The sequence below is a fragment of the Suncus etruscus genome, chromosome 7 (assembly GCF_024139225.1).
Source record: "Suncus etruscus isolate mSunEtr1 chromosome 7, mSunEtr1.pri.cur, whole genome shotgun sequence".
NCBI classification, from domain to species: domain Eukaryota; kingdom Metazoa; phylum Chordata; class Mammalia; order Eulipotyphla; family Soricidae; genus Suncus; species Suncus etruscus.
In genome coordinates this window covers 96,479,208-96,622,787 of record NC_064854.1, presented here as the reverse complement: position 1 = coordinate 96,622,787, position 143,580 = coordinate 96,479,208, and the positions used below count along the sequence as shown (strand labels likewise).

The following is a 143,580-nucleotide window of genomic DNA, read 5'->3' as shown; positions in this document are numbered from 1 at the left end:
TTTTTTTCGAAAAGAAACACTTTTCAGGGGCCGGAGAGATAGCATGGAGGTAAGGCATTTGCCTTTCATGCAGGAGGTCATCAGTTCGAATCCCGGCGCCCCATATGGTCCTCTGTGCCTGCCAGGAGCAATTTCTGAGCGTGGAGCCAGAAATAACCCCTGAGCACTGCCGGGTGTGACCCAAAAACCACAAAAAAAAAAAAAAAAAAAGAAACACTTTTCAGAAATATCACCTGTCTTCAGGATGTTTGTAATTTTTACCTTTGGCTGAGCATTGAATTCTACATTTAAATAATTTCCACCCAGAATTTGAAAATAATTTTTTCCTTTTTTTCTTGCTCCTAGAATGATGTGCTTTTGCAGGTGGTCTGAGTTTTGTCTGGAAATGTTTCTAGTCTTTACCCTGAGTGCTCCGAATTCTTCATACTCTGTCCAGGGTGTGTCTCTTTGCATTCTTCCTGCAGCTCTTGTGGGTCAGAGTTCTGGATGTTTCCTCTGCCTTCTTATCTCCTCTTGGAGCAGGAATTGGAAACTGACCTTGTCTCTTTCTGCCAAGTCTGAGCCTTGTCTTGCCCCTGTCCTCTCTGACGTTTTTTCACTACTTCCTGCAGGTCATCAGTTTAGGCTCCTGACCACCCTGTGTACTCTGAGATCCGCCCATTTATAGAGCCTTTTCTTCAATGTCCAGATTTCACTTTCCTAAATCTCAATTCCCTAGTAGCTCTTTGGAGGAGAGGGGATCTGACATTTTGAGGCTCCGAAGACAGCAATTTGCTTTGATGACAGCAATCCCCTTTCTTGAGTGTGGGTGAGGCCCTGTTGCAAAGGACACCTGATATTAAGAAGGCTCCTCTTGTCTCTGAGGTTGGTTTTAGCACAAGCTCCCACCTTGTTGCCTGCAAGTTTTTCCTCGTGCTATGGGATCAGGGAAGGTGCTTGGGGCCTTCTCATGGCTCAGGGTACCACAATCTTTCTACACACTGCACAAGCCTGCTCCTCAGGTTCATTCAAACAGGAATACCAGTATTCTCAGACCTAGGGTCCTAGATGCCTGCATGCATATGGCAGAAAAGGGGTTCAACACACCCAGGGGCTCCTGCTGAGGAACTGACTGGGAGGTACCCAAGCCATTATCCTGCCAGGAATTCCACTGCAGGGCCTTGGCCCCTCTCTCAGGATTCCTTTCTCCCATTAGTTCGCTGTCCCCACCCTGAAGTTCCTGCTCACCCAGTGCAGCAGCACCGCCATATTCATTTCCCTTGGTTTGCAGAGTAGTTTGATTTGGGTTCATGGGGCTGGGGCTTCGTACGTGTACCACAACTCAACCTTTCTTGTGCCAGCAGAGCCTGTGTCCTGCTGCCTCCTGGCAGCTCTGGGTGACAGTATGAGCAAGAGGAGCTTTCCTAGGATTCCAGTGCCACCCAACTGTAATAAGTTCCTCTTTATTTCAGAACCACACAGGAAAATTAATGATGGGATGAAGTATTGGCATGTGTTCAAGGGTTCCTTCTGCCTGATGGTGCTGCCCATTCATCCACAGGCACCCCAGCCCACAGTCTAGCCTAGAAGCAGATGGTGACAGGAGATTGGGCAAAAGTAGTGTGGTACTACACAGAAAAACTGGGAGGGACTATTCTGATGGGACTAAGGCTAGTGGAGTGGGCTCAGAGCAGAGGAAAAAGGAGGATTGCACATGAGGATGGGTGGAAAATCTGTGGAAAGTGTGGGAAGAGGACAGTGTGCTTTGGTTTTTTTGGGGTGGAGGTCAGACTTGGCAGTGCTCAGGGTTTACTTCTACCACTGCTCAAGGATGACTCTGGGTGGTCTCAGGGAACCATATGGGATGCTGGGGATGGAACCTAGGTTGACTGTTTGTAAGACAAGAGCCCTACCAGCTGGATTGTCACTGCAGCTTCAATGGCCCAGTGTACCTTGTTTAGAGTCAAGAGTTCAGGGCTCACATATCTCCAGAAGTTAGTTATACTGTGTGTGGGCCCAGATCATGAAGAGAACCAGCTGTGTGCATACACACATGTGTGAGAGGCTCTGCTCAGCACTGACCAATCAGCTACAAGCTGTCCCTGGCCAGATGCCTGCTCCTTGCATCAAGAGAGCTTAAAAGTTTCACTGAAAATACATTGCCAGCCAAACAAGCATAGTGGATGGCAGCCATCTGCACCTCTGTTGTACGGAGTGTCTTAGGCAGGAAATGTGGCTGGGAATCCACAACAGAGGATCTCAAGGGAGCAGAGCCCATGAAATGTCTCTCTGTCCCTCTGGCTCTCTCTGGATCTGAAATGTACTTAGGTGCGTTTAGACGAGGGCTTGGCTGACATTGCTTCTACGTAAAGTGTACAGTTGAGATGATTCATCTGTCCACTTGAATAATTGCCGCTTGCACAGTCCAACACCCAACTGAGAGGGTGAAAGAAAACTACCAGTGAGGGGATGCAGAGCAGGGCTGGTCTCAGTAGCCAGAGCTGGTCCTCTGGCACCATCGTGTGGTCATCACTGTGAACTGCACCTCCTGAACCATACCAGCTTTTTCCAAAAAAATTTACTGTGAGAGTGGAACTACATTGTCTTCTGCAGCCTAATACTCTGCCAGATTCTGAACTTTTAGTACACTAATTATTTATGACCCTAGACTTTGAGTCTAGACCAGTTTTCCCAGATCTACAATGGCTCTCTTTATTAAAAGAGTTCATGCATTTTTCCCCAAAGGACCAAGGTGTTTGCTGAAGAGATAATTTGTTCCTTCAGCATCGTATTTCGTCACAGGCCCAGAACATGCTGGTTTGGGGGCCTCAGAGACAAAAGTGTAGCCACTTTCACTCTTTCTAAAGCCCAGCCCCAATGACAGGCAGCTCTGGAAAAGCAAATGCCATTGTTGGCATAGACCAGCCCTTCATGCCTAGAGAGATGGAAGCCTGGCTTCACATGAGGGTCAGAGGTCAGGGTGGAAGTGACAGTTTATGCAAAGAGAGGAGAAAGGCATATAAGGAGTTTCAGGGAGCCCAGCCAGATCAGTGGCCCAAGATCTTCCCCAAGTGCTATGGATTTCCACGTTAACTAACTCGAGCACAGGGACCTGGACAAACTCCTGTCTTGGAAGCAAAGTTGCTATTCTCCTCATGTTTTGAGGGTGGTGGGAGGTAAAGCTCAGTGGCTGAAGATAAGGATTCCCTTGAGGAAGAGGCAGAAAGAGTTGGCCTTCCCTGCCTTCCCTGCTGATGCCTCTGCCTGTATTCAACTCTTGCCATCTCCCCACTCCCATGCTTCTCTCAGATACATGTTCACACATTCCCAGACTCACACACTTGCACATGCTCACATGCATGTGGTTTTACACACACACACACACACACACACACACACACACACACACACACACACACACACCTCAAAAAGCTTAATCTCTCCATCAATTTTAAGTGGGCTGTGCTGCCATCTGGTGGCCAATCTCAGACAAATGCTTTGATTTCCATGGAACCCCCAGTAATCTCTCCACCCCCACTCCATCCCACCCCCCACAAGCCCTCTTTCCCAGCAGCTACTCTGCACACCATCATCTTTTGCAGCAAGAGCATCTCCTCCACCCAGAAAAATAAGAACATCCCTTTCTCCTGGAAACTGACTTAAAAAAAGAATTCACTGGGGCTGGAGAGATAGCATGGAAGTAAGGCATTTGCCTTGCATGCAGGACAGTGGTTTGAATCCTGGCAACCCATATGGTCCCCCGAGCCTGCCAGGAGCAATTTCTGAGCATAGAGCCAGGAGGAACCCCTGAGTGCTGCCGGGTATGTCCCCACCCCCCACCCCCCAAAAAAAAGAATTCACTGCAGAAACCTACCTGCAAGTTGGCAGCAAAGCCAGATCCCCCTGCAGGCGCCTTCCCCCCTCCATCCTCCTGCTGTCTTTCCTGCCTGGCCTACAGCAAGTCTCAAGCCTCACTGAGCCTTCTAGGGTAGGCATGGGAAGAACCAAATGGCAAATTTTGCCAAAATTCAAACATGCAGGTACACCTTCATTGTCCACTCTGATCACTATTGTTAATGAAAAGGTTGCCAAAGAACATCAACTTACTCTCTTCCCAATTAGCATGGTCTATCTAATCCAGGCACTTTCATTCCAAGTCCACATTCTCTGGAAGGCTGAGAGTGCCTCTCCCTCACAGTGCATTTCCTCCCTGTCCCAGGACTGACATCAGAACTCCTGCTAGCACCAGGCTTGCACAGGCCTTAGGGCCTGTGTGCAGAGTTCCTCTGCAGGGATAAGTAAAGTCCGATAGAAAAGGTGCAGCCTACAGTCCTCAGTGCCTCTGATAATCAAACATTGACTCCAGGCCAATCCTCATGCATCCTCTCCACTTGGATCTAGAGGGAGAATAGACTGGGAAGACTAGAGGGAGACCTGGATCTAGATTTGATACCACAGTTCTAGGGGTTGGGAGTAACAGATAGTGGGGTATTAGTGTCCCCTGCATTTCCCAAGCTGAGGAGTACAAGCAGAGTGACCCAGCGAGTGGCTGTTTCCCCAAGCTGAGAGTGCTGACAATGTCCAGAGGTATGTGGCTCCTAACGCTGACCCAAAGAAGGGACAGACCAGCAGTGTCATACACCCATGGCTCCGCTGGGCCACCTGAGGCTGCGGCCTCTGGTGACAGAGGCCATACCACAGCTACGCCCGCAGGGATGTGGCACCCCCAGGGAGGAACAGGAGAGGATAATGGAGACAGGATGAAGCTCACTGGCAGCAGGATAAGACTGGAGCAGAAAGAGCTGGAAACACTCTCAAGAGTCTGTGGAGGAAGCCCTGGGCTGCTCCCTCGAGGTCTCCAAATTACAAGTCCAGGAGACACTAGTCCATCAGCTCAGAGGCAGGTTGGAGGCTTGTGAATCTAGATTTGACTTGTGAAATGCAGAGATGGGGGGTGGTGTCCGTGGAAAGAGGGTACAGAGGGACAAGCAGGCATCAGGAGGCAAAGGCTGAGCACAGGAGCACAGCAAGAAGGGAAGCACGGGGTGCCCTGTAGAGAAAGCCCTGCCTCTGACCCCACAGACAGAGCCAGCCACAGCGAAAGACACTGCTGTGTTCACCAGGCTCTAAGCCCCACCTGCCCTCTTCCTCCAGGATGCCCATCACAGAGGCACAATCCCCGCTAAGGACCTGAGACAGAACAAAAGAGGAGCTCCTACAAGGGTGGTGATAGGGAAGGCATTGGGGATGCAGGAAGTGGAAGAGAGCACACACCCACATTTAAGAGACAGTGGAGCAAGCTCAGTGGCTCCAAAAGAAAAGGAGCCTTTTCTCCCCATCCGGTTCCTGAAGTCTTGGGTGGGGAGATGAGGGCAAGAGATGAGGAGGAGGAAAAATTGAGGAAGAGGGTGGGCCTGTACTCAGGATCCCCTCTAGAGGCTCTCTCAGGGGGGCCCCTTGGCCTCTCAACCCTGCAGGGCACACAGGTGCTGAGTTGGCCCAACCACCAGAAGTCCAGGGCAGGGATGAGAGAAGGCCAGGGGTCAGCCCAGTAACATCATTTATTATTCCTATTTCAAGTTCACACTGTGGTTGTCCTGGGCAGAGTGGAAGGCAGGGAGCAGGGTTCCGGGTTAGAAAAGTAGGGACTCATTCCCATCTGTTCCTGCTGCATGCCACCTAAGGACCAATCTGGCAGCTGCCTTCCTTGCAGACCCCAAGCCAATGCTAATGGGCTGCAGACCCAGGCAGGGACCTCCCTGAGCGGCTGGCCGGAGTGCTGCTGGGCCTCCGACAACATCCTCAGTACTCCCGGCTGCGGCCCCAAGCCTTGGACAGCCTGCTACAAGTCCAGGATGCCGGACAGCCTTACTCCAAGAGCAGCAGCATAAGGCTTCCCACGGTTTGAGATGCGAGAGGGCGCCATCCACCCTGTGCAGGAGCCCTGAGGCCAGGGGCCTGTCGAAGGCCAGAGTCCACTCAGCGGAGCCGCTTGCTATCCAGGATGGTCCTCCAGTCATCAGCCCAGGACTGCAGCCGGCGGTTGGGGGGCTGCAGCTGCACATGGCGGTTGTGGCAGGATGTGAAGAGGATGTGCTCCCAGCTGGGGTTGGGCTCGGCCCCTGTGTGCAGGAAAAGCAATACTTCAGGTGGCTGCTCCCAGGGTCCTTGGGCAAGCAGTCAAGCCCCTCACAATTGCCTCCCCAGGGACCCAGTGCCTGGCCTGTGGATCTGCAAGGAAGCACAAGGTCCAGGGTATGGGGTGCTCGCCAGAGTGACTGTGGGATGGCCACTGTCATTATGTAGGATTGACCTTGTCACCCTGCAGGCTCGACCCTGTTCTGTTATCCTCCCTCTGAGCCCCATCCCATACTGGTCAGCGAGTCATGAGTGGTGGACCATGTAAAACACAATCCTGTCCTCACGCCAACTACAAAGCTTCATGTGTGCCTGTCCACATAGCCACTGCTGGTATCCCAGATGAGGGGGACTATTGGGAACAGTGATACCAGGCAGGTCTCTGAATCTGCCCATTCTCAGTGTTGCCGGCACCCCAGCAGGAAAGGTCATGGCTGGGCTCACACTCATGTTACCAAACCAGGTCCATGTGCGATGGAGAAGGAAAAAGAATGGACCAGATACTGGTGGCTTTCAAAGGAGCCAACAGGGCGAGAGGGGAGCAGAGGCACGTCTGTGACTCTGTGTCCGCCTATCAGGAGAGGCACCAAGGAAATGCCCCTCTCTTTGTCCGTCTGTTCAGGTGGAGCTGTCTGGTGTGAGAGGAGAATCTATCATCCAGAGGCAGACATTCCTCTCAGACAACCTTCAACTGTAGAGACAACGCTTTGCTTCTTTTTCACACTTAAAGAGTTTGTCCCAATTGCTTTGGAAAATACAAAAGGGGCTAGATTGGGGCTAGAAGATGGCACCAAGTGAAGGTACTGGCAGTGCATGTGGGTGACTCTCATGCAATCCTGGCACCACATATAGTCCCGAGCCCTGCCAAGAGTGATCTCTGAGAGTAGAGACAGGTATAGCCCCTGAGCACTGCTTGCAGTGGGGACCCCTCTCACCCAAAAATGTGGGGAAGAGGTTCCTGCTAAAAAGAAATATTTGGGAGCCAAATCCAAGCTATTTTAATGAGGAAGTGAAGCTGCAAGGAAGTGAGGCTGCTAAGCTCTCTTAGGCTGCCCATTTCTCCCAGTTCCCTGTGCAGAGCTTGCTCTTCTGGGTAGGAGGTGGGGGTCAGCAGGGGCAGGATTTAGGGACAGGCAGGAGGTGGCCCTGTGCAGAAGTCTAAACAGTTCTCAGCCTTTGGGCGCTGGTGTTCAATGCCACAAGCCACTTGCCTGTGATGTCTGGCCGGTCATCGATGAGAAGGTCAGCGGAGACCACGGTTTTGTCTCTGGTCAGCACGATGTGTTCCAGAAAGTCTGTGCCTAAGTGCTTCTCCACCCAGGCATACTGGCACAAAGCAGGGGGAGAAGAAAGTGCTGCCGTCAGATTGGAAAGCTGCACCTGTCCTCCAGCAGACTGGAATAGTCCAAGAGGAAGCAGCCCCCAGGGAATGTACATGCAATCTCTCTCTCTCTCTCTCTCTCTCTCTCTCTCTCTCTCTCTCTCTCTCTCTCTCTCACACACACACACACACACACACACACCCCACACACACCAGAGGCCTCCTCCAGTAATGCACCCACTGACGACAAGAAGACGGGACGGAGCTCAAAGATACAACAGTAGGTGCCATGAGGTCTAGCAAGGACTTGGCAGGGAGTGTCTGCCCACCGTCTCCCATCCCAGGAACCAGCAGGGCACTCTCCAGGAAGCCAGTGCCCACAGGTTCTCAAGGGGTGTGGAAGGAGAGGCTTCAGGTGGGGCTGTGTCCAAGGAGCAATAGCAGTGAGGGTCAGTGTCCCTGAGAATGGACAAAAAGCTGGGTGTCACTTTGGGGAGCCAAAGTACAGGAGCAGGTGTGAGTTGGGGTATCACACAGGGCCTCACCCTACTGTCACCTTTTGTACCTCCAGTCCCTACAGAAAGGTAGGGTGTAATCTTAGGGCCCTTGGGCTGTGAGCACATGACTCAATTCTCCTTGCTCTGGGGGCAGCCAGAGGGGCAGAGAAGGGACAGAGGAGAGTCCTAAACCCTAAGCTCCCTGCAGGAAGCTCCAGTTCCCTAGCCTGTTCCCAATCCTGACGTCCTTCAAAGTCCACTGGCCTGCAGGGATCTGGAAGATCCCTGCTCCCTGAAGGGAAAGCAAGCAAAGGTGGCTTCTGCCAGGGACAGTGGTGGTGGTGGAGCGGTATGCAGAACCCACACAAGCTTACAGAGGCCCCTCCAACTAGAAGGAAGGTGGCCAGTAAGCAGGGCAATGCACAGATCCTAGATAGCTGCCCCATTCTGCTGGGCTCCCCCAGGGAGCCTTGTCTTGCTGCAGCCCACTCGGTTACCCCCACATTCTTTCCAGTTCCAAGGACTTTCTCTTGGCCTCAGGACTGTGCTGCTCTTTCTTCTACCTCGGTAGCTTCACACAGGCCATTTCTGACTGAGCCCACCTGTCATTCCTCCTCACACACACACACACACAGGATATCATAGTCCTCACAGATGCATGTGTGAGCACATGGGTCTGCACATACAGACACATGCACACAGACATGCAGAAACAAGTGTGTGCACATATGTATAGGTATAGATACCTGTTTGTACATAAACACGTGTACATATATGTGGCTGTATGTACCATGACATCACATGTTCTCAAATGCATGAAACATACATGTAGCTGTGCAAGTACCTGCACACATATACACACTTGCACATCTCACAAATGTATGCAAGCTCCCTTGCTTCTGGCTAGGAGCGATCCTGCTTCTTACCTAGCCATCACCCCTTGTCCCCTCCCTGATTTCTCAAACCAAGTTCTTTCACAGCCATGATCAAAGCTGTTGCTTCCAATTTGCCAAACTACTGATCTGTTAACTACCTGTCCCACTTAACTGCAAATTCCTTGAGGCTAGGGAGCACATTTGGGGGGGGGGGGGTGGTCACACCTGGCAGCACTCAGGGGTTACTCCTGGCTCTATGCTCAGAAATCGCCCCTGGCAGGCACAGGGGACCATACTGGATGCCGGGATTTGAACCACCGTCCTTCTGCATGAAAGGCAAACACCCGGGCCCAGAGAGATAGCACAGTGGCATTTGCCTTGCAAGCAGCCAATCCAGGACCAAAGGTGGTTGGTTCGAATCCCGGTGTCCCATATGGTCCCCCGTGCCTGCCAGGAGCTATTTCTGAGCAGACAGCCAGGAGTAACCCCTGAGCACCGCTGGGTGTGGCCCAAAAACCAAAAAAAAAAAAAAGAAAAAGAAAAAGAAAAGAAAGGCAAACACCCTACCTCCATGTCATCTCTCCAGCCCTCAGGGCTTATTTCTGGCTCAGCACTAGGGGGTTACTCCTGAAAGGTTCAGGGAACAATCAGGGGTGCCAGGAGTTGAACTCAGATTGGCTGCCTGCAAAGTCAGTGCCCTACCTGCTCCCCCTAAAACCCCGTTCTCTCTCTTGCCTGACTCTGGGCTCTCTAGACTTCCTCCTTCTTCTATCTCCTATACATAGCAGGTGAAGGGTCCTAAGTTTCATCTTCCCAGTCAGAGGTCTCAAGGCCACTGGGCTCACAAGAAGTCCTAGCAAACCTAGTCCCCTTGGTGCAACTGGGGAACGTAGTTAGGCTGATTACCTACATGACCTGCAGAACAGAGGAGGAGGCTCCCCTCAGGTCCACCCAAGAGAGGGACTCAGGAGGCCCTGCCCTGGTAGCTCTGGTGTTGGCCGATGCTGTGTGATGGAATCAGGAGTAGCCCAAGGCCAATACTGCCAGCACTCCCACTCCAAATGCATTACCAGCTTATCCTGGTAGATTAAGCCTCACAGTCATGGAGAGGCAGGCGGTTCTCTCCTCATTCACCACTACTGATTGAAGGGTAGCTCTAGAAGAAGAGGCTCACTCTGGAACTCACATTTCAATAAACAGAAATAGCACAAACAGCCTGGGAGCAGGGGTAGACTGAAGCCCCTTGACAGAGGCATCACAACTGAACCTAAAGACTTGCGGGCACCATATCCAGGGCTGAGGAGAGAACACCCCAAACCAATGCCCAAGAGAGAACCACGCTTCTGTCAGAGAAGGGAAGAAAGAGCTGAAGGCTACAGCTATACATATCTCATACCTCAGTTCTGAGCTGAACCAGAGCATCCGTAACCTGTGAAAGTCAATCACTGGGCTTCTACCTGCTGGTAGAGGAGTTCCACATAAGGGATTTTACTCAATAAAGCTGATTTGCTCCTAGATTTATGATTTTAAAAATTATAAAGCCAAAGTTATTGTACAGCAGATAGGGTCCTTGCTTTGTATGCGGCTGACCTGGTCCAATCCCTGGCATCCCATATGGTCCCCCAATTCCCACCAGGTTCTGAATGTAGAACCAGAGGTAAGCCCTGAGCACAGTCAGATGTGGACCAAAAGACAAAGATAAAAGTCACACTGGAAAACTTCATGTAGTTATAAAGAGACAGGGAGGCTCAGGGCAGCATAGCATATGGCAGAGCCCTCCTGGGTGATAGGCAGTACACTGAGCCACCATCCATGCCCTAGCCCACCTCTTCTCTACGCATACTGCTGTTTCCTTTAGTCAGCATAACCCAGTCAGATGTTAGTAATAGGGCAATTCCCAGAAATCCAGAACAGATGCAGGGGACCAGGGAGATGGAGCAAAGGGTGGGAGAACCTCCTTTTTGCACCACGAGGAGCAACCCCCATGCAGTCAGCTAGGAGCAGCCCCTAAGAACCACCAGGTGTGCCCTTTACCCCTCAAAAAAAATCCCTGAAGTGGTACCCAGCACACAGAAAGTATTGAGCATAGTTATATAGAGAAGAACTCTAGTTCTCAGTCTTAGCTCACCCCCTCTTCTGCAGTTCTGGGGCTCAGTTTGGGCATTGGACATCTCACTGGGCCTGCTGACTCAGAGACTTCTCAGTGCTACTGACATGACCACACAAGATAAAATCTATGTAGGAGTTTAGTGCAATGCTTGGCACAGAGTGAAAACTTAAGAAATGCTACCACTAAAAAAATAAAATAAGAAGAAATGCTATTTGAGGAACCCATATGTAATATTAAAAAGCTACTAGAGGGACCAGAGGGATAGTTTAGGGGTTCAGGCACTTGCCTTAAATGCAGCCAACTCTAATTCAGTCTCTGGCACAGAATCTGGTTCTCTGAACCTCATCTGGAGTGATCCCTGAGCACAGAGACAGGAGTAAGTCCTGAGCACACTGGATGAGGAGGCCCAAACCATCTCCCACAACCCAATTTAAGAAAATGAAATGCCACTACAGGTAATAAATTGTTAGTAGGTTTAACAAAATAATGGGACACCAGGTCACTTCCATTTCGATATATTTGGATACTGAGGCAAAACAAGCAAAATCATTTACAATAGCACCAAATATAAACTACGTTGACTATGTTGATTGCACCCTTAGAGTTGCATCATCGTGCATCTGGCCTGGATGCTGATGTAAGGAGTAAGCAATGCAGACATGGCCCCTGCCTCACCAATCTTGCCTTCTAGGGGAAAATACAAATAGACAGTGAGACAAAGACCAAAAACCAAACCCATTCCAAATAGAATAAGTGCTATATAGGAAAAAGAAGCTGAGAGACAAAAGAAGGCGAAGAATGTACCTTTGACATAATCTCCTGAGCAGAGGACAACCCAGACGAGCAGAATGTATAGCTGTGTGTGGGGAGAACTATGAATTAAAAGGACAGGAATACAAGGTGCATAGGACAGGAAGCAGTGAAGGATTTCTAGGTTATGCAAAGAACAGTGAGGGAGAGTCTATGTGTGTCTGTGTGTTTCCATTTTAAGTGCAGATTGGAACTGTTCAAGTAGTGGGATGACCTGATCTGTTTTATGAAAAAAGCTCTCTAGCTCTGAGGGGAAGTGAAGAGAAGACAGTTTAGGAGGCAATTAGTGGCTCTGGGAAGAAATATAAATGTGAAGGATCAATGTAGATGGAAAAGTAGGCATCTGCCAGACATATTTTATAAACAATCCTGATAGAAAATACAACGTGTATGTAGAAGTGAAGGGGAGGAGAAGGGTGTCACTTGGAAGATTGTGTGGCTTCCAGCTTGAGGAAGGATGACACACGGAGACATTACTACCCCCATGAACAAACACCTCAGTTTTTGTTTTTCAGGGTTTTTTGTTTGAAGGTCACATCTAGCAGTACTCAGAGATCACTCCTGGTGGGGCTCATTGGACTATATGGGATGCCAAGGATTGAGCCTAGGTATGCAAGACTGCAGTCTTCCTAGCCCCTGAAACATCAGATTTGAGTGAACCTATCAAAGTTAAGTCCTGTGCAAAGGTTTCATAGATGGAACAGTCAATGTTGAATCCACAGCAATGGATGACTGAGAGCATCAGATCCAGCTCATTCCAACAAGTGTAGAGCAATTTCTAACCATGTGAAGACAGGATTCCCCAAGTAGGCAAAATCACCGGCTGGAAGACTAGGGGACAGTAATTGTTCACTTAAAGCAGTAAATGTTACCCTCAAGTATACGGTCTTCTAATCTTTGACAAAGGAGCAAAGAGGTGTGAGTTAGAGCAAGGAAAGCTTCAACAGTGTTGGGAAAACTGGTCAGACACATGTGAAAAAATCAGGAGGGAGATTTGGGACTTGGGTGATGGGAATGTTGCACTGGTGATGGGTGGTGTTCCTTTTATGACTGAAACCCAAACACAATCATGTATGTAATCAAGATGTTTAAATAAATAAAAAAAAAAAAAGAAAAAAATGAATTCAAATGCTTTTCTCACACCACATATAAAAGTCAACTAAAAGTGGATTAAAGACCTCAATATCAGAACTAAATTCATAAAATATATGAAAAAATATAGACATGGGCCCGGAGAGATAGCACAGTGGCGTTTGCCTTGCAAGCAGCCGATCCAGGACCAACGGTGGTTGGTTCGAATCCCGGTGTCCCATATGGTCCCCCGTGCCTGCCAGGAGCTATTTCTGAGCAGACAGCCAGGAGTAACCCCTGAGCAATGCTGGGTGTGGCCCAAAAACAAAAACAAAAACAAAAATATATATAGACATAACCCTTCATAACAAATCTAGAGGCATCATCAATAATTCAAAGTCAGGCCCGGAGAGATAGCACAGCGGCATTTGCCTTGCAAGCAGCCGATCCAGGACCAAAGGTGGTTGGTTCGAATCCCGGTTGTCCCATATGGTCCCCTGTGCCTGCCAGGAGCTATTTCTGAGCAGACAGCCAGGAGTAACCCCTGAGCACCGCTGGGTGTGACCCAAAAACCAAAAAAATAAATAAATAATTCAAAGTCATGGACCAGTTGGAGCTGAAGAGGTTATACAGCAGGGAAGGCATTTGGTTTGCATGTGGCTGACGTGGATTCCATCCCCAGCATTCCAAATGGTCCCCAAGAACCCTCAGGAGTGATCGCTGAGCACAGAGCCAAGAGTAAGTACCACAAGATGTGCCCAAAACTGAAACAAATACAGGCCGGAGTGATAGCACAGTGGTAGGATGTTTGCCTTGCACACAGCTGACCCGGAACCCACCCAGGTTTGATTCCCAGATCCTATAAGGTTCTCCGAGCCTGCCAAGGGCAGTTTCTGAGTCCAGAGCCAGGAGTAACCCCTGAGTGCCACTGGGTGTGGCCCCCAAAAACAAACAAAACAAAATGTCATGGGACAAGTAAATGGGAATAATGATTAAAAAAGTGCTCTCTTCGGCAGCACATATACTAAAATTGGACCGATATAGAGAAGATTAGCATGGCCCCTGCCCCTGCGCAAGGATGACACACAAATTCGTGAAGCATTCCATATTTTTTTATGTAGTGAGTTCTTCCAAAATATAATTTTTTTCAAAAAAAAAAAAAGTGTGTGTGTGTGTATGTGTGGGGGAACCATAGCAAAGAAGCTTCTACAATGCAAAAGAAACAATGACCAGAATAAAAAAGACACTCTGCAGATGGTGGAGAACTTTGGCCTACTACTCTTCTGATGAAAGGTTAATTATCCAAATATTAAAAGAAATATTTTAAAATTTAAATAATTTAAATTTAAAATATAATCAGCGCCATTAAAAAAATAGGAAGGAGAGATGAACCAAAAACATTCCCAAAAAAGACATGCAGAGCTGGAGCAATAGTACAATATGTAGGGCAATAGGCTTGATCGCTGACATTCAATATGGTTCCCTGAGCCTGCCAGGAATGATTCCTAAGTGCAGAATGAGTAACCCCTGAGAAATGCTAGGTATGGCCCAAAAACAAACCAAAAAAAAGACACACGGATGACCAAAGCATAAGAGAAATTGCTCTGCAACACTGATCACTGAAGAGATATAAACAAAACAGCAATGAGATATCACCTCACACCAGTGAAATGGCCTACATCACAAGCAACATCAACCAGTATTGAAAAGATGACGAGAAAAAGAGACCCTCATTTACTGTAGAGGTGAATGCCAAGGGGAAATGTCACCTGATTCAAATATGTTGGACAACAGTATTAAAACTTCTCAAAAAACTAAGAATTGAGGGGCTGGAGAGATAGCACAGCAGTAGCGCGTTTGGCTTGCAAGCGCTGACCCAGGACCAAAGGTGGTTCGAATCCCGGCATCCCATATGGTCCCCCATGCCTGCCAGGAGTGATTTATGAGCAAAGAGCCAGAAGTAACCCCTGAGCATCGCCGGGTGTGGCCCCCCCCCCAAAAAAAAACAAACCCTAAGAATTGAGCTTCCATATTACCCAGCAATTCCACTTCTGTGTATCTACCCTGAGAGTCCAAATATTATAATCAGAAAAGACATCTGTTATGAAGCTCACCACAAAGAGTAGTGAGTGCAGTTAGAGAAATAACTACATTAAGAACTTTCATAAAAATGTTAGTGAGTGAAGGAAGTAGAAAGCCTGCCTCGAATACAGGGAGAGGGCTTGGGGGGAGGGAGATGTGGACACTGGTGATGAAAAGGTTGCACTGGTGAAGGGGGGTGTTCTTTTTATGACTGAAACCCAACTACAATCATGTTTGTAATCGAGGTATTTAAATAAAGATATTATTATTGGGGGGGGGGTTGGGGCCACACCCAGCGGTGCTCAGGGGTTACTCCTGGCTATCTGCTCAGAAATAGCTCGTAGCAGGCACGGGGAACCATATGGGATGCTGGGATTCAAACCAACCACCTTAGGTCCTGGGTCAGCTGCTTGCAAGGCAAATGTCACTGTGTTATCTCTCCAGCCCCAAATAAAGATATTATTAAAAAAAAAAAAAAAAGACATCTGTGCTCTTATGTTCATTGCAACACTACTCATAGAGACCAAAAATCTAAAACTAACACAAGTGTCCAAGAACAGACAAAGAAATTATGGTAAAAATATATAATAGAATACTACTTGGTAATGACAGAACACAAATGCAATTTGCCACTCTGTGGATGAATCTGGAGCATATCATGCTGAGTGAAGTTAGTCAAAAGGAGAGAGACAAATACAGAAATGATCTCATATGTAAAATATAAAGCACAGTAGGGAATAACAAAAAGGCAAAAGAAGCAGAATCCTAGAACTAGTCTATCTACAGAAGTGAACTTTCTATAGTATGTGTGGGGGGGGGTTGAGGTGGGGGACCCTGAGACAATGCTGATGGAAGACTTTCTTTCCTGCCTCATCCTTCAGGAGCCCTCAGTGGGTGGAGCTCAGACATGCTTCATAGAATGGGACAAGGCTACCCTCCCCAGGGACCTTGGCATCTGCAGTAGGGTCCATGCAGAGAGTAAGACCAAATTTCAGACTGCTGCTAATGGTGGCTTTCAGAGCCAGGCTGTGGCATGCAGACAGGAGGATCCAGGGGAGAAGATGCAGAAATGGGGCAATGGTGCCCTTCTTGCTAAGCATGCTGAGCACCGGCATCTCGCCCACAATGTATGCGGTAAGGGCACGAAAGGCCAAGCTGGAATCATACGTCTTACCTTCTCATAAGGACAGTATTTGTACATCTTGATAGGGCTCGTGCAGATAAGGATGTGAGTGCTGCAGGGTGAGAAAGGAAAGTGAATAGCAGGTATGTGCCTCCCCTTTTGCCCCACTCTACCATCCTGTCCTTTGGGTACTAGGCCCACTGAAAATCTGAGCCTGGAACAGAAAACCCTCTGCTCTGACTGGGGCCTCATCATCATCATCATCCTCCTCTCCCGCTTGTGGCCTCCAGGCAGCCAGCACAGAGAAAAACACCTGATTTCCAGACCCACAGGGTAGCTGAGCTCATCATCAGTTTTTCAGCCACTGGGCATGGAGACACCATGCTCACACTTAGAGACAGGCAGGAAGAAGAGGCAGAGTGAGCTACTCGCCAAAAATTCAGGGTCTCCTACGACGCAAAATAGAAACCACAAGGAAGAACTCCTCTGCTGGCATGTGCCAGCCAAGCACTCTAGCATTGAGGAGCAGAGGGCAGGAGCCCAGGTTCATACCTGGCAACATCCCTAAAGTTGGATGTTCCCTAGATAGGCAAGAGTACTGCTGAGGAGAGACCCTTCCTATAGCAACCCTCCACCCTGAAACGCTTTTGGTACTTTCTTCCCCAAGGAAGAAGCCCAAAGAGGCATCCAGCCCAAGCGTGGATGCTCAAGGCCAGAACCCTGTAACCCAAACCTCCCCAGGGTTAGTATCTCTCTCAGTACCTATATTTGCCAACAGAGGGTGGGACTTCCCTGCTTCTTTGGCAAATGAGTTCCCCAAAAGGTCTAAGCATGTGCCATCTGATCATAGTCTCTGCTCTCTCAACAGCCTCTGCCAATCCTCTGCTTTTCCCATGCCTTAGGCTTGTCCTCAGACACTCAGCCTCCACTTCCAAAATGGAGCCTCACAGAAATAAGTGCCTCCCATGGTATCTTCACTCCCATCTGCCTGAGACTCAAGGTTGAGAAAGTCTTTCTGGTTTTCTACAGCCACTTCCACTTTTTGCTGTCTTCCAGACCTTTTTCCCTGTCTCTGAGAAGCCAAACCCCTACCTACTCCCCTTCCCCACTGCAGTCACTCCATCACCGACCCTGCCTCCCCAACCTCCAGTCCCTCTAGTCCCACTCCTGCCATGACTCTCAGTGGCCGTGACATCCATGCTCACGTCCACAAACAGGCATGCAGATCCGGGCCCCGGAGACTTCTAGCTCCTATTGCTTCTACCCAAACACTTCCACTCGTCTTCTTCGTGTATTTATCCCTCTGCCATGTCTGGGAGGTTGTAGTCACTTGTGCCAAATGCTTTCAGCTTTATGCTCTGCATTTCTGACTACTGACCACCAATTCCTGTTCTAGCAAACACATTCTAACCTCATCCACCCAATCTCTTGTCAAGACTGGGCTCTGCCATTCTTTCCCTGTCCCCAGTTTCCCAGCCACCATCCCATCCACAATCTTCTGAGTCTCATCACTGCCAACTTTCCGCTTATCTTTCTCTTCCTCCATTGAGACCTGTCTATCCTGAAAGAATTCAGCTAAAAACTTCCCCAACTGCACCCAAGAAAATGAATGCTACTGGAAGAAAACCTTTTATATACTGGGTCTGACAGTAACAGGCATGTTACCTTAAAGCAATGCCACCAGCATGTGCTCACCTGTCACTCTGCAGGACAGCACAGCACTTATCTCCTGTATTGTATCTCTGGTCCTTAGATCTCCCCCCTCTCTCTTTCCTTGGATCTCCCCTCTTCTTCTTCTTCTCCTCTCTCTCTCCTTGGATCTCCCCCACTTTTCTCTCTCCCCCCTTTCTCTCCTCTCTCTCCCCCCTTTCTCTCCTCTCTCTCTTCTCTCTCTTCTCTCTCTCCTCCCTTTCTCTCCTCTCTCTTCTCTCTCTCCTCTCTCCTCTCTCCTCTCTCCTCTCTCCTCTCTCCTCTCTCTCTCTCTCTCTCTCTCTCTCTCTCGCTCTCTCTCTCTCTCTCTCCTCTCTCTCTCTCTCTCTCTCTCTCTCTCCTCTCTCTCTCTCTCTCTCTCTCTCTCTCTCTCTCTCTCTCTCTCTCTCTCTCTCTCTCTGCCCGTCTCGTAAGTATTTTTTTTTTTTAATTCCATTACCATTAGTTGTAACAGGCGATGTTAAGTGAATTATTTGCACCTGCAAAGAGGCAGCCCTGGGGAGGGTGGGGTACAATGGTGGAAGAAAGATATACTAGTGGTGGGACTAGAACATTGAATGCCAGAAATAACTATTATGAGAAACTCTGTATACCTCAGTGTTTAAATAAAGAAAAATTTTAATAGAAAAAAATGACCACCAGTACCTCCCAGATTGCCTGGTCCAAGCTGATACCTCTGTAACACTCTCAGAAAAAGGGTGTGTGTGTGTGTCATGAATTACAGTAACCTAATGCCACACACTGACAAAAAGTCCAGCTCCCATGGAGCCGGAGAGATAGCATGAATGTAAGGCGTTTACCTTTCATGCAGAAGGTCAGTAGTTCGAATCCCAGCATCCCATATGGTACCCTGAGCCTGCCAGGAGCAATTTCTGAGCGTAGAGCCAGGAGTAACCCCTGAGCACTACCGGGTGTGACCCAAAAACCAAAAAAAAAAAGTCCAGCTCCCGTGACTGAAATCAAATAATATGGGCAACTAAATCCACTCAGGTGAGAGGGTTGAAAATTCTGGTTCTTTTCTTTTGGAAGAGGATTGGGCAGAGTTCCCCCATACACACCTGGCCACAGAAAAACCCAGCAGCCCCATCCCCTGGTGCCAACTTCCCAGCAGAAAAATGCCCTGGCTTCTCCATCAGGTTTCAAAAGAGAACAGTGCCACTGACTCTTCCCAGGTAGTCTGGCCCTAGCTATGTGGCATTCACAGAAAGTGTGTAGGATGGGGGAGCGAGAGGACAGATTGCCCATTCTGCATGAACTACAACAGTCCAACGATACCCATCAACAGAAACGGTCTAGATACAAAAATTAACCTTATTAAACTTCCAAACCACCAAATTGTGTCAGATCTATATAAATCCTGAACTTCAATATTTTATAGTAGTGTCATCTCAGTAATATTACTGAAAATCTGATGGGGAAATTACATTGCAATCTAACAAACTAAATAGTAACACAGAAGGCTCAACTAGGCAACAAACACAACCTAGTAAATCTTTAGACACTAATTATAGTAACATCCTGAAGAGATACAGCAATCATTTCAAATTTAACCATGTTGAACTAAGTTCTGATAACTCCATTTGTCTTTGTGATATAACAAACAATTTGAAGTGCATTTGTGCCTGCAAGGGGCCAGACCATAGTGACGGATGAAAGAGAAGGGATATTGGTAAAAGGATAGTCACACATGTGGTGGGATTGATGTTTGAATATTTAATGCCTGAAACAACTGTAGTATGAACAACTTGATAAATCATGGTGTTATTATAAAAAATAGATTATAAAATAAAACATCAGCTTATTTTTAAAAATAGCAAGTTCTGAATAAACTCAATATCAGGTGGAACAGATCTCACCAACACGATACTGAACAATATTATTGCCCAAGAACCTGCTATACACAAAACCTGGATCCCACAGCCTCCTGTTTTTGCCCCAGATCTCTGCTCTCTGGATGATACAATGTGCCACACAAGTGACCTGCACTTGTTGGCTCTCAGCTTCACTTCTTGTGCCACTTTAACCCACCTGAAACCAGAGTCTGTGCCCTCCACGCCAAAGAAACTTCCTGCTGCTAGCAAAACCCTCATATCACTGAAACTGATGCACACTACATTCTCCCATTTCTCACCAGCACCACCACCAGCCCAGAGCCACCCCCAGCTTCAGACAGCTCTTTTATTCTGGGCACCTGCCCCCTACCCCTGGCTGCTGCTCTGATCTCTATCCTCTCTTGTGGTGATGTCTTCCAGACCTAGGGCTTTACCATTACTTGCATTTCTGGCACTTCCCAACTTTACATCATAATCCAGTACTCCCTTGAGTACCAGGCTTCCTTCCTAATAGCCCACTGAAAGTCTCCCTTTGTGTGAACTTCTCACTAGCAACACAGGCCTGCATTCCAAAATGAAACATATGGTTCTCTCCACCACACAACTCTGCTCTTTGCTCAGTTAACAGCCCATTCACTGTACCATAATATTACAGATCCTTAAAGAACATTGTTTCCCTGTATCATCAAAGAAAAAAAGAAATCCTTTACAACACTGAAGGAAGTAACACCATTCATGGACCTAATTCCATTGCAAGTCATTTCACTTAAAGTCAGAATTCCCAAGACCCCACTAACAACAAACACCAAAAATAATCCTTTCCTACCACCTTTTTCTCCAAGACCATGACGGCCTTTACACCTCCTCTTTCTTCACTTCCAGCTCTATCCCAGCCACACTATCCTCTATCCAGCATCCATGATTATTTTTATACAATTTTATTGAGAAATAATAAGCATTCAATAAGTTATAGATATTAAAGAGCTACAATTTAGTAAGTTTTTGAGGCCCCATCCAGCAGAATTCAGAGGGCTACACAATGCTGGGGGTTGAATTCAGGACCTTGCATATGCTAAACATGGGTTCTACCACTTAAGTAATATCCCTGGATACCACCCCCCACAGTTTTGACCTGTGTGAAACAAATATCATCACAATCAAGTCAAAAAGCACATCCCTGATGCTGAAGTAGTAGCACAGCAGGTAGCTTATTTGCCTTGCACACGGCTGACCCAGGTTCAATCCTTGGCATCCCATATGGTCCGCCAAACCTATCAAAAGTGAATTCTGGGGCCCGGAGAGATAGCACAGCGGCGTTTGCCTTGCAAGCAGCCGATCCAGGACCAAAGGTGGTTGGTTCAAATCCCGGTGTCCCATATGGTCCCCCGTGCCTGCCAGGAGCTATTTCTGAGCAGACAGCCAGGAGTAACCCCTGAGCACTGCTGGGTGTGGCCCAAAATCAAAACAAAATATATATGAATTTGCTGGCATTGATTACAAACGTTTGTTTTAAATATCAAATGTCTCCTTAAAAGATAATGTCATGTTGAGTAAGAGTATTTTTATTTTTGGCTTTTCGGGACACACCCGTTTGATGCTCAGGGGTTACTCCTGGCTAAGCGCTCAGAAATTGTCCCTGGCTTGGGGGACCATATGGGACACCAGGGGATCGAACCATGGTCCTTCCTTGGCTAGCGCTTGCAAGGCAGACACCTCACCTCCAGCGCCCCCTCACCGGCCACGAGTAAGAGTATTTTATGTAGAATAGTTAGTTGCTGTGTGTTCTCATCTCTTAAAAAGACAGCATGTTGGGGCTGGAGAGATAGCATGGAGGTAGGGTGTTTGCCTTGCATGCAGGACAGTGGTTTGAATCCCGGCATCCCATATGGTCCCCCGAGCCTGCCAGGAACAATTTCTGAGTGTAGAGCCAGGAGTAACCACTGAGCACTGCCGGATATGACCCAAAAACGAAAAAAAAAGCAAAACAAACAAACAAAAAAGATAGCATGTATTACTAAGTTCTATTAGATTCAAACTGTTTGGTGTACTTGATTTTGATCCAACTATAGACTATTATGCAGTGGCGCTAGCAGTAAGGCATCTGCCTTGCCCACGCTAGCCTAGGACAGATCGCAGTTGGATCCCCTGGCATCCCATATGGTCCCCCTAGCCAGGAGTGATTTCTGAGCGCATAGCCAGGAGTAACCCCTGAGCGTCACAGGGTGTGCTACCTCCCAAAAAATATATGTATATCAAGACTCTTACACCAGGGACCGGAGAGACAGCATGGAGGTAAGCCATTTGCCTTTCATGCAGAAGGTCATTGGTTTGAATCCTGGCATCACCTATGGTCCCCCGAGCCTGCCAGGAGTGATTTCTAAGCATAGAGCCAGGAGTAAACCCTGAGCGCTGCCAGGTGTGACCCAACCCCCCCCAAAAAAAAAAAACCTCTTACAACAGGGGCCGGAGCTATAGTATAGTGTAGGGCATTTGCCTTGCATGTAGCCAATCCAGGACGGACCTGGATTCTATCCCCAGTGTCCCATATAGTCCCTCAAGCCAGGAGCAATTTCTGAGCGCATAGCCAGGAGTAACACCTGAGCGTCACCGGGTGTAGTCCAAAAAAATTAAAAAAAAAAAAAAAGATTCTCCCTACAGTCTAGACATGTAAGTAATTCAGCTATAGAGAGAGAACTTGCCTTGCACATGTCTGGTACTGAGTTTGATCACTGCCACAAAACAAAGAAAAACCACCAAAATGGCTATATGGAAATCATTAAATAAATTATGGTATAAGCATATAAAATAGTATATGGAATATATATAATATCTTGCTCAATAAAAAAAGAGAAAGTAGGGACTGGAGAGATAATATGGAGGTAGGGCGTTTGCCTTACATGCAGAAGGACGGTGTTTCAAATCCCGGCATCCTATATGATCTTGCCAGGAGCAATTTCTGAGCATAGAGCCAGAAGTAGCCCCTGAGTACTGCCAGATGTAACCAAAAAAAAAAAACAAAAAACAAAAAAACAAGAAAAAAAGAGAAAGTAATAAAGGAACTATTCTTATTTATCTTTTAATAGTAACTGTTATCTGTTATGTATGTGAGTAAACATGGATAAAGCTATTCATTCAGCATGATTTCAGGAAACTGAGAGTTAAAATACACAGATACACCATTTTGACTTGAATACACATCCAGGGAAATGGGATAGGATGACTGGAAGGGTTGCTGTGAAGGCCTATTTAGTAACTAGAAAGCCTCCTTAAAAAAGGCCTTGCACAGTGCTCAGAGTAGAAAGATAAGAGACAGCTGACCATGCAAAGACCCAGGGACTAAATTAATGCAAGATTCAGAGCCCGCATCCCTTGCATGTACAAAGCCTTGAGCTGGATCCCTGGTACCACATGGTTCTCAAAGCATCACTGTGGTGGTCTGGTGCCTTCAAGTACTGCTGAGCCTGAGAGCTGAACCATCTGACCCATTTGGCCAAGTATATCCAGAAGTATACAAATACCTGGGGTCTCCTGAGCACTGCACAGGAACCATCCCCCCGCCTCAAAAAAAAAAATAATACAAAATCTGGCTGCTGGGTAGAACATGCCGATTTATAAATCCATGTACAAATATATATCTAAATTAATTTTGAAAGGCCAGGAAGCACACACTTCATGTTATCAAGAGCAGAAACAGGGAGAACAGAGGTATATGGAACAGAGGGAGACATAGGCACATGTTCATGCTATCTGGGTTTTGATGAGAATAAATAAGCTGGGAGGACCGGGGACTGGAGAGATTGCACAATAGATAGGATTTTGTTTTGTATGCAACTGACCCAGGTTCCCATAATTTGGTTCTCTCCATCACCGAGCCCTAACAGGACTGGTCCCTGAGCTGACTACAGAGTCAGTAAACCCTAAGCACAACCAGGTTAGGCGCCCTCAAAAGAAAAAATACATATCTGTCTGTTATTGAAGAGTTAGAGACAGAGTAGTGGCCACTGTAGACAGTTCATGACTCAGGATGTAAAGAAATGTCTAGGAGGTAAGGCTTCTGCTCAGTGCACTAGACCCTTGGGATAAGGATGTGTCTGTCATAGGGGCTGCTGGACCAGAATTCATTCCTGGGGGGGGGGGGAGGGCGCAGAGAATGTCTTTGTTCATGCTATCTTTCTCCTACCTGAAAATCTCCTGCATCCTCCCTCTAACAGATGCCTTTTCATTTCTCAAGACACTCACCGAAGTGTCTGTCTCCTTGGAAGATTGCACCACTGGACTCTTATCCCATTCACATACCTATTGCAACCAACCTTTCAGAACTAAGCATTTTAGGTATTTGCTTACTGGTGAGCTTCTTTAAGATCTCTTGTCTGTTTCTATAATGTGGCATCTAGGATAAGGCCTAGCATGGATTCCTTAAGTTTTATTTTGTTGCTGCTGCTGCTTTGTGCACATACTCCTGGCATTGAACTCAGGGGATCAATCCCAGTGGTTCTCAGGGGACCATGGGAATTGAACCTGTGCTTCCTACATATAAAGCATACACTCAGCATGAACTATCTCTCCAACCCTTACTAAACTACATTTTAGTACAGCTGCCTTCCACACAGCTGATCCAGACTCAATCCCTGAGCCACATATAATCACCCAAGCACTATTAGGAGTGATTCCTGATGTAAAGCCAGGTAAACCATGAGCAATGCAGGGTTTCTAACTCTGAAAACAAGAAATCTATGGGGAGAGGGAGGGAGGGAAACTGGAGACACTGGTGGTGGGAAATGTGCACTGGTAAAGGGTGCTGTACATTCTATGACTGAAACTCAATCATAAAGGATTTTGTAAGTATGGTACCTCAATAAAGTAATTATAAAAAAAAAACAGTAAGATCTAATGACTACTGGTGAGAGGATGGGCCTTGGAACTTTTGTGGGGAGGGTCACATCTGGCAGCACTCAGGGGTTACTCCTGGATCTACACTCAGAAATCACTCCTGGCAGGCTCAGGGGACCATATGGGATGCCAGGATTCGAACCACCATCCTTCTGCATGCAAGGCAAATGCCCTACCTCCATGCAATCTGTCCCACCCCCATGGAATATTTATGATTAAAACTCGACTATTAAAAACGTTTTAACTGGGGCCGAGAGATAGCATGGAGGTAGGGTGTTTGCCTTGCATGAAGGACAGTGGTTTGAATCCCAGCATCCCATATGGTCCCCCGTGCCTGCCAGGAGCGATTTCTGAGCATAGAGCCAGCAGTAACCCCTGAGCACTGCCAGGTGTGTCCCAAAAAAACAAACAAACAAAAAACTTTCTCTCACAGTGATTTAATTAATAAAAAAAGAAAATTAAAAAAAAAAAAAAGAAAGAAAGGGGCCGGGCGGTGGCGCAAGAGGTAAGGTGCCTGCCTTGCCTGCGCTAGCCTTGGACGGACCGCGGTTCGATCCCCCGGTGTCCCATATGGTCCCCCAAGCCAGGAGCGACTTCTGAGCGCATAGCCAGGAGTAACCCCTAAGGGTTACCAGGTGTGGCCCAAAAACCAAAAGAAAAAAAAAAAGAAAAAAAAGAAAGAAAAAAACCTCACAGGTGGCTTACCCAGGTTAAATCCCTGGCATTAATTATGGTCCCCTGAGCAGCACCGAGTGTAGATCCAGGAATAACCCTTTAGTATCACCACAAATGACCCAAAAACAGACAAAAATAATTAGTGCTGCAACTTTGAAAAATAACTTAGCAGATCTCAAAATGTTAAACAGGAATTTACTACATAATTCAGAAACCCTAGTCCTAGGCATATACCTAAGCTATATGAAAAGCTGTACCTACATACATACACGCTCACTCACACACATGACTATGAATATCATGACAGTATCATTCATAGTATCTAAAATATTTGTATGAGTAGATTCAAACCAAATGGGATAAATGGGTAAGTAAAATATCTGCACAAGGAGCATTATTCTATATTGAAAAGGAATGAAGTGCTGATTTGAGATACTACAACAGGGATGAAGGGTTGAATTGAGTTCTGCTTTTATAGTGTTCAGTGATCATGAAACAAGTATGGCTTTATGTAGGAGGTGGTGAGTGAGAAAGGAGGAAATCAGAGGGAGTAGAAAGCAAGAAAGTACACTTACTTTTCTAGGTTGGCCATCTGCTTCACTGCTTCAACAGCCCCTGGAAGAGGATCAAGGTCCAAAAAAAAATTCTCCGACTCCCATATGCTGATGGCCTTCTCCTAAGAAGATGAGAGAAGCGGGTGACTATTCTACATTGCTTCACTACAAGAAAATTAGCTGGGGAAGGCTGCTGACAGTAAGAGTGTGGGTCTTCCAGGTCTGTGTGTCCATCTTTGTCTGTCATTTTCTTTGTGTGGGAGACAAAGAACTGTGCATTTCTGGCCCCTCTCTATAAAGGATCTGACTTCTGCAAGGATTCACCAGAGATGACCTGAAGTGTCAGGACCACGGAATCCAAAGCCTGCTGTACTGGAGACAGCTCTGCAGTCATGTGAGAACAGGGGCAGTATCCTCATGAATCCTGAACTTGCTTGACCCTAATGGTCAGAGGCATGAAGGTAAACTAGATGTGACCATGACACTCAAATGGTTAAATCTGAGAGCAGAGGAAGCTAAAGATTCCTTAAAAGCCCTGCCTGCCTTGAGGCTGAAAAGATGGCTCAAAGTGTATTGCATGCAAGAGACCTCAGTTTGATCCTTGGTAACATCTGGTCCTCAAGAGAATAAAATCCCTTCCTCCCAAAAGAGGATCTGGGTTGGGGACGTGGCTCAAATGAGGCCCTGTCAATCCTCAGCGTAGCATGCTTCCAGACCACATTGGAGGGCGGTTAAGGGGGGAAACTGTTATAATAGAAAAGTGTGAAAGGTCTAGAGATAGCTCAAAGGGCTGAAGCACATGACTTGCATTATGAAAGCACCAAGTTCAAGCTCCAACACTGCCTGAACCTTGGAGCACAACCAGATATAACCTAGCATTTGTGGATTTGAGTAGTATTATATCACCAGACCTGAGCCAAGCCACTTGACTAGGGATCCCTAGGAGTGGCCCCAGAGGCCCCGTGAGCATCTCCTTGGAGTGTTCTTCTCCCTTCTCCCACCCAATAAAAAGTTTGAAAGCAGGGTCGAAGAGATAGCATGGAAGTAAGGTGTTTGCCTTGCATGCAGAAGAACGGTGGTTCGAATCCCAGCATCCCATATGGTCCCCTGAGCCTGCCAGGAGCGATTTCTGAGGTAGAGCCAGGAGTAACCCCTGAATGCTGCCGGGTGTGACCCAAAAACAAAAAAACAAAAACAAAAAAAGTTTGAAAGCAAAAAATAAACTCTACCCTCTTTTTCATGAGAACAGAGGCTCACAGTAGAGAAGGGGCTTACCTGAAGTCATAGAGCAAAAACAGGTAACTGAGTAAGGCACGGAACCTCATACCTCATCTCAAACCTCCCCCCTCCCCCCCCCCCCCCCCGCATAGAGCAGATTCCAGATTACATTGCTGAGTCCAAATTCCTTTGCTGATTGACACTTTCCAGGACCAGAAGAGGGGGACAGTGATGACAAGATGGGAGCCAAACCTTAGCCTTAGAAAAGTGAGAACTCGGGCCCGGAGAGATAGCACAGCGGCGTTTGCCTTGCAAACGGCCGATCCAGGATCAAAGGTGGTTGGTTCAAATCCCGGTGTCCCATATGGTCCCCCATGCCTGCCAGGAGCTATTTCTGAGCAGACAGCCAGGAGTAACCCCTGAGCAATGCCGGGTGTGACCCAAAAACCAAAAAAAAAAAAAAAAAAAAGAAAAGTGAGAACTCAAAGCCCATGTGTGTGAAAAAAGAGCTCCTGCCAGATTGGAAATGGAAATATTACAGAATAAGTACAGACACCACTTGCCACACACAATGGCCTATGGCTGGAACACACCAGCAGTTCTTATCAGCCTCCTGCTAATAAGTTCTCTCTGGTTTGACCCTGAGGTCTCACCAGAGGACGAACTGATGTTCCCCAAATCGCAGATAGGGAAATGAGGTTCACAAAACAGGGGGGAGCCTTTCAGAACTTGAACCCAGAGCCATATGGATTGATTGGTGGAAAGCATGTTCATCTTAGGGTTCAAGGTGCAGTCTTGTTCTTGCTGTGAGACCCTGGCCTCACTACCTCATTTTTGTGTCTCAGCGTCCAAGTGCCCCTGCCTTCCCTCTTTCACTGACCTTCTCCAAAAGCTTGCTCCAGGAACTTACTCTCTCCAGGTTCAGTTTCTCAACAGTCCTAACACTGATTTTAAGTCCAAGGCTGGAAAGACAGTACAGAGGGTAGGGTACTTGCCTTGCATGTGACCAACAGGATTTGATCCCTATTAGTTCATATAATCCCCCAAGCCCTGCTAGGAGTGATCCTTGAACACAGAGCTAAGAGCAAGCCTTGAGCACTGTTGGGTAAGTCTGCCCACCCAGAAGTGAGCTATACCTCCTACTTCTGTCCTGCTTTCCTCTCAGAGCGCTGTGAAAAAGATCCAGGCAGAAGAGCATGTTGGGGGCCAGTGAGATAGCATGGAGGTAAGATGTTTGCCTTTCATGCAGAAGGTCATTGGTTTGAATCCCGGCATCCCATATAGTCCCCTGAGCCTGCCAGGAGCGATTTCTGAGCGTGGAGCCAGGAGTAACCCCTGAGCGCTGCCGGGTGTGACCCCCCCCAAAAAAAAAAAAAAAAAAAAAAAAAAAGAAGAGCATGTTGGTTGGTTGGTTTGGTTTTTGAGTCACCCAAGGGGCACTTGGGGTTACTCCTGGCTCCACACTCAGAGTTGCTTCTGGCAGTCTCAGGGGACCATATAAGATGCTGGGATTCGAACCCAGGTCTGTCCTGTGTTGGCCAAGTGCAAGGCAAATGCCTTACCACTGTGCTATCATTCCGGCCCCAGAGGAGAGTGCTGTAAAGCAGGAATGCCTACATAAGTAATCTGGGTAATGAAGAGTCAGCTGCATTGTAATGCTGGGTCAGCTTAACCAAATGAGGACTCCAGATGTCATTCTTTGGACTCCACAGGTTGAGTATGTATTCATTCATTGATACTCTGTATCTTGCAACAATGTCAGAAGCTGTAAGAATCTGCAGAGTACCCCTGGGTTGGCTCCTGAGCACCCTTATAGCTCTACCTCTTGGCCACATCTGGAATATGGGGGCTTCCTCTTTTGGAGCCTGCACATCTGCACAAACAACTAGAAAAACTATTCTTCCCTTAAGAATGAGAATGGGTCTAGCTTCAAAACCCTAAAGCATGCCTGAGCAGAAATAAGGAGACCAAGTGTTAGTGTCATTCATGCCCCTGACAAATCCACATAGAGCAGGGAAGTGTGGCAACAGGCAGCAAACATCAGCACAGCACTTTCTTCAGGCTCATGTTGAATGAGACGTCAGGGCTCATTCACAAGGACTCTGGGGATGTGGTCCCTCAAGCACCTAGCATTAATGACAAGAAATGGTGCTCAGATGGTGCACAAATCGGGGTGGCAGAGAATGCCAAGCAGTGCTCAGCAGATTTCGTTCCCCAAAGGTCATTCTAAGTCAGCTGAGCCATCTACTGCCAAAGCCTTAAGAGGTGATACACCCCAGCAGTGTTGGGGACCTCCAGGGTCACACTCAGTGGTGCTTGGTGACCATGTGGTTGAATCCCACCCAGATAGTACTGTTGTACTATCTCCCAGCCCTCAATTTCTCAATAGCTGCCCCAAACAAACCAAAATCATGGCCAAGATGTCTTTTTCAAGTCAAAAGAAATGTTACTTTTTGGAACCAGTTGGACAGAGAAACTGGAGCATGTCTCATCACCAATGTGCCAGAGGGACTGTCTCCTCACAGAGAACCAAACTGTAGTGATAAAATCAGGCTCTTGAAGCAGGAGAGACCAAGCCAGGGGTGCTTCTTTACATTTGTGCATGACAAAAGTCCTTAGTCCAGTTTGCAAAACAGATGAAATGTTCTATAACTGTGCCTGAATAATAGCTGCCACCCTCTACCAGCACCAATTCTATAGGGACTCAGAACAGAACACAGGCCAGTTACAGGGTAGGGTGGGCTCGCGGAATTTGGAGGAACAGAGAGCTGGGGAAAGCCTAGGAGTTTTGATTCTACGTCACCTTTACCACTAACTCACTGTGTGACATCCACAAAAATCAACTCAACCTCTCTGGTTTCCAATAACATTGGGAACTGCACTTCCATGAAAGGGGAGGAGAGATGTAGAAGAATGATTTAAGGGGAAAAAAACCTCATTAAATTCCTGAGCAAAAAAAAAAAAAAAAGAAATTTATGGTCACGGGATTGGGGGTGGTCAAGTCACTTGGAACTGTTTTAGACATAAAAGGAGCATTTGGTGGGCTGGAAAGATAGCGAACCAGTAGAGCGTTTTTGCCTTGCATGCAGCTGATTTGAACAGATGGTGGTTCGAATCCCAGCATCCCATGGGGTCCCCCGGTGCCTGCCAGAAGTGGCTTCTAGGTGCAGAGCCAGGAGTAGTAACCCCTGAGAACTGCGAGGTGTGACCCAAACAAACAAACTCAAAAAAAAAAAAAAAGGAGGATCTCGGATGTAGCTGAGGCAGCGCACCTGCTCCCACGTTCGAGTCCCTGGGTGTGTGTGGTGTGGTGTGGTGTGGTGTGGTGTGGTGTGGTGTGGTGTGGTGTGTGTGTGTGTGTAAAAAATCAATATCGAAGAGGCCAAAGATGTCAGAGAAGTCAAGGCAGTCCATGGGTGTGTGGTGAGGTGTGTGTGTCTCCCACGTGCAAGTGCCTGGGTGTGTGGTATGTGTATGTGTATGTGTGGCTCCCATGTGTAAGTCTCTGGGTGTGTGGTGTGCTGTGTGTGTAAAAAATCAATAACGAAGTGTGTGTAAAAAAATCAATAACGAAGAGGCCCAAAGAGGTCAGAGAAGTCAAGGCAGTCCGTGTGTGGTGGTGTGTGTAAAATCAATCTCGAAGCGGCCAAAGAGGTCAGAGAAGTCAAGGCCCGAGTCGGAAACCTGTGTGTGTTTGTGTGTGTGTGTGTGTAAAATCTATATTGAAAAGGCAATGTGTGTGTGTGTGTGTGTGTGTAAAATCTATATCGAAGAGGCCAAAGAGGTCCCACGTGCAAGTTCCTGGGTTGGTGTGCGTGTGCATGTGTGTGTTTGCAAAATCAATCTCGAAATGGCCAAAGAGGTCAGAGAAGTCCAGGCCCGAGTCGGAAACCTGTGTGTGTGTGTGTGTGTGTGTGTGTGTGTGTGTGTGTAAAATCTATATCGAAGAGGAAACCTGTGTGTGTGTGTGTGTGTGTGTGTGTGTGTGTGTGTGTGTGTGTGTGTGTGTGTGTAAAATCTATATCGAAGAGGCCAAAGAGGTCAAGTGCAAGTTCCTGGGTTGGTGTGCGTGTGCGTGTGCGTGTGCGTGTGTGTGTTTGCAAAACCAATCTCGCAGCGGCCAAAAGGTCAGAGAAGTCAAGGCAGGCCGAGTCCTGGGCGCTCGCTCGTGGCTCCAGCGTTTGGAGCCGCCCTCGCGGCGGCGCGGCCCGGCCCGGCCCAGTGCCCCGGCGTCCTCGGCCCTCCCCGGCGCGCGCGGAGCGAAGCGCTGCGCCGGGTGACCCACCCCAGGTCCCGCGGCCTCAGTTTCCCCGGAGCGCGGCGGGCGGGCGGGCGGGGGATGCTCACGCTCAGCTCGGGCCGCAGGCGGCCGTACTGCTCCGACAGCCAGAAGCCGCGCCGGTCCTCCAGCGCGATGAAGGGCAGCCCGGGGAAGCGCGCGCGGAACTTCCTCAGGAAGCCGCCCTCGAAGTCGGCCAGCACGCCGTCCATGTCCAGCGCGACCCGCAGGGCGCGGCGGCCCGCCGGGCCCCCGCACGCCTCGCGCCGGCCGCCCGGCCGCCCCGGAGCGCCGCGGGGCCGCCGCACGCACCAGCCGCCCAGCCGGATCATGGCTCGGCGCGGGCCCCGCCGCCGCACCTGCGCGCCCGGCACGGACGAGGCACGACGCGCCGCGGGGCGCGCGGGCCCGGGAGCGCGCAGGCGCCGCGCCCAGAGCGAGGCTGCGGGCACGCGCCTCCTTAAAGGGACCCGCGCCCGCGCGGAAGGCGGCGCCGAGGCGGGCTGGCCCCGGCCTGCTGGCTCCCCCGCCCGTGGGGGTCCCTCGGCCCGCCGCTTGCTCGCCGCGCGCCCTGGCCGCCTGCACCGTGCACCGCACCGGTGCGAGGCTCTGCGGCGTGGAACCAGACCTTTAGCGGCGAGCCTGCAAGCCCGGCAAAGGAATTGGGCTTGCCGGAGACGAAAGCGCAAAGCATCCCGAAAAGGACGACCTCATCTCTAACAGCTCTCACAGCCTTAACTCAGTATCTGGAGACATTTTGTTTTGTTTATTTTATTTGGTTTTATTTGGGTTTTGGGTCACACCCGGCGGCGCTCAGGGCTTCCTCCTGGCTCTGTGCTCAGAAATCGCCCCCCGGCAGGCTCGGGGGACGTATGGGATGTCGGGATTCGAACCAACGTCCTTGTGCATGCAAGGCAAACGCCTGACCTCTCTCCGGCCCCTATCTGGAGAAATAGTAGCAGCAGTAGAATAAATAGATGTTTCGGAAAACTCTCCGGACTTCACCCCCCCCCCCAAAGTTGTTAGGATAAGCAAACTCAGTCCAGGTGCAGGATACAAAAATCTGCTAAAAATTATTATTATTAGTTTTGGGGTCACACCCGGCAGCAATCAGAAGTTACTTTTTTTTTTTTTTTTTTTTTTTTTTTTTTGGTTTTTGGGCCACACCCGGTGACGCTCAGGGGTTACTCCTGGCTATGTGCTCAGAAGTCGCCCCTGGCTTGGGGGGACCATATGGGACGCCGGGGGATCGAACCGCGGTCCTTCCTTGGCTAGCACTTGCAAGGCAGACACCTTACCTCCAGCGCCACCTACCCGGCCCCAGAAGTTACTTCTTGCTCTGTGCTCAGAAATCGCTCCTGGCAGGCACAGGAAACCATATGGGATGTCGGGATTCGAACCATCGTCCCTCCTGGATCGGCTGTTTGCAAGGGAAACGTCCTACCGCTGTGCTATCTCTCTGGTTCCCTAAAAATTCTCTCTAAAAGGCAAACTATTAGAGAAATTAAAGCAATCCCGTTTACTGTGGGGCCAGAGAAATAGGAAGTAGTCTGCTTTGCCTTGCAAACAGTTGACCCGAGTTTGATCCCCCAACATCCTTATGATCCCCCTAGATCTGCTCCCGCTAGATCTGCTCAGAATGATGAGCACAGAACCATAAGTTTGACCAAGAAAATAAAAGATCTGTAGAGTTGAAGATATAAATAACTGGAAAGGGGCCGGAGAGATAGCACAGCGGTAAGGCGTTGATGCAGAAGGACGAAGGTTCGAATCCCGGCATCCTATATGGTCCCCCGAGCCTGCCAGGAGTAACCCCTGAGCGCTGCTGGGTGTGACCCAAAAACAAAACAAACAAACAAACAAAAAAACAACTGGAAAGAGATTTTATGCTCATGGATTGGAAATATTAATAGTATTGGGTCAGGAATATACTGCAAAGACCTACAATACATGCTGAAGCATCAGGTTTGATGAAGAAGGTTAGTGGCAGAGAAATTATACACAGCAGTCAGAAAAGATATTCATTGGAGTCATTTCTGCCTTGTGCTGCCTATGCAGCACATGTGCTTTCTCTCTCGAGCCCAAAAACCAGACCCCCTTTTTTATTCAAATCAACCCCCAATCCCAGGTGGGGAGAGGTCAGTTCAAATACAAAAGCAACTATCCAGTGAGTTTTTACATCTCAAAGGAAGAGGTTAGAGGAAAAGGAAGTTAGAGAAAAACACATTTGTTTAGGCTTTTACCTAGATTCACCAACAACGTTGTAAAATAAAAATAAAAATCCACAAGTTAGGTGAGACTGCCATAGGCACCATATTTCTCAACCCTAGGCGGACAGGTCTGATGAAGCAGGGTATTGTCGGAGAAATAATATACCAAGCCAGTAAGTTAAAATTTCATTGGAGTTAGTCTGCTTTTTGCCTCTTGGCCTTTCTCTGCCTTGTGCAGCCTCTGCTATGTGCTGCCTATACCATGTGATCATTCTCAGCAACTTATTTAGTACTTTGGAAGGAAATCCAGGTGTTTAACTTAAAAGGCTCAACTAGAATTAGATTGGGGGGGCACCACACCCAGTGATGCTCAGGGGTTACTCCTGGCTATGTGCTCTGAAATCGCTTCTGGCTTTCGGGACCATATGGGACAAAGGGGGATTGAACAACAGTCCAGTCCTGGGTCAGCCACATGCAAGACAAACACCTACCGCTGCACCATTGCTCTGGCCTCATAGAATTAGATTTTTTTCATGGACCAGCTCCAAAAATCCTAGCTTACCAGTTTCAGACCTGGAGAGGTGTGGCTTTTCATTTTTGCAGCCCCTCATTCTCCTATGGGTACTATTGCTCAGCTGATGGGGCATCTAAAACGGGTATATTTACACAACAAGCAACCTCATGCATTTCTGCCTTATTTAGAATTGATCACTGCTTTATCGTCAAAGCAAGGATCAGAGCAGTTTCCTTGTGAGATTTTGATCCTGAAATAATAGTGCTGCTGATTCCAAAAAAGGAAATAGAATGCATACTACCTCTCAGTGAGCCCTTTCAATGAGCCTTATTTGATTTTTCAGAAGTTTTCTCCCATTATCCTGCTGGAAAGTCCTGGAACTTTATTGACCACAATCGTGCATAGGGGGGGGGCAGAGAGATAGCATGGAGGCAGGGCGTTTGCTTTGCATGCAGAAGGACAGTGGTTCAAATCCTGGCATCCCATATTGTCCCCGGAGCCTGCCAGGAGCGATTTCTGAGCTTAGAGCCAGGAGTAACCCCTGAGAGCTTCTGGCACAATACATACTAATTACAAGTCTACTTGTACTCAGCAAGTGGAATTTGCTATTTTAAATTACTTACCAGCACGTGTTTCAGAACCATGCAACATAGTAAGTGATTCAGTTGATGTGGTAGGATTGTTCCCAGGCATAGTAACCGCCTCTTTAAATGCTTATAATCAAGTTGTTCAAGATTTGCTGGAGCAATTACAAGCACTTTTTCAAAAACGTTCTAAGCCAATTTTTATTAAATAAGAGCCCACTCTAGCCTCCCAGGGCTGATAGCTCACGAGAATGAAACTACTGATCATCTGACTATGCTAATACTTAAGTCAACTGCAGAAGAACATGCAACGCTACATACAGACGCCCACCATTTGCATGTGAACTATCGTATTCCATGAAGGCAAGCCAGACATTTCATCAAGACATTTGCACACCCTTGAGTAAAATAACACATGTAGCTGGGGGCCAACCCCTGAGGGTTACAGACTAATGAATTATGGCAAATGGATATTACACATGTCGATTTTTTCCAAAGAAATCCTATTTTATGTAGTGGTGAATACATATTCCATTTTACCTGAGGAGTTACAATGACTTATGAATGAGCTAAGCTGTTCGCACCTTCATGCTACATGCTACAATGTTTTTCTGTTTTGTGCATCCCTCAATCCATAAAAATGGACAATGACCCTGCCTACACCAGTAAAACTTTTCAATCATTTTGCAAAGAATGGCAAATCAAACATATCACTGGAATTCCCTATAATCCACAAGGACAAGCCATAGCTGAGAGAGCTCACAGAATCCTCAAAACTCAATTACTAAAATATAGGAAGGGGCTGGAGTGGTGGCGCAAGCAGGGCATTTGCCTTGCATGCACTGACCTAGGATGGACCGCAATTCAATCCCCCAGTGTCTCTTATAGTCTCTCAAGCCAGGAGTGATTTCTGAGTGCATAGCCAGGAGTCACTCCTGAGTGTCACTGGGTGTGAACCAAAAAACAAAACAAACAAACAAAAAACAAAATAGGAAAAGGAACATGCCACCCATGGACATTTTATCTATAACATTATTTTCATTGAACTTCTTAAATTTACTCCAAGGAGAGCCTTATACAGCTGCAAAAAGACACTTTGAAGAAGATGTACAGGTTCAAAAAAACAATTATTTCACCTATTTGGGTAAAAAAAATTAATGGATTGTTGATAATCTCATTCAAGGAAAAGGATATGCTTATGTTTCTACAGATGGCAATCCTACCAAGAAACTCTGGGTCCCACTGTGCCTTGTCAGAAGCAGGATTCTCACAAATGAAAAAACTCAGACACAAATGCATGATGACTGTAAACCTCCCCTCAGAACCAATACAGATTACTCAAAAGGACAAGAGCAAGAAACAAACTGTGACATCAACAGGTAACCAGGACAATAAGTTGACACCACATAACGAAGCAGAGACTATTGAAAGTAGAAATGACCAGTTCTAGAATCTTGGTTCTGCAGATGAGGAAATTGGTCCTGCTCTCACCAGACTTCATAATTTAGGAAAAACTTGTTACATAAACTCAGTACTACAGTGCCTGTATAATATTCCAAGTTTGACTGATTACATTCACCAGAATCATTATAAGGAAGACATTAACAGGTCAAGTCCATTGGGACATCAAGGTAAAGTGGCAGAAGAGTTTGGAAAGGTTATAAAAGCCTTGTGTGCAGGACAACACAGGTACATCAACTCAAAAGACTTAGATGATCATTGGAAAAATAAATGATCAATTTGCAAGAGACAATCAACAGGATCCACATGAACTACTTCTATTCATTTCTTTTGTTTTTGTTTTTGGGTCACACCTGGCAGTGTTCAGGGGTTACTCCTGGCTCTATGCTCAGAAATCACCCCTGGCAGGCTCGGGGGACCATATGGGATGCCAGGATTTGAACCACCATCCTTCTGCATGAAAGGCAAATGCTCTACCTCCATGCTATCTCTCTGGTCCCTACTTCTATTCTTGATGGAGGGTCTTCATCAGGACTTGAGCAAAGCTGATGGTCAGAATAGACATATAGAGGAAAATAGTGATCATCTTGTTGACTCAAAAGCTGTAAAACAAGCTTGTCAGAGACACCGCAGTTTAATGAGTCTATTATTGCTATATTTTTCCAAGTCTAGCTTAAATCCACAATTCAATGCCTCATCTGCCACCAAGAATGTCAAACATCAGAAATCTTTACTCATTTATCCTTGCCTTTTTTTTTTTTTTTTTTTTTTTTTTTTTTGGTTTTTGGGTCACACCCGGCAGCGCTCAGGGGTTACTCCTGGCTCTATGCTCAGAAATCGCTCCTGGCAGGCTCGGGGGACCATATGGGATGCCGGGATTTGAACCACCATCCTTCTGCACCTAAGGCAAATGCCTTACTGCTGTGCTAGCTCTCTGCCCCTTATCCTTGCCTTTGACATCTACAGATAAATGCAAGTTGCAAGGTTGCCTTAAAGTTTTTTTTTTTGTGGGGCCGGGTAGGTGGTGCTGGAGGTAAGGTGTCTGCCTTGCAAGCGCTAGCCAAGGAAGGACGGCGGTTCGATCCCCCGGCGTCCCATATGGTCCCCCCAAGCCAGGGGCGATTTCTGAGCACATAGCCAGGAGTAACCCTTGAGCGTCAAACGGGTGTGGCCCAAAAAAATGTTTTTTTTTTTTTGTTTTGGTTTTGGTTTTTGGTTTTTGGGTCACACTCAGCAGCGCTCAGGGATTACTCCTGGCTCTATGCTTGGAAATCACTCCTGACAGGCTAGGGGGACCATATGGGATGCCGGGATTCAAACCACCATCCTTCTGCATGCAAGGCAAATGCCTTACCTCCATACTATCTCTCCGGCCCCACCTTAAGGTGTTTTTCAAAGAAGATCTTGGAGACAATAATAGGGTGTATTGCAGCCACTGCAACACACAGCAGGATTCCTTTAAAAGGAAATAAATTTGTAAATTAACACCTGTGCTCTTAATACATTTGAAATGCTCCTTCGACAACGGAAAGAATATGAAAAAAGGGGTCCGAGAGATAGCATGAAGATAAGGCATTTGCCTTGCATGCTGAAGGTTGGTGGTTTGAATCCCGGCACCCCATAAGGTTCCCTGTGCCTGCCAGGAGCAATTTCTGAGTGGAGTAACCCCTGAGCAATGCCAGGTGTGATTCCCCCCCCCCCTAAAAAGAATATGGAAAAAACAGGGGCCGGAGAGATAGTATGGAGGAAAGTGGTGGAAAGTCATTTGCCTTTCATGCAGAATGTCATTGGTTTGAATCCCGGCATCCCATATGGTCCCCCGAGCCTGCCAGGGGAGATTTCTGAGCATGGAGCCAGGAGTAACCCCTGAGCGATGCCAGGTGTGAACCAAAAAACAAAACAAAAAAAGAATATGGAAAAAACTACAGACCTATATGGACTTTTCTTTAGAAAATCTTGACTTATCACAGTACATTATTATAATTATGGACTCTAAAAAAATCATTATGGTGAAGTGGAAAAGGGTTATTGCATGGCCTATTATAAAAATGCAGCAAGATAATATTGGTTTAAATTTGATGATCAAGAAATTTCAGAAATCTGGGGCCGGGCGGTGGCGCTAGAGATAAGGTGCCTGCCTTGCCTGTGCCAGCCTAGGACGGACCGCGGTTCGATCCCCCGGCGTCCCATATGGTCCCCCAAGCCAGGAGCGACTTCTGAGCGCATAGCCAGGAGTAACCCCTGAGCGTCACCGGGTGGGGTCCAAAAACCAAAAAAAAAAAAAAAAAAAAAAGAAATTTCAGAAATCTGAATCTTTTTAGACTCCTGCGCTAGCCTTGGACGGACCGCGGTTGGATCCCCCGGTGTCCCATATGGTCCCCCAAGCCAGGAGCAACTTCTGAGCACATAGCCAGGAGTAACCCCTGAGCATTACCGGGTGTGGCCCAAAAATCCAAAAAAAAAAAAAAGACTTGCTGCAATGAATACAGTTGTTTAAATCAGCAGTTGTGTACCTAAATGCTCTTTAAAGATGTCTATAATAATGTTCTAATGTTTTTTTTTTTGTTTGTTTGTTTTTGGGACACACCCGGCGGTGCTCAGGGGCCACTCCTGGCTGTCTGCTCAGAAATAGCTCCTGGCAGGCACAGGGGACCATATGGGACACCGGGATTCGAACCAATCACCTTTGGTCCTGAATCGGCTGCTTGCAAGGCAAACGCCGCTGTGCTATCTCTCCGGGCCCAATGTTCTAATGTTTTTACCAACAAGTAAACAGATGCAGGATGCATCTGGAAGACATGGACTCACACTAAAGTGCTCATTATTAGAATGTTTTAGTGTCTAAATTTATATTCTGTTTATAATAACCTTTTTATTTTTTGATTTTTGGTTTTTGGGTCACATTCGGCAGCACTCAGGGGTTACTCTTGGCTCTACGCTCCTGGCAGGTTCAGGGGACCATATGGGATCCAGGATTCGAACCACTGTCCTTCTGCATGCAAGGCAAACCTACTTCCATGCTATCTCTCCGGCCACTATAATAATTTTTTAATGTTTTTGTTCATAACATTTGAATGCCTTAGTTTTGCATTACAGTGACATATACCATTGGACTAATACAGTGCTCATATGGTAGATGTCTTGACAAATATTTTATTTATTTTTATTTATTCATTCATTTATTTATTTATTTATTTTGGTTTTTGGGTCACACCCAGCTGTGCTCAGGCTGTCTGCTCAGAAATAGCTCTTGGCAGGCACAAGGGACCATATGGGACACCGGGATTCGAACCAACCACCTTTGGTCTTGGATTGGCTGCTTGCAAGGCAAACGCCGCTGTGTTATCTCTCCGGGCCCTTATTTATTTATTTTTGCTTTTTGGGTCACACCTGGCAGCGCTCAGGGGTTACTTCTGGCTCTACGCTCAGAAATTGCCCTTGGCAGGGATATGGGATGCCGGGATTTGAACCACTGACCTTCTGCATGAAGGCAAAGGTAAGGCAAACGCCTTACCTCCATGCTCTCTCTCCAGCCCCTATTTATTTATTTATCTATTTATTTATTTATTTATTTTTGTTGTTGTTTTGGGGGCCACACCCGGTGATGATCAGGGGTTACTCAGAAATCACTCCTAGTTTGGGGGATCATATGGGACGCCGAGGGATCAAACCTCAGTCTGTCCTAGGCTAGCTCGAGCAAGGTGTACGCCTTACGGCTTGCACTACTTAACATACTTTAAATTATTCATTTTCTATTTGATTATACCTGCTTGTATGATCTAACGTCTCTCTCCACATAGATTCTTAGATAAGACATCTGAATGTCGTGGTCTTTTGCTACAGTGCTCCATCATTGAATATGTATTTTGCAATTTACTTTTTTTTTTTTTTTTTTTGCTTTTTGGGCCACTCCCGGCGACTGTCAGGGGCCACTTCTGGTTGCTCCTGCTTGGGGGACCATATGGGACACATGAGATCAAACCGCGGTTCATCCTAGATTAGCACTTAGAAGGCAAACGACCTACAGCTTGTGCTACCATTCCAGCCCTAATTTACTTAGGGCTATGCACTCAAAAATTGCTTCTGGCTTGGGGTACCATATGGGATGCCAGGGGATCAAACCGCAGTCCTTTCTAGGTCAGCTACATGCAAGGCAAACGCCCTTACCGCCACACCACCACTCCAGCCCCATAATTCTTGCTAGTTTTTTACTGTGTCATATATGTCTTTGTTCTCAGTTTGCTTTTCAGAAAGGAACCAGGATATTCAAAACATGTAATACTATACTCTGAGGTGCATATTCTTCATACAGTGCTCATTACTATTTAACTTAGTATCCTAGGCTTAAAAATTATGATTGTTTTGGAAATGTTCTGTGTCCATCTAGATCAAGAATCCTTTTTCCATCAATGTCGATTACTCTAAGAAACTGGAAAATTTTACACCTAAAATGCCAGCTTTATATTTAGAAGCACTTTGACCTGTTTCACCTGAGTCAATTTTCCAAATGCAACCTTTGAATCAATCCTTTTGTCCATCTATATGTATGTGTGTGAGTGTTTGTTGTATTAAGAACTCACAACTTATTTCAGCTTTTGAGAGATCCTTGGCTCTAGGACATTTCCTGATCTGTGACTGTTGTGAGCCGTTTTTTTTTTTCAGACTCCACAAGACCATGTTGCCGACTGAAGATGTGATCCAGAATTTATACTCTCCTCAAACCATTTCATAAGACTTATAAGGGATATGTATACCTCCTTTTTGTATACTTCTGAAGTGTATTCAAGATGTATGTTCTTTTTTTTTGGTTTTTTGGGCCACACTCGTTTGATGCTCAGGGGTTATTCCTGGCTAAGGGCTCAGAAATTGTCCCTGGCTTGGGGGGACCATATGGGACACCAGGGGATCGAACTGCTGTCCTTCCTTGGCTAGCGCTTGCAAGGCAGACACCTTGCCTCTTGTGCCACCTCGCCGGCCCCGAGATGTATGTTCTTTATTGTTTATTTTATTATGTAGTTACAACTTTCCCCTTCTCTTTAGATTTGCTAATTGACCTTCTGCATGCAAGGCAAACACCTTACCTCCATGCTATCTCTCCGGCCCCAGAAGTTTTGTGCTTTTGATAAAACTAGGTTATAGAGATTGTTTGGTTTCTTATTATCTTCTCCTTAGGCCCCAATAGTATCCTGTGGCAGCATTCTTTTTGCATGGGCTCAGTAAAATTAGAAAATATTAGATGCTAAGAGGAATTATTGGGGCTGGAGAGATAGCATGGAGGTAAGACATTTGTCTTGCATGCAGAAGGTTGGTGGTTCGAATCCCGGGATCTCATATGCTCCCCTGAGCCTGCCAGGAGCGATTTCTGAGTGTAGAGCCAGGAGTAACCCCTGAGCACTGCCGGGTGTGACCCAGAAAAACCAAAAAACCAAAAAAAAAAAAAAAAAAAGAGGAATTATTATCCATCAGGGATAAGAACTCAGTAATTTCTTGTTACAGGGGGCCTTTCATTCTGAATATTTGCCATAGTGACTTGACTTGGTGTTGTATATGTAAACATTTCAATGGGATTATTATGTTACTTGGTCACTTATTCTCGGTTTATGTGGGCAATTTCTATGTCTTCTCAAAAATTTAAGGCTGTTTGTAGTTTTCTTTTACAATGTTTTTCTGTGATGAGTGGAAGGCAAGGAGCTTTTGGCTGGAACTGATACTGAGGCTTTTGGCTTCAGTCTTGTCCTCCGAATAAAGCTGAATTTTCACAAGCCTGACTGTCTGCTAGCCTTTTACCCGCTGCTTCACCTCAGAACTGCCGACTGAACAGGGTAACAGACGTGTGGTCCAAGCTGGAGGAGAAAGGCCTCATCCCCATCCCTCCATCAGTCAACCCCATCAAGGGCTGACTTGCAACAACTTGGGCTTTAGTAGCTTGGACAAATTATTCCTGATCCTTGGGTCTGATCTTTGGGTCTGACATGGTTTTCTGCACATACACCAGGAATTGACCTTCTCTTCTCCCAGGACAGGCCCTGTGGTGGGTTCACATGCTAACCTGACTACGGCTTGTATATCAACAAAGAATTGCTTTGAAGGCAGATTTCCCTGCCTAGGTACATAATGGTGAGAAGAAACTGGGAGACACCTCAGCATATCCTGACTAACACCAATATCGCCAATTACTAACACTTGACAGCAAAAACCATGATTGAGTAGAACCCTTCCTGGGATCTTGAAGAAAGACTTTAGGGCCCGGAGAGATAGCACAGCGGCGTTTGCCTTGCAAGCAGCCAATCCAGGACCAAAGGTGGTTGGTATGAATCCTGGTGTCCCATATGGTCCCCTGTGCCTGCCAGGAGCTATTTCTGAGCAGACAGCCAGGAGTAACCCCTGAGCACCGCCGGGTGTGGCCCCAAAAAACAAACAAACAAAAGACTTTGGGGTTAGACAAATTAGTGCGCTTAGAACCTGTAGTTGATCTTCTGGCAGGATGCTTTGTGGGTAGGGACACCCTGTTTTGTTTTGTTTTTTTGGTTGGTTTTTTGTTGTTGTTGTTGTTGTTTTATTTTTAGTGTTTGGGTCACACCCAGCAGCGCTCAGGAGTTACTCCTGGCTCTACGTTCAGAAATTGCTCTTGGCAGGCTTGGGGGACCAGATGGGATGCCAGGATTTGAACCACCGACCTTCTGCATGCAAGGCAAATGTCCTACCGCTGTGCTATCTCTCTGGCACCAGGGACACCCTGTTTTTTTTCTTTTGTTTTTGTTTCTGTTTTGTTTTTGTGTCATACCTGGAAGCTCAGGGGTTACTCCTGGCTCTATGCTCTGAAATTGCTCCTGGCAGGCTCGGGGGACCATATGGGATGCTGGGATTCGAACCACCGTCCTCCTGCATGCAAGACAAATGCCCTACCACTATGCTATCTCTCCGGCTCCAGGGACACCCTGTTTTTAAGCCAAAAGTTTTTTCTATTTTTCCAACTTCTGCTGTGCTTATGCAAAATATTGTCAACCCCTTTATCTTTCAGTTAGAGACATCCATCCTTCCCTAGAACCTTGGGATGTAAATTATTTTGTTTTACCTCATATTTCTGCATTTTTTATAAAGTCAATTAGAGGGAGATGTTGGATTAACCAGGTGCCACCCTACTCAGTATATACCTTGTTACTCATTGTTTGGAAATACCTTTGAATATAACACCTTGGACTGATGTTTAGACCGCTTGTTCTCTACCCCCAGGTGTGGTCTGGTTCTTCCTAATAAAAATCCCAGGTCTCAAGAAAATGCTTTCTTGTGTTCCCAGCTTTTCTCTACTGAGCTATCTGCTTTTTAGGAGCAGAAGGCTTGTGTTATTTCACCTCCTTCAGTGTATATAGATTATTTCTTGTGTCAGCTTTTGCTTCCAGACCCATGTCTCTCCAGTGTCTTGGTTTTGGAGCATGAGGTTATCATCACACTTCCCTAAACAAAATCATAAGAACATTTCTGCAATTATATATATATATAGTTTGAAAATAAGTTTGCTCAAACATTCCTATAATGAGCACTGTAATAAGAGTCTATAGTATTATAATATTATACTGTAGTAACAAATTTTTAATTATTCATTTTCTAATTATGTCTGCTTAGATGATCTAATGTTTCTACAAATATCCTTGGATATTTGTCTGCATGCCACAGACTCTTGCTATAGTGGTCAGTCACTGAGTATGTTTTTGCAATTTATTTTTAATTCAAGCTAGTTTTCTACTATGTCATAATGCCTTTGTGCTCAGTTTGCCTTCAGGAAAGGAACATGGATGCTTGAGTCCTGTAATACAAAACTCCATGGTGTAGACTCCTTTTACCATGCTCATTACCATATTACTTAGTATCCTATCCTAGACTTGAAAATTATGATTGTTTTAAGAATTTGCACATTCCAAACCATGAAGCCTTTTTCAGCAAAGTTCACCCTCATCAGCAATGATTTTCCTAGGAATTGGAAAGCTTTTTCACCTGATCTGTGACTTTATATTTTTGAAGTGTTTTGATCCATTCCACCTGGGTCAGTTTTTTTATCTGCACCCTAGGGATCGATCTTCATTGTCTGTGGTGTGTGTGTGTGTGTGTGTGTGTGTGTGTGTGTGTGTGTGTGTGTGTGTGTGGTGGCCACCTCTTTATCTGTTTAATGTCCGTCTGTATTGTACATAAGGTCTACATTTTATATAGTCCTTCTTTCTGTTGTATATAGCTTCCTTTCTCCCCTCTCCCCTGCTTACCACTTTTCAATTTTTTTCTATTGTTTTCCTTTACTCTCTCACCCCTGATATATTATTTCTCCCTAGTTACCCTTAGTAACTCCATTTTTACCCTCAGTTCTTAACTCCTCAAGAACTAAAATGTTCTCCCCACCCCCAGCCCAATTCTGGCCTCTGCCAGGAAGAAGATGCTGCCACTACTACTACTGATTTGCTTTCAGTGGCCCCTTTTCTCTTTTTTTTGGGGGGGGGGGCCACACCCGGCAGTGCTCAGGGGTTACTCCTGGCTGTCTGCTCAGAAATAGCTCCTGGCAGGCACAGGGGACCATATGGGACACCGGGATTCAAACCAACCACCTTTGGTCTTGGATCGGCTGCTTGCAAGGCAAACGCCGCTGTGCTATCTCCCCGAGCCCGGCCCCTTTTCTCTTAACTTCCCTCTACCATCGACTGTTGTCTGCAACTGGTTTCGGATTTATTTATTTTTAATTTTGGGGCCACACCCCATGATGCTCTGGCTATGCGCTCAGAAATAGCTCCTAGCTTGGGGAACCATAAGGGATGTTGGGGATCAAACCAAGGTTTGTCCTGAATCAGCTGCATGCAAGACAAACACCCTATTTTTAATTTTGGGGCCATACCCCATGATGCTCTGGCCAACCCAGTTTCAACCCCAGTACCCATATGGTCTCCAATCTGACAGGAGTGATCCCTGAGTGTAGAGCCAGAAGCTATCCTTGAGCACTGCCAGTGTGGCCCCGGTACAAATACTACTACTACTACTACTACTACTACTACTACTACTACTACTACTACTGTTAAAAGGACATCTTCCTGGGGGGCCGGAGCGATAGCACAGCTGTAGAGAGGTTGCCTTACATGCAGCTGACCCAGGATGGACCTCGATTCAATCCCTGGCATCTCATATGGTCCCCCAAGCCAGGAGCGATTTCTGAGTGTCTAGCAGAAATAACCCCCTGAGTATCACTGGATGTGGCCCCCCCCAAAAAAGGACATCTTCCTGGTCTTGAAAATTTGGAGAGTTTGAGAAAAACAAAGCAACTGATAGCTTATGATAATACTTCAGTAATTAAAAAACTAGGGAGCAAGAATATGAAGGTCATAGCAAAATTTGTTTTGGGCTATATCTGGTGATGCTCAAGAGTTACTCCTGGCTCAGCACTCAAGAATCAATCACTCTTGGCAGGGTTGGGGGACCAGATGGGATGCAACATATCAAACCTAGGTTGGCCATGTGCAAGGCAAATAACTTACCAGCTGTGCTATCACTCCAGCCCAGGTATAGAAAAAACTTAAAACTATGCTTAAATATCTTGCTGACCCTTAATTATCCATCCACAGATCATTGCTAAGCAACCCAATAAGAGATAATGGAACTAAGCAAGAGACTGAAGTCATAGCATTGCAGATGACCAACTTATGTTTGATACTAGTATCCCTGAGCCTACCAGGAATGATTCCTGCATGTAGAGCCAAGAGTTAACCCTGTGCATAGCCAAGTATGGCCCAAAAAAACCCCAAAAATCTGGGTAGATGGCCCAAAGGGCTGGAATATGATTTACGCATGGGAATAACCTGGCACCACACAGTTCTTCAAGCACAAAACAGAATAAGACCAGCCCCTACACAATAAAGGCACAGACCGACCCCCAAAAAGATAAATTAAAAAGAGAAAATTGACCTACTACTTAATGCAAGATATAAAATTAAATATGCAAACTATTTGGGATACAATACCAATTATTAAACAAAAGATGTAGAACAACTTGATTTTAAAATAAAACAAAAAATATAATATGTGGGCCAGAGAGGTATTATAACAGGCAGGAATGGCACTTTACCTACACATGGCCAACTGGGGTTTGACTCTAGCACTTATAATCCCTCAAATACCACCAGGAGTCATCCCTAAGCACAGAGTCAAGAATAATTCCTGAGCATAGCTAGTGTGGGCCCAAAATAAACAAACAAAAAAATTAGTCAAAAGCTTTTTTGCTAATTCTGACTGGAGCCAAATGCTGACCTGAGTCAAATAATATTAAACATTTAGTATAACTACATTTAATAAGGAAATTTAAAATATGGTAGTAATAAGAAAATATATTGCAAATCTCAACAAAGAACATGTTTGTTAAAAATATGAGTATTTTTGTTTTTGTTTTGGGACCACAGAAGGCTGTGGTTCTGCACTCAGAAATCACTCCTGGTAGACTTAGAGGATCAGATGAGATGCTGGGAATTGAATCCAGATCGACAGTATTCAAGGCAAATGCCCTACCTGCTGTGCTATCACTCCGGCCCCAATGTAAATTTTGTAATTGAAAAATGCAATATCTGAAACATAGACTCATCTAAACTTAGCAGAATGGAGATAAAAAGGAAATAAATGATCAGTAATCTTAAAATTAAAGAATCCCACACAAGAGGTTAATGCACTTGCCTTGCACGCAGAACTGCAAGTTCCATCCCTAGCACTACATACAGTTCCCTAAGCTGTCTCAAGAGTGATCCTTGAGCACAGAACCAGGAGTAAGCCCTGAGCACAGCTAGATGTAGCCCCAAAGCAAAACCGAAACCAAGAGTCCCCATTATTATTTTCTTTCTCTCCCATGTTTTAAGTTTTCTCAGATACTTGTTTTCAGGTACAAGTTTTCGTGTTACTTCCAAGTAGAAATTCATTTTCTTTTTCATGATGTTCCTAAGTATTTCTCAGGATAAATTCCTTAATTGTTTTTTATCTGAAGAACTTTTTATTTATTTATTTTTGTTATTTTCATTAGTTTGTTTTTGGGTCACAGCTGGCAGAGTGGCTCAAGGGTTACTCCTGGTTCTATGCTCAGAAATCATTCCTGTCAGGCTGGGGGACCAAATGGGATGCCGGGATTCGAACCACTATACTGCATGTGTTAGGTCAATGTTAAGTCCTCGAGAATGATGCACCGTTCAAAGACACCAAGACCCAGTCTCATGCAAAAAACAAGGGGTTTATTTTTTACAAGCATGCAGGGGCTGTGCTAGAATCCAGCATAGGCTAGAAACTGCCAGCCCTGAGCCATGAGCTTACAAGCTATATATAGTATTTTAAACAATAGAAAGGTACAGTAGGGGCTGGGAAGGTGGCGCTAGAGGTAAGGTGTTTGCCTTGCAAGCGCTACCATAGTGGTTCGATCCCCCGGCGTCCCATATGGTCCCCCTAAGCCAGGGGCAATTTCTGAGCGTATAGCCAGGAGTAACCCCTGAGTGTCAAATGGGTGTGGCCCAAAAACAAAAAAAAACAAACAAACAAAAAAAAAAAAAAAAAAAAGAAAGGTACAGTAGATTGATTTGCTTTAGGAAGTACATGACATCTGGCATTTTCCCACAATTGTGAAGGGGGGTGGGTGAAACAAGGCAGTCAGGAAACTCCCAGAATTGTCATGGATGCCTGTACGACCCCAGTGTTTTTGAGGGCACGTCTAGCCCACTTTCCTGTCCTTGCCTGACGGCTGTTTCAAGCTTCCTTTTCATTCCCCCCTTTTCTTTTGTTTGATCTCTAATCCTAGAGATCTGGGTTGTTTGATTAAGTGCCTTATATTGCTGCCTAATAATTATTAGGTTTTATAGTCAGTAATAGCAGCAGGAGCACAAGTGGGCCTGTAATGGCAGACATTAGAGTTGTTAGCCAGGGGGACTACTTGAACCAGGACTGAAGCCAATTGTTTTGAACCCGGGATTTTTGTTCTAGCCTTTCTTGAAGGGGGGGGGGTGATTACTGATTTGATTGGCCCCCCTTAAGAGCGCAGTTAATTAGCACACAATAATGGGAGGCCAAATTAAAAACTTCAAGGGCAATGCAAGGCATTTCTTTTGCCTGATTCCTTTCTCAGCTGCTTTTCAAAAAGTGTGATTCACTACTAATCTGGTTATTACGATTCAGTTCCAACTGGAAGGGAGCTTCCAGTATGCCTGACCGGTGGTTTTACAGTCCCATGCTGTCATCTGGTACAGTAGGTGATCTTCATTTTGCCCCGGTCCAGGAAGTTGAGTCAGATGGATATGCAGGGGGGGTCCTTTGTAGTCTGTCCAGGCCACTGACCATTCAAGCTGTGGGCTTCTGAGAAGTATCTGAAAAAGACTTATGAAGAGGTTCCCCGGGGGGGTTTCTCACTTGTTCTGTATCTAAGGTCTTTTACACCTAGTGTGTAACAATTAATGATAACACAAGTTAAACAACAGAAATTAAAGCATTATAGCATTATTAACAAACAGCTCTGAATTATTTTTAGTTAGACTAATGCTTACATTTATAATTTATGATCTGTTCCAGTACAATTAATGAAAAATGCTTTCACACCTAGGTTACTTTACTTTAATTATAAAAATTATTTTTCTTTCCACCTTCACCTTGCACCTTACCAGATATTTGAAAAAATTTTGGCTCCTTCCTTTGCATAAACACAATATTACTGGAGAAATCTCCATTTGGGGCACTCCCAATACTCACAGAATTTTTGAGGATAGGGTGGGGACACAGCAGGTTTGTCACAGTCACTTAGGCTAGGCTGATGTAAGAACGAGTTGGTTCTCGGATGGCTGTTGTCTTCTCACTCACTGCAGGATTTTCCTAGAGGTAGCCTGTTCCACTCCTCTTCAGGCTTGGAAGAGACTCTGACCTCAAGTCCTTTTTTCTTGAGACTGAGGGTGGAAGGTGAGAGTGGCCGTGGCCAGTTAGTGCAGTTAGTCCAGAAATCTCCCATTTCCTTTTTCAGGCCATTCATCTTGATATCTTCCTGGTTTTGTTAGCCAGATGCCTAAAGGTGCTTGCTTGTCACACCACCTTAAGCCTGATTATTTCCCCAAAAGAGGGCTTTGGGGTCCCCTTACTAATTTTAAGATTCCCTGTTTGCACGGGGATTACTCCTCATGCAGAGAGGAAATTTACCTGTTTGTATTTCATGCAAAGCAAACTGATGCCATGACATAAAAATGATATTAAAAGGTGCTAGGAAGAGAGAAAAAGCAAATGTTACTTAATTTTGCACAGAAAATTTTAAACCTGATTATTGTCTGGAGGCTTTTACAATAAGATTTTTTATATTTTTAATTCTTTAAACCATGACTATATTTACAAAGTTCCTCGTGATACACTTATTAATATTCTTGGCAGCAAATAAATTTACATACAGAGAGTAGAAGTTTGCTTATTTTTCTGGACTCAGCTTAAAGCAGAAACATATTAGACACCAGCAATTTATATTTTACAAAATTTTCTGGCAGACTTTAGACTTTTAAAAAAATTTTTTTTTTTTTTTTTTTTTTGTTTTTTGGGCCACACCCTGTGATGCTCAGGGGTTACTCCTGGCTATGCGCTCAGAAGTTGCTCCTGGCTTCTTGGGGGACCATATGGGACACCGGGGGATCGAACCGCGGTCCGTCCTAGGCTAGCGCAGGCAAGGCAGGCACCTTACCTCCAGCGCCACCGCCCGGCCCCAGACTTTAGACTTTTAAAAAAATTTTACAATTAACAATCACTATTTTTTTTTAAACCTTTAAACTGAACCTTAATATTTTAACTTCTTGATTATTTTCTTTTAAAACCTTTATATATTTTTTAGGTGTTTATAATACTTCATTATTATTTCATTTTTACCCAACAACATATGAACACTATAACATGGTTTAAAACATTCAAAATTCTTCTGCACAAAACATTGGCTAATTCCTGAGTTAGAGGCACTTTAATAATAATAATAACAATAATAATCCAACTTAATCTGATAGTTTCTTTTTTTAGTACACCTTCTTAGTTCCTTTTACACATTTTTAAATTTTTCTTTCTAAATTCACTTTACAAATAGTACACCTTCAGTTTTACCAACTGGCTACTCTTTTTCAGAGTTTTATTTTTTTTCCAGTATTAAATTTATATTTTTTCATTTTGCATAACCACATATTTTCCTACATAAATAATATTTGATATATTTTATGTATTTCATATTAAAATTCCTATATGCCAGATTTGACAAAATTTTTAGACCAAAGCAAAACATAAATTTTCTTAAAAGTATTTTAAATTTACAATTTAGAGAAGTTATAGTTCTTTTTTTTTTTTTTTTTTTTTTTTTGGTTTTTGGGCCACACCCGGTGACGCTCAGGGGTTACTCCTGGCTATATGCGCTCAGAAGTCGCTCCTGGCTTGGGGGACCATATGGGACGCCGGGGGATCGAACCGCGGTCCGTCTCCTAGGCTAGCGCAGGTAAGGCAGGCACCTTACCTTCAGCGCCACCGCCCGGCCCCTGAAGTTATAGTTCTTAAAGTCTGATTTTTTTCACTCAATTTTAATTACTTTACTTTTCTGAACAACTTAGTACATTATTCAAAATGGTCTTTTGTCTTTAACTATTTTCAGACATAGCATTTTGCAGTTTTTAAAAATTTATTTTACAATTTCTTACTACTTTATAACTTATTATAGGTCCAAATGAGTTTACTACAAACATACCCTGTTTATTGATTAAAATGCCAAATTTATGACAGTGTCCAGAACATATTATATTTTAAATTCCAGTTACCAAGTTACTTAGGCTTTACAAGATTCAACTTTAGCAAATGAGAGGTAGGTATTGTAACCATTCAAGCACTACAGCATAACTTAAGTTATAAAAACCTAGAGATATTAAATATGACTAATATTACTTTAATTTTAAAAGGTCTGCACTTTATACAAATACCTAAAACTTTTATTTTTTTATTTTTTTAATTAGAAAACTAATTGCTAGAATTACTTTTATCTGACAGAACCAAGTTTTCTTTGTTACACTTAGTAAAGACAATCTAGGCCTTTTTACATTAAGACCTTAAAACCACATTAAATTTCATATTGTTATTTAGATTTAGTTATTTCAACAATATTAAGCATTCGCAAGATTAACAATATTATTAAAACGCTAACCACAACATTTTTTACACAGTTTTGGCCTCTTAAAATTAATACTATTTTTAACAGAAATAGAAATATAAAAATTTGTATTATTCCCACATTACAATGCTGTCGGAACCTGTTTCTGAATTGATTGATAATTTTTTTAGAGTTGGTGAAATTTCTTATGGCAGGTGGCATTTTCCAGTCTGTATTTGAACTTAGTTTCATCAGAAAAGTTAATTACAATAATTTGCAACATTTTCCCACCAAATTATTTATTCTAAGAAACCTTTAAGTCAGAGGAAATTTTCAAAAAGAGATTTAAAGACCCAATTTTTCCTTTTGGACTCCCAGCCACTTCCAATTTCTTCTTTGATATGTAAACCAGGGGGGAAGTTGGGTAAGTTTCCCTTTCTTGGATAAGCTCCAGTAAATAAATTTTTTTAACTGACTAATTTCTTAGCTTCCCAGCCAGAAGCAACAAGACGGCAGCTCTCAAGATTTTTCTGATTTTTACCTTTTGGCTGAGGTGTTTAGTCACAAAGTCCAGCCCCTCCAGGACAAATTTAAGTCCTGCTGGCCAGCAAAGAGGCAGAGTTTGCGACCACCACCTTGCCCTGTCCCTAACAGAGCCTGCCTTGAAATACAAAAACACAATGAAACAGAAAATAACAAGGAAGTATAGAAATTGCCACTTAACACCAATTTTTGCACCTCTGGGATGTTCGCCAGCAAGAGACCTTGGTCTGAGCAGTCTGAGCTTGCTCCATGGTTGACTGAGAAAAGGCAATAGATAATAACAATCAAGAAATCAATTATCACACAAATTCCCCACACATTCTGCCAAGCACTTCACCACTCACACTGACCGGTCTTCACTCTCACTTTAAAATTTACAAATTTCTTTTTTTTTTTTTTTATTGTCTTTTTTTTTTTAATTTTTTTTTTTATTTAAACACCTTGATTACATACATGATTGTGTTTGGGTTTCAGTCATAAAAGGAACACCACCCATCACCAGTGCAACATTCCCATTACAAATTTCTTTTGCTCTCTGGGCCATGCCCAATGAACTCCACACCTCTCCAGGACTGGGAGGGATTTTTAACTTCCAGTTTTTGAAGAGAGAGACAGGAGAAAATGAACCAGAGAAGTGGAAAGCCAAAAAAATAAAACCAAAACTAAAAATGAGATCAAAATGAAATCAAACCAACCTGAAGGATCTGCAAAGGGCTCACACCCACTTTGGAAAGCCCGGCCGGGACTTGCACTGATCCTTGGAGCTCCGTGGAGTCTCCTACGTTTGGAGCCAAGATTTCTGTTCCCTGCTGAGGAGGCCTCGCCCGACCTCCTCCCCGATGAGAAGGGCCCCTCTGGCCACTTCTCCCTAGGGCTCCTTAATAAAACAAGTCACACAAGACATGGAGAAACAACTTACACAAAACAGACAGACAGACAAACAGAATCTGACCTAGGTCCCGATACTTGGGCAGTTTACCAATGTATACCCCACTAAGGGTCATACATACAGAAGGGCTTCCGAGCGTCCTCGGGATCCCCAAACCTCACTGAGGCGTCCCTCAGATCTGTGACCTGCGGCCCTCTAGACACGTCTGTCAGCCGCCACCGAGAACCCTCACGGGCTCGTACGGCAGTCACACTGCCCACACCAAGTGCACATTTTACCTCCTAGGCGCCGGTGTTCTCAAAACCCCGAGGTGAGGCGTTGATGTCCCTGAACAGGCGTGAATATCTCGCTGGGGCCTCCAATGTTAAGTCCTCGAGAATGATGCACCGTTCAAAGACACCAAGACCCAGTCTCATGCAAAAAACAAGGGGTTTATTTTTTACAAGCATGCAGGGGCTGTGCTAGAATCCAGCATAGGCTAGAAACTGCCAGCCCTGAGCCATGAGCTTACAAGCTATATATAGTATTTTAAACAATAGAAAGGTACAGTAGATTGATTTGCTTTAGGAAGTACATGACATCTGGCATTTTCCCACAATTGTGAAGGGGGGTGGGTGAAACAAGGCAGTCAGGAAACTCCCAGAATTGTCATGGATGCCTGTACGACCCCAGTGTTTTTGAGGGCACGTCTAGCCCACTTTCCTGTCCTTGCCTGACGGCTGTTTCAAGCTTCCTTTTCACATGCAAGGCAAAAGTCCTACCTCCATGCTATCTCTCCGACTCTAATTTTTTTGTTTGTTTGTTTTTGTTTTTGGGAACTGAAGGACTTTTTAATACTCCTTCAAATCTGAGCAAAAATTAGCCAGGGTTCCGGAGGCGCATCATTGTTAAAAGTTAGCTAACTGGAATCTCTTTGTTCTTCAGTTATTAGAACCAGAGCTTCCCAAGTGGCTGATCCCCTGAAGGATGCATCTCTAGAAGAAAATCAGGTTAGAGCCCTACCCCCAGCCCTTGTACTCACACTGCAAGATTCCCAATAAGGAAACAGCCATCAAGGCAGACAAGTCTGAACTCAAGCTCACCAAACACTGCCAGGACCTCGAGTAAAACGACCTGTTCCCAAAGGATCGTTCCAAAACCCAGCTCTACTCTAGTGACAGCGCTTGATTTCAAAGTCGGCCAAAGGCTGGCACCTACCAAGGACAGAGTCCTTGAAAGGAGTGGCTGGCATGCTCCAGCTGTGGTGCTGTGTGCAAGCACTCTCAGAGAAAACAGTTTGCTTTGATCGAAAGAAGAAATTCCAAATGCTCACTTTGGAAAGCTAAACCCCAAGTAGTAATACTTGAGACTCCTGAGTGGGTGGTTCTTTGTATCCCGTACAGATCACCAAGTGTGATCACCAACTAAAAGTAATCTGGGGCTGGAGCGATAGCACAGCGGTAGGGCATTTGCCTTGTATGCAGCTGACCGGGACAGACCCGGTTCGATCCGGGCCACCCCATAGGGTTCCCAGAGCCAGGAGCGATTTATGAGCACAGAGCCTGGAGTAACCCCTGAGTGCAGCCGGGTGTAGACAAAACAAAACAAAACAAAAACAAACAAACAAACGCCTCCAAAGAGGTTTCCATTGGCTAGAGATGATGATCTTTCTTTCTTGGACAAGGAAACATCAAAACATATCAGAGAGGGGGCTGATATTGGGTCTGCTGATTGAACATGCATAGAAATTACTTCCTGAGCACTGCCAGGAATGATCCCTATGCAAAGAGCCAAGAATAAACTGAGTAGAGCCCATTGTAACTCCCAGCCCATTCAGTAAAAATAAAATACAAGTAAAATAATACATTTTATTATGTGGATTTTATTGTTAAATGTCTGTAATATGGATAAAAAAGAAATAGCCCAGGGACCAGTGAGATAGGCAAATTAAAGTGCTTGTCTTGTATGCGGCCAACCTGAAGTCAATCCACATCATAATGTAAGATTGCCTGACCACAACCAGAAGTGAATACTAAGCACAGAAATAAGAGCAAGCCCTTGTCACAGCTAGATGTGACCCAAAAAAAAGCAGAAAAGCCCTTTCCTGTGTCTATTGGGGTATAACTGTTTTTAGTGCAATGCATAGCATAACGGTCTGATAAAGTATATATTAGAAAATAAACCTTTTATTGCAGTAGAAATAGAAAACAGAAAACAGAAAACAGCACATAGAAGTAGATATTTTCTTTTCTTTTTCTTTTAGAAATAGGTATTTTCACAGTTATTTTACTATTCTTGTCTTAGCAACTGAACAAGTACCCAGAAAAATCAATAAGGAAATGCAAGATTCTAACAAAACTGACCACCAAGTTAAGCTAATTAAAATTTGGTGCCGGAGAGATAGCATGGAGGTAAGGTGTCTGCCTTCCCTGCAGATGGATGGTGGTTTGAATCCCGGCATCCCATATGGTCCCCCTGTGCCAGAGGCGATTTCTGAGCGTAGAGCCAGGAGTAACCCCTGAGCACTACTGGGTGTGACCCCCCCCCAAAAAAAAACAAAAAAAACTAATTAAAATTTGTATAACAATCCACTCAATAACAGCATGTATATTCTTGTCCACTACTCAAGGAACATTACCACGGTGGACTATATTGTGAGTCATAAAACTAACCTCAATTCATCTAAAAAGTATTCATACCTTACAAGTATATATATATATATATATATATATATATATATATATTAATATAAAATTAAATGACAAAAATAAATGAAAAATAGTGAACTGAAAGCTCTTTGAAAAAGCCACAAAACTACCATAAACAAAATACTTATTATTTATTTATTATATATTTAAAATAAATCAAAAGGAGGGGACCGAGGGACCTGAGTGGTGGCACAGCGGTAGGGCTTGCATGTGGCTGACCTAGGACAGATTGTGGTTCGATCCCATGACGTCCATATGGTCCCCCAAACCAGGAGAGATTTCTTTTTTTTGGGGGGTCACACCTGGCAGTACTCGGGTTACTCCTGTCTCTACACTCAGAAATTGCTCCTGTCAGGCTCGAGGGACTATATGGAATGCCGGGGTTCAAACCACCATCCTTCTGCATACGAGGCAAACACCCTACCTCCATGCTATTTCTCCGGCCCGCAGGAGAGATTTCTGAGCACATAGCCAGGAGTAACCCCTAAGCATCACCAGGTGTGGCCCCAAAACAAAACAAAACAAAACAAAACAAAATTAAAAGGAAATTAGTGCTTATACCTGAATGAAACTAGAAATAAACTATATCAAATAAATACTTATAAAAGTATCATTAAAACAGTGTCTTTTTGGGCCCGGAGAGATAGCACAGCGGCGTTTGCCTTGCAAGCAGCCGATCCAGGACCAAAGGTGGTTGGTTCGAATCCCATATCCCATATGGTCCCCCGTGCCTGCCAGGAGCTATTTCTGAGCAGACAGCCAGGAGTAACCCCTGAGCATCGCCGGGTGTGGCCCAAAAACAAAAAAAAAAAACAAACAGTGTCTTTTCTTAAAGAGGCATTTCACCAGAGAAGAGACATATATGCTCAGAAAGCACATGAAACAATGTTCAACATTATGAGTAATAAGGTAAATTGCACATTAAAAACATAATTACAGGGCCTGGAGAGACAGCACAGCGGCATTTGCCTTGCAAGCAGCCGATCCAGGACCAAAGGTGGTTGGTTCAAATCCCGGTGTCCCATATGGTCCCCCGTGCCTGCCAGGAGCTATTTCTGAGCAGATAGCCAGGAGTAACCCTTGACACCACCGGGTGTGGCCCCCCCAAAAAACCCCATAATTATAGAGCCAGGGAGATGACTCAAAGGACTAGAATGCGTATTTTGTACACAAAAACCCTGGGTTTAATCCTCTCTATATCTTCCAGGGAGAGATTCTTGAACACTGAACCAGTATATCCTCATCACATCCAGGTGTGTCCAAAAACAAAAAATGCACAACAAATACATATAAGGACATTGATATCTACTTTGTAGGATCTCTGTGGAATTACCATGTGATATCATAAAAAAAGTATGGACTGGGGACTCTGGCTATATAATCCATAATACAACCAGTGTGCGATGTAATCTTGAGTTGCAAATTCTTTCCGGCTGTTATTAACTCATCAGAAAAGGAAAAGGATTAACAACTGAACTCTAACAAACTGGGCTTGACTGTACCTGTCTTCCCAAGCAATACATGATGCCTGTGGCTGGGGTGGAAAATTGGAACTGCTAAGCTGATTAAAGAAAACATAAACTTGGGAATATGAGTACTCTGAAGTCAGTAATGCACTTCATATTTCAGGGAGAAAAATTGAGGGGGATGATTATCCCATAGGGATAGTACAGCAGATAGGCTGCTTGTCTTGCACACGGCCAACCTGAGTTTGTACCCTAACATCTCATATGGTTCTCTGAGCCTACCAGAAGTAATTCCTGAGTGCAGAATCAGGAGTAACCCTTGAGCACAAGATGTGGTCCTCCAAAATTTTTTTTAAGTTCTGCAGGATGAAACTAGACAAATCCTTATTTAGAAACTTTGTTTAGATTTGTGGATACATAGGGCTAGAAAGCTAGCACAGGGAGGTAAAGTGCTTGCCTTGGTTGCTGCCAACCTCGATTTGACCAACCCAGGATTTTCACCAGCACTGCATAAGAAGTCCCCCAAACAGCAAAAGGTCACTCCTGAGCACAGAGCCAGGTATAGTCCCTAAGCACTTCTGGTGTAGACTAGTTCTATCATCCCTACCCCCACTACCCAGCAATAAATATATTAGTATTTACAATGGAGACCAACACATGGAAATTTTGTTTTGTTTTGTTTTGTTTGTTTTTGTTTTGTTTGTTTTTGGGCCACACCCGGCAGTGCTCAGAGGTTACTCCTGGCTGTCTGCTCAGAAATAGCTCCTGGCAGGCACGGGGGACCATATGGGACACCGGGATTCGAACCAACCACCTTTGGTGCTGGATCGGCTGCTTGCAAGGCAAACGCCGCTGTGCTATCTCTCCGGGCCCAACACATGGAAATTTATTGATCACTCTGGAGTTGCAGTCTGCAACCTGTCTTTTGGAAATGCACTTTCTTTTTTTTTTTTTTTTTTTTTTTGGTTTTTGGGTCACACCGGCATTGCTCAGGGGTTACTCCTGGCTGTCTGCTCAGAAATAGCTCCTGGCAGACACGGGGGACCATATGGGACACCGGGATTCGAACCAACCACCTTTGGTCCTGGATCAGTCATTTGCAAGGCAAACGCCGCTGTGCTATCTCTCCGGGCCCTGGAAATACACTTTCTATATATTTTTTCTACATAAACAACTTATTGTACCCACGCAGACAAGATGTGAGGATGTGAGTCCACCATTTTCTAAACAGCCCGCTTGTTACTTTAAAGCTTTTTCCCCATCCATCACCTTGTTCTCAATTGACATTTCAAATGACAGTGGAATAAGCTTTGAGGTGACACTTATAGCTGTGACTACATTTTTCTTCTTTTTTTTCTTTTGTGACTACATTTTTAATTTTTTATTTTTAATTATGAGAACAATGATGCAAGTAAAGTTACAGTGGAAGGACAATCACCCATAAACAGAGTTCTCAGAAGAAATCCCCTTGCTGACACCTAAATATTGAACTTACAAAGAACATTAAGAAAAATAAGGCAGAACCCATGTACAATTACTTTGTCCACAAGTCCCCAGATTGTAGTACATTATAACATTTCTTAGCTGTACACAAAGCAATCTAAAGCCATAAGATTTATGTGACTTTTTGAACATTGAAGACATAGTATTTCTTTTATATTTTCATGCACATGCATATTAGTTTAAGTTAACATCAAAAGTTTGAGTTTTTTTAAGGGTTAGAGTCAAAAGAGCACAATAAAAATGGTGTTAGAGTGGCAAATATTATTTGCATAGGCCCACCAAAATATGGGGGACATGGGAAGGAAAAGCCTTGGTCTAAGTACAAGGAGACCCTACCCCTGAAGTTTCCTGGCACAAGACCAACTCTAAGCTCCAGGCAAACTAGTTTATTCAATCCAAGTCATTGTCTGTAGTGCCAATACAGTTTTATTTTTTACGCAGTCTCTATTGTTGACATCAGGTTTCTTTATTAAAGATCCTGGAATCTGCACATTCTACATTGAGGTCAGGCTGGTGTGGAGTATCCTCTAGTTTCACCTCACAATTAAGGGGCAATACAGAAAGCCCTGTCCAGTAAGCAGGTCATTGTTGTTGTTAAATCTTCTCAGTGTTAAGGGAAGTCTCTTTTGAGTAGGTCGATGTCAGAGCAGCGGTAGGGTCTTCCCTGGTAGAGGATTGCCTCCAGGTGATGTTATAGACAATCTTAGATGTTTCGTCAATGTCTTCCCTAGATCAGGGGTGAATGGAGAGTCCCCATTCTTCTGAGGCCCGTGCCAGGTCTTTATGTCAATGCTCAGGGTGTAAGGTCCCATTGCACTACAAGATTTGTGTGTTCCCATCTTTATTAGATAAGAACTTATTTGTATGTATAATATTTTCCCATTTTAATGTGTCTATGCAAACAAGAAATAAAGCCATATGGCGTTATCAAAGTATACGGAAGCGTAAGAACACGTCCAACAATATCCATGAGTTGGTTCAAACATAAGCATTAAACTGAGGGACACTTTCACCAAAGTCCCTATTGAACAGTTCACAAAGAGAAGAAAAGATAAAAAAAAAGGCGGGGGGGGGGGGGGAGAATCGTCACTATATAAGAAATTATTCAGCAAGAGTTATAGCTGTCAAAGAAAACACACATAAAATGTTGAAAAGACATAGGTGTCCTTTTTTATGCTTTTTGGAATAGTGCAGGGGGTGTTAACTCTAGGGCATCACTTTGGTCTGTGACTTAGGACTCTACAGTACTTAAGTTAAAAAGAGTTATTGTAGAGTAATGATGATAGGGGGTAAGAGAGTTAAAGAGAAAAATGAACTTTTGTAGGGGTGTACGAAAGAGCAGAGTACAAAATGGACATTCTGCATACATAAAAACATAATTCAATGATAGTACTATTAATGTATCTTGTGCGCGCAGGGGCACTAGCCCCCGCGTGGTTTTGAAAATATAGACTGGTAAGAGAATACCAGTGACTGCTTCAAAAAGCTGGGAGGCCGGAAGTTCAGAGCCCTGCCCAGACATGTGGCCTGGGGAAGCCCTGGAGATCTGGAGCAAGGCGGTAGAAGGGTTCTGGGGTCACCCAAGTCCCGCACCCCCCCAGGCCTGGTTAAGGACGACTATGGCATGGTTGGAGGCCTGCCAAACCCCATGCTGTGAGAGCCTCCCGGCTCCCAGGAAGGAAAGAGATCCTTCAAGAAGCTGTGACTAAAAAAAAAAAAAAAAAAAAGAAGCTGTGACCACATCTTTAAATCCACACTGGAATGAGTTTCAGCTTAGTAGGGGAATGTCTATGTTTTTTGGGGATCTTATTTTGTTTTGGGCCATAATCACCAATGCTTAGGGATTACTCCTGGCTCTGCACTGAGGGATAACTCTTGGTGTGCTGGTCAACCATGTAGGATGCCAGGGATCAACTTGGGCCAGCCAGGTGAAAGGCAAAAGCTCTACCTGCTGTATTATTATTGCTCTGGTCCCACCTCAACTTAGTTTTGAAGAGTATACATTGTATCTTGACCAAGATACAAACTTAGGTCAGACTGCCATAATTTATATTGCATATAAATTATATCGCATACCTTGTATGCTATATTAGGCTATAAGTAAGTTAAACCATAACTTAGCTCCGACTGTAGGGCATCACCCTCAGACCTTTCCATTAATGTGTCCTGAATGTTCCCTCAAATGAAGTATGTGTCTTGGTTAGTGCACAAAAGGGTATCTGTGAGAGAAGTGGGCATCAAGGGAGGTAGTAGCTAAGAGGGAGAGACAGAGCTTGATTGTATGTCTCCCCACTTACACTTCATAATCCCTAAGTAAAACTGTTTTTACTTGCTATTCATCTCCTACAAATTTTTTTTGTGTTGAGGTCACACCCGACAATGCCTTGGAATTACTCCTGGCAGTACTCAGAGGACCACATGGGAACTTGGGTTGGCTGTGTGCAAGAGAATGCCCCATCTATCGTATTAAGGCTCTGGTCCCTCCTCTTATTTTCTGCAATATAGTTTGGAAATCTAGATAGTAGGGACTTACTTTCTTTTTCCTGTGAAGAGTCATTCCTCATTCCAGCCTGAAGCCATGACTATCTGAGAATATAATTATTGGGGACCAGTTCCAACACTGTGAAGATCAAGTGAGCCTCAGTGCAGCTTGATGGCTGTCTCTCTAAGGGGGCTGGTGGGATATTCATGTCTACACTGCAAAGATGCTCTTGACTTTACCCATCCTAGTTCCTGCCCCTCAAATCCCCCCATAGCAGTTTCTCAGGGATACCAAGGTGGGTTGAGTAGGAGAATATAGAACTTTTTAAAATAAAATTTTAATTAAATCACAAGACCTTTACAATGTTTCTCATGAACAAGTCAGAGGGAGAGAAAAAAATGTAGAATAGCCTCACTCATCTATGGGTTTTAAGAAAAATAAAAGACATTTTTTCAGTAAGTCTCAGAGACAGAAGAGAAGAGGGCTGAAAGGTCCAGCTCACTACATGAAGCTCACCACAAAGAGTGATGCTTGTTGTTAGAGAAATAACTACATTGAGAACTATCATAACAATGTGAATGAACGAGGGAAGTAGAAACCTGTCTAGAGTACAGGCAGGGGTGGGCTGAGGAGGAGGGAGATCTGGGACATTGGTGATGGGAATGTTGCACTGGTGAAGGGTGGTGGTCTTTGCATGACTGAAACCCAACTACAATCATATTTGTAATCAAGCTGTTTAAATAAAGATATATATATATATAAAACAAAAACAAAGTTGTTCATGATTGAGTTTTAGTCATACAATGTCTAATGTCCAACACCCATCCCTTCACCAGTGCACATTTCCTGCCACCAATATGCCCAGTTTTCCTCTTGCCCTCCCCACAGCCTGCCTCTATGGCAGATACATTTCTTCTCTTTATTATTTTAGACATTATGGTTTACAATATTGTTACTGAAGGAGTATCAAGTATATCACTTTACTTCCTTTCAACACCAAGTAGAACTTTCTCTCTTAAGGCAATTTTTTTCTTTTGCTCACCTTGTCTCCCACCAACATTAGTTATGTACTTCCTCTTGTTCGTATTTCCTATTTTGTTTCACTCACTTAACTCATTAAATTATTTTTTGTGAGAATATGCAATGAATCCAGAAACTGGATGAGGCCAAAACTTTATTGTCCATACAGTGAAAGGTTCATGTGGACTTCATGAACCTCCCAGACACTACTCAGAGATGGCGTGGCAAGCCAAGCTAGGAGGTAGAGCACTCTCTATTCTGTCTCTTTTGCTTTTGTTACATCCACATACCTCACAGCAACAGGATTGCTACCACAATATAAAGAAGCTACAAAAATTATAGTATGGCACTCCATGCTGGATGTGTCCAAGTCAGCATACTTCATTTCTTCCATTTGTGTAATGGGACTCTCTTCTTTCCCATCATACTTATTCCATAATTCTATAATAAAACTTTTTGGTGAGCCAAAGTGTTAGCACAGCAGGTAGGGCAGTTAGTTATCTTGCGTGTAGACCAGCTAGGTTAGAATCCCAGCATCCCATATGGTTCTTCAAGCCATGGGAGTGATCCCTCAAAGCAAAACCAGAAGTAAGCTTTAAGCACCACTAGATGTTGCCCTCAAACAAAGAAAAACAAGCAAAAACCTATTTTGCTTCACAGTCTCCTCCTGAAATACATTTTGAGAACAGAAAAAAATTGGAGATTGGAATTAACTTTTCCTTTCCTTTTCTTTTATTTATTTATTTATTTATTTATTGGGCCACACCCGGCGTTGCTCAGGGGTTACTCCTGGCTGTCTGCCCAGAAATAGCTCCTGGCAGGCACGGGGGACCATATGGGACACCGGGATTTGAACCAACCACCTTTGGTCCTGGATCGGCTGCTTGCAAGGCAAACACCGCTGTGCTATCTCTCCGGGCCCAGCTTTTCCTTTTCATGCAGAGAATATAACCTTACTTCAAAAAACAAACAATGCCACTTCCCAGGCACTTAGATCAAGAGGACCCTGGATGCTGTATGGCTGCCTTAGAAAGGCTGGCAGGACTTGACCAGTGTGGATCTTGACTAGCAACTTCACTGGCAAAGTTGTGATGAGCCAAACAGGAGGGTGTTAGACCTCATTTTTGTGACAACCTCTTTCTGTTGTTCTCCTCACACACCTTACCAGCAACAGTTGCATGATTCCAAAATACAGTTATAACTATTGAATTTCACAGAGTACAATAACTTTTATAAGTACCTCTATGAAGTTGTCTATCTGAAGCCAGACAATCTTTTTTAAATGCATGCCTAAAAAAAGTCATAGATCAAAAGCTCATAACTGGTATGTTTCAGGTCTATGTTCTTTTCCCAGCACCAAAACATAAAAGCACTGGGCACAGTGTGCAAGGTGCTTGCCTTGCACATGGCCAGACCATTTTGTTCCGCAACACCCTGGTTTCTGAGCCAGTCAGAAGTGATCACTGAGCCCAGTCAAGGAGTAAGCACTGAGCACAGCTGGGTATTGACAGCCTCGCACTCCCTCCTCCAAAAGGGAACACTTTAAGTTATAGTTCTAATGGGAACTATATATATATATATATATATATATATATATATATATATATATATATATATATATATATATATATATATAAGCTATATATATAACTATATGTATGTATATAATATATACATATGTAATACACATATAATATATACATATATGTGTATGTGTATATATAGCTATATGTATATATATAACTATATGTATGTAGATAGATAGAGAGATAGATAGAGAGATAGATTATAGATAGAGTTGCAATGGGAAGCCATTGCAAAGAGACAGAGGAAGGAAGACCAAATAACTGGGCCAAAGTCACAAAGTTAACAAATGCAAGAAAAGGGATTTAAAGCCAGGCCGCCGAGCCTGGGTGAAGTCTATGGAATAGAAATGGCAAGTAGGCCGCGCTTGAAACACCTGGCCAGATGTAAAACAGGAGAGGCGCCTTTAAGTGTGATCCTTCCTTCGCTTAACCGGCCCAACTACAGGGAACGATTTCCCTGACGCACAGAGAGAAAAAAAAAAGTCAACTTCCGGCTACGGGAAGGAACGGAACTTCTTTCCCGGAAGTCGTGTTTCCCTGCACGGCACAGATCTCGCGAGGTTTGAGCGGGCAGAAGTGACGTCAGGCAGCGGCTCACGGCCCTCCGGCGGATCGCAGCGGCCCCTCCTCCCCGAGCGGCCGCCTTTTCCCGCGCGAGCTGCCGCTCCGGCTCGGGCCGCCCGCCTGCGGGAAACATGGCGTCTGCCCTGGAGCAGTTCGTGAACAGTGTCCGACAGCTCTCGGCTCAAGGTGAGGCCCTGGGCGGGCCCACGGGGCCCCGGGGACGGGCCTGCCTCCCCAGCCACCACCGGCGCGGACGGGCTGGGACTCTGCCTCGCTAGGCTCCCCTGGCTCGGAGTCGCGGGGCTTAGACCTGGGCGCGATCGAGCACGCCCGAGGTGGGCTGGGCGACCGGCTGCCGCCTCCCCTCCCCGGGCAGCCCGCACTCTGCTCCTCCCTCCCCCCGGCCCGGGCCCCTGAGCACCCGGGCGCTCCGCTTGACAGTTTGGGGGCGGGACTTCCGCCCGACGCCTTCCCGCTCGCTGATTGGTCCCTTCGTCCTCCTTCGCCTGCAGCGATTGGTGCATCGCTCTGTCTGTTTCGGTGCCGCCTGGCCGCCGCCGGACTAGGCCTCGAGCTGCCTCTGCTGGTGCAGGGCGAGTTCTTTCTGGGGTGCTTTTGGGCATTAAGGCTCTCCTTGGCCACACACACCCTAACCCCCAGCTGCCTGCTGGCCCCCGTTCAGTAAGGCTCCTCGCCTATTTTAAGTCTTGCAGACTACCCAGGGAACTCTCACTTTGTTAAACTTCGTTGGAAGAGATAGTATGGTGACCCATATTACTCTGCCCTTTGATTTTTTTTTTCACGCTACGCTATTTGACCCATGCAGCTCTCATAGTGCCCTGGATTTTAAAATAGTTTAGCTGCTGAGTTGTGAAACCCCTTTAACCACCCTGCTCATCTGTAACATAGAATAAGTCCCTGCCTAACAGAAATGTTAAGATTAAGTGAGACAGACCGACGAAAAGCACTTGGGAACAGTGAGTCACATGGTGTGCAGTGAATCGTTACAAATTACTGTAAATGACCGTTGTTTGTAATGAATCCTAGAACATGATGGCCTGGGACAAATCACCTTTTAAGTTCCAGGGGCCTCATCCGGGTTTGTAACAAAGTGATGCTGTTAAGTCTTGTTAAGATGGCTCGGAATTGATGTGCTCTGAAGTTATGCTTAATGAAAGGGACCTTGGCTCTCCCTCATTGCCCGCAATTAGATAAAGCATAGATAGACATAGTTTATTCATGCGACAAGCATGTAATTTCAGCTGTTTAGGTTGTAGTTTGCTTAAAAGATTTGCCTTTGAATTCTGTCTCAGTCACTTTATATTAAGCCATTTATATGAACTAGGGCTGCTTGTGAGCATCAAATGAAATCACTTTGTTTTGTTTTGGATTTGGGGATTTCTGGATCTCTGCTCACACCTGGCAGCCTTGGGGGACTTTTTGGGGTGCAGGTGGGGGATCGAACCCAGGTCAGCATCATGCAATGCAAATGCCCTATCTGCTCTTGTGATTTTCTCATGTGAATTCAATATGCCAGCTCTGTGCAGGACAATGCTTTAAGAAACAGAGATAAATCCGATATTTGCTTTTGTTCCTCGGGCCTCACTACAAATTAGTGTATGTTAGAAAACTCAGAATCGGGGCTGGAGCAATAGCACAGCAGGTACGGGGTTTACTTTGCATCGGGTGACCAGGGTTTAATTCCTGGCATCCCATATGATCCCTTGAGCCTGGCAGAAGTGATTTATGACTACAAAACTAGAAGTACCCCTGAGCACTGCCTGATGACCCAAAAACAACAACAACAAAAAAAGAAAACGATGATCTAAACTGTGCCTTACATAAAGGAAATATAATAATTTACAACTTGCTATGATTAGAGGACATTTCATTTGCCACATGAGTTGAACCTACTTTGGACCCATGACATGTTAACTTAATTTTGATAGTCATTTGGCCATGCACTATCTCTTGATATTTTGATATCTTTTGCACTAGCATTTACTATTCATAGTGACCTGTCTTTTACTATTATCATTGGTGGATAGGGGCTTCCAAGTGATGTTCAATGGACTCAGGGGCTAATCATGACTTAAATCCAGGGTGCTCAGGGCCACATAAATTACATTTTGTTTGTTTTTGTTTTGGGGCCACACCTGGTGACACTCAGGGCTCACTCCTGGTTTTGCGCTCAGAAATCGCTCCTGGCAGGGGTCACCATGCAGGGGTCCTCAAACTTTTTAAACGGGGACAGTTCACTGTCCTTCAGACTGTTGGAGGGCCAGATTATAGTAAAAACAAAAATTATGAACAAATTTCTATGCACACTGCATATATCGTATTTAGAAGTGAAGAAACAAAATGGGAATAAATACAATATGTGGCCCAAGGGCCGTAGTTTGAAGACCCCTGCCGGGGGATCAAACCATGGTTCATCCTAGATCAGCCTTATGCAAGGCGAACGTCCTACTGCTGCACCATCACTCCAGCCCAGATAATCTATACTTTTGAGTCTATGTGTTCCTAAGGGTACTTGAAGTATCATACTGTGTTGAGAATCAAACTGGGTTCTCCCCAGTTTCTCCTTAGCATGCCTTCCAACATATATGTTAAAGCAACTCACCATTGGTTATTAAATTGGGAGAAAAAAATAAATTGAAATGTTTCTCAATATTTCAAATTGTTGTAATAGTACGTAGGATAGTGGGTAAGAGGCAGTTATTTAACTAAGATGTTTCAATTAAATTATTGCTTGATTTCATAACTGCTTATTAATAAGATAAAGTAAAATGATGAAGAGTTGACATTTTCCCAGGTCAGATTATTAATCTTTTTATTTGTTTTTGGGCCACACCCCGTGGTGCTCAGGCTTACCTCTGGCTCTGCACTCAGGAATTACTCCTGTTTTTTTTTTTTTTTTTTTTTTTTTTTTGGTTTTTCGGGCCACACCCATTTGATGCTTAGGGGTTATTCCTGGCTAAGCGCTCAGAAATTGCCCCTGGGTTGGGGGGACCATATGGGACGCTGGAGATCGAACTGCAGTCCTTCCTTGGCTAGCACTTGCAAGGCAGACACCTTACCTCTAGCGCCACCTCGCCGGCCCCAGGAATTACTCCTGGTTGGCTCCAGGGACCCTATGGGATGTCAGGTATCTAACTTGGGTCAGCTGTGTGCAAGGCAATCGTCCTACCCACTGTATTATCTTTCTAACCTCATTTATTAATATCTTGAAGGATAATATCTAATAAAGGCATGAATCTTTTGTTTTAAGAACTTTTGTCTGTTTTTGTTTGAGGGAAACACCTAACAGTGCTCAGGGGTTCTTTCTGGTCTGCACTTAGGGGATGCCAGAGATGGAAGTTGAGTTGGCCACATGTAAGGCAAACACCCTATTTGCTGTACTATTGCTCCAGCCTCCAAAAATTTTGCAGTACAGTGTGATACTAGTGTTTCCTTTAAAAAGTAATATTGGGGCCAGAAGATAGCTGAGTGATTCAGGATGGAGTTAGGAGACACCATACATAACCATTATAGCCTTAGAAGCCTCTGCACTGTCTGTGCACTGGCCCTGGTGGTTCCTGGCACTACAGGACCTTTGCAACTTCGTATCTGCAAGCCCTAACTTTGAACCATCAGGCATAATTGAGTATTACCAGGAGTGACTAACGATGCTCTATAAGCATTACTTAGGAGCTCTGCCCCCTATCCTATTCCAAAAACGTATAAAAACCTCTGAAAGTGTTATCTAAGTTCCTAGCTAGTCATTTAGATTTTAAACATACCATTTAAATGTTTTAAAATAAGGAGAAGGGCTGGAGAGATAGTACAGTGGGTAAGGCACTTGCCTTGCACATAGCTGACAGGGGATCAATTCCCAGTGCTGTGTATGGTTCCATGAGCACCACAAGGAATGATCCCTGAGTACATAGTCAGACGTAGGCCTGTGGTGTGCCCCCCCCCCCCAAATCCAAAGCAATTATAATAATAGAATAAAATAGGAAAAAAATTACTCAACTACTAAATGGAACTAGCTAACATGGGTAGCTTGCACTTCAAAACATAAAAGAAACCTATTTAAAGAAAAAGACAAAAAGGGTCTGGAGAGATAGTGTAGTGAGTAAGGTCTTGCAGAATGGTGAACTACTTTGATTCACAGTACCTCAGATAGTCCCCCCCAAAACCCACAGGAGTGATCAATCCCAGAGCATGGAGCCAGGAGTAAGCCTTGAGCACAGCCAAGTATGTGCTCCCAAGAAAAAAGCAAAAACAGTAAAAGAAGAATTAGGTGAAGAGATTGACACTCCCAGACTTTGGTATGTATGTGAATGTCCAGATCTCATCTAAAAAACAGCTGTAGTGGGATTTGGAAATAGAGTATTACCAACTCTATATTGGGTCTAATCAGAAACGCTTTAAAGTTAGTGAGTCTATTTCATGGCCTAATTACATTTAGACCTAATTAGATTCGGTGCCTTAGATGTTTAAGCATACATTATGGTGATCCTATGGATTATTTGTAGACCAAATTGGAAGTGGGTGTGTTGAACCACACTCAGCAGGGCTCAGGGCTTACTCTTAGTTCTTTGGGGACCATATGTGGTGTCAGGGATAGGGACCAGGCTGGCCCAGGTATAAGCAAACACCCAGTTCACTGTACTATTGCTCAAGCCCAGAAGTTTTTTTTTTTTGGGGGGGGGGGGGGGTTTGGGCCACACTCAGTGGTGCTCAGGGGTTACTCCTGTCTTTGCACTCAGAAATCCTGATAGGCTCAGGGAATCATATGAGATGCCCGGGATTGATTGTTGATCTGACCAGGTTCAGCTTCTTGCAAGGCAAACACCCTACTGCCCTACCACTGTGCTATCACTTTAGGAAATTAATTTTTAAAGCAAGTTTCTTGATGTGCTGTTAAGCAAGCATTGTATTCAGAAGTTAGACAAACACCCGATTTTACTAGACCTCTTACTCCCAAGGTAATGCAAGCATGATGCTGAGAGGATTGATTCACCAGGGGGACCAGGAGGGATGAGGTAAAAGATCCAGGAAAGACTTAGAAAAGAAAGTATATGAGACTGGGAGAGTGAAGGAAAGAACACTAGCATGGAAAATGTGCAGAGGCTGAAATGAAGAGATTGTGGATAGTGAATGAACTTTTGAGAGTGGTTTGATCAAGAGAAGGAGATGTTTGAGAAGTAAATCAGGCTGAGCTTGATTTTGGATTTATTAAATAATTTGGATTAAAGTCTTTGGAGTAAATTGATTAATTTACATTTTAGAAAGATCACAGTAGATACCAGTATAGAATATGGTTGAAAAACTGGGAATAATTGAAGTTGTCAGACAATTTGGAAATTTTACAGTGTAGTCCAGACATGTAGAAATAGCACAGCCGGTAGGGTATTTGCCTTGCACTCGACAGACCCAGGTTTGATTCCTGACTACCCATATGGTCTCCTGAGCTCAGAGCCAGAAGTAACTCTTGAGTGCCATTGGGTGTGGCCTCAAAACAAACAAACAAACAACACACAAAGATTAGTGTCAGAGCAATAGCACAGTGGGGAGGGCATTTGCCTTGCATGGGGCCATCTCAAATTATTTCTCTGGCATCCCATATAGTCCCCCAAGCCCACCAGTAGCGCTTCTTGAATGCAGAACCAGAGTAATCCTTGAGCACTGCCAGGTGTGTCCCAAAAACCAAAAAAAAAAAAAAAAAAGGAAAAAAGAAAGAAAAGAGAAGAAAATAAAATAAAATAAATTTTACAGTCTAGTCCAGAAAGAAAATGATGAGAACCTGAGGCCAGAGTAATAGTACAGCAGATAGGGCATTTACCTTGCAAGCAGCTGACCCAGGTTCAATCCCTAGCATTCTATATAGTTCCCCAAGCCTGGCAGGAATGATCCCTGAGTGCAGAGTTAGGAATAACCCCTGAGCACTGCCTATGTGACCAAAACAGCATCAACAACAACAGGAAAGAAAATGATGAGGACATGAATTAAGGATGGAAAGAGAGAAAAGAATGGAATCAAGATTTAGGAAGTAAAATTGAAAACATTTTTGGCTGCAGAAAAAGACATGGGGGGGGGGGGGCGGAGAGATAGCACAGCGGTAGGGCGTTTGCCTTGCATGTGGCTGACCCAGGAGGGACCCGGTTCAATTCCCAGCATCCCATATGGTTCCCCAGCCTGCCAGGGGCGATTCCTGAGTGCAGAGCCAGGAGTAGCCCTGAGCAATGCCTGGTGTGGCCCAATGACCAAACAATCAATCAATAAATAAAGTTTTTTTTTTAATGAAAAAGGCAGGGCCAGAGAGATAGCATGGAGGTAGGACACTTGCTTTGAATGTAGAAGGACGGTGGTTCAAATCCTGGCATTCCATATGGTCCCCCGAGCCAGCCAGGGGCCATTTCTCAGCGTAGAGCCAGGAGTAACCCCTGAGTGCTGCTAGGTGTGAACCAAAAACCAAAAAAAAAAAAGAAATGGGTGGAGATAGTGGTGATAATAATGTGTACATTTCTGAATCAGGATTCTGGAGAAAAAAATAAAGAAAAAAAGTTGTATCAATTTAGAAATGTGAGACCTGGCCTTGAAGCCACAAACAAGGTCACTTCACTTCTGGCCTTCTGGGTTCTTACCTGAAATAAAGGGGATATAAGAAATCGTCCTGGGGGGTAGAGAGATAGGGTTGTAAAGTAAGGCATTAGCTTTGTATGCAAGCCAACCTGCCTTCAGTCTGACAAACCACTTATGATTCCCCTAAGCCCTACAGGAGAGATCTCTGAGCACAGAGCCAGGAGTAAGCCATGAACACTTTTAGGTGTGACTAACTCCACATGCTATGATCCCACTGGGGATGGGGGAAGTGGGTCTGAAGCAGGGTCATCATGCAAATGAATAAGCTATGATAGTCATAAGGGAGAAAAGCATGGAGTCAGGTGGCTTCTATCCTGGTCTCCAGGCTCGCCAAACAGAAACCTCTCTCTATTCATTAGCTCAAATCCCAACTGGGATGGGGAGAGTGAAGTGAAAGATAAAAGTATCTATTGTGCTAATCCAGGGGTCTCAAACTCGAGGCCCGTGGGCTGCAAATGGCCCTCTGTACAACATTTTGTGGCCCTGCCCTAGAGGAATCTTTTTTTGTTTTGTTTTGTTTTAGTTGTTTGGGTCACACACCCCAATGTTCAAGCTTACTACTGACTTTGCACTCAAGGATCACCTGACTTTGCCTCCTGCGGCTCCCAGGTAAATTGAATTTGAGACCCCTGTCAGCTAATCTTAGTCTAGGTGTCATGTCAAAGGGAAGAGTAAAAGAAAAGAACCTGGGGAAGGTCTTTGTTTTGGATAAAGCAAGGTATACTCCATCAATTGGGAATACCCCAAAAACTAAAAGGTCAGAGCAATAGTACAGCTGGGAGGATGCCTTGCACATGGCTGACCTAAATTAGCTTTGGGCCACAGTACTATATTGGATCCTCCAAGCCTTGCCAGGAGCGATCCCTGAATATTTATAGGTGTGACCCAAAATTTCCCTATGCCCCCCCCCCCCCAAATAACCAAGAAAAGAAAGAAATCATCTCAGGTGCTTCTTTAAGGTTAGTGGTCAGACATTTTTTTTTACTTTAGTTAGTGCTGTGTCTGAATGATGGTATTATTTTTATTATTTTTTTCAGGGCAAATGACTCAGCTTTGTGAACTGATCAACAAGAGCGGGGAACTTCTTGCGAAGAACTTGTCCCATTTGGACACTGTACTTGGGGCTCTGGACGTACAAGAGCATTCTTTGGGCGTCCTTGCTGTTTTGTAAGGGATATATTTTATGGTTTTATGTTTGCTAAAACCAAACTGACCTTTTTGGCTTTATTGAAAGTAAAACATGCTGTTATGAAGGTCTTTTCAGATTTAGAGTTGTTTCATAGTAGTTACATGTTACTACTTACCATTGCTTATTACATTTTGTTCTGTTTTATCAGTGTTTAGCTGATGCTTATATACATTTGGAATTTATTTTTTTAAATGAATGGCTATCTTAGTGTGCAATCAACCAGTTTGATCCCCAGATTCTCATGAGCTCCAGGATCACTCCTAGAGTGATTCCTGAGCCCAGAAACCAGGAATAACCCCAGAGCATTACCAGATGTGGCCCCAAAACAACAACAAAAAACAAGAAAAGTGGGCTGCAGAGGTAGTACAGAGGCCAACCAATTTTCTGTCCCCGGCATCCAGTATGATCCCTCAACATGGCCAGGATTGATTCCTGAGGACAGAGCCAGGAGTAACCCCAAGCATTGCTAAGTCTGGCCCTTCCAAAACTAAATATATATATATATTTACTGGATTTGGCCTCCTGCAAGGCAAATGCCCTACTGCTGTGCTATCACTCCAGCCCTCAGTGCTTTCTTTTTAAAAAAAGAACTTTGGGGCCGGAGTGATAGTGCAACAGTAGGGCAATTGTCTTGAACGAGGCTGACCCAGAACAGACCTCGGTTTGGTCCCTGGTGTCCCATATGGTCCCCCAAGCCAGGAGCGATTTCTGAATGCATAGCTAGGAGTAACCTCTGAGCGTCACTGGGTGTGCCCCCCCCAAATAAAAACTCTTTTACTTGTAGTAGTAGTGCCTAAGTGTCTATAGCCTACATGATTTTTCTCCTAAAATTTATCTCCTGCCCACTCAAGAGTGTTTAAGATGGTTTCTGATGGCACCATCTGTCAAGTGACTCCAAATGAATTAAGTCTTTCTTTCCAGCATTCCCATTCTCCTATTCTGCCCATCAGCTAGCTTGTCTCTTAGATAAACTCTGCTCTTGTCTGATTTGTGACATCAGCATCTTTAACCTGAACCTTTTAAAGCCTTCGTCCACTTCCTTTCTTTCTTCAGGATGTTCTTTTCTCAGGAAAAGTATCAACTGGCATTTATGTCAGTACTGTTTACTCATTATAATTAGTACATAGTGCTAATAGCATTGATGTGCAAGAAAAAAACATTTGTCAATTTTTTTAAGACATGGGAGATAGCTCAATGGGCTGAAGTATTTACTTTTTGTGGACTGAGTACTGTCATATATGACCCCAAAATAAACTAACTGGTTAGAAATTCATCTTCACTTTTATTCCCAGTTATTGGATAATCTGATAGGTGACCTCATCTAGTGAAGTTTTCTTTTTGAGATTTGAACTGGTAATGCATGTTTTACTTTTGTGGTGCTGGGAATCAAACTTTTTTTTTTTGGTTTTGGTTTTTGGGTCACACCCGGCAGTGCTCAGGGGTTACTCCTGGCTCTACGCTCAGAAATCTTCCCTGACAGGCTTGAGAGACCATAGGGGATGCCAGGATTAGAACCACCATCCTTCTGCATGTAAGGCAAGCGCCTTACCTCCATGCTATCTCTCCAGCCCCTTATGTTCTATTTTGATTATGCAAAGAACCAGACTTGGTTCTTTGAGAATCTCATAGACTCTGGTAATTTTTTTTTTTTTTGTTCTATTTTTTTGGCCACTAATGCTGGTTCCTGAGGATTAGCCCTAGCTCAGGGCTCAAGGGATCCCTTTGGTCCCAGGATTAAATACAAATTTCACTACAGCCTTTTGAGCTTTCTTCTCCTATCCTCTAATTCTTAATTTTGAAAAATTTTATGGCTAATTCTCAGAGGTTTGGAGTCAGGATAGACATTTGACCTAAATTGCTTCCACATTTTTCCAATTGAAGTATCAGCATAAATTAATTTTTTTCTTTGTATTTTAGGTTTGTGAAGTTTTCTATGCCCAGTGTTCCTGATTTCGAAACATTATTCTCACAGGTTCAGCTCTTCATCAGTACTTGTAATGGGGAGCACATTCGATATGCCACAGACACTTGTAAGCTAAATAACATTTTACTCTTTTTCATTGAATGTCTTTTGCCCTTATAGTCATTTATATTATCATTTTGTTATTGTTATGTCTAGTTGCTGGGCTTTGCCATCAGCTAACAAATGCACTTGTGGAAAGAAAACAGGTAAGAAATGTTATTCAAGTTTACAGTTTTCTTATATAGCTAATTTACACAGTGAACTAATTTGTTAAAGTTCTGGACTAGTACTTATCATTCTAACACTTAGGTACATGTATAGTTGCTTCAGAACACTCAAAAGGTTTTCTAACAGAATAGCTAGTTCTTTTTTTTTTTTTTTTTTTTTTTTGGTTTTTGGTTTTTGGGTTATGCCCGGCAGCACTCAGGGGTTACTCCTGGCTCTATGCTCAGAAATCGCCCCTGGCAGGCATGGGGACCATATGGGATGCCGTCCTTCTGCATGAAAGGCAAATGCCTTACCTCCATGCTATCTCTCCGTCCCCCAGAATAGCTAGTTCTTATTACATCAAGTGAAGATTAAGATTCAAAGAGAAGTGCTGCCCCATAGTTACTGCCTCTGCTTATTTACAGAACTACCATTCTAATGCCTCGTTTGTTTGATAGGCTGATGCTTTTAAAACTTTTAACTCCTGGGGGTTGGAGAGATAATATAGTGGGTAGGCACTTGCCTTGCATGTGGCCAACTCAGGTTCAATTCCTGGCACACTGAGCAACATTAGGAGTAATCCCAAAGCAAAAACCAGGAGTGAGCACTGAACATTCTGAGGTATGGCAAAGAGAGAAGAGAGAGAGAGAGAGGAGAGACTAAGACTTTTAGCTTCTATATCATTTTAACTTTACAAAAATTGTAAGAATAAAGAAATCTCATTCACTTTCACATAGATTCTCCAAATGTTAAATTTGCTTACCTTTTTTTCTTTCTGAGCCAATGAAAAGGAACTTATTATTATGATACCCCATACTCTAGATATGAATGTTTTCTAAAAATTAGGACAATCTCTTGTGATTATATAATCATAATGATTAAAATAAGGACATACCAGTGTGTAAATAAAGTAATTAAAGAAGAATAAGGAAATCACTGTTAATCTAGTACTAGTCTTAACATTAATAAATAAAGAATATTGACTATATTCAGATTTTGCCCATTGTTTCACCAATATCTTTTTTTTTTTTCTTTTGTTTCTTGGACCATCCCCAGTGATACTCAGGGGTTTTTCCTGGGTCTGTACCCAGGAATTACTCCTGGCAGTGCTAAGGGAACCATATGGGGTGCCAGGATCAAATGTAAGTTGGCTCTTTGCAAGGCAAGGGCCCTACCCACTGTACTATCACTCCATCCTCTTACCACTGTTCTTTCTAACAATTACAGTTCTGATCATGAATACCATAGCATTGTCATGTATTTTTAGTCTCCTTTAATCTGGAACAGTTCTTTGCTATTTAGCTTTCGTGATACTGACACAGCTATCATTTTGGGATTTTTTGGTTTTTTGGGGGGTCCACAGCTGACAGGGTTACTCCTGGCAGGCTCTGGTGACCATATGGGATGCCAGGGATTGAACCTGGTCAGACATATGCAAGGCAAATACCCTATCTGTTGTGCTATTGCTCCAACCCTTAGGATTATTTTTAACTTGAAATTGGATGTTAAGACTAGTATTGTAGGGGCCGGAATGATAGCACAGCGGTAGGGCATTTGCCTTACATGTGGCTGATACAGAATGGACCTTGGTTCGATCCCTGGCATCCCATATGGCCCCTTGAGCCAGGAGTGATTTCTGAGCACAGAGCCAGGAGTAACCCTTGAGCGTCATCGGGTATGGCCCAAAAAGACGAGGGGGGGAGAGGGGAAGAAAGAAGGGGGGTAGTGTAGGGGCTGGAGCATAGTACAGTGGTAGGGCATTTTTTTTTTTGCATGCAGCTGACCTGGGACCTACCCGAGTTTGATCCCCAACATCCTCCATGGTCCCCTAAGCTTGCCAGGAGCGATTTCTGAGTGCAGAGCCAGGAGTAACCCCTGAGCACCACCAGGTGTGGCCCCAAAACCACATAAATAAACAAAATAAAAGACTGTAGCATAAAGACATTAAAAATAGAAATAACTAGTTTGTAAATTATAGGAGAACTGAATAAAATTATGGCTTAAAAATGATTTTTAAAAATCCAGTCATTATGTAAAACATAAGTTATTCAGCTAGCTTTTAATCATGTCTCCTGTCCAGAAACTATACCTCACTTGAAACTCATTCTTTATATTTATAACCAGGCCAGAAATAGTTCATTTGTAGTTTGTGCTACCTGTGTCAGCAGTAACCTATTATAATATATAGAGTCATATAATAAATGACTTTAACACATTGGTGCTGACTTGTACCACAATGGCTAATACTTGAATGCGACAACTATCACTAATTGCAATGCCAGCATCAGTGTGCTAAAGAGAATTTATGGGTGATACTTTGACTGCTCTTTAGGATATGGCTAACTTCATTCAGAGAGAGATAAAAAAGGCTGAGTGTGTGGGAGGCCAGGTTTGATCCTCTGCACTACAGATTTTACCCTGAGCACTGCCAGGTCAACCCTGAGCACTTCTGAGTGAGACCAAAATAAACAAACAAAAAAAAAGAAATGCCCAGTATCTTTAATCATGTTAAGTTCTTACAACATACTCATTAAATGTAGCTGATTTATAATTTTTCATTTGTTTAGCTGTAAATATAATGATTTATTGAGAAAGTAATACTGTATTTGGGTATCAGTCTTTATTATAACAGTAACTTTATTTGGGGCTGGAGAGATAGCACAGCAGCGTTTGCCTTGCAAGCAGCCGACCCAAGATCTAAGGTGGTTGGTTCGAATCCTGGCATCCCATATGGTCCCCCGTACCTGCCAGGAGTGATTTCTGAGCAGAGAGTCAGGAGTAACCCCTGAGCACCGCCAGGTGTGGCCCAAAAACCAAAAAAAAAAAAAAAAAGTTAAAACAATAACTTTATTTGAAAAATGGTGTTGAGAATTGGAGAGATTGTACAGGATATAAGGTATTTGCCTTGCATGCAGCCAGCCCTAGTTCAAATCCTTGGCCTACATATGGTTGCTCAAGTGCTGCTAAGGGTCATTCCTGACCACAGAATCAGGAATAACCCCTGAGCACTGCTGGGTAAAGCCCAAATCTCCATTCCACCTTCCCCATTCCCCACTAAAAAAAGAAAGAAAAAAGAATGGTGCTGAGTGATCATATGAAGCAGCTTAAGAAAACTTTCTGACTGAACAGGGACAATTACCTTAGCAAGTATGGAAACCTCATGTTATTATTTAAAGGAACCTATCAATTAGTGTTATTTTTCATTTGTAAGTGTCAACATAAGATCCAATATGCTGCCATCTTTGAGAACTTATCTGAAAGAGATGTCATTTCTGACAGCCCCTGCGAGGAATTGGCATCCTTAAGCAAGCCATAGACAAGATGCAGATGAATACAAACCAGCTGACCTCAATACATGCTGATCTCTGTCAGGTAAGAAGCCAAATAATGCTACTTACAGTGAGCCAGAGATGAAAGATTGATTGTGATTTTGCTTAACACTAGTTTAGAACAAATGAAGGCAATTTAGTGGGAACTTCTTATGTGTAGAAGTTGAAATATGTAGGAATATCTACTTTTTAGTAAGGGATTTTTCAGCAGTTTACTAGATGCAAATTGTAGAATGGAACTCAGTAAAGTTGCAATGTATCTAGAACAGATAGAATTATATTTTTTAAAAGTCAAGGTGTTGGACTGGCCTTAGCTCAGCGGTTACTTCGCAGTCAAAAGCTTTGCTTTGAAACCAATCACCTCTGGTGGTGGTTCGAGTCCTGCAGGTGCTTTCCAGTCCTGAAAAGGAAAAAAAAAGTCAAGGTGTTGAAATGATAGTACAGTGGGTAGAGTGATGGCCTTGCACACTACCTACCTTTTGGATCCCTGGCATCCCATATGGTTCCCTGAGCACTGCCAGTAGTAATTCCTGTGTGCAGTACCAAAAGTAACTCCTAAACATCACCAGGTGTGGCCCCCAAACAAATAATACAAAAACCCTCAAGTCATTGTCTTTTTTTTTACACCCTGCCCCGTCATTGTCTTTTTAAGGAATTTAAAATAAAAAAACAATAGCTTTTTAGACTTTAAAATGTTACTTGTGGGGCCAGAGAGATAGCACAGTGGTAGGGCATTTGCCTTGCATGCAGATGACCCAGGACAGACCGTGGTTCGAATCTTGGCATTCTATATGGTCCCTCAAGCCAGCCAGGAACAATTTCTGAGCCAGGAGTGACCCCTGAGCACTGCTGGCTGTGACCCAAAAACAAAACAAACAAAAAAAATACCCACAGTGTCACTTGTGGTGCCTGAGTGATAGCACAACAACGGTAGGGTAGTTTGCCTTGCACGCATTTAACCCTCGACAGACCTGGGTTTGATCCCTGACACCCCATATGGTCCCCCAAGCCTGCCAGGAGCGATTTCTGATTGCAGAGCCAAGAGTAACTCCTGAGTGCTGCTGGATGTGTCCCAAAACTAAAAAATAAAATAAAGTGTTACTTGTTTAGGGCTGGAGCAGTAATTGATCAGGTAGGGCATGTGGCTGACGTAGGTTCAATCTCCAGCATTACATATGGTGATTCCTGAAAGCAGAACCAGGGGTACCCTACCCCCCGTGAGCATTGCTGCATGTGGCCGAAAAATAAAAACAAACAAACAAAAGACAACCAAGTATTTTTTTCTGTATGCTTAAGGAAATGGAATAATTTGTCCACATTTGGATATTTTTATTAATCAAGTGTAAGACAGAAATATTGCTTTCAGTAGCTTTCTGGAAACTTGATTTGTTCCTTCTGCTAATTGAAGGTTTAAAATAAATTTTTCAGCTTTGTTTGCTAGCAAAATGCTTTAAGCCTGCCCTTCCATATCTTGATGTGGACATGATGGATATCTGTAAAGAGAATGGTGCCTATGATGCAAAGCACTTTTTATGTTACTACTATTATGGAGGAATGATCTATACTGGGCTGAAGAACTTTGAGAGAGCACTCTACTTTTACGAACAGGTAATTACTTCCCTAAATGTCCTTGAGGTTGCTTTGAACTTGTGTGATAGAAGTGTATCCTCCTGTAGCCATAAACCTGGGACTCAAAATCTGAAATGGGGAATTTTTCAAAAACTTTGTGTGGAACGAGAGAGACAGTCCAGAGAGTAAGGCACTTGACTTGCACATGTCTGACTGCAGTTGCATCCTCAGCACTACCTATGATCAACCTCCATTCCCCCAGCACCACCAGTTGCAGTGGAGGGGAATAAAGTACTAATTGTGGGGGTTTATTTAGGCTTTCCTACTTGCACCCTGTCTTCTTTGAGTAGAAATTTATACTTCTTCAATTTTACAACTTACTTTGCTTATAGGGAAGAAGTAAATGATCTTTGAAGAATCTTCATGATCTAAATCGTGTTTTGTTAAGTTTTGGTCAATAAATAAAACATTTTCATAATTCAAAATTCAAAGGGTGGGCCCGGAGAGATAGCGGCGTTTGCCTTGCAAGCAGCCGATCCAGGACCAAAGGTGGTTGGTTTGAATCCTGGTGTCCCACATGGTCCCCCGTGCCTGCCAGGAGCTATTTCTGAACAGACAGCCAGGAATAACCCCTGAGCATCGCCAGGTGTGGCCCAAAAACCAAAAAAAAAAAAAACAAAACACACACACACACACACACACACACACACAAAATTCAAAGGGTATTAAGGAACACACTGAAAAGTTTCCTTCCCCCTTGTTTGTGTTTGTTTAGTGAGACATGTGTTGCAGTTTGGTGCAGTTGTCTGAGGTTTACTCAAGTCTGAAAAATAGATCTTCAGTATTAGCTGATACCAATATGTGAGGCCCAGAGCAATAGAAGAGGAATCAAAAGACTGAGGAAGCCAGGAGTCTGGTAAACAGTTTCTCCAGCAATTCAGCAGCAGCCATCCAGCAGGGGTGGCAGAGGCACCTAGCCCTAGGCAGAGTCTCCTAGCCCACCAGCACTTCAGCCTGGGGCTTTGTATACCCCTCAGGCCAACTGACATCTCCACCCTTAAAGGGACAGTGTCTGCTTATGGCTGAGCAGGGGCCATAAGAGTTCGTTTTCTTATTTCAGTGTTTTTAAGATAAAGGAATCAGTGTTTTTGAGATAAGCTCCTGTGCATAGAACACATTAAGCCTTCAAGAAGCTCACAGTTTAGTGAAATACTGGCACATAAATGCACATATCACTTCAGTAACTAAGCATTCCACAGTGAGTTGGGGTTGCCAGGCATTGCCCTAGGGAATTTGAGAAAGGTCACCAGAAGATGCTGATGGACAGAAAATATCATAAAAGAATGTGTAGTCTAAAAATTACCTAGGTAGCTTCTCCATGCACAGTAAAGCATTTACACTTTTCCAGGAAACTGTAAAATGCATTCCTTTATCACCATTGAATGAATTTATTTTAAATCCCTAAATAATTGGTAATCAAAAACCATCAAGACGAAGTGGTAGGAAATTATGCAGTGTGCTTGACAAATATTTCTTTGGGGAACACACCTGGCAGTACTTGGGTTTCTCCTGATTATGCACTTAGAAATTACTCCCGGCAGTGCTCAGGGGACCATATGGATGCTGGGGATCGAACCTGGGTCAGCTGGTGTAAGACAAAAACACCTTACCCACTGTGCTATCACTCCAGTCTCACATTTTTTGTGGGACTGGAATGATAGAACAGTGGATAAAGAATTGGCTTCGCATAGCCTCACTGCCTGGGTTCAACCCTCAGCCCCACCAGCATTCATCCCTGAGCACAGAGCCAGGAATAAGCACTAAACACTGCTGGATGTAGACTTGCTCCCAATAAATGGAAAGCAGCTTCATTATTTTCATAGCATGCTATAGACTGATCTCCTTAGTCTACCAGTCTCAGCTTTTTGTATTGATGCTGGTATTAAACTTTAAAGCAATAATTTAGTGTCGATCACTGCATGGATTCTTATGTACTTAGCTGAACATAGACTTAATATCAGAGGAAGTGCCAAGTGCCTTATAGACTTGGATTAAGTTTAGGAAGAAGAAAATTAAAGGACAGTTATAGAATCGTACTCTGATACAGGATTTTCATCCAGAATATACAAAGATTTTTTACACCTCCACCTAAGATAACAAATAATTTTAAAACTAAGCAATGGTCGGGGCCGGAGAGATAGCATGGAGGTAAGGCGTTTGCCTTGCATGCAGAAGGACGGTGGTTCGAATCCCGGCATCCTATTGGTCCCCTGAGCCTGCCAGGAGTGATTTCTGAGCATAGAGCCAGGAGTAACCCCTGAGTGCTGCCAGGTGTGACCTCTCCCCGCCCAAAAAAACAAAAACAAAACTAAGTAATGGGTCTGTATAGACATCTCTCCAAAGAATAGCCAATAAGCTCATGAGAAGACGCTTATCGTCTTTAGTTATCAGGAAAATCCAAATCCAAATGGAATACCTATTCACAAGCTAGAGTTAAAAACGAGATACTAATCGAGGGGCTCGAGAGGTAGTACAAAGTGCTTGCCTTGTTTGCAGCTGGGTTTGAGTCCCCTGTCCCCATATGGTCTACCCCATCCCCATTATCTTCAGAAGTGGCCCCCAAAATCAAAACGAAAAAAAGGTTTGGAATTAAATAATGATGATAGGTAGTGATATCCAGGGTAAATTTTATATGAATTATCTTGATGCAATTCTTTAAAATCATTGAAGCCTCAGGAATTTACTCCTAGCAATGTGTAGGGGGCCAATAGGACTTCACCTATTGGTACTAATGTATATTGTGCTGGAAATTAAACCCAGGGCCTTGCCATATACTAAGTATGTACTGTAGTACTTGAGCCTTATACATGATTCCTGTATTGTTGTTTAATCGTGGCCACCCCCCATGGTGTAGGGAGCATGGAGGGTGTATGTCAACAAGGGCTACATGGTGCTGAGATTGAATTCAGGACCTCACAGATGGTAAGCATATGCTCTACCACTTGAACCATAACCCTGTCCCCCATTGGTTAAAGTGATACATGTGGTTGATTTCTCTGGTTTGCTCTCTTACTTGAACATTTTTCTTTTGCACAGGCTATAACTACTCCTGCTATGGCTGTCAGTCATATCATGTTGGAATCCTATAAAAAGTATATACTAGTTTCTTTGATATTACTTGGCAAAGTACAACAGCTACCGAAATACACATCTCAAATTGTGGGTAGATTCATTAAGGTGAGTTTTAAAATATAACCTATCTCACGTGACTAAATCTATGGGGGATATTCTTATGATAATGGATCTGTAATTGTATCATGGTTAGCTCTCAGCAGTTTCAAGTTAGCAGACATATATTAAATATCTACTGAGAATTTTGGGCTGAGGTCCTAGCATTTTTTTCTAACTCCATTCATTTCTTTTTTGTTTTGTTTTGGTTTTGGTTTTTGGATTTTGGATTTGGGGCCACACCCGGCGGTGCCCAGGGGTTACTCCTGGCTGTCTGCTCAGAAATAGCTCCTGGCAGGCACAGGGGACCATATGGGACACTGGGATTCGATCCAACCACCTTTGGTCCTGGATCGGCTGCTTGCAAGGCAAACACCGCTGTGCTATCTCTCTGGGCCCTATTCATTTCTTATACTCTGATCTCCTGATTAAGTAGAATGTTTCTCAAGAGTCCAGTCTTAATTCTGAAATATATCTTTAGAACCTTTCCCAGTTAAGCAATTCAAAAGGATAAACAAAAAGAATTATCAAAATAATAGTGTAATTTTATTCTGTTATTTGAGACTATTTCAGGATATCTTTTTTTTTTTTTTTTTTTTTGGTTTTTGGTTTTTGGGTCACACCTGGCAGAGCTCAGGGGTTACTCCTGGCTCCACGCTCAGAAATCACTCCTGGCAGGCTCAGGGCACCATATGGGATGCTGGGATTCAAAACAATGAACATCTGCATGAAAGACAAATCTCTCCGGCCCTCAGGACATAATTTTTAAATATTCCAAGTGAGACTTATATGATGTCCTGTTGAAGATAGCCCTGTTGTGGTTTTTAAGGCTATAGGTGTGCCCTTCTTGCCTATATTGGGGGTGGGGGGAGAGCGGAGAAGGTGGTTGGGGTTGGATTCAGCTCTTGAGACTTAACGGAAAAGTGATGGACAGAGTAGAAGCTTAGGGAGGAATTCTCAGTCATTTTGGAAAACTCTCAGGTATTTTCCAGATAGGTATTGTTCTGGCCTGTTTTAGAAGCAGAGCTTTCATAAAGTAGGGTTTTCATGATTTCACTTGCAAGATTTGGTGCTTTGTAAACATAAATAGTGAAAAGAGCAGAGTTTTAGAATATAGGCTAGAGTCTTTTCATGTGTTCCTCATGTGATCCACATTCTTTTGAATCTCTGTCCCAGTTTCTTTTTATTTATTTATTTTTTGGGGGGAGGTTTTTTTGGCTACACCTGGAAGCACTCAGGTTACTCTTGGCTCTGTGCTCAGAAATCGCCCCTGGCAGACTTGGGATTATATGGAATGTCGAGAATCAAGCCCATGTTGGCTGCATGCAAGACAAACATGTTACCGCTGAACTACCATTCCAGCCCTTCTGTCCCAATTTTTTAATATTTAAAATAGAGAATAGGGACTAGAGTGATAGCACAGAGGGAAAGGCACTTGCCTTCACATGACTGACCCAGCTTCTATCCCTGGCATTCCATATGATCCCCCAGCCTACCAGGAGTGATTTCTGAGTACAGAGCCAGGAATAACTCCTGAGCACCACAGGGCAACGCCCAAACGGCCCCTTCCCCAATGTAACTAAATAAAATAGAGTATAATATGTATTAAATGCCCAGAGCAGCTCAGGCTCTAATTAGGCCCGTGGCCACTGTTAATTCTTTTGTTCTTATCCTCTTTTCTAATTAGCTCAAGTAGAGGTGAGTGTGTTCTCTTGTGAGACAGACAGAAGGGAAGGGGAAGGATTTATGAGTTTGATGGAAGTTTAACTTCCCTAAAACAATTTTTCCAAAACAAAACTAATGAAGAAAACTGCATGCCTTTTCTTTTCTTTTTTGTTTTTGAGCCACACTCAGTGGCATACTGGGGTTACTCCTGGCTCTGTGCTGAGGGGTTATTCTTGGTGGTGCCTGGGAACCATATGAGATGCTGGGTGATCAAACCCAGGTCAGCTGCATGCAAGTCAAACACCCTGCCACTGTGCTATTACGATGGCCCCTAGACATTGACTTTCTAATACACTGTACTTTGACCTGCTATGTAAGTTATTAGCTCTGTACTAAAGAGTAGGGTTTTTGATAGTAAATAACTCATTAATTTTCTCTTTTTGGTCTTAGAAATTAGAATTTACTTTGAGTAAACTAATTTGTTAGGTAGCAATATAGAGTATATTGAATACATGTACTCAAAAAATAGTACATGTCTTCTTTTGCCTCGTGTTGTTATCCCTCTAATTTTTTAATATGATTTTTCCCTGCCATCTAAACTTTAGCCTCTTAGCAATGCATACCATGAATTAGCACAAGTTTATTCAACTAATAATCCCTCAGAACTCCGCAACCTGGTGAACAAGCACAGTGAGACGTTTACTCGTGATAACAACATGGGACTGGTGAAGCAGTGCTTGTCCTCCCTCTATAAGAAGAATATTCAAAGGCTAACAAAGGTAAGGAAGGTGCTGTCTTCAGACACTGTCTCCCAGCTATCCTGAGCCTATGTTTCTCTGCTCCTCTCTCTTTCTCAGTTTCAGGGATAAATTGTCAGAATTTCTATCTATACTAAAAGAACTTTTGCAACTGATTCTTTTAGAAAGAGTTTCATTTGTTTCTTTTTCGGGCTAGAGTGGGATATTTGACAAGAGAATAAACACAGAAGAAAAGGCAAAAAGGCAGAGATAGGGAGCTTATGAGCTGGGAGAGAGCAAAAGGTCCACGAGCGGGGCCGGGCGGTGGCGCTGGAGGTAAGGTGCCTGCCTTGCCTGCGCTAGCCTAGGACGGACCGCGGTTCGATCCCCCGGCATCCCATATGGTCCCCCAAGAAGCCAGGAGCAACTTCTGAGCGCATAGCCAGGAGTAACCCCTGAGCGTCACAGGGTGTGGCCCAAAAACCAAAAACCAAAAAAAAAAAAAAAGGTCCACGAGCAGATCAGCAATAATACTGGTGCAGATGTCACTTGTGATTGGGTATTTGCCTTGTAGGCAGCTGACCTGAGTTCAATCCTGGAACTCCTGTGGTCCCTGAGCACCACAAAGAGTAATTCCTGAGCTCAGAGCCAGGAGAAACCTCTGAGCACCACCAGATATAGCACCCCCCCAAATTCTTTTAAGACAATGATCAAAAATATAAGTAGAGTAGCAAAATAAATAAGAGTATATATAAGCAATATAAATAGCAAAATTAATCAGAGTAGTACCTAAAAAATAAAATTTACTTTTTAAAAAACTGTATTACAGGGGGCCAGACAATTAGTACAGTGCATTTGCCTTGTATGTGGTTCAATGGCATCCTGACATCCCATGTGTTCTCTGAGCCTGCTAGGAGAAATTTTTGAGCACAGAGCCAGGAGTAACCTGAGTAGCCAGGTGTGGTTCAAAACAAAACAAAACCAAACCAAAAAACCAAACAAAACTTAACACCAACTATATTACATAGATCATAAGTGAGGACTCAAAAAAAATGATTTATAAATAAACACAACCATTTTTTTCCTACTTAAAAGTAAACAACTTCATTGATTAAAGTGATTGTACAGGACCCAGAGAGATAGCACAGTGGTGTTTGTCTTGCAAGCAGCCGATCCAGGACCTAAGGTGGTTGGTTCGAATCCCGGTGTCCCATATGGTCCCCCGTGCCTGCCAGGAGCTATTTCTAAGCAGACAACCAGGAGTAACCCCTGAGCACCGCCGGGTGTGGCCCAAAAACAAAAACAAAACAAAACAAAAAAGTGATAGTACAGCAGATAGAGCACTTGCTTTGCATGTAGTCACCTGGGGTTTGATCCCTGGCATCCCATATGGTTCCCCAAATCCACTAGAGTAATTCATGAGTACAGAGCCAGGAGTATTCCAAGCTGTATCCCAAAAATAGTTATATTAAAAATGCTTTTGTTGTAAATTCTTCCTATCATTAAAAAAAAATAGAATTCTTTCAATTTGTTCCTGAAAAAATATTCTTTTGATTTTCAAGCAGAGCAGTGACCCATTCTGGTTTCCTTCCAACTCCCATGTGTTTATACACTTGAGCTTGAATTATTAAGGATGAATGTGATATTCTCAGTTCTATTTTTTAGTAATTAAAACATTTAAAATGTAAAATTCTAAAGATACAGAATTTTCCATCAAATTCCTGTAACAGCAGCTAGATTTATTAAAGGGGCTAATCTCGTATTACCAGTTTTGAGGGTGCATGCACATGCATTAATGCAGGAGCTCTCAGATATATATTCTTTGCCTTTAAGCTAATGTTACCATCCTTGTGCTTGCTTATTCTCTCAGTTTTTCATTCTTTTTTCCTTTTGATGCTAGGGGGTATAATTCAGTGTCTTATACATACGAAAGATGCCTTCCACTAAGGTGCACCTCTGGCCATGTATACTCCTTTTTAATATACTTAGAGGCCCTCCCGGAGAGCCCTTACCACCAAAAATATCAAATCAGTTCTGTCACTGATGGTGACAGTGATTAACTGCTAAGGTGATTAACTTGTTTCTCTGAGAAAATGTTACCCAAGGTTGTACCAGGAGCTTGGAATTGGCGTCTACTATTCATTGGTCACTGTGCAGCAGTGTTCTCAAATTGACCTTTTTGAGGAAACAGTTCACGTGTTGAGCCCATATGTGACCTCTGCACTATAGGCCTTATACTTGAGCTTGTGGACCAAGCATCAGGGAAAGAGGCTTTCTAAAATCCATATATCAGGTGGGGAGCCAGGGAGGTAGACTCAAGAAGAGGGTGCTTCCACCTTTGCTCGACCTGTCAGCGTTTGGGGAAATAGTAAAGTCCACTAGGAGAACCTACAGGGCCCAGGCATTTGTGACCTATCAGCCCCTCATGGCACCATCAAGGCTGTGCCTGTAGCCCACCTGTTCTACACAGTTGATCTCTGCCACTAGATTTCTTGGTGGAATCATGGACTTAGGCTGGAGTGAGCAATTGCTCTTTGCAGGAAAAGAAAATTATTCCTAGGGGCCGGAGAGATAGCACAGCAGCGTTTGCCTTGCAAGCAGCCAACCCAGGACCTAAGGTGGTTGGTTCAAATCCCGGTGTCCCATATGGTCCCCCGTGCCTGCCAGGAGCTATTTCTGAGCAAATAGCCAGGAGTAACCCCTGAGCACCGCCAGGTGTGGCCCAAAATAGTGACACAGGATAGTTTTTAATGAATAAGTTTACTTAGATGTGAGAAGAGAGAAAGAGAGGAATATGTATTCAAGAGAACATGGTTATCTGCGGGGTGGAAAAGGCAAGCAAAGAGACATAGAGACAAGCAAGTGAGGTGCATGGACTTGAGGAACAAGCCTCCTTTTTAATAAAGGCCTCCTTTTAATTTGTTTCTAGTCCATAAAGAATGCTGTCATGTTTTCCCCCCACCCCCTCTTTGAGACATTTTTTTAAGATAACTTTTTTTCCCCCCGGTTGCAGGTCACACCTGGCAGTGCTCAAGGCTTACTCCTGGTTCTGTGCTCAAGGATCATTCGTGTCAGGGCTCATGGGACATGGGGTGCCTAGAGATTGATATCTGGTCAGTTGTGTGCAAAACAAAAGCCCTACCTGCTTTCTTGTCCCAGTACTTTAATTGGTGCTAGGAATCAAACCCAAGGGCTTGTGTACACAAAGCATACATTCTATACCTCTTGTTGCTTAGAGGTCATCAGTCATGGCTAATGGGTCACTCTTTGCCATGCAGTTCTGGGGATGAAACCTAGGCCTTGCATGCAGAGCATGCACACTGACCTTTTGAACCAGCGGTCCTCAAACTATGACCCGAGGGCCACATATTGTATTTGTATCTGTTTTGTTTCTTCATTGCAAAATAAGATATATGCAGTATGCATAAGAATTTGTTCATAAGTTTTGTTTTTACTATAGTCAGACCCTCCAATGGTCTGAGGAACAGTGAACTGGCCCCCTGTTTAAAAAGTTTGAGGACCCCTGCCAGCCCGATCCCCTTCAAGGTTTTTTACAGCTGCAAAGTAATCCCATTGTACTTAAAATCATTATATTGAGTTGGTTTCAATTTTTTTTTATTTTAAACAGCAAAATTGAATTTTTGTTTTTGTGTTACACCCAGTGATATTCAGGAGTTATTCCTGACTCTACACCCAGGAATTACTCCTGGCAGAGCTTGCAGGGCCATATAGGATGGTGGGGATCAAACCTGGGTTGACCACGTACAAGGCCAGAGGCCTGTACCATTTGTCCAGTCCTAAAATTTCATAATCTTGCATCTGAGTCATTTCATACCTATAGGAAACTGGTGACCAGAACCACTGGATTTGTCTGTCAAAGTCATCATTACTAATATAAAAGTATTTTGTTTACTAATGGAAAATAACTGTACACTTAAAATAAAACTTCCTTTCTTGCTTGTTTCTGTGTGTTTAGGAATGACCCCTAGCAGTACTTGGGGGATCATATGTAGATCCGGGGATTTGATCTCAAGCTGGCCACATACAACCTCAGTTGTTTAAAGCTATGATGAACTCTCTTCTAAATTTCAGACCTTCTTAACACTATCATTACAAGATATGGCAAGCCGAGTGCAGTTATCTGGGCCTCAGGAGGCAGAAAAATATGTTCTACATATGGTAAGTGTTTTTTGTTCAAAGATTTTTGTCCTTGTGACAGTAAAAAGATTTCATTAGGGGCCGGGCGGTGGCGCTAAAGGTAAGGTGCCTGCCTTGCCTGCGCTAGCCTTGGACGGACCGCGGTTCGATCCCCCGGTGTCCCATATGGTCCCACAAGCCAGGAGCAACTTCTGAGCACATAGCCAGGAGTAACCCCTGAGCGTTACCGGGTGTGGCCCAAAAACCAAAAAAAAAAAAAAAAAAAAAGAAAGATTTCATTAGTGAAATAAATCAACTTTATTGCAAGGAGGAAAGAAAACATGTCCCTCTACAGAGTAGAGTCCCACGAAGTTAAAGAGGAATCACACTCTCCAAATTGGAATGTAGGTGATTACAAAATGGAATACCAATAACTGAAATTTATCATGAAAAATAGGAAAAAGGGAGGAACCATCCTAAGTCAATCTGTGTGTGGTTATGTTGGTCTGTATCCTTACAGTTTGTTGGTATTCTAATCATATGTACGTGTAGAGGTTAGGAGTTAGCTCAGTAGTAAAGCTCTTGCCTTGCATGAGTGAAGCTGTGAGTTTGATCCATGGCATTACCATACATGCCAGAAATAATCCCACTGCCATTTGGGATTCTCAGCATCACACCAAAGTGTGTGAGTAGCTAAGTAAATGTGGAAAACTACAACCAAGTAGATCAGGGGCCAGAGTGGTGATGCAAGTGGTAGGGCGTCTGCCTTGCATGCGCTAGCCTAAGAGGGAATGCAGTTAGATCCCTGGCATCCCAGATGGTCCCCCAAGCCAGGAGCGATTTCTGAGCACATAGCCAGGAGTAGCCCCTAAGTGTCAATGGTTGTGGCCCCCCCAAAAAAACAAAAAACAAAAAAAAGTATATGACCCCTTGATCATTGCAACAGCAAAGGGAAGAAAAGGGATTTTTTTTGTTGTTGTTGAGAAAAAGAAAAAAGGGGGGCCGGAGAGATAGCATGGAGGTAAGGCGTTTGCCTTTCATGCAGAAGGTCATCAGTTCGAATCCCAGCGTTCCATATGGTCCCCCGTGGCTGCCAGGAGCAATTTCTGAGCATGGAGCCAGGAATAACCCCTGAGCACTGCCGGGTGTGACCCAAAAACTACAAAAAAGAAAAAGAAAAAGAAAAAAGGAAATTCTATTTTAGAGTATAAATTACATGAAAGTGGGAATATTTTTTTATTTCTTTGTTTTGTAATGATACATCATTTTTTGGAAAAAGATTGAAGCTCATTGCAGAATAAGGGGAGATAAAGCTATTTCTTATATAAAAAAAAATAAACAAACAGGGCCCGGAGAGATAGCACAGAGGCGATTGCCTTGCAAGCAGCCGATCCAGGACCAAAGGTGGTTGGTTTGAATCTCGGTGTCCCATATGGTCCCCCGTGCCTGCCAGGAGCTATTTCTGAGCAGACAGCCAGGAGTAATCCCTGAGCACCGCCAGGTGTGGCCCAAAAACCAAACAAAAACAAAAAAAACAAACAAACAAAAAAAAAAATGGGGCTGCTGAGGTAGCACTAGAGGTAAGGTGCCTGCCTTACAAGCGCTAGCCAAGGAAGGACTGTGGTTTGATCCTCCAGTGTCCCATATGATCCCCCCAAGCCAGGGGCAATTTCTGAGCGCTTAGCCAGGAGTAACCCCTGAGCATCAAACAGGTGTGGCCCAAAAAAAAAAAACAAACAACAACCCTGCTCTGTATGCATAGCTTCCACATTCTGAGCATCTCTCATTTTTGCTTTTTGTTTTTTTTTTTTGGTCATGGTGGTATGTATATTTGTTAAAATTGAATAGCCTACATTAAGGAGTTACTAATACACAAAAGTCCATAGTTTGCATTAGGATTCACTCTTGGTGCTTAGTATTCTCTGAATTTGGACAACTGTATTATGGCATGTAGCCGCCGTAATAGTATATAGTCTTCATTGCCCTCAAACCCTCTGTGCTCTGCTCTGCCTTTTTATCTCGACCACCCTTGCGACTACTGATCCTTTTTCTGGCTCCATAATTTTACTTCTTTTTTTTTTTTTTTTAATTTTTTTATTTTGAATTATGAGAACAAAAGATGCAAAGAAAGAGGACAAGGTAAAGTTACAGTGGAAGGACAATCAGCCATAACATAATTCTCAGAAGAAGTCCCCTTGCTGATATCTTAACTTTGAACTTTCAGCCAAAGAACGTTAAGATAAATAAAACAGAATCCATGTACAATTACTTTGTCCCTCAAGTCCCCAGATTGTAGCACATTATAATATTTCTTAACAGCACACAAGGCAATATAAAGCCATAAAACTTATGTAACTCCTTAAACATTTGAGGCATAGTATTTTTCACATTTCCATGTACATGCATATTCTCTTAAGTTAACCTCAAATTTTAAGTGGGTGCATTTTAAGGATTAGAGTCAAAGGAGCACAGTATAAACGGTGTTAGAGTGGCAATTGTTGTTTGCATAGGCCCACCAAAATATGAGAGGCATGGAAAGGAATAACCTTGGCCTAAATACAAAGAGATCCTACCCCTGAAGTTTCCTGGCATAATACCAACTCTAGGCCTCAGGCAAGTTATCGTCTGATCCAAGACATTGTCTGTAGAGCCAACACACTTTTCACACAGTCTCTGTTGTTGGTATCATGTTTCTGTATTAAAGATTCTGGAATCTGCATATCCTAAATTGAAGTCATGATGTGGAATGTCTTCTCGTTTCACCTCACCATGAAAGGGCAATGCAGGAAGCCCTGTCCTGTAAGCAGGTCGTTGTTAAGTCTTCTCATTGGTAAGGGAAGTCTCTTTTCAGCAGGACGATGTCTGAGCAGTGGTAGGGTCTTCCGTGGTAGAGGATTGCTTCCAGGTGATGTTATAGACAAACCTCACAATTAAGGGGCAATACAGCAAGCTCTGTCCAGTAAGCAGGTCATTTTTTTGGTTAAGTCTTCTTAGTGTTAAGGGAAGTCTTTTTTGAGTAGATCGATGTCAGAGCAGCTGTAGGGTCTTTCCTGGTAGAGGAATGCCTCCAGGTGATGTTATAGACAACCTTGGATGTTTTGTAGATGTCTTCTCTAGATCAGGGGTGAATGGAGAATGCCCATTCTTCTGAGGTCTGTACCAGATCTTTATGTCAATGTTCAGGGTGTAAGGTCTCATTGCACTACAAGATTTGTGTGTTCCCATCTCTATTAGATAAGAACTTATTGGTATGTATAGTATTTTCCCATTTTAGTGTGCCTAAGCAAACAAGAAATAAAGCCACGTGGTGCTATCAGATATATGGGGGCGTAAGAACATTTCCAACAATACCCATGACTTGTTTCAAACATAAGCATTAAACTGAGGGATTCTTTCACACCAAATTTCATATTGAGCAGTTCACAAAATTTTACTTCTTTATAGTTTTTGCAGAATGTAGTAGAGTTGGAATCTTATGGAATATAATATTTTCAGATATATTTTTTCTACTTTACAATATGCATTTAAGGTTCTCTGTCTTTTCTTTTTATAATTTAATTACTCATTTTTTCTATTTTGTATTTACTGCCCACTCTCTGCCTCTTCCTTCCTTTCTTTTCTATTCCACTATACTAGTATTTCTTTCTATTTCTGACTAGATAGACATTTGTGTATATCCATTTTTTTAAATTGAGGCTGCTTTTGGGTTGGAATAATAGTATAGCAGATAAGGTACTTGCCTTGGACATAGCTGACCCAGGTTCACTCCCCGGCACCAATATGGCTCCCTGAGACCTGCCAGGAGTGATCCCTGAGTGCAAAGCTAGACGTAAACACTGAATACTGCCAGGTGTGGGCCAAAAATAAATAAAATGAGTCTGCTTAGTGTAAGTTGCCTCATTAGAGAATTATGACTGATTACATGTCGGGTTGGTTGCTCTTTCATTAAATAGCATCTGTCCACCCAAGGCTAGAAAGTAGTACAGCAGTTTAGTTCTGTTTTAACAAATGAACTAATTGTCATTACCCTCGAGAGCAATTTGTTAGAAGTAACAATAATTGGGGCTAGAGAGATAGCTGAGTGAGTAGGGCACTTGCCTTGCCTTGCCTTGAACAAGGCTGATCCAGGTTCTGTTCCCAGCATCTCATATGGTTTCCCTGAACTCTGCCAGAACCAGTTCCTGAGTACAGAACCAGAAGTAACTACTTGTTTGTCTTTACCTTGTTTTGCTTGCCTATTTCCATTCCTGAAAGCCTGTCTTCTCTTCGGAATACACACTTGTCTTTCACACCTTTCTAAATAAGTTACTTCACAAAAAACAAGCAAACAAACCATGTACAAGTGCACTTTGAAAATATGCTAATAAAAAAGCAAAACACAAAAGAATACCTAGTGGAGCTGGTGAGATAGCACAGCAGGTAAGGTGATTGCCTTGCCTGGTTCTATCACCAGCATCTCATATGATCCCCCAAGCACCAATAGAAGTGATTCCTGATGCAGAGCCAAGAATGACACCTGAGCATCTCTGGAGTGATCCAAAAGTTTTAATAATGTGTGGTATTATTTATAGTAAGTATCTAGTATAGGCAAGTTTATTGAACAGGTGATTGGTTGTTTGCCAAAGACTGGAAGAATGGGGGATAACTGCTGTTTGACAGTTATGGGATTTTATTTTGGGTTGTTGAAAATGTCTGGAATCCAAAAGAATTGAGGACTGCACAATACTACAAATGTATAAAATGTCACTGGATTATACTTCTAAAGGTGAATCTGTAATGTTAAGTTAAAAAAAAAAAAATAATGCAGCGGCTGAAGAGATCGCACAGCAAGAAGGACTCATATGACCAACTCATGTTTGATCCCCAGCATCCCAGAGGGGCCCCAAAGAACCACCATTATTTATTCCTGAATGCAGAGCTAGGAGCAACCTCAAACCCTAGCACTGTCAGGTGTGACCCAAAAACCAAATAAATGAAAATTAAAAAAGAAAAAAATAAAATGACTTGTGTATGTGTTGCTCCCCCATCTGTAATTTTGCCTGGCCCATAGTAGCTGTGTAATATATAAATGTCCAACTAGTGCTTAAAAATAACTAAGTGTATTTGTTATTTTCTGTGCCTTTTTTTTTTTGGTGTTTGGTTTTTGGGTCACACCCGGCAGCGCTCAGGGGTTCTTCCTGGCTCTACACTCAGAAATCGCTCCTGGCAGGCTTGGGGGACCACATGGGATGCTGGAATTCGAACCACCGTCCTTCTACATGCAAGCCAAATGCCTCACCTCCATGCAGTCTCCCCGGCCCTTGTGTGCTTTTTTTTTTTTTAATTTTTTATTTTTAATTATGAGAACAATGATGCAAAGAAAGAGAACAAGGTAAAGTTACAGTGGAAGGACAATCACCCATAAGCAGAGTTCTCAGAAGAAATCCCCTTGCTGACGCCTAAATTTTGGACTTACAATCAAAGAACATTAAGAAAAATAAAACAGAACCCATGTACAATTACTTTGTCCACAAGTCCCCAGATTGTAGTACATTGTGACATTTCTGAGCAGTACACAAAGCAATCGAAAGCCATGAAATTTATGTGACTCCTTAGACATTGAAGGCATAGTATTTTTTTTTTTTTTTTTGGTTTTTGGGTCACACACGGCGGTGCTCAGGGGTTACTCCTGGCTGTCTGCTCAGAAATAGCTCCTGGCAGGCTATGGGGACCATATGGGACACCGGGATTCGAACCAACCACCTTTGGTCCTGGATCGGCTGCTTGCAAGGCAAACACCGCTGTGCTATCTCTCCGGGCCCGGCATAGTATTTTTTTACATTTTCATTTATGTGCTTTTTTTTAAAAATCACTTTATCTTCACATACTTTAGGAGTCTAAACTGATTTCCTTTTTTTCCCCTATAGATAGAAGATGGTGAAATTTTTGCAAGTATTAATCAGAAGGACGGTATGGTCAGTTTTCATGATAACCCCGAGAAATATAATAACCCAGCCATGCTTCATAACATTGATCAGGAGGTAAGTAAGAGTACCAGATTTAATTTTTCTTTCCTCCCCCTCAGCTAGTTTTTTTTTTTGGGTAGGGAGGGGGCTTTTGGTGGAGACCAGAAGGCCTGCTGGACAAATTCTAAAAGAGCTGTAACACTGCTCAGTTAGTTTTTTGTTTTTTCTTTTTTTGGTTTTTGGTTTTTGGGTCAAACCCGGCAGTGCTCAGGGGTTACTCCTGGCTGTCTGCTCAGAAGTAGCTCCTGGCAGGCACGGGGGACCATATGGGACACCGGGAATCGAACCAACCACCTTTGGTCCTGGATCGGCTGCTTGCAAGGCAAACATCGCTGTGCTTCTCTCCGGGCCCTCAGCTAGTATTTTTAATGTTATATTTGAAACATTGACCCTATGCTCTAGGATCCTTTTATTAACGATATAGATAATTCCCAATTTATAAAATTTTTTTTCCTAAAAGTTGATTTTAAAAACATAGTTAGGGAAGCTGGAGAGATAGCACGGCATTAGGGTGTTTGCCTTGCACACAGCCGATTCAAGACAGATGGTGTTTTAAATCCTGGCATCCCATAGGGCCCCCTGTGCCTGCCAGGAGCGATTTCTGAGAGCAGAACCAAGAGTAACCCCTGATTGAGGCACCACCAGGTGTGGCCCCAAAAGAAAAACAAACAAAAAAATATATAGTTAGGGTGGGAACGTCACTTTAGAGAAATAGCTCAGTGGGCTGAACACATACTTGGCATGTGAGAGACCTGGATTTGATCTCACCCTGCATGGTACCCCAAGGACCACTGAATGTGGCCAAAAAAAAAAAAAAAAAGTACCATCAAGTCCTCTAAACACCAGTTGGAATTATCCCAGAATATTATCGATGTGATACAGAATATCTGCTTTTCTTTCTCCTCCCACCCAAACAAACTCATTTGTAGTTATAAACAAGTTTTTCTCTCTAAAACCTACTTAATTCCTAAAAGATTTGATGGGCTTTTGCGACCACCCAAACCTGCCCGCAGGGACGGGGGTCGCCAGTTATTCGTGGGTCACGAAGAGGACTTAACCTGTAAAAGAATTGGGGAGGGGGACAGACAGGACTCAAGTCAAGAATCTGATCAAGAGTCGTTTATTACAAAGTTCACAGAGCTTATATACCAAGCCACAAAGAGGCAGGGGGGTGGGCCTGCGGAAAGAAATGTGCAACATGAAGGCATTTACCATTAAAACATTTACAATTACCCAATGTTTTTACTAAACATAAAGTTAAACCTAGCTCTTAACTCATGTTTGAAAGGTCAGCAGGAACAAGGCTGGCAACATAGTTTAGCAAACCTCCTCAGGAATCCTGTTAGGTAGCACAATTTGTGCTAACTTTTTCTTGATTTTTTACTCATTTCCTCCTAAGTGTGCCCCCCCCCCCCCAAAAAAAAAACAAAAAACAAAAAAGTTGTGCTCAAAGTTCCTGTGAGTAGGGGCCGGAGAGATAGCATGGAGGTAGGACATTTGCCTTGCATGCAGAAGGACAGTGGTTTGAATCCCGGCATCCCATATGGTCCCCTGAGCGCTGCCGGGTGTGACCCAAAAACCACACACTCACAAAATAGGTGGTGGGACATGAGGTAATAGTAGGGAAGAACAGAAGGAATGCCATCCTGTTGTACAGTAGTTGAAGGTTGCATTGGTTACCAAGGCCACTTATGATTTCTGTTCTGACTACCACTCAGGGTTCTGGGTATAAGCTGGGATGTTTGTGTTTCTTCTTTAGTGAAGTGTGTTGAAAATAACATTAAATCTCAAAAAATAGGTACAACGCTTAGTAACATGATATATACCTCCACAGTCCCTTTTTTGTAATTCAAAGTTTAAGGCAAACTGGACCCAGAGATCCAGTTTTTGTCTCTGCACTCAGAGATCAATCCTGGCAAGGCTTGGAAAGTGTGATGCCAGATATTGAAAGCAGTACAACTGCATGCAAGGCAAGAGCCTTACCTGCTGTACTATTGCTTCGGCTCCAAGCATTTTAATAATATTTTAATAGTAAAGCTTTAAAAGAGTTGGAGTGTGGCTCAGGTGATAGAACCCATACCTTACATAGGAATGACACTAGGTTCCATCCCTAATACTGCATGCTCCCTCCCCCACTCCCGGTATTGCCAGGTTCACATGAGTGTGATCCCATTCACACTTTTTTTTTTTTAAAGAAAGATGTTATTGACCCACACCGGCTTCTTTGCCTCATCAAACATGTCTGTCACACAGATGCTGAAATGTATAGAGCTGGATGAGCGACTGAAGGTCATGGACCAGGAGATCACGGTGAATCCTCAGTTTGTGCAAAAGGTATTCAGAATTTTCCTCATTAATATGTGGACTGGATAAAGGAGATTTGTTCCCAAGTGAGGAACATAGACTTGATTTCATTTTAAACGCTTAATTGCCAAAAATTCTTCAAAACCACTTAGTTCAGAGAGAGATTCATTGAGAGCATTTTAAAATTATTTACCTAAATATACTTTTATTGATGCACACTATAGTTCCTAGAATTGCCTCTGTGACCTTCTTCTGGGAGGGACGGAATTTCTTATTTGTCAAGAACCCCATTGATAAGGGCAAACAAAAATTTTGACTTCCTCATTTACAGAGCATGGGATCACAAGAAGATGATTCAGGAAACAAACCATCCAGTTACTCATGAAACTCGCATCCATCTGGAGGTCAACAGAGAAATGATCACTTTGGCCAGTGGCAAGTGTTAGGAGGACTGCAGGGAGCACCAAGTCTGTTTCATCTGGACATTAAGACATTGTTTTGTTTTGACATCTTCAGTCTTTGTGCTGTCAGAAAACCATTCTCTCTGCAAAGAAAGGAAAAAATTCAAACTTTAAAGTCTGTTGTGGATTTATTTATCCTCAGATTAATGTTGTTACTGCATTAAAGCTACCTTTTTGTTTTAAATTACTTGGATATTGATGTGTCTTCTGTATCACTTTTTTCTTCCCAAAGAGCTTTTAAGAGAACACATTTATTGTGAATAGAAACAGATTTTAGGAAATTTTTAAGTGTTTGAATATAAAGTTGTTATCAGTTACCTTTATTTTGTTTCTGTTTTATTTGTTGGGGGGAAGCCACACCTGGTGGTCAATGCTTATTCCTGGCTCTATGCTCAGAGCTCACTCAGTTCTCAGAGACAATATGTAGTTCCAAAGATTGAACCTGTGCTGGCTGTGTGTAAGACAAGTTCCTTACTTGTTATAATTAGAATTAACATGTATTATAGTAGTAAAATGAATTGTAATTGAAGAGATAATAATGTTTAAGGGTCATACTTTTGTTTTGAGGCTGTGGCCAGTGGCGCTCAGAGTTACTCTGTGCTCAGAAATTACTCCTGGCAGGCTCTGGGGACACATTGGGATACCATGGATTGAGCCCAAGTCAGTCACATGCAAGGGAAATACCCTACTGCTGTGCTATCACTCTAGCCCCTCGAGGTCCATCCTTTTATAGATCTCTGAAATGTGTTGATCTTATAGACCTTATTTAGCTCCAGAATGGTAGGAAACCTTTGTAACGTGGTAATTTAAACTAAATGATTTCACTTTATTTATTTATTTTTGGTTTTGGGGTCATACCCGGCAGCACTCAAGGGTTACTCTTGGCTCTATGCTCAGAAATCGCTCCTCTCATGCTTGGGGAACAATATGGAATGTCAGGATTTGAACCACTGTCTTTAAGTGTGTCAAGTTGTATAGTCAAGTCACTACACAGTCACTATATGCTTTTTGCAAATACAGTTATTATTTTTCTTTAGTTTCAATAAGTTTTTATTGAGAATATTCTGTATGCAAGTATCCACATAGGTCGAGAGGATACAAGTAATACAACTAATAAAACAAAAACTTTAGAACGATATTATTTACCGATAACATTAAATTCTGTAAAATTTGCCTTACAATGTAGAGAAAATTACATCCTGACAATGACTGACAAAGTCACAAACACTAGTCACTAATATGAACATTGGTCTTGCATTTCCTTGGATAGTTTGAGTAAGTCAGGTTTGTATGTTGTTGTTTTGCTTTGTTTTTTTTAAACTTTATTAATTGATTGATTAGGTTTTTTTTTTGAGGCCATACCCATTTGATGCTCAAGGGTTACTCCTGGCTAAGCGCTCAGAAATTGCCCCTGGCTTGGGGGGACCGTATGGGACGCTGGGGGATCGAACCACAGTCTTTCCTTGGCTAGCGCTTGCAAGGCAGACACCTTACCTCTAGCGCCACCTCACCGGCCCCTTGCTTTTTGTTTTTTTTTTTTTTTTTTTTTTTTTTTTGGTTTTTGGGCCACACCCATTTGACGCTCAGGGGTCACTCCTGGCTATGCGCTCAGAAGTCACTCCTGGCTTGGGGGACCATATGGGACGCCGGGGGATCGAACCGCGGTCCATCCTAGGCTAGCGCAGGCAAGGCAGGCACCTTACCTCCAGCGCCACCGCCCGGCCCTTGCTTTTTGTTTTTTAATATATTTTTATTTAAGTAACATGATTATAGTTGGGTTACAGTCACAAACAGAACACCCCCTTCACCAGTGTAACATTCCCCCCTCCCAATGCCCTTCCCCACCTTTCCCATGCCCTGCCTGTATTCGAGCAGGCATTCTACTAAAGTTATTTGTTTTTAAGTTCAGTAAATTGTTTTTTTTTTCTTAAAGGATAAGGGTTAAAAAATAATAATAAAGGTGGGACAGTGGCAATTGCCGTTGTTTGCATAGACGCAGAAAAATATGGGGAAAACGGAAAAAAGAAATCCTTGGCCTGATTACAAGAAGGCCTCACCCCAGAAGTTTATTAGCATGAGACTGACTTTGGGCTCCAGGCATACCAGTCTGTCCAATTGGAGTCATTCTCCATGGTCCCAGTAAAACTTTTTCACACTTAAGCTGTTGTTAATATCAGGTTCCTATATTTAAAGATTCTGGATTCTATGCATTTCTTTCATCGAAGTCAGGCTGATGTGGAGCATCAGTGTTTCAGTACACTTTTAGATGCAGAGCGATCTGTCCTGCAAGCAGGCTGTTGCTGAGAGCACTCTTTGGAGTAAGTCAATGCCAGAGCAGTGGTAGGTCTTCCCTGTAGAGGTTTGGATCCTGGTAATGTTATAGACAATTGTGGTTGTTTATCCATTGTTCAGGAGTGTATGGACATTGCCCATTCTTCTGAGGTAATTATGCCAATGTTCAGGGTTTGTGTTCCCATCTCTATTAGATACGAACTTGTTTGCATATGTATTATTTCCCCATTTTAATGTGCCTATGCAAAAGAGAAACATTGCCACAAGATATTGCTGCATCTGGGGGCCGACGGATAAAGTCCAACATTTCCTGTAACTTGGTTCAAACATGAATTCTATACAGAGATACTCTTCTACCATTATTGCTTATAAAACATTGAGATGGGGGAAAAGCGAACAATCAAATAAAAAAAAAACCAGTGAGCAAAAGTGTCACTATATAAGAAGATATTCGAAAAGAGTTATAGATATTAAGGGAATACATCTGAGGTATACAAAGGAGATACACATGTCCCTTTTGTGTTTTAGAAATAGTCAAGAGGAAGGGTGTTGTTTCCGAGACACCACTTTGGTCTGTGATTTGGCCAGTTGAAGAGCTCATGGAGCCATGTCCTTCCCGTGTTGCCTGCTGAATCTTCCAACTCCCAGAGAGGCGTTTGCTTCCTAATTGCTGGAAGCTGGAAGTTCACCAGTCCCCTCCCCGACTCCTGCAGGAATGGGGAAGCCTGGGGTCTCCTTTAAACTGCTCCTCGCCAGAACCCACTTGCTGGGACCCTGAGCAGGCGGCCAAGGGTAACTCTGAGGACCAGGAGGAAGGAGAGAGAAGGGGGGCAGCTGAGACTGCATCTTACCCTAAGCTTAGCCAGGATGCCTACTACATGAAGCCATGTCATCCCCGTGTTGCCTGCTGAAGCTTCAGACTCCCCCAAAACATTACTGTGAAAGATATGCAATTTACCTTAGTCAAAATAAAAATCATTAGTCAAAAAAAAAAAAAAAAAAAAAGGTCAAATGTGGGGTAATAGGAGATGGGAGTGACAGAGTAAAGGAATAAAATGAGCTTCTGGGTGGCGTTCTGAATATAACAAATTAAGCACAATGATATCCAAATATTTGTCTATATGTTCTGCGTGGGGGCGCACAATGGACAGGGTTAGTAAGGAAACATGCTTGGGACTTCTTGAAGCTCGAACCTCTGGTGCTGCCATTCCCCATGCTGGCAGAAACTCCCGGCTCCCAGGAAGGAAAGAGATCCTTCAAGAACTGGAAGGCCGGAAGTTCAAGGCCCCCACCCAAACCCTCCCTCCAGAGCTGGGTGGGAGATGGGGAAAGCCTAGGGTAACCCTTAAGCTCCTCATTGGAACCCACCTCAATGGCTTGTCCAGGCATGTTGCCCAGGGGGAGCCCTGGAGTTCCGGAGGAAGGAGGTAAAGGGGTGCTACCCGCACCCAAACCCTCCCTCTGGAGCTGGGTGGGAAATTGGGAAAGCCTAGGCTAACCCTTAAGTTCCTCGTCGGGACCCACCTCAATAGCTTGCCAGGCATGCTGCCCAGGGGGAGCCCTGGAGTTCTGAAGGAAGGAGGTAGAGGGGTACTGGGGTGACCCAAGTCCCGCACCCCTCCTAGGCCTGATTAAAAAGACCTTTGGCATGGGCCCGGAGAGATAGCACAGCGGCATTTGCCTTGCAAGCAGCCGATCCAGGACCAAAGGTGGTTGGTTCAAATCCCGGTGTCCCATATGGTCCCCCGTGCCTGCCAGGAGCTATTTCTGAGCAGACAGCCAGGAGTAACCCTGAGCACCGCCGGGTGTGGCCCAAAAACCAAAAAAAAAAAAAAAAAAAAAGACCTTTGGCATGGCAGAGGCCTGCCAAACCCCATGCTGGCCTACAGTTATTATTTGCAAAAGGAAATTGAAGCTCGGGGCCTGAGAGATAGCATGGAGGTAGGGCGTTTGCCTTGCATGAAGGACAGTGGTTCAAATCGCGGCATCCCATATTATCTCCCGAGCCTGCCAGGAGCGATTTCTGAGCGTAGAGCCAGGAGAAACCCCTGAGTGCTGCCGGGTGTGACCCCAAAAACCAAAAAGAGAAAACAAAAACAAACAAAAAAAAGAAATTGAAGTTCAATAAAGTGTGTAAAAAATTACCCCTAATTGACCCCACAATAATCCAGGCCCTGAGTGCAGCTTTACAAGCACAAGGTCATGAGTTCAAATCCTGATTGCTTCACTTGAGTCACATGTGATCCTTGCAGCTAAGTGTTGGTGTACCTATCTGAAACCCTGGATTTGGTGTAGATACCTGAGACCCACCCATTTCTGGGAGGGGTCTTGGGAACTGAATATTAGGTGTTACCTTACCTGCAAGACCCCGCCCATTCCTGGGAGGGGTCTTGGAAAAGTTAGATAAGCCTTGGACCAAGGGGATTCGGCCCCTTTTCTGCGCTGCTGGGCCTGCTGGGTGCTCTGGCTTTTGGGCCTCTGTGTTCTGGTTTTTGACCAGCATGGAGCCCAAAGGGAAGATGGCTAACAGGAGATAAGATGCAGGGCTAGCAAAGTATTGCTGTGCTTGAAAGGTTATGAGTAGGCCACACACATGTGGTGGATAGGGCATGAATAAAGTTGTTGCTTCCTGATGCCTGCCTGTGAGTGAGTGATTTCGCTTTTCACCTGGGCCTGGGACCCGCCGGCTGGATGGGGGATGAAGCCACGTGGCTGGGGCCTAAGCACAAAGGCCTCCATCCTTCACCATCCAGCTCCATCGTTAATTATTTCATGCTACAGCTAAGCTTTTTGAATCTGCTGACCCTGTTGTGTTGTGTCCCCAGCACTGCCATTTTGAGTTGCTCCATAGCACTACAGAGTACAAGCCCCATCATTTAAATGATCTCTGAGTACAGAGCCCTGAGCACCTCCGTGTGGCCCAAAGACCACCAAAAAAAAAAAAAAAAAAAAAAACCCAAAAAACCAACCAAAAACAAATTTCTGCTCCTTTAAATGTTCCTTACTTCCACACATTAATAGGTCACTGACATGAATGCTGCTAATCATAATCTTCCTCTGGTCTCCTAAAAGTCTAGGTGGGTCTGCTTCCTGATTTTCTTTTCCAATATCCTGTAATTGGACTTATTTTTACTGTGAAAGAAATTGGTGGGTGGTTTCTCTAGGAAATTTGAGGTCAAGAAGTTGAGTGGTCCATGTTTCAGTTTTTTGTTTTTTTATTTTAGAGTCACATCCAGCTATGCTCAGGAGTTACTCTTGACTCTGTTCAGTAAAGTGAGGCTTGGGGAACAATGTAGGATACTGGGGATCAAACCCAGGTCAGCCACATACAAGGCAAGTGCCCTACTTCTACTGTCTCCAGCCCTGGCCTGTGCTTCTAAGAGAATTTAAAATCTTTTTCTTTTTTTTTTTTTTTTTTTTTTTTTTTGGTTTTTGGGTCACACCCGGCGGTGCTCAGGGGTTACTCCTGGCTGTCTGCTCAGAAGTAGCTCCTGGCAGGCAAGGGGGACCATATGGGACACCGGGATTCGAACCTATCACCTTTGGTCCTGGATTGGCTGCTTGCAAGGCAAACACCTCTGTGCTATCTCTCCGGGCCCGAGAATTTAAAATCTTACAAGCTTTACTTGTTTTGGCTCTGCCTGTCCCATTTTCAAACACGTTCTTGTCAGAATTTGGTAATCTGCAAGTAGAATATATTTTTATAAAAGTCAGTAGCCTTTGCAAATTCTTTTAGTTCCTTCTCAGCAGCATGTTCCTTTGTGAACATGCTTATTGAAAAACTGACTTTTGTTCATGATAGCCAAAGTTGGCATGAGTTAGGAGCCCAGAACAATGAAGAAGAAAGGAGGAAAAAACTTCCCCAGTGAAGGTCTGTAATCACACTACCAGGATATGAACACTTGAATTGGCTATTTTCACTCTGATTTCAGTACCCTCTGAAATAATACAGTAAAAACCTGAAGCTGGGCCCGGAGAGATAGCACAGAGGTGTTTGCCTTGCAAGCAGCCAATCCAGGACCAAAGGTGATTGGTTCAAATCCCGGTGTCCCATATGGTCCCCTGTGCCTGCCAGGAGCTACTTCTGAGCAGACAGCCAGGAGTAACCCCTGAGCACCACCGGGTGTGACCCAAAAACCAAAAACCAAAATAAAATAAATAAATAAATAAAAAACCTGAAGCTAACAAAAAAAATTTACTTTTTGGTTGGTTCGAAGCTACTGGATAGTGTAGGACACTTGCATTGCACACGGTTGACCCAAGATCCATCTTTGGCACCCCATATGGTTTCCCAGCCCTGCCAGGAATAAGCCCTAAGCACTGCTGAGTGTAGGGCTCCCCTAACCCCCAACATTTTTTTTTTCATGATACAACTTGTTACTACACTTGCCACTACTTAGAATTCAAATATTCCTGGCAGGGATCACTCCAGCATATGGTATACTGGGGATCAAACCCAGGGTGGCTATGTACTAGGCAAGGATCCTACCGACTATACTGACTCCCCAGTCCCTTTTAAAATAGTTATAACTCATTTTGATGTACACAGTTACTTACAATGAGCTGAGGGAGAGCTTTACATGAAGGACACACACACGCGTGCACACACACACACACACACACAGCTTTACATGAAGGACACACACCAAAAATACCATTCTTTTTGTTTGTTTGTTTGTTTTGGGGCCACACCCGGCGTTGCTCAGGGGTTACTCCTGGCTGTCTGCTCAGAAATAGCTCCTGGCAGGCACGGGGGAACCATATGGGACACCGGGATTGGAACCAACCACCTTTGGTCCTGGATCGCCTGCTTGCAAGGCAAACGCCACTGTGCTATCTCTCCAAAATACCATTCTTTGAAGAAACATCTACTATGGGCTGAGAGAGAACTTTATATGAAGGACACACACACACCAAAAATACTGTTCTTTGAAGAAAGATCTGGTTGCATGTTTCAGAAATGACAGTATGGGGCTAGAGACATGTCTTACATGGCAGGCCCCAGTACCATGTAGTGGGTCTAGGACTCAGTGATGGCTAACCTTTTTGCGGCCGAGTGCCCAAACTGCCGCACAATGCCTGGTCCTCCCAATAGCCAGTCGGGCCCTGTTGCCAGGTAAGCTGCAAAGCAGACATCGGCACACTTGCCTCCCGCCTTCCCGCATATCTTAATTGCGGACCTTCCCGCGTGCCAGCTGCAAGGCCTTCGCGTGCCACAACTGGCACGCGTGCCATAGGTTCGCCATCGCGGGTCTAGGTGATCCCCATCACATATGATCAAATAGCACCACATCCATGGACACTTGATTTGATCCCAACACTACAGGGCACAAGCAGTGCTACATCCTCAGGTCCTTGCATTGAATTGGGAGCCCCACTGGCTGAAAATCACTCACAAGGAAACCCAAGGCCTTGTGCATTGCTTGGGAAGTCCAAAAGAAGTGAGATAATAGAACATTACTATGAAAGCTACTACCTAGCCTTGAGAACAGAATATTATCTAAGTGGGAAAAATCACATTTGTGGAAAATTACTTAGAGGAAAAAGTTAAATCTCAACATTTTTTTGTTTTTGTTTTTTGGGCCATACCCGGTGACACTCAGGGGTTACTCCTGGCTATGCACTCAGAAATCGCTCCTGGCTTGGGGGACCATATGGGACGCTGGGGGATTGAACCACTGTTCGTCCTAGGTCAGCCACATGCAGGGCAAATCGCCTACCACTGTGCCACTGCTCCAGCTCAAATCTCAACTTTTTTAAGTGTATTGATTGTTGGGCCCACCATATTTAGGTTCCCTTCTGTGTGTCAAGTATTGGATTGTGATCTGCATTCTTTTTTTTTCTTTTTTTTTTTTTGTGCAACAACAAGCAGTGCTATTTTACAGATTTATGTAACTAACCAATTTGATCATGTATGATCAAATCATGTATTGCAGGCTTGAATTACCTAAAGCCTCTCTTCATTTACCCCTTATTTTCCCCTCTCCCTAATTTGCTGCTTCACTATCTTGCCCCTCCGTCATGGTTTTTTCCCGATTTGGTCCCCCCCCTCCTTATGTCCTCTTTAACAATAGTATCCTTAAAATAATGAGACGTGGACCGGAGATATAGCATGGAGGTAAGGCGTTTGCTTTTCATTCAAAAGGTCATTGGTTCGAATCCCGGCATTCCATATGGTCCCCTGAGCCTGCCAGGAGCAATTTCTGAGCGTGGAGCCAGGAGTAACCCCTGAGCACTGCCTGGTGTGACCCAAAAACCAATAATAATAATAATAATAATAATAATAATAATGATAAGAATAAGAATAATAACAATGAGACGTGATTTAAAAACAAGTTTAGGGGGCCGGAGAGATAGCACAGAGGTGTTTGCCTTGCAAGTAGCTGACCCAGGACCTAAGGTGGTTGGTTCGAATCCCGGTGTTCCATATGGTCTCCGTGCCTGCCAGGGGCTATTTCTGAGCAGATAGCCAGAAGTAACCCCTGAGCACCGCCGGGTGTGGCCCTAAACCCCCCCCCAAAAAAAGAATAAATAAATAAAATAAAAAATAAAAACAAGGGGCCGGGCGGTGGCGCTAAAGGTAAGGTGCCTGCCTTGCCTGCGCTAGCCTTGGACGGACTGCGGTTCGATCCCCCGGTGTCCCATATGGTCCCCAAGCCAGGAGCAACTTCTGTGCACATAGCCAGGAGTAACCCCTGAGCATTACCGGGTGTGGCCCAAAAAACCAAAAAAAAAAAAAAAAAAAAGTTGCCAAAAAAAAAAAAAAAAAAAGATCATGGGGCCGGGCGGTGGCGCTTGAGGTAAGGTGCCTGCCTTACCTGCGCTAGCCTAGGAGACGGACCGCGGTTCGATCCCCCGGCGTCCCATATGGTCCCCCAAGCCAGGAGCGACTTCTGAGCGCATAGCCAGGAGTAACCCCTGAGCGTCACTGGGTGTGGCCCAAAAACCAAAAAAAATAAAAAATAAATAAAAAATAAAAAAATAAAAAATAAAAACAAGCTTAGGTTCAGTGGTTTACAAGTGAAGTTTACTTTTTCCTGAACTGAAACTGATTTAAGGACATGGTGGCGCAAGCTGTGGGGAGTTTGTCTTGCACATGCTAACCTAGGATGGATTTCGAGTTGATCCCCCGACATCTCATATGGTCCCCCAAGCCAGGAGCAGTTTCTGTGCACATAGCCAGGAGTAACCTTTGAGTGTCACCAGGTATGCCCCCCCCCAAAAAAAAAAAGTTCTAAGAGAAGGGTAAGAGATAGAGTATAGTGAGTAGGGTGCTTGCCTTGTATGCTGCTGAACCAGGTTTGATCACAGCACTCCATATCAGGTCCCTGAGATCAGAGTCAGGATTCAGCCCTGAACAGCACTGGACACATGTCCCCAAAATAAAAAATCTAAGAGGGGGCCGGGAAAGACAGAACATGGGTTAAGGTTTATGTCTTGCCTGTTGTAGACCTGGATCCAGGCCAGTTCCCTAATCCCACAGAGCTTGAGCTGTACCATGCATCCTCAGGTCTTTATATTGAGCCATCAGTCAATTAGCTGAGCATTACTGAGCAGGTTCTTTTGGACATCTTGAGCATGATTTGGGAAACCAAACTGAATCAAATAAAACCTAAGAAGTTTCGAGGCCAGAGAGATAGCGTGGAGGTAGAACATTTGCCTTGCATGGTCCCCCGAGTCTGCCAGGAGTGATTTCTGAGCATAGAGCCAGGAATAACCCCTGAGCGCTGCCAGGTGTGACCCAAAAATCAACAAAACAAAACAAAAACCTAAGCAGTTTCTCAAAATTTTACTCTCTTAACCTACTGGAGCCCAGTTTCATTATCCCTTTGAACTATTCATGAAGGCCAGAAATTGCCATAGGGTAGCTGTTACTTTGGAGTAGATTTCTAGTTGAGAAGGCAATTCCTAAAGAAGTACATGGGGGGCCAGAGTGATAGCACAGCGGTAAGGTGTTTGCCTTGCACGTGGCCAACAGAGGATGGATCTCGGTTCAAATCCTGACATCCCATATGGTCCCCCAAGCAGAGCCAAGAGTACCTCCTGAGAACTACTGGGGTGACCCAAAACACAAACAAAAAAGAAGTACATGGTGAGGTCAGTGTACTGGGGATAAAATGAATGGCGTAACTTGAATAAAGCTATACTGGAATGCATGATGATTTTTATTTATTTTCATTTGTTTATTTGCAGTGCTGGGGATTGAACGCAGGTCCTCCACATATAAGGCATGTTATCTACAGCTCAAACACATTCCTGGCTCCTGAATAAGAAATTTTATGGAAAGTGACAGTGATTGAATAGACATTTGTGATTAGTCTGTGTGTGTGGGTGTGGGTGTGTCCAGAGAGATTAAGACTGAAAAGGAGCCACCACTCACCTGGATTTAGTTACCTGTCTCTATGTTGCAGAAAAGAATTTTGGGAGAAGACAGTGAATGGAATAGTTTTATTTAGAAAATATGTGAGTGAATAGAGAATTCCAAAAGGATAAAATGAAGGTATTTGAATTTTTGATGACAAAAGACAAAAGTAAATATTAAAATTTAAAGGCCAGAGAGATAGTATGGTGATAGTGGCTGACCAGAATTGGCACCACATATGGTCCTCCAAGCTGTGCCAGGAGTGATCCCTGAGTACAAGTCAGGAGTAAGTCCTGAGCACCTCTGGGTGTGGCTCAACATCCCCCCAAAAGTTGAGTCTCAAATCAATATACCCCTGTAGGTTTGTTTGGTTCTCGCTTATAGTTTGCTCTAGAAATTATCTTGATTTATTTGCCTATAAAGTCTGTTATCCAATAGCAAGAGAAATTGTATTAGAAAGAATTAAATATACATGGGGTTAGAAAGACAATACAATGGGTAAGGCATTTGCCTTGCATGCAGCTGACCCAGGGGGACCATATGGAATGCCAGGATTCGAAACACCATCCTTCTGCATGCAAGGCAAATACTCTATCTTCATGCTATATCTCTGGCCCCAACCCTTGCTATTTTTCATTTATCTTCTCTATCTCTACTCCACTGTATTTCTTTTTTCCCCCAATATTGTGGGACCAAGGATAATTTCAGTATCCGTACTTTAAACTATTGCATTTCTTCATCCAGTTATTCTAAATACTACATAGAAGTGATATCAACTAGTATTTATCCTTCTACTGGCTTGCTTCTTTTTTTTTTTTTAAATATGGAACGCTTCAGGAATTTGTGTATCATCCTTGCTCAGAGGCCATACTAATCTTCTCTGCATTGTTCCAATTTTAGTATATGTGCTGCCGAACTGAGCACTGGCTTACTTCTTTAAACATAATCTTCCTCTAAGGAACAGTGAAATCATGCAATTTGCTGGTTCAGTCTTTAGATTTGGGTAACGTTTGTTCCTAAAATATCTCCTTTGAGTCTACTTAGTTTTCTACTCCTCTACTCCAACTACTTTACACTCCAGAAGTGGAAACTAGACCCAGAATTGTCATCAATGAATTGGTAATTAGGGGTCAGAGCAACTATATGGAATAAACCACAAATATGTTGATTTAAAAGAATGTGTTCCTTCCATCCCATTTGAAACTGGCTTGTATGGATACCCAGAGTTTTGGTCATTCTCAATAGTGTGGGGATGTGTATGACCATTTTTATCATCTTTATTATTTCCTACATGGTTATCCTATGCTCCCTAAGGTCTTATAGCTCAAGAGGGGTGGCAGAAAGCCCTGATCACCTGTGGCTCCCATTTTGCTGTGGTTGTCTTGTTCTTTGTGCCAAGTATATTCTTATATGTGAAACCTTTGGCCATTTCCTCCAAAGACAAGGCAATGGGTGTGTCCTTTAAATTGTGACAACATGTTAAACCTATTGATATATACTTTGAGGAACTTAGAAGTGGATGAGGAAACTGTGGATGAAACAAGGGCAATAATTTACAGACAATAAACAAATCCTTACCAAAAAAACAATGAAGTCTTGCCCCCCTTCATTTATTCCAATCCAATGGGTGTACAGCAGCAAATGACATCTTTTAAACATGCAAGTCATTTTCAGTTATTTTGTATTCTTTTCCATCATTTTTTAAATAATGCATAATATACTCTTTAATTTCATTAAATTTATCTAAATAATTCATATCCTTTTTTTAAATTTTTAATTTTTAATTATGAGAACAAAGATGCAAAGAAAGAGGACAAGGTAAAGTTACAGTGGAAGGACAATCACCCATAAACAGAATTCTCAGAAGAAGTCCCCTTGCTGATATCTTAACTTTGAACTTTCAGCCAAAGACCATTAAGATAAATAAAACAGAACCCATGTACAATTACTTTGTCCCTCAAGTCCCCAGATTGTAATACATTATAATATTTCTTAGCAGCACACAAAGCAATCTAAAGCCATAAAACTTATGTAACTCCTTAAACATTAAAGGTATTTTTTTTTACATTTCCATGCACATGCATATTAGTTTAAGTTAACCTCGAAAGTTTAAGTTTTTTTTTTTTAAGGATTAGAGTCAAAGGAGCACAGTAAAAACGGTGTTAGAGTGGCAATTATTGTTTGCATAGGCCCACCAAAATATGAGGGACATGGAAAGGAAAAACCTTGGGTTAAATACAAGGAGACCCTACCCCTGAAGTTTCCTAGCATAAGGCCAACTCTAGTCTCCAGGCAAGCTAGTTTGTCCAATCCAAGACATTGTCTGTAGTGCCAACACACTTTTATTTTTCACACAGTCTCTGTTGTTGGTATCATGTTTCTGTATTAAAGATCCTGGAATCTGCATATCCTACACTGAAGTCAGTCCTCTACTTTCACCTCACAAATAAAGGGCAATGCAGAGAGCTCTGTCCTGTAAGCAGATCGTCTTTGTTGTTAAGTCTTCTCAGTGTTAAGGGAAGTCTCTTTTGAGCAGGTCGATGTCAGAGCAGTGGTAGGGTCAAACTTGGATGTTTCATGGATGGCTTCCCTGGTTCAGGGGTGAATGGAGAATGCCCATTCTTCTGAGGCATGTGCCAGGTCATAAATAATTCATATCCTTTACAGATCAGGTCTTTAGTTTGTTCTTACTCTACCTAATATTGGAATTCTCATTCCCAGAAATTTGGCTGAATGTGTCATAGACTTTACTTTTTTGTTTGTTTGGTTTTGTTTTTGGGTCACACCCGGTAGCTCTCAGGGGTTACTTCTGGTTCTTTGCTCAGAAATTCTCCTAGCAGGCTCGGGGACCATATGGGATACAGGGATTCGAACCAGGGTCTGTCCTGGGTTTGCAAGGCAAATGACCTACTGCTGTGCTATTGCTCTGGCCCAGGTTTTACTCTTTGAAATTGAATTTCTACTTCCTTATATGATTATATTCTATATTTTAGATTCTCTTCCATTTTCTTCAAATCTTAATTGACTCTAACTTTAATATAATTGAATACAAATTATAAGTACAATTTTTACTTGAGTTATTTTTCTCTATTTCCTCTATAGATAATTATTATGTAAAGTTATGGATTATCTTTTTGTATTTCTGGAGTGTTAGAATTCTTCCTGTCACACAGAAAGTACTTAATAAATATTATTGAAACAATTTAGTCTAAAATGATTTATTTTATTATATTTATTTTTGGTTTTTAGGTCACACCCAGCAGTGCTCAGGGGGTTACTCTTGGGTCTGTGCTCAGAAATCACTCCTAGCAGGCTCAGGGGACCATATGGGATGCCGGTATTCAAACCACCATCCGTCATGGATTGTCTGTGTGCAAAGCAAATGCTCCACTACTGTGCTATCTCTCCAACCCCAGAGATTTCTTTATTTTGATATTGAATTTTATAGTTAGCCAAATAGTTTGGGAAAATAAGTACCTTAGCAGAATGAAAATTATTGTTAAGTTTTTTTGTTTTGTTTTTGTTTTTGTGTCACACCCAGCAGTGCTCAGGGATTACTCCTGGCTCTACACTCAGAAATCGCTCCTGGCAGGCTCGGGGGACCATATGGGATGCTGGGATTCGAACCACTGACCTTCTGCATGCAAGACACATGCTTTATCTCCATGCTATCTCTCCGGCCCCATCAGCAGAATGAAAATTGTCCAAGTTATGTTGCCAAGTGTTCCCTCTTTTTTGGGGAGGTCACATTCGCTGGCGCTCAGGGATTCCTCCTGGCTCTTCGATCATTCCTAGCTAGCTTGGGGGACCATATGGGATGCCAGGAATCAAACCTGGGGCTGTCCCAGCCTTTTGTGAGCTTTTAGAATTTACTGTAATCTCATATTAGTAGCAGATTATTTACTATGACCAACCACATCTCACTGGAATTTAATGCTACCCTCTTCCCAAGCTTTTGTAAGCTGAGTAACAATATCTTTGGCTGAATTCAACATATACCAAAATATAGTGTTCTATTTTGCGAATTTAGGAGAAATTAATTAATTGCTGGATTCAGTTTTTAAGGTATTGATAATACAGATTTAGTTGTTTGTTTGGAGAAAGTAGGCACTACTCAGAAAGCCAAAGGAGAAGGTTTGGGAGTGTTGTGTATGTAAATATTTTGGGGGATTACTATGTTACTCATCCTAAACTGATTGGTGATTGTGCCCTACCCTAGGGTGTGACCTGGCATTCTGCCCCCACCCTAGGGTAGGACCTGATTCTGCTTCCACCATTGGTTGGTATCTGATCCCACCATTGGGTGGTACCTGACTCTGGGGTATAAAAACAAGGGTCTGTGGAAGGCCTGGGCGTTTTTTGGCTGGAACTGAAGCTGAGTCTTGGGACTTCAGTTTTGTCCACCGAATAAAGCGAATATTTCCACGAGCCTGGCTGTCTGCGAGCTGTTTACCCGCCGTTTCACCTCAGAACCGTGGGCTAGACAGGGTGGCAGACGCGTGCTCTGAGCTGGAAGGGAAAGACCTCATCCTCCATCCCTCCATCAGTCAACCTCTTCAGGGGCTGACTTGCTACATAAGGGCGCCTCCTCCTCCCCGGCTGCATTGTGGAAGTTTGACCTCCGCTGCGCATGCCATGGGAGCCGTGACAGACGACGAAGTCATACGAAAGCGTCTCCTGATTGATGGAGATGGTGCCGGAGATGATCGGAGAATTAATCTGCTAGTGAAAAGTTTCATTAAGTGGTGCAATTCTGGATCCCAGGAAGAAGGATATAGCCAGTACCAACGTATGCTGAGTACATTGTCCCAATGTGAATTTTCAATGGGCAAAACACTTCTGGTATATGATATGAATCTCAGAGAAATGGAAAATTATGAAAAAATATACAAGGAAATAGAATGTAGCATTGCTGGAGCACATGAAAAAATTGCTGAGTGCAAAAAGCAAATTCTTCAAGCAAAACGAATACGAAAAAATCGTCAAGAATATGCTGCTTTGGCAAAAGTGATCCAGCATCATCCAGACAGACACGAAACATTGAAGGAACTTGAAGCTCTGGGAAAAGAATTAGAGCATCTTTCACACATTAAAGAAAGTGTTGAAGATAAGCTGGAATTGAGATGGAAACAATTTCATGTTCTTCTTAGTACCATTCATGAACTACAGCAAACACTGGAGAATGACGAGAAGCTCTCCGAGGTAGAAGCTCAAGAAACAAGCATGGAAACAAATTCTAAATCATAATCATTCACCATTCCCACAAATACTGAAGTAGTGATAGTAAATAAGCATTTGTTGTGCTCTTCAGATAGTTTTGATCGTGAGCTACTTCATTTTAATTCTTAATGCACAATTTATATTTCTCTACATAAAAAATTAATTCAGTATAGATTTGTTAATACATTGACTTTTTAAATTAAATGTTAAAAGTTAGCACCACATTCAAATGTTTAATAAAATATTATCCAGCCAAAAAAAGAAAAAAACAAAAAAACAAAAAATTTTTTTTTGAATTTGAAATGATTTATCTAAACATTTGCCAGCTATTACATTTTAAGGCGCTTTTAGTTGATTCAGCTGAATTCTCTTTTCTTTTGCTCTATTTTGGATCCTTTCCAACAAATATTTTTTAGTATGAGTGAGTGTTATGGCCATATTTTTTGTGAAGTCTGTATGTGTATGTCTTGTTTAGTGTCTGTCTGTTCTGCATATTTTGTATATAGTTCCCTTTTTCCTAACTTTATCTTCCCCAATTTAGTCTTCCTTATCCTTCCTTCTCTCTTCCTAGTCCTTAACATTTAATTTTCAGGATTCCCTTCACATGTACAACTCATCTCCTTCACCTACAACTACAAGCCTCCTGATCTCGGCCGGAATAAGAAATCCGTGACTGTTGGGGTTTTACACCATATATGCTGCAAACTTGTTGGAAATGAAGCCACCTGGAATTTGTGTCACAATGTAACCCCAGAGAAAAGATCCATGGATAAGACCCACAGTCTCTGGATCCCAGTTAAACTGTGCTATCTGAATTTCTGGTTTTCCATCCACATACACAGTGCTATTGTTGACCATTTCTACAATGGCTACCCCAAGATTGCACCGATCCCAAAGGAAATGCAGAAGCCCAACCAACTCATGATGTAATAATGTAACGCTTGGGGGTGCCCCAACACATGGATGAGTGTACTGGCCTTCCTTCTTCATTCAGCTTGATGTTATCTCCTGTACAAGGCTTCAACCCGCTTTTCCAGACCCATCAAGTGTCTTCTGCCGGTCTTTTTGGAGTTCCAAACCCCTCATATTTACAGATTGGTATTGAACTCTGTAGAAATTTCATCTGTTGTATTTTTCCTATAACTGTAATCCTTTGAAGTTATATTTGGTACTACACTTCTTTTGACTATTTTAATTAATGTTTTTCTATTTTAGTTTTTAATCTTAGGAATTGATGTTGTATTACATTAGGGTTTTGCTTTCTTGACTTTAGGTTTGTGAGTTAGATATTGTTGTCTATAATTTCCTAAATAATATTTTTGTCTGTTCTCAGGGTTTTTTGCGTGGGTGCATCATAGGCAAAATACTAGGTTTATAGGAGGTTCCATCCATTTTGGATAGGCCCTCAAGTTGTTTATTTACACAGGGAGGGTCTCTGCCTTAAACATTTTGTTTTGGTTTGTGACTTAAGCTCCAATCTATAAATAGTCGACATCAATTTCAGACATCTTATGGACTTCAGACAGGATTAAGAACTTGGACTAAGTTCAGATACCTATTGATCATCATTGCAGTGGCTCCCCACTGTGCAGAGGGTGTATGTGTCTCTTCTTCCGAAATAAAGGCCTAGTTCAATGCCCTCAAAGATGGGCTTTCTGGTCTACCTGAACTTGAATGAAAATGGAGCTGGAGAGATAGCATGGGGGTGAGGCGTTTGCCTTTCATGCAGAAGGTCATTGGTTCAAATGCTGATATCTGCCAGGAGCGATTTCTTAACGTGGAGTCAGGAGTAACTCCTGAGCACTGCCAGGTGTGACCCAAAAACCACTAACAACAACAACAAATAAAGAAAAGGTGCTTCTTCTTGCCTGCTACACAACCTTTCTGGTGTCTCTTCGAAAGATCTATGTACGTCTTAGATTTATCTTCTCAGGAGCTTGTAGTTGATTCCTTGATACATGTTTCTGGTTTTAGACACCCTGTGCTTAGGTTTGAAGTTTTTCTTTACATTTTCCTGTGATGCGCTTATGCAAACAGCCGCTCTTTTATTATTGACTAATTTTTCTTTTAATAATTGTAGACAATATTGTTTGTTTACTAAAAACAAACAGGGGAATTGTCGTGTATGTAAATATTTTGGGGGATTACTATGTTGCTCACCCTAAACTGATTAGGTGATTGTGCCCTACCCTAGGGTGTGACCTGGCATTCTGCCCCCACCCTAGGGTAGGACCTGATTCTGCTTCCACCATTGGTTGGTATCTGATCCCACCATTGGGTGGTATCTGACTCTGGGGGATAAAAACAAGGGTCTGTGGAAGGCCTGGGCGTTTTTTGGCTGGAACTGAAGCTGAGTCTTGGGACTTCAGTTTTGTCCACCGAATAAAGCGAATATTTCCACGAGCCTGACTGTCTGCGAGCTGTTTACCCGCCGTTTCACCTCAGAACCGTGGGCTAGACAGGGTGGCAGACGCGTGCTCTGAGCTGGAAGGGAAAGACCTCATCCTCCATCCCTCCATCAGTCAACCTCTAAGAATATGAAAGCAAGAATCCAAGACTTTCATCCTGTGACAACTGCCAGCTTAGCTTTTACATATGCAAAGAACTCTAGAGTAAGGCCATTGGACAAATTATATTTAATCTTCTTCATAAAGCCATCCAAGGGGGATTTTCTCTGGAGAATCTTAGGTTCTCTCTTGAGCATCTATCTGTCTTTTGCTTCCTTTACATTCCTGTAAGAAAATTTGTCTAAGGAAAAATGTTTTAGTTCAAAAAAGATTTCTAAGTATCACTTTTAACCATTCCACGTTATTTTCAGGAACCGTGGTGCATTATACAATATATATCAGAGTAATGTACTTAGTCATGTGTCTACTAGATAGAATAAGGCAGTGCTCTATATCTCAGAACTGGCAGATGGCAGAGTTACTTAAAATCGATTTGATGTTTCAACAAATATCTTGCGGGGTGGGGGGAAATCAGCCCAGATGGAAAACTTAGGTGATGCGTAGTATCCTTTTCCTATATATCGAAAGCTGCTCCTCCAACTCATTGCAAGAACCTTCTTCCCTGGGTCATGGGAGGGCCACCTCCCCGCATTTTCCACCGAGAATGGGTTCCATGGGCCCATTAGTCAACACTGGGCAACTCCTGGCTCTGAGCTCAGAAATGACTCCTCCTGACTTGGGGGACCCTATGGGACGCCCGGGGGGAACCGAACTGCGGTCCGTTCTAGGCTAGTGCAGGCAAGGCAGACGCCTCACCGCTGGCACCACCGCTCTGGCCCCCGGTGGTTTTTCAGTCTACCGAGTCACCCCGCGCTCCGAATGGTTTCTTCCGGCAGGCCCAGCCAGTGCGGTCAGAACCATTGCGCACTTGGGGAGGGGGGACCTCGGAAATAGGACCTCAGGGAGAAAAGATACCGAAAGCCGCGGCGCGCCCTGTGGGTCGGAGCTAGGAGACGCGAATCTCGCCGGATCTTCTCGCGAGCGGCATCTCGCAGGCCCCGTCGTCTCGCGAGACGGAGACGCGCTCAGCCGGGCCGCGCCCCCCCGTGCGGGCTGGCGATGGTTCGGCCCGGCCGAGTCACGCGCCTGGGGCTTCCACCCCCGGCTGGATGCCGTGGGACCGGCCGGGTGGGGGCCCCGTCGGATGTCAACTCGGCCGAGCAACCCCCGAGCGGAGACCCCGACCGACGCCAGCCGGGCCGAGACTTGACCCGGCGCGGCCCTGCTGCTCGCTGGAGCGGTCGAGGCAGCCCCGGGCCCGGGAGGCGAGGAGGGCCGGTGGGCCGAGTGCACGGGGGTGGCGATCGCGACACTTCTCCGGGTAAGGTGGGCTTGGAGCGGTGGGAGGGAGGTGGGCTGGAGATGGGGTGCTTAGTGTCCGAGGGGGACGGTGTGGTTCGGGCTGACGTTAAGGGCTGCAGCCCCGGATCCCTGATGTATAATTACTATATAACATAACATAATATAATAAATATGTGATATTATATATAAGACAATATATTATCATAATATATAATATAATATATTGTATTATTATAATTACTATATATATTTTGTGTGTGTGTTTTGGGGCCAAACCCTGCGGTGTCCAGGGTTGACTTCTGGCTGTGCACTAAGAATTACTCCTAGCAATGATCGGGGGACCCTAAAAGGTGCCGGGGATCGAACCCGGGTCGGCTGTGTGCCAGGCAAGCGCCCTACTCGCTGTGCTGTCATTTATTGCTCTGGCCCCATATGTATTATTATTTCATGTTGTCCGTCCCCCTTTTCCCCCATCACCTTTCTTCTGGGTTAGGGGAGAAAGTGCACATTCTAATGTGCACATTATAAAGTGTATGCTTTATTATTATTATTATTATTATTATTATTATTATTATTATTATTATTATTATAATAATCTCCCAGATGACTTTCTGAGGAAGGCTCTGATGAAATGGTCAACCTAGTACAGGGCCATACATCTAGGAAGGGCCAAAGAAGGCAGCATCTCATTGGACGGGCGGGCCTTCTCTTCTCATCCTTAGCATCTTGGAAACAGAGAGAGAGAAAGAGAGTTTGGCTTTTTGTGGATTGACAAGAAGAAGCCAGCTGAGAGGAACTTCCTCTCCATCTCCTGCACCACCCATCGGTGGCAGAAGCAGTCGACTCCTTTCACACAGAGAAAGTGTAGGAGGTGCCAGATTATCATTGTTGTCATCAGGCGGCTAATAGTGGTGCCTGACACTCTTGTTTGCCTTCTAGTCATGTGCCAGGGAGCTCTGGACACAAATTCAAGGTTGAACATGGGTAGAATTGGTGGGCCTGCTGTGAGTGGGCTAGAAACCATTCCCAGTAGACCTTTCCATCTTTCTTTTGCTGCAATTCCAAGCACCGAGTGGGATTCTCCTGTGGGAGTTGCCTGGGTTTCTGATGCTCAGTGCTGGTTAAGAACAGGTTTTGAGCGAGTTGTAAGGTGGTCTCTGGTGCTCTGTGGTCCCACGAAGGCTCATGTGGGGGTGAAATAGACTCCTGTACTCTGTGGGAGAGGAGGAAGCTGCTGACATTGTCAAGGTGTGAGAGTTTAGCCCTTAAGGAGGGGATTGGTCCCAAGGACAGAGGTGTTGAAATACTTTCAGTATAATGTTGAAGTCAAGCCATTGAAGGTTTTTGCTTCTTCCTTGGATTCTGGAAAGTTTATTAGGCATACTCAAGCCAGTTTATTTATATATGTATTTATGTATGTATTTATTTATTTATAGCAAATCTGTCCAGGCTTGGAATTGGGGCCAGAGAGAAGAGTTGGCAAGGCAGCTCTAGTAGTTGAGACCCTGGTTTGAGTTCCTGGGATTCCTGTGCACAGAACCAGTAACAGCCTTTAAGAACCTCTGGGTGTGGTTCAGTTTTTCTTCTGCCCAAAAAATAAACAAAGATTGGATTTGGAGTATTAAGAACTGAACACAACTATCCAGAATTCTTTTTTTTTGGGGGGGGGGTCACACCCGGCGGTGCTCAGGGGTTACTCCTGGCTGTCTGCTCAGAAGTAGCTCCTGACAGGCACAGGGGACCATATGGACACTGGGATTCGAACCAACCACCTTTGGTCCTGGATCGGCTGCTTGCAAGGCAAACGCCGCTATGCTATCTCTCCGGGCCCAACTATCCAGAATTCTAATTCCATATGTCCTGCTTAACTCTGAGAGGCAGTGGGGGTTGGTGCTGAGAGAGAGAGAAAGTATCCATACTTGATGTCACCTGCTTGCTAAGGTCTGAGACAAGTCTGATTTCTGATCCAGTAGATTTGTGTGACCCTAGAGCCAGTTGTCTCTAGTGCCACTGCATTCCAGTGCCTGTCTTGGGGCCTAGAACACTCCTGATCCCACTAGTCAGAATTATTAGACAAGAATATGTGTGTGTGGGGCAGGCGAGGTGGTGCTAGAGGTAAGGTGTCTGTCTTGCAAGCGCTAGTCAAGGAAGGACTGTGGTTCGATCCCCCGGTGTCCCATGTGGTCCCCCCAAGCCAGGGGCAATTTCTGAGCACTTAGTCAGGAGTAACCCCTGAGCATCAAACGGGTGTGGCCGAAAAACCAAAAAAAAAAAAAAGAATATGTGTGTGTTTGTGTGTGTGTGTGTGTGTGTGTGTGAGATAGATAGAGAGACAGAGATAAGGAAAAGAAGGGGAAGAAGAGAAGGGAGAGGGAGAGACAGAGAGAGACAGAGAGATAAGGAGAAGAAGAAGGAGAAGAGAAGAGAGAAGAAAAGGGAAGAGAAGAGAAGAGAAGGAAGAGAAGGGAGAGGGAGAGAGAGAAGGGAGAGAGGAAGAGAGACTGTGCTCAGGGATCATTCCTGGTGATGGTTTGGGGGACTATAATGCTGTGCTGAGAATGGAACCAGAAAAAGCTCCTTTTTTGAGGGGAGGGCTACACTGAGTGCTTAGTGGCTATTTGTGGTTCTTCTGAGAAGCAAACCCCTGGCAGTGCTGTGGTGTTAGGGACTTGAACTAGGGTAAGAGAGATGCAAGGTTGGAATCCTGTTGACAGCCCCTTCCCCATCCTTGCTCTGCAGAGTTGACAAATATTCCAGATACTTGGTTTGATCATCTCAGACTAGCTACTGGTATTTCTCCTTCCCACTCCCTTTCCCCATGCAGGTCTTGTGTATTCTCCAAGGCACCATGAATGCCATTGTGGCTCTCTGTCACTTCTGTGAGCTCCACGGTCCTCGCACTCTGTTTTGTACAGAGGTTCTTCATGCTCCACTTCCACAAGGGGCTGGGAATGGGGACGTCCCTGGCCAGGGTGAGCAAGCCGAGGAGGAAGAAGGTGGCATTCAGATGAGCAGTCGGATCCGTGCTCACAGTCCAGCAGAAGGGGCTAGTGCAGAGTCCAGCAGCCCAGGACCCAAAAAATCGGATATGTGTGAGGTAAGTGTCTCAAGATGAGAAGGACTTCATGCTTCCTGGGGGGGCTTATGTTGGTACTCTGTGTTTGATACCTGCTATGTGTTGTGGACAGGAGACACTGTGGGGTCAAAAAGTAAAGAGTTTGACTATAGCAGGGCTGTGGTCTTCAAGCTAGTTTACTGCTTTAATGTTTATCCCATTAGGGTTTTTGTTTTTGTGGGGTTTTTTTTGGCCACACCTGATGACACTCAGGGGTTACTCCTGGCTATTCGCTCAGAATCGCTCCTGGCTTGGGGGGCCATATGAGAAGGGGAGGTTGGGTGGGGGATCGAACCACGGTCTGTCCTAGGTTAGCGCATGCACCACTGCTCTGGCCCTTAATAGAAACTTTTTAAGTTTGGTTCTTATAGTTTGGGTGAAGCATATGGTATGCTTGAGGTTAATTTATTTACTTGTAGAAATACCTGTGAGGGATCAGGGTGGGAGGAATTACAGGTGAGAGAGCCTTCAGGCAGCAGATCAATCTGTGAAGGGAGGAAGATAGACTAGACAGAGTCTCAGAGCCAGGTTCAAAGCAAGGGTGTCCCTCAGTGCTTTCCGCACATTTCTAGAGGATGAAGCCTTCAAGATATGTGACTTGTGTGCACTGTGGCACTTTCTCCCACAGCAGTTTTCAGCAGGCCTCCTCACACAGATACACCAGCACTGAGGTGTGGTCCTTAGAACCCTGCTACGTGACCGTCTGTCATGGATAGAAGCCAGCAGGTAGCATTGTGTGAATCACTTTGCATCTCTGGGACTTCTATAAAGCAGAGGCTTTCATTTTAATTATCTCATTGTATTTCATATGAGAGAGAGAGGAGAAAGAGAGAGAGGAGAGAGAGAAGAGAGAAGTAAACATTAATTTGGGAAATGAGAGAAGAGATGTGTGCTCGAGAGAGAACATGAGCTTCTCTAGAGTAGAAAGTAGAGTATACCTCCCAAGCAGGGATGTGGACTGAAATGCTCTAAGGTAAGAAAGTCCACATTGAAAGCAGATATGGGTCAAAGAGCCATAGGGTAAGAGAGAGAAAATAAATATCTCAGGCAGATGTGGATAAATGGACTCTGAAGTAAGAAAGAAGATGTCCCACGGGCCGGAGAGATAGCATGGAGATAGCATTTGCCTTGCATGCAGAAGGACGGTGGTTCGAATCCCGGCATCCTCTATGGTCCTCTGAGCTTGCCAGGAGCAATTTCTGAGTGTAGAGCCAGTAGTAACCCCTGAGCGCTGCTGTGTGTGACCTCCCCCCACCCCCCCCCCCAAAAAAAAAAGAAGAAAAAAAAGATAAAAAGAACAAGGTGGGCCAGAGAGATAGCGTGGAGGTAAAGCTCTTGCCTTGCATGCAGAAGGACTGTGCTTCGTATCCCGGCATCCCATATGGTCCCATGAGCCTGCCAGGAGCGATTTCTGAGCATAGAACCAGGAGTAACCCCTGAGCACTGCCGGGTGTGACCCCCCCCCCCCCAAAAAAAAAAAAAGAATATGTCACACACAGGGATATGCGCAAAAGTGAGTATAAACAGAAAGTGCATGTCTCAAGAACGATGCGGCAAATGTGCCAGGTTGCACTTTAGATTAAATGAGGTCACATTGAATGAGCTCTTTGGCTGCCTGCTGCATTCGTGCAGTGGCTAGTGCTATCATTCACAACCTCTCAATCTCTCAGTCTCTGTCCTATTTTCCTATTTAAGAAGTGTTGCAATTCTCAGATAATTAAGACTCTAGAACCCTGTTATTTTGAATGAAAGTAAACTTGGTTTTCTAAGATTTATGTATGAGTAATACTGTTGGTTTTCTGCTCCATGATAAATTGACTTTCTTTTCTTTCCTATGGACAGGGCTGCCGTTCACTTGCTGCTGGGCATCCTGGGTATATTAGCCACGATAAAGAGACTTCAATTAAATATGTCAGTCACCAGCACCCCAACCACCCCCAGCTCTTTAGCATTGTTCGCCAGGCATGTGTCCGGAGCCTGAGCTGTGAGGTGAGCACCTGTGGCTGGGAAGGGCAGTTGCCTCAGCAGGAGTCTTGCACACACTGCTAGTGTGTCTTGGACAGATTCAGTGGTCAGTCCTGCCCTGAGGAGTGGGTGCATAGTGACCTGTTATGTTACCTTTTCTTTTCTTAGATGGCTGCTAGCTTGTCCTTTTAAGCAGCAATCTTGTGTTTCTTGTCCAGTTTTGATGGGCATATTTATATGAGAGGAACTATTTTCAGTCCTAGAAATACACTCCACCTTGTAAGACTCCCCTTTTCATTATTTTTATTGTTTCTAATCTTAAGGATCATCATGTCCACTCAGAATCTGCTGACCAGCAAATTGATTAGTTTCTGAAACTGCATGGCAGTCGCTCTGTGGATTCCTGAGTCTTAACTTTTACATTTCTCCGTCAGAAAGAATTTTCTGAGACCAGAGAGAGCCCAATAACTGAGCACATACTTTGCATACAGGAGACCTGGCTTTGATTCCAGGTATCTAGAGCGTAGCTGAAATAATAGCCCAAGCATAGAGCTGTGCATAGCCCCTGAGTTCTCCTGAGCCTGATCCCAAAAACCAAAATAGGGAAGAAATGAAAACAGTATCCCCTGTCTTTTCTTTTCTTTTCTTTTTTTTTTTTTTTGGGCCACACCTGGCAGTGCTCAGGGGTTACTCCTGGCTGTCTGCTCAGAAATAGCTCCTGGCAGGCACGGGGGACCATATGGGACACTGGGAATCCAACCAACCACCTTTGGTCCTGGATCGGCTGCTTGCAAGACAAACGCCGCTGTGCTATCTCTCGGTTTTTTTTTTAATTTTTATTGTGAACATTTTTTTTCTCTTATCCCCACCCTCCCATTCTCCTTATAATCACTGCAGAAAGGAAGGTCAATGAAGGAGGATTTGCATGTTTCTTTGCAATGAGGGGGGCTTTATTCCTGAGTGACCATTGTTTTGTTCTAGGTCTGTCCTGGCCGGGAAGGCCCCATTTTCTTTGGGGATGAGCAACATGGTTTTGTCTTCAGCCACACCTTCTTCATCAAAGACAGTTTAGCCAGAGGCTTCCAGCGCTGGTACAGCATCATTGCCATCATGATGGACCGGATTTACCTCATCAACTCCTGGCCCTTCCTCTTGGGGAAGATCCGTGGGATCATTGATGAACTCCAAGGCAAGGCACTCAAGGTAACACCAGATCAAGGAGGCAGCCAGTAGTGGTGTTTTATAGGGGGCGATCTTCACTGAGGGAGGGTAAGAGCCCAGGCAGTATTGCCTCTAGGTTCTGCAGCCACCAACTGAAATCACCTGGCTTCAGGGTCAGGGTCGGGCACTTTGTGTCAGTCAGTTGTCTCTCCTGCTTCTTTGTTCTGAATAGATTGATGTTTGTTCTATAGTAAGTTGCCTTGTTTTCTTCCCTGGTGTTTTCCTCTCCTTCTCTCACCACGTTTTCCCCTTTGGGTCATACCCAGGAATGCTCAATTGTTTCTCTTGGCTTTGTGCTCAGGAATTACTTCTGTGATGCTTGGGGAATCATATGTGATGCTGGAGATTGAACCCAGGTCGGTCACATGCAAGGCAAGGTAGCACACACCTTACCTGCTGTACTATCACTCCTGTATTTTGTTTTTGCCCAAGTGACTTTTCTGCCCTTACCAAGTTAACTCTACAGAGTTTTGTTTCAGTGGGGGGTGTGGTTGGGTGCACAAACCTAGCAGTGCTCAGGGATTACTCCTTGCTTTGTTTTCAGGGATCCCCAAGTTGGGCTCAGGGGACCATATGGGGTGCCAAGGATTGAACCCAAGTTAGCTGTATACAGGCCCAGCACCCTACCCACTGTATTGTTGCCCTGCCCCCTTCTTTCACCACAATATCAGAAGACTGTTCAGTAATTGTGTTGCAGACCCACCTCCAAATGTGAATGTGACCTAACACTATGGCATTGCATCTCTGAAGGGAGACCAGGTTTCTATGCTGGTAACAGACAGATCTCACACTTTGTGGCTTAGAACCATAAAATTTGGGGAGTTGGAGAGCTAGTACAGCATGTACGGTGCTTGTCTTGCTTACAGCAGATCTAGATTCAGTCCCCAACACCACATATGGCCCTCTTAGCACCACATGAGTGATTTCTATGTGCAAAGCAAGGATAAATCTGGAGCATCACTGAGTGGGTTCCAAAAACAAACCTCCCCCCCAACACATACAAAATTTGCTCTTTACTCAGGTTCTGTCATTGAAGGGTATAGAGTCTCTGCTGTCTGTACTCACCTTGATTGAGGAGTAACAGTCTTTTTGGAATGTTGCTCATTTGCTCTGCGAGAGGGCAGAGAGGATTCTGGAGGACCTAGTTCTAGACCTCACCTAGACTTACTCATGCAGGATCAGAGCAGTGGTGAAATCTCCCTATGTCAGAAAATAGTAGGAAGCAACACAGCTTGGGCACATGGGTGTGTGAATCATTGCAGCAAAGGGTGCAAGAAGGAATATTTTTGTCTCCTCCTGGGCCTCATACATGCAAAGCAAACCCTGTAGAAATTCTTAACGAATTTCTTGAGTGACAACCAATCAATTTGGGGAGGCAAAACCATTCTAATGGAATTTTGAGATGGGTGGCATCTTCTGTATTCTAGAGAGCAGAAGATGGCAGATGCTAAGGAGTAGGCTTGTGACATAGGTGCTGAGGGAGCTGGATCTGAGCTTTGTTTTTCTTAAAGAGCTACTCCTTCCCTTCACATTTCAGGTATTTGAAGCAGAGCAGTTTGGATGCCCACAGCGTGCTCAAAGGATGAACACAGCCTTTACACCATTCCTGCACCAAAGGAATGGTAATGCTGCCCGTTCGCTGACATCCTTGACAAGTGATGACAATTTGTGGGCTTGCCTTCACACCTCTTTTGCCTGGTAATGCCATTTTCAGTTTCTTTTTAACAACTCTTGGAATAAACGCTGTCACAGGGCTTGGGGAGATGACTCTCAAGGACCAACTGCATGCTTTACTTGTGGAAGTTCTAGGTTTGATCTCAAACACTGCATGGTCCCCTGAGCACCACTGGGAGTAACTCCTGTTTCTCCAGGTGTGCATTGGTTGGAATTATGCATGTGCCTGGGATGAGTCATCCTTGGGTGGATTCCTGGTTCCTACATAATGTGTGTGCTTGGTAAACAGTTAGGTAAAAGTCTTTAAAAAAATAGGGGGGGTGGGAAGAGGGGCCAGAGGGATAGCATGGAGGTAAGGCATTTAGCCTTGCATGCAAAAGGAAGGTGGTTCAAATCTGGCATCCCATATGGTCCCCTGAGCTTGCCAGGAGCCATTTCTGGGCATACAGTGAGTAACCCCTGAGCGCTACTGGGTGTGACCCCCAAAAAACAAACAAAAAAAAAACGTGGCAGGGGAGATCACTGGTCTCAGTATGGAAGCATCACTTTAAAAATATTACTGGTGGGGTGGGCCGGGCGGTGGCGCTGGAGGTAAGGTGCCTGCCTTGCCTGCGCTAGCCTAGGACGGACCGCGGTTCGATCCCCCGGCGTCCCATATGGTCCCCCAAGAAGCCAGGAGCAACTTCTGAGCGCATAGCCAGGAGTAACCCCTGAGCGTCACAGGGTGTGACCCAAAAACCAAAAAAAAAAAAAAAAAAAAAAAAAAAAAAAAAAAAAAAAAAATATTACTGGTGGGGCCAGAGAGATAGCATGAAGGTAAGGTGTTTGCCTTGCATGCAGAAGAATGCTGGTTTGAATCCCAGCAATCTTGTAAGGTCCTCCGAGCCTGCCAGGAGCGATTTCTGAGCATAGAGCCAGGAGTAACCCCTGAGCACCGCTGGGTGTGCCTCCTCCCAAAAAACCCCAAAAAACCCAAATATATATATATTACTGGTGGGGGCCGGAACAGTGGCGCAAGTGGTGGGACGCGTTTGCCTTGCATGTGCTGACTTAGGATGGACCATGATTTGATCCCCCAGTGTCCCATATGGACCCCCAAGCCAAGAGCGATTTTTGAGCGCACAGCCAGGAATAATTCCTGAGTGTCACTGGGTGTGGCCCAAAAACCAATATATATTTACATAATGTATATACATATATATTACTGATGGCAGGAAGTGTACACTGGTGAACCATGCTGCCACATTTTTTTTTTTATTTAAAAACATTACAAACATGACTGTAGATGGGTTTTGGTCACAAAAAGAACACTCCCCTTCAACAGTGCAACATTCCCACTACCATTTCATCCCATATCCCTCCACCCAAACCCCCTGCCTGTATTCGACACAGGCATTCTACTTCTCTCACTCATTAACATTATCATGGTAGTTGTTAGTGTCCTAATTGCACTCACCTCTCCTTGAGATGAGCTTCCTATCGAAAGCCAGTCCTTCTGGCCCTCATCTCTGCTGCCACATTTTTTTAAAATTACTTTATCTAAACATCGTGCTTACAAAGTTGTTCAAAATACAGTTGTCCCCCCCGCAACCAGATACAGAGTTATTCATGATTGAATTTCAATTATGCAATGTACAATACCCTTCACCAGTGTACATTTCCCACCATTAGTGTCCTTAGTTTCCTTCCCATGCCTGCTTATAGGGCAGATAATTTTCTTCTGTTTCTCTCTGTCTCTGATTCTGTTTGTCTCTGTCTGTATCTCTTTTCCACTTCCCCCATTCTAGACACAGTGCTTTGAAGTATTGTTACTGAGGGTTATCATGCCTATCATTATCTCCTTTCAGCACCCATTTCTTGTCCAGAGTGATCATTTTCTTTTTCTTTTCTTTTTTTTTATTGGAGGAGGGGGCTATATCTGCTGATGCTCAGGGGTTACTCCTGGCTGTGTGCTCAGAAATCGCTACCGGCTTAGGGGACCATATGGGACGCTGGGGATTGAACCGAGGTCCGTCCTGGGTCAGCTGCATGGAAGGCAAACGCCCTATCACTGTGTTATGGTGCCCGCCCCCAGAGTGATCATTTCTTTTTTTTGTTTTGTTTTGTTTTTTTTTTTGGGCCACACCCGTGTGCTCAGGGGTTACTCCTGGCTAAGCGCTCAGAAATCGCCCCTGGCTTAGGGGAACCATATGGGATGCTGGGGGATCAAACCGCAGTCCTTCCTTGGCTAGCGCTTGCAAGGCAGACACCTTACCTCTAGCGCCACCTCACTGGCCCCAGAGTGATCATTTCTAATTATCATTATTATAATGGTTCCTTTTCTGCTCTAACTGCACTATCCTGCTATTTGTGGGAAGCTTCCTACTATGGAATGGTTCTCCTGGCCCTCTTCTCTATTGTTTCTGGATATTATTATTATACAACCTATATTTAAAAAAATATCATAAATGAATGTGATCATTCTATGTCTATTCCTCTCCCTCTGACTCATATCACTCAGCATGATATTCTCCATATCCATCCATGTATAGGATTTCACAACTTACACACAAAGAATATCTGTTTCCATAACCTGGCACAATTTCACTTGCACTCGGTGGTGCTCATGACTGTGCTCAGGGATCACTCCTGCCTAGGCTCGGAGGATCATATGGAGTGCTAGGGATTGACCTTGGGTCAGTTGTAAGCAAGGAAAGCGTCCTAACTGCTGTACTATTGCTCTGACCCATCCCTGTCATTTAAAAATCACTTTCATCAGGAAAATTTTCAAACAAACCTAATAGTATGATGAATTAATAATGCTCCTATCATCAGTTAATCAGTTAATCATTTTGGGGCATGCCAATGTTTAATCAATTTTTTTGTTTCCTCACTTTTTCCCTTGGAGTTTTTGATTGCTTGGCAGTACAGGAGATTAAATTCAGGGCCTCACATGCGCAGAGTGTGAACTCTGCCATGGACAAACTCTTTAATATAGCAGATCATTTCAGCCAGAAACGGCTGCCAAACTAAGTTGACTGTTTCTGTAGAATGCAGGCCAATGTTTTGTTTCCAGTTTGCCTTAGGGACCGGAGAGATAGCATGGAAGTAGGGCATTTGCATTGTGCATGCACAAGAATGGTGGTTCAAATTTCAGCATCCCATATGGTCCCCGGAGCCTGCCAGGAGTGATTTCTGACTGTAGAGCCAGGAGTAACCCCCGAGCGCTGCCAGGTGTGACCCCCCCCCCCAAAAAAAAAAAAGAAAAAAGAATTGACTTATGAATTGGGATCAGAACAGTTCCACACAGTGTGTAGATTGCTCTAAGCTGCTTAGTCTTTACTTTTCCTCCTTCATACCCCACCCTCCACTCCTTTCCTTCTCTATCCACCCCCTCCCCGCAACTTGATTTTTCTATCAAGAACTCGGGCAATTTTGTAGACCTTCTGGATCTGGATTATGGTATCTTCATGATGTTACTCAGCATGTTTTTTTCATATCTTCATTTTCTGTAAGATGATAGAGCAAGAAGCTTGATTGGCTGCAGGTTCAGTTTTTCTTTTGGATGAGAATTATTCATAGATGGCACTTTGTTCTCCAGGCTCCTGAAGGCATGTGGCAGCCGGCTGACAGAGAAGCTCCTGGAGGGTGCTCCCACTGAGGACACTCTAGTCCAGATGGAAAAACTTGCAGGTGAGCTGGACAGTGCTTGTGCTGGAGCCTTTGCCTATGGTGCTGTTAGGGAGGTGGTTGGCTGTAAAATCATCCCACACGCTGTATCTCCAGCTCCAGGTAAACGAATCTGAATCAGGGTGCCCATGAAATAATCCAAACCAGGCTGAGGTTGAAACACATGTGGTCTGACAATCTTCTATCTCATATGGAGCCCCTGCTGCCTGCCAGAACTTGCATTTTTATTGAGTACAGGGACCACCCTTGGTGGGGCAGTAAACCTACCTGGGTTAATAAGTAAGACAATCTCTGTTTCTGGGTAAATTCAAGTTGTAAAGAAACATACAAAGAAGCCAGGGATAAACTTTGTTTTAGGTAAATTCAGGTGTAATCCAACAGTTAGTTGGCCAATGTGCAAGACAAAGGCCTTATTTGCTATACTATCACTCTGGCCCTAGGGTCTGTGTTTTGTTTTGTTTGTTTTCTGTTTGGGGCACATTTGGCTGTGCTCAGGGCTTATGCCTAGTTACTTATTCCTTGCATGCTCAGGAATCATGGCATACAAACAATGCTTAGGGGACCATATGTGGTATTAGAAATTGTACCTGGGTTTGCCACTTGCAAGACAAGCACCCTACCCTCTGTACTATCTCTCTGGCCCACCTTTGTGTTTTAACTAACTTCCTAGAGCATTCTAGGGCATATATAATAGCCTCATTCCTGACTGTATTTGTTCATCAGAGATGATTGGAAGTGATTTAGGTCTTAATGATTCTTAGGGGCCAGAGCAATAGCACAGCAGGTAGGGCATTTGCCTTGCATGTGGCCGACCTGGATTTGATCCCTATTATCCCATATGGTCCCCAGACCCTGCCAGGAGTAATTTCTGAAGGCAGAGCCAGGAGTAACCCCTGAGTGCCATCAGATATGGCCCCAAAGCAAAAAGAAAACAAAATAATTATATTCTTTTTTTTTTTTTCGGGCCACACCCGTTTGATGTTACTCCTGGTTACTCCTGGCTAAGCGCTCAGGAATTGCCCCTGGCTTGGGGGGACCATATGGGATGCCGGGAGATCGAACCGTGGTCCTTCCTTGGCTAGCGCTTGCAAGGGGCTTACCTCTAGCACCACCTTGCCGGCCCCAAATAATTATATTCTTTTTTTTTTTTTTTGTGGTTTTTGGGTAACCCCGTTTTTGAGTAACCCCGTGCTCAGGGGTTACTCCTGGCTCCATGCTCAGAAATTGCTCCTGGCAGGCACGGGGGACCATATGGGACGCCGGGATTCGAACCGATGACCTTCTGCATGAAAGGCAAATGCCTTTACCTCCATGCTATCTCTCCGGCCCATATAAATAATTGGGGAGGGATTTTTGTTTTGTTTTGTTTTGGGGCCACACCCGGCGGTGCTCAGGGGTTACTCCTGGCTGTCTGCTCAGAAATAGCTCCTGGCAGGCACAGGGGACCATATGTTACACCGGGATTCGAACCAACCACCTTAGGTTCTGGATCGGCTGCTTGCAAGGCATTCCCCGCAGTGCTATCTCTCCGGGCTAATTATATTCTTAATAATGGAATTGGATAAATCTGATTTGTGATGTATAGTTTTTACTAACAGTGTGGTACTAACATTTTTGCAAGTGATTTATATATATTTTGTTATTTTGCGGAGGCTACACCTGACTGTGCTCAGGGGTTATGCCTTACTTTGCACTCAAGAATCACTGCTGATATTGCTTAGGGAACCATCTGGATGTCAGCTGAGGACTGAACTTGGGTCATCTGCATGCAAAGCAAACACCCTACCCACTGTACTACTGCATTGGCTCCATGATTGACCTTTATAATTTGGAGCTGTTTTGCAGTATTTGATTTGGTTTTGTTTTGGGATCATGCCTGATAGTGCACCAGAGACCATGTGGTGCTAGGGATTCAACCCAAGGTTTCTGTATGCAAAGCATATGCTCAGACCTTTGGGTTACTTTTCTGGCTTTGAGAAAGGTTCTTTAGTCAAGGAACTCACACATTTGCATTCAAACATGCTTTTCAAAGCAGATAAAAGGCTATAAGGTGTAACTGATAGCATAACAAGCTTAGAAAAGACAAACCTTGTACTTGACCCTACGTTACTGTCCTATCAGTGGGCCCTAGAAGAGTGTATTATTGTGATCACATGTTTCTTGGCTAGTGAAGATGGCCAGGGCAACCTGTCAGTGATTTGTACAAACTAAACAGCTCAGTCTAACAGCTGCAAAGTTGTAAAGTGAGTAATACTGAATCTTTTCTGTCTGCCTACTCCCAGGGCTCCCAGAAATATACAAGAGAATTGGCCTAAGCCAGAAATTTGGTGGAATGCACTTTAGTTGTAGATGTATGCTTTGCATCTTTTTTGGGAGGGGGGGGGGTTGAGTTTTTGGGTCACATCCGGCAGCGCTCAGGGGTTCCTCCTGGCTCTATGCTCAGAAATCACTCCTGGTAGGCTCGGGAGACCATATGGGATGCTGGGATTCGAACCACCGTCCTTCTGCATGCAAGGCAAATGCCCTACCTCCATGCTATCTCTCCGGCCCCATGCTTTGCATCTTTAAGGCCCTGGATTTAGTTCTTAACCTAGAAATCCATAACTAACCGGTCATTTTAACCATGTAATATTTTGGACTGAAATGGTCACATTGTAAGAAAACTGATGCATCCAGGGATTGAGTAATCTGAGGGGCAGCATGTTTCATAACTTTCTGTTGTCGCTTTTACAGATTTAGAGGAAGAATCAGAAAGCTGGGACAACTCAGAAGCTGAAGAGGAGGACAAAGCACCTAGCTTGCCAGAGGCTACAGAAGGACGAGAGCTTACCAAATGCCCAACAGACTCTTCCTTGCTCTCAGACTGTGGAAATTGGCAGACCCGAAAGCTGTCTGTCTTTAAGTCTCTTAGGCATATGAGGCAGGTAGGCAGAAGGGTAGAGCCCTGATCTGAAGCTCAAAAGAGCATATTTTCTTTTTTTTTGTTTTTTGGGCCACACCCGGCAGTGTTCAGGGGCTACTCCTGGCTGTCTGCTCAGAAATAGCTCCTGGCAGGCACGGGGGACCATATGGGACACCGGGATTCGAACCAACCACTTTTGGTCTTGGATCGGCTGCTTGCAAGGCAAACACCGTTGTGCTATCTCTCCGGGCCCAAAAGAGCATATTTTCTATCTGATAAACTCTTATCTTTGGGGCCTGTTGGTTTGAGATCTCAGGGCATATTGTGAACCAAAGAAAATGATCTAGTTTGGCTGCTGAAGACTCGTGGACATCTGGGGTGATTAGACAGAAAACTCAGTGCTACTCTTTTAAATGATTGATAGATGTGTTTTCTTTAAAGAAAGTTTATATGTTTTTTGGCTTTTGTTTGTTTTGTTTTTGGGCCACACCTGGTGGCACTCGGGTTACTCCTGGATTTGTGCTCAGAAACTACTCCTGATAGCACAGCAATAGGACATTTGCCTGGCATGTGGTCAACCCCAGGCGGACCGCGGTTCAATTCCCGGCATCCCATATGTTCCCCTGAGCCTGCCAGGAGAGATTTCTGAGTGAAGAGCCAGAAGTAATTCCTGAGTGCTGCTGGGTATGACCCAAAAACCAAGAAAAAAAAAAAGAAATTACTCCTGGCAGGCTTGGGGGACCAAAGGGGATATTGGCTATTGAACTTGGGTTGGCTACATGTAAGGCAAATTATCCACTGTGCTATTGTTCCAGCCCCATGTTGTTTGGCTATTTGTGGTTCTCAAATCTTATCATTTTAGAACTCTTATTAAATCATACTCTTGGAGCTGGAGCAGTGGTGCAGCTGTGTAGGGCATTTGCCTTGCATGCAGGTGACCTAGGATGGACTGCAGTTCGATCACCCACCGTCCCATATGGTCCCCCAAGCCAGGAGCAATTTCTGAGCACACATCCAGGAATAACCCCTGAGCGTCACCGGGTGTGGCCCAAAAAACAAAAAAAATCATACTCTTACTAGGTTTCATGTTATTGTTACTGCTGCATTGCTCAGTGTCTAGACTCGCAGTGGTCCTCAAACTATGGCCCGCGGGCCACATATTGTATTTGTATCTGTTTTGTTTCTTCATTGCAAAATAAGATTTATGCAGTGTGCATAAGAATTCGTTCATAAGTTTTGTTTTTACTATAGTCAGACCCTCCAGTGATCTGAGGGACAGTGAACTGGCCCCCTGTTTTAAAAAGTTTGAGGACCCCTGGCTAGAGCTACAGCCAACAGTGCTTGAGTCATGCAGTTCTGGTTATGGAACCCAGGGTCTCTCATACATGAAGTATGTACTGTCCCATTTGAGACACACTGCTGAACCTGTTACTGGTTTGTACACAGCCTAGACTGCAAATTGTAGGTGATGGCCATTTTGTTTTGGAGTAGTGGTATAGTTTTTGCCCTACAACTGGCAGTACTCGGGACCATGTGATACTGGGTATTGAACTGGGATCATCTGTATGTAAGGCAAGCATCTTACCCCCTGGATTATCATCTCTGTCCCTGAATGGTAATACTCCTTTTTTCTTTTTCTATTTTGGGGCCACATCCAGCAGTTTTCAGGGTTTACTCCTGGTTTTGCAGTAAGGAATTACTCTTAGTGGTTGTCATATAGGTTGCCAGATATCAACTCAGGTCAGCTACATAAGAAGCAAGTGCCTTACTTGCTGTACTGTCTCTCTGGCTTCTATGATGCCATGCCAGAAAGTTTGATCTCTCCCCTTTAACCTTGGGAAATCACCCAACCTCTGGAGAAAATAAGTGACTTTCACCTAACCCATATTCCTTAATTATACAAAGAAACTTGTAAATATACACACAAATACCATCACTTGGAAGGAAAGGGGAAATTCTGGATAGTAAAACAATGAATTGTATTTTTCAGGTCCTGGGTGCCCCATCTTTTCGCATGTTGGCTTGGCATGTTCTCATGGGAAACCAGGTGATTTGGAAAAGTAGAGATGCAGACCTTGTCCAGTCAGCTTTTGATGTTCTTCGGGTAAGAGCGTTTTTCCCCGAGTTTCATAGCAAGCATGTTTGCCTGGTGGGTTTATAAACAGTCCTATAGCAGGTGTGGTGTGATAATGCAGCCTTCCCTAAATATATGCAGTGTGGTAAATCAACATCAAGTGAACTGTAACAACAGACACCCAGCCCTGATTTTAGATGTGAATATTAGACTCAGAGTAGTGACTCATGCCTGATGAATCTGATAATTAAAAAATAAGAAAAGTAGTCATTGTTGGGCTTTATTTACGGTGTAAGTAAATATTGTTCTTCCTGATGGATCGATAACTTGACTGTCCTGTATACACCTCCCAATTACTACCCTTCTCTGAGAAGGAACCAAATTGGTTCATAGCTGCTGTAGAAGTGGGTCTAAGGCCTTCTGGTGGAGTGTTGCTGATGAGACGTAGGATATAGCTATGCGTACCATCTTCATCCTAGAAGTGTGAATGTAGTGAATGCTCTGATGTTCTCTTGTTTTTCTTGTTAAGGTGCCTGCCAAACAGTGTTCTGGGCATCCTGGGATCATTCCTGGTGATTCTGAGTCTCCCGCTATGATAGTTTAGTGCTCAGATCCAGTCACTGTAGGCCCTGGCTTCTGTATTTTAAGAGCCTGTCCTCTACCTAAGCCATGAGGGCACACAGGACAATGTTTTTCAAAAGCATATAATAATCTCTTTGGATGGAGGAAGAGCTGTGGGTGAGATGAATACCAGAGAGCCAGTGGCAGAGTTTTGTGATTCCCAGGAGGAGCTGGGGCTTTGTGGAAGACATGACACCTCTGTGGGGTGATGAGCAGGGTCACCTACTGGGATGAAGGAGAGGCTTTGGATTGCAGGGTCATGGTGAGGTGTGGAGATTGAGACAGTCAGGAGCTGGGAGGCTTCTACTGACTGGGGTTCTGAGTTGTCTCTTCTCTCTAGACCATGCTGCCAGTGGGCTGTGTCCGCATCATTCCCTACAGCAACCAATATGAGGAGGCCTACCGATGCAACTTCCTGGGCCTCAGCCCCCATGTGCCGATCCCCCCACATGTGCTCTCTTCAGGTGTGTGTCTTTCCTATTAGAAGTGCCTTCTCCCACATCAGGATCAGGAGTAGACTGGATCTTAGTCTTGGATTTGAGAACATGCCTGTTCACTGCACCTTACCTTGTTAGATCAGTTTTCCCAGAGGCTTTGGGCCTATTTGTCTTTAATATGGGCAAAGCTGGAATGGCCAGCCTCAGAGTCAAAGGGATCTGTGGTGTGGTTCTCAGCAGGAGGGGCAGGGCATAAATAGTGTGAGTGGATGTCAGCCTAATGATACCACTCTGGGGATTTGGGTTGGAAGCTGCCTGATGGCAGAAATGGCACACCTTCATGTCCTGACTATTCTATGATCTGCCTCTCCTTTCTGAGGTCTTCTGTCCTCCTCCCTTTTCACCCCTCATCTCTTTTCTCCCATAAAGAAAAGGCCTTAAATCCCTTTGGCAATCATCCATACAATTGGAGCTTATTAGCCCTTATTCCACACTCAGTGCTTGTAAGTTTACTCTTTACAGACAACCAGCAAACTAATGGTATCCTTGAGCACAAAGCCTGCTTACTTGCCAGCTGAGTGACATGGTCCAACATGTCACTGTGTTTATAGGCTGTTTGGTGCCCAGCAGCATAATATTTTGCATCTCTTTTTTTTTGTTGTTTTTTTTTTTTGTGTGTGTGTGTGTGTCTGAGTCACACCCAGCAGTGATCAGGGGTTACTCCTGACTCCATGCTCAGAAATCACTCCTGGCAGGCTCAGGAAACCATATGGGGTGTCAGGATTTGAACTACTAACCTTCTGCATGAAAGGCAAATGCCTTACCTCCATGCTATCTCTCTGGCCCCAGAATAGACTTTAGTTTCAAGAAAGATTTGAGATTCTTTTTTTTTTTTTTTTTTGGTTTTTGGGTCACACCTGGCAGTGCTCAGGGGTTATTCCTGGCTCCAGGCTCAGAAATTGCTCCTGGCAGGCACAGGGGACCATATGGGGCGCCGGGATTTGAACCGATGACCTCCTGCATGAAAGGCAAACGCCTTACCTCCATGCTATCTCTCCGGCCCCTAGATTTGAGATTCTTATTACTTTTAGTGGCATGACATTGAGAAGGTTACTCAATTTCTCTTGAGTCTTTTTCCCCATCAGTAAAATGGCAGTTATAGTGGACCTGTAGCCAAGTCACTGTCAAGTGAATGAAGTATATAAAGTAATTACTAGAATACAGCACATTATTAGTAATTAACAAAACTCAGCTTTATTCTCAAGTAAATTGGAAGACTTTAAATGTCAAAGCTTTGGGCCCGGAGACATAGCACAGCGGCATTTGCCTTGCAAGCAGCCGATCCAGGACCTAAGGTGGTTGGTTCGAATCCCGGTGTCCCATATGGTCCCCTGTGCCTGCCAGGAGCTCTTTCTGAGCAGACAGCCAGGAGTGACCCCTGAGCACTGCTGGGTGTGGCCCAAAAGCCAAAAGCCAAAAAAAAAAAAAAATGTCAAAGCTTTAATGTCAGACTTTTCTTTTTTTTTTTTTTTTTTTTGGGTTTTTTTGGGCCACACCCGTTTGACGCTCAGGGGTTACTCCTGGCTATGTGCTCAGAAATTGCCCCTGGCTTGGGGGGACCATATGGGACGCCGGGGGATCGAACCGCGGTCCTTCCTTGGCTAGCGCTTGCAAGGCAGACACCTTACCTCCAGCGCCACCTACCCGGCCCCAATGTCAGACTTTTCACCTGACCATTGATATCAGAGTGAAAGGGCTTGTGTAGGGGATAAGAAGGAACACTTCACAGAGCATGTATTTTGTATTTTTCCACAGAATTTGCTGTTGTGGTGGAGGTCCACATGGCCATCCGCTCCAGCCTCCACCCCACTGGGTGTGAGGATGACCAGTCTCTCAGCAAGTATGAATTTGTGGTGACCAGTGGAAGCCCAGTAGCTGCAGACCGAGGTAGGTACTGCCAAATGGGCTACCTCTCACCAGAACAAGAGTGGGCCATGAATGTGATTCAGCCGTGGAACACTTGCCTTGCATGTGTGAGTTCAGATTTGCTCCTGGCTTTACTCCCCAGAGAGAGGACATACACCCTCCTCTCCCCTTTGTACTGATCTCTACACACACACATATACACACACACATACACACACACAAACACACCATACACAGTTCCTCTCTCCTTGCACACACACACACACACACACACACACACACACACACACACACACACACACACACACACAGCATACACACAGTTTCCTCCTTGTATACTAATCTCCACCCCCTCTATTCCCAGTTGGGCCCACTATCCTGAACAAAATGGAAGCTGCTTTGACTAATCAGAATCTTTCTGTGGATGTGGTGGACCAGTGCCTCATCTGCCTGAAGGAGGAGTGGATGAAGTAAGTATGCATGCTGTAGCTGTGGTGTATTTGCTTCTAGATGGGTCTTTGCTATTAAAACTGGTCGCCAGGAAAGGTGGTATTCAAAGGTCAGACAGCTAAAAGATCAGCTCCACTACTTAATCTGGATGATCTGGAGCAAGTGACCCAATACCTCCCAGTCTCATACAGCTCTTTTTGTGACATGAGGTAATAACCTTCCAGAGAAGCTGTAATTTTTTGCTTCCTAATTAACTTTAAAAAATTTTTGGGGCCGGGCGGTGGCGCTGGAGGTAAGGTGCCTGCCTTACCTGCGCTAGCCTAGGAGACGGACCGCGGTTCGATCCCCCGGCGTCCCATATGGTCCCCCAAGCCAGGAGCGACTTCTGAGCGCATAGCCAGGAGTAACCCCTGAGCGTTACCGGGTGTGGCCCAAAAAAAAAAAAAAAAAAAAAAAAAAAAAGAAAAAATTTTTAAAAATCAGATAACCATTTGCTTCTTTATTAAGCAAGTTAATTTGTTTCTTCATGCTGTCATAATTTTTTTGGCTTGGGGCCATAACACAGTTGTCCTCAGTAGTTTTATTCCTGGGTTTGGTGCAGCTTACAGCAATGCTTGGGAAAATCATGCAGTGCCAAGGAACAATTCTAGCACTTGTTTGGAGCCATCTCTCTGACTCATCTTTAATGAACTTTTAAGGAATGTGGCTTTTTTTCCCTTCTCTTCCACCACCACACCCCCCACCTTTTTGGGGGGTGCACACTTATGTCGCTCAGAATTACTCCTGGCTCTTCATTCAGAAATCATTCCTGGCAGGCTCAACGACCATAATGGATGCCTGGGATCGAACCCAGGTCGGTCCCGGCTCTGCTCCGTGCAAAGCAAACACCCTGCCCACTGTGCTGTCACTCTAGCCCTAGCCTCTCACTGTATTTATTTTTTTACTATAAACTAGCCGTACTTCCCAGGATTAGAGCTGTTTTAGGCAGCTGAGCAGTCCTACAGTTATTGTAAACCATGCTGTGCTATGCTTCTCTTTGGGTGTTTGAATTCTAGCCCATTTGCAGAGCTATTTCTGATTTTAAAGCCATTTTAGTTCCAAGATCAGAATGCTGGTGATAGGCCAAAGTGATAACACAATGGGTAGGGCAGTTGCCTTGCATGTTGCTGAACTGGGCTCAGTCTCTGGCATCTCAAATGGTTTCTGAGCACTGCTGGAATGATTCCTGAGCACAGAGCCAGAAGTAACACCTGAGCACTGTCTTGTGCTCCCCAAAAGCAAAAACAAAAACAGAATGCTTGTGATGCTATCATTTTTCTAGTATCTAAGGGCTTTGCTTTTTGTTTTCTATAGCAAAGTGAAGGTCCTTTTTAAATTCACCAAAGTGGACAGTCGACCCAAAGAAGATACGCAGAAGCTCCTGAGTATTCTGGGTGCCTCTGAGGAGGACAATGTCAAGCTGCTCAAATTCTGGATGACAGGCCTGAGCAAAACCTACAAGTCACACCTCATGTCTACAGTTCGTAGCCCTACAGCTTCAGAGCCTCGAAACTGACCCATAGTAGGAGCGTATCCTAATCACACTGCCTGGAAAGGGAAACACAGCTTCAGAGTACAGCTGATTCCTAGCAATGGGCAGAATGATGGGGTTGAACTTTTCCCTTCACTATGTGGGATTGGGCTCCATGAATTTAGCATCATCCCTCAGACTGTTTGGAGTGCTTCAAAGACAATGGGAAGTGAAACCCCTTCATTTGTGCACACACAGGGCAGTGGTCTTGGAAATGTATATCTTAAAACCTCAAGATAGATCTCAATTGTGTAGGAAAGGTGTGCCAATCCAATCCCAATGTGGGCATTTGAGCTGCAATAACACATCCTCTCTCAAGGTTAATGTTTGAAAGTTTTCATTTTGAAATTCCAGGTCATATGTTTAGTTTTGTATGTTTTAGTACAGTTATGCAATTCCATTCCATGTGCTGATATCTCGTCATTTTTAGTGATCTGTTTTTGTGTTAGGACTCCTAAGAAAGGCTTTCTGGGCCTGGATGTTTGCCTCATTGGATCCACTAAAATTCATGTTCTGAATTCATATGGATATGCTCTTTTGTGGCTTTCAAAGTGCTATATAGCACTTTGACAAGTTTTTTTTTTTCCACTGGAAGATGCTTTGCTGATATGGAAAAATCAAGGAATTTGGTTTGCCTAACTCACTGTATGGAGTTGAGAGACCCATTGTGGTTTTATGCCATATTACTTCACCAGCTAGCCTTCTTTATATATTTACATTTGCCTACAGCTAAGTTTTCAGAATATGGTGATTGAAAGGTCAAAGGTGTAAGAGGGCTGGAGTGATAGTATGGCAGTGTAGGTGGTTGTCTTGTATGTGGCCAACCTGAATTCAACCTCCAGCATCTCATGGTTTCCTGAGCACTGCCAGGAGTGATTCCCGAGTGCAGAGCTAGCAGTAACATCTGAGCATTGGAAGGTCTGGCCTCCAAAAAAGCCTAAAAAAATGAAAGTGGATATATATGTATTTCCCAGCTGTCTTGCTGGTTTGTTTATAGTTTTTCTGTTTATATTTTAACATAACTAAGTTTATATGACTAAGTATCTGTATCATGAAAGAACTTAAAAACACAATAAAATGTATTTTTGTAACTGTTGACCACATGGTTTTCCTAGTGTGAGACTTAAATGGGATAAATGGGTCCAGAGTGGTGGCACAAGCAGTAAGGCATCTGCCTTGCCCATGCTAGCCTCGGACGGACCTTGGTTCCATCCCTTGGCATCCCATATGGTCTCCCATGCCAGGAGCTATTTCTGAGCGCATAGCCAGGAGTAACCCTGGCATTACTGGGTGTGGCTCAAAAGCCAAAAAAAATATATATATATATATATAAGTTAAGTGAGATAAGTCATAGAAATTACTAGAATTAAAATAACACAAGTCATGGATGGGTGACTGTGCTCAGGTCAGGGATCCTAAAGAAATAGCTTCTCTGTAACACTTCCCAGAATGAATCTGGGCCCATTGGTAAGCAAAAAACTTGTAGTCTTTCTATGAATATATAAAAGGGAAGAGTGACGACATCAAACATGTAGTATGACAGTGATTTAAATATGTAGACATCAAACATGTAGTATTACAAGAAGCACATTTTGGAATTCATCCTCAAAAGTACAGAAACATTAATTCAAATGGGTATATGCTCACCTATATTCCTTGCAGCAGTTGGTACAATAGCCAAGGGTATGCCTAACTATAGACAAATGGATCAGGAAGTTGTAATTAAAAAAAAAAAGTTGTGGGGCCCAGAGAGATAGCACAGTGGTGTTTGCCTTGCAAGCAGCCGATCCAGGACCAAAGGTGGTTGGTTCGAATCCCAGTGTCCCATATGGTCCCCCGTGCCTGCCAGGAGCTATTTCTGAGCAGACAGCCAGGAGTAACCCCTGAGCACCGCCGGGTGTGGCCCAAAAACCAAAAAAAAAAAAAAAAAAAAAAAAAAAAAAAAGTGTGGTATATATACACACAATGGAATACTATGCAGCTGGCATGCAATATGCTGTACGTGGATGGAATTAGAGTATTATGCTGAGTGAAGTCAGAAGGAAAGGATTAGCTACTTGCAAAAAAGCGAAGTCAGACCCCCATCTAACACCATGCACAAAGATCAAATCCAAATGGATGAAAGACCTTGATATCAGGCCTGAAGCCATAAGGTATATAGAACAACACAGGTAAAACACTATATGACATTGAGACTAAAGGCATCTTCAAGGAGGAAACAGCACTCTCCAAACAAGTAGAAGCAGAGATAAACAGATGTGACTATATTAAGCTGAAAAGCTTCTGCACCTCAAAGGAAATAGTGCTTAAGATACAAAATCCAGGGCCTGGAGAGATAGCACAGCGGTGTTTGCCTTGCAAGCAGCCGATCCAAGACCAAAGGTAGTTGGTTCGAATCCCGGTGTCCCATATGGTCCCCCGTGCCTGCCAGGAGTTATTTCTGAGCAAAAACCAAAAAAAAAAAAAAAAAAAAAAAGATACAAAATCCACCCACAGAATAGGAGCAGCTATTCACCCAATACCCATCAGACAAGGGGCTAATATCCAAAATATACAAGGTGCTGACAGAACTTAATAAGAAAAATACATATAACCCCATCAAAAAATGGGGAGAAGAAATGAACAGACATTTCCTCAAAGAAGAAATACAAATGGCCAAAAGGCACATGAAAAAATGCTCCACATCACTAATCATCAGGGAGATGCAAATCAAAACTACAATGAGGTACCATTTCATACCACAGAGACTGACACACATCACAAAGAACAAGAACAATCAGTGCTGGCAGGGATGTGGAGAGAAAGGAACTCTTATTCAATGCTGGTGGGAATGCTTTCTAATCCAGCCTTTATGAAAAACAATATGGAGATTTCTCCCAAAACTGGAAATTGAGCTCCCATTTGATCCAGTTAACCCACTTCTAGGGATATACCCTAGGAACACGAAAATACAATACAAAAATCCCTTCCTCACACCTATATTCATTGCCGCGCTATTTACAATAGCCAGACTCTGGAAACAACCAACAGATGAATGGCTAAAGAAACTGTGGTACGTATACACAATGGAATACTATGCATCCGTCAGGAAAGATGAAGTCATGAAATTTTCCTATACAAGGTATCTTATTATGCTGAGTGAAATAAGTCAGAGGGAGAGAGACACACACAGAATAGTATCACTCATTTATGAGTTTGAAGAAAAATTAACATCATTACTGTAATAAGGCCCACAGACAATAGAGTTAAGGGCTGGGAGGGCAGAAGGACCGGCTCACAATTTGAAGTTCACCACAAAGAGTGGTGAATACTGTTAGGGAAAAAACTACACTAATATCTAGCATGACAATGCTAAAGAATGAGAGAAGTATAATGCTTGTCTTAATACAGGCAGGGGCGGGGTGAAGTGGGGCATTGGTGGTGGGAATGTTGCACTGGTGAAGGAGGGGTATTCTGTTTATGATAGAAACCCAACTATGAATATACTTGTAATCATGGTGTTTAAATAAAGATTAAAAAAAAAAGAAGGAAAGGATTAGGTATAGAACTAATTCCTCTCATGTAGGAATTAAAGATGCATAGAAAGGGAGCAACAAATAGTCAAAGGCAAGGAGCTAGCGACATTGTCCTTAGAACTAAACTTAGGGTTGAACCTTTGGGATCCTGGTGGAGGACAGTGGGCACTCTCGTCATGGGTATGGTGTTGGGTTGATGTGTGCGTGAAACTATCATTGACAGTATTGAAAACCACAGTATCTCAATAAAAGTTAGAAAAGAAACCACAGGGGCCCGGAGAGATAGCACAGCGGTGTTTGCCTTGCAAGCAGCTGATACAGGACCAAAGGTGGTTGGTTCGAATCCCGGTGTCCCATATGGTCCCCCGTGCCTGCCAGGAGCTATTTCTGAGCAGACAGCCAGGAGTAATCCCTGAGCACCGCCGGGTGTGGCCCAAAAAAGAAAAAGAAAAAAAAAGAAAAGAAACCACAGGAAGTGGGTGACAATCAAACTTCTGATCAAGCCCTCAGGATGAAAAAGTTGGATCTTCAGTGATAAACACCCAGCAGGTTTGAATTGACCTCCAGGTGTGTTGGATCTTTCTGTATAGATTTGTAGTTTAGAGGCAGTAGTATGGCCCAAAAGTGGGGCTCATGGTAAATACATGGCACCCCATATGTTCCCCGAATACCACTAGAAGGATCCCTAAGCACAAAGCTAGGAGTAAGCCCCAAGCACTGCTGAGGTGTAAGCCTAAAGCACAAAATATATAGAATTATTTGCTGGAGTGATAGCACAGTGGTAGGGCATTTGCTTTGTATGCAATTGACCTTCAGCATCCCAGTTGGTCCCCCAAGCCTGCCAGGAGCGATTTCTGAGTGCAGAGTTAGTAGTAACCCCTGAGTACTACTGGGTGTGGCCCAAAACCCAATGTGTGTGTGTGTGTGTGTGTGTGTGTGTCTGTGTGTGTCTGTGTGTGTCTGTGTGTGTGTCTGTGTCTGTGTCTGTGTGTACACAATTATTTGAACCATGCAGTTTGACAAGTTTTGGGCATACATATGCTTGTGAAAGATACAATATCATTGAGGTAATAAACATACCCATTGCTAATATCTCTGTAATTCCTACAGCTCCCTCACCCCTTCTTCTAGACAACTATTGATCTCTCAACATAGGTTGTATTACCTACAATTTTGTATAGATTGAATTATATAGTATTCATTTTTTTCTACTTGAGATAATTGAGAACACCTCAACCCTTAGCAAGGTGTTTCCATTTGGAAGCCTCCTTTGGGGTGTCCTGAACTTAGCCTCAAGGTTCTCAACTATGTTTTCTTGGGCTAGTAGAGTCTCCATTCTGCCCTGGCTAATTTTTTTCACTGTCCCTGAGCCTTGGGGCACATAGCACATCAGAAAACTAGTTTTAGGGGCTTCTTTTGTGGGGAAGTACCTGAGGTGGGCTAAAGTGGGGTGCAGCAGAGCATAGCTCTCCATCACTGAGCTGTTGCAGAGCTACTCAAGATAGTTAAATACTAAGGGCCAGAGTGA

The 143,580-nt window shown here is 44.1% G+C and overlaps 4 protein-coding genes, 2 non-coding genes and 1 pseudogene across 6 annotated transcripts; 4 read left to right on the top strand and 3 right to left on the bottom strand.

Moving 5' to 3' along the window:
* Positions 1-5,522: 5,522 nt before the first annotated feature.
* NT5M (5',3'-nucleotidase, mitochondrial) lies at positions 5,523-31,496 on the bottom strand. The gene is made up of 5 exons (XM_049776956.1): positions 31,233-31,496; positions 25,689-25,789; positions 16,058-16,118; positions 7,329-7,443; positions 5,523-6,101 (listed from the first exon to the last, which is right to left on the bottom strand). Exons 1-5 carry the CDS (start codon positions 31,494-31,496, stop codon positions 5,959-5,961), a joined length of 684 nt encoding a protein of 227 aa, XP_049632913.1. The 3' UTR covers positions 5,523-5,958.
* Positions 13,802-13,914, top strand: LOC126015259 (uncharacterized; annotated as a pseudogene).
* Positions 31,497-63,840: 32,344 nt separating the features above from the next.
* Positions 63,841-97,414, top strand: COPS3 (COP9 signalosome subunit 3). Its single transcript, XM_049776906.1, has 12 exons — positions 63,841-63,992; positions 71,474-71,603; positions 73,543-73,655; positions 73,745-73,794; positions 77,075-77,167; positions 78,553-78,732; positions 81,790-81,930; positions 84,192-84,365; positions 88,416-88,502; positions 94,367-94,480; positions 96,719-96,799; positions 97,101-97,414. The coding sequence occupies exons 1-12, from the start codon at positions 63,938-63,940 to the stop codon at positions 97,152-97,154; spliced, it is 1,272 nt and encodes a 423-aa protein (XP_049632863.1). The 5' UTR covers positions 63,841-63,937; the 3' UTR covers positions 97,155-97,414.
* LOC126014588 (U7 small nuclear RNA) lies at positions 94,548-94,609 on the bottom strand. Its single transcript, XR_007497610.1, has one exon. It is a non-coding gene; the product is annotated as a U7 small nuclear RNA (small nuclear RNA).
* An 11,287-nt stretch (positions 97,415-108,701) lies between the features above and the next one.
* Positions 108,702-108,808, bottom strand: LOC126015267 (U6 spliceosomal RNA). Its single transcript, XR_007498150.1, has one exon. It is a non-coding gene; the product is annotated as a U6 spliceosomal RNA (small nuclear RNA).
* Positions 108,809-112,508: 3,700 nt separating this feature from the next.
* Positions 112,509-113,363, top strand: LOC126013766 (THO complex subunit 7 homolog). The gene has a single exon (XM_049776972.1). The coding sequence runs from the start codon at positions 112,520-112,522 to the stop codon at positions 113,129-113,131; it is 612 nt and encodes a 203-aa protein (XP_049632929.1). The 5' UTR covers positions 112,509-112,519; the 3' UTR covers positions 113,132-113,363.
* Positions 113,364-116,747: 3,384 nt separating this feature from the next.
* On the top strand, positions 116,748-138,571 carry FLCN (folliculin). Its single transcript, XM_049776867.1, has 12 exons — positions 116,748-116,932; positions 119,738-120,010; positions 121,871-122,017; positions 122,975-123,196; positions 124,752-124,912; positions 128,469-128,560; positions 131,291-131,481; positions 133,450-133,563; positions 134,495-134,618; positions 136,407-136,538; positions 136,882-136,987; positions 138,321-138,571. The coding sequence occupies exons 2-12, from the start codon at positions 119,762-119,764 to the stop codon at positions 138,520-138,522; spliced, it is 1,740 nt and encodes a 579-aa protein (XP_049632824.1). The 5' UTR covers positions 116,748-116,932; positions 119,738-119,761; the 3' UTR covers positions 138,523-138,571.
* Positions 138,572-143,580: the final 5,009 nt, after the last annotated feature.

Bases quoted from the DNA above. Each gene is read 5' to 3' on its own strand.
- NT5M (XM_049776956.1), bottom strand. From the start codon at position 31,496: ATGATCCGGCTGGGCGGCTGGTGCGTGCGGCGGCCCCGCGGCGCTCCG. The intron at 16,119-25,688 runs GTAAGTGTACTT...CTCACCCTGCAG, and splicing joins CAGATGGCCAACCTAGAAAA to CACTCACATCCTTATCTGCA. The intron at 7,444-16,057 runs GTAAGACGTATG...GCTTTGTGCCAG, and splicing joins AATACTGTCCTTATGAGAAG to TATGCCTGGGTGGAGAAGCA.
- COPS3 (XM_049776906.1), top strand. From the start codon at position 63,938: ATGGCGTCTGCCCTGGAGCAGTTCGTGAACAGTGTCCGACAGCTCTCG. The intron at 73,656-73,744 runs GTAAGCTAAATA...TGTTATGTCTAG, and splicing joins TCGATATGCCACAGACACTT to TTGCTGGGCTTTGCCATCAG. The intron at 84,366-88,415 runs GTAAGGAAGGTG...TCTAAATTTCAG, and splicing joins ATATTCAAAGGCTAACAAAG to ACCTTCTTAACACTATCATT.
- LOC126013766 (XM_049776972.1), top strand. From the start codon at position 112,520: ATGGGAGCCGTGACAGACGACGAAGTCATACGAAAGCGTCTCCTGATT.
- FLCN (XM_049776867.1), top strand. From the start codon at position 119,762: ATGAATGCCATTGTGGCTCTCTGTCACTTCTGTGAGCTCCACGGTCCT. The intron at 133,564-134,494 runs GTAAGAGCGTTT...TCTTCTCTCTAG, and splicing joins CAGCTTTTGATGTTCTTCGG to ACCATGCTGCCAGTGGGCTG. The intron at 136,539-136,881 runs GTAGGTACTGCC...CTCTATTCCCAG, and splicing joins CCCAGTAGCTGCAGACCGAG to TTGGGCCCACTATCCTGAAC.